At 48.6% G+C, this 142,985-nt stretch overlaps 6 protein-coding genes across 8 annotated transcripts; 2 read left to right on the top strand and 4 right to left on the bottom strand.

Moving 5' to 3' along the window:
- Positions 1–36,676: 36,676 nt before the first annotated feature.
- Positions 36,677–43,653, top strand: LOC123053579 (probable inactive ATP-dependent zinc metalloprotease FTSHI 3, chloroplastic). Its single transcript, XM_044477051.1, has 5 exons — positions 36,677–37,744; positions 38,367–38,690; positions 38,771–39,071; positions 39,479–39,690; positions 43,138–43,653. Exons 1-4 carry the CDS (start codon positions 36,839–36,841, stop codon positions 39,673–39,675), a joined length of 1,728 nt encoding a protein of 575 aa, XP_044332986.1. The 5' UTR covers positions 36,677–36,838; the 3' UTR covers positions 39,676–39,690; positions 43,138–43,653.
- A 3,760-nt stretch (positions 43,654–47,413) lies between these two features.
- On the bottom strand, positions 47,414–51,274 carry LOC123049477 (uncharacterized). The gene has a single exon (XM_044472387.1). It carries the CDS (start codon positions 48,018–48,020, stop codon positions 47,790–47,792), a length of 231 nt encoding a protein of 76 aa, XP_044328322.1. The 5' UTR covers positions 48,021–51,274; the 3' UTR covers positions 47,414–47,789.
- Positions 51,275–58,779: 7,505 nt separating this feature from the next.
- On the bottom strand, positions 58,780–63,148 carry LOC123053578 (uncharacterized). The gene is made up of 5 exons (XM_044477050.1): positions 63,006–63,148; positions 61,558–61,631; positions 60,704–60,772; positions 60,541–60,627; positions 58,780–60,432 (listed from the first exon to the last, which is right to left on the bottom strand). Exons 1-5 carry the CDS (start codon positions 63,062–63,064, stop codon positions 60,266–60,268), a joined length of 456 nt encoding a protein of 151 aa, XP_044332985.1. The 5' UTR covers positions 63,065–63,148; the 3' UTR covers positions 58,780–60,265.
- Positions 63,149–65,256: 2,108 nt separating this feature from the next.
- On the top strand, positions 65,257–67,125 carry LOC123055816 (putative serine/threonine-protein kinase). The gene is made up of 7 exons (XM_044479665.1): positions 65,257–65,266; positions 65,344–65,457; positions 65,546–65,665; positions 66,007–66,225; positions 66,303–66,418; positions 66,493–66,756; positions 66,831–67,125. The coding sequence occupies exons 1-7, from the start codon at positions 65,257–65,259 to the stop codon at positions 67,065–67,067; spliced, it is 1,080 nt and encodes a 359-aa protein (XP_044335600.1). The 3' UTR covers positions 67,068–67,125.
- Positions 67,122–69,802, bottom strand: LOC123053577 (uncharacterized). Of its 3 annotated transcripts, none has more exons than XM_044477049.1 (5): positions 69,183–69,802; positions 68,575–68,655; positions 68,330–68,469; positions 67,719–67,849; positions 67,122–67,153 (listed from the first exon to the last, which is right to left on the bottom strand). In XM_044477049.1, the coding sequence occupies exons 1-5, from the start codon at positions 69,498–69,500 to the stop codon at positions 67,137–67,139; spliced, it is 687 nt and encodes a 228-aa protein (XP_044332984.1). In that variant the 5' UTR covers positions 69,501–69,802; the 3' UTR covers positions 67,122–67,136. The 3 variants fall into 3 exon arrangements, with proteins under 3 accessions (XP_044332984.1, XP_044332983.1, XP_044332982.1); XM_044477048.1 differs by lacking the exon at positions 67,122–67,153 and adding an exon at positions 67,340–67,550; XM_044477047.1 differs by lacking the exon at positions 67,122–67,153 and having other exon boundaries at positions 67,340–67,849; positions 69,183–69,794.
- Positions 69,803–70,010: 208 nt separating this feature from the next.
- Positions 70,011–88,532, bottom strand: LOC123053576 (probable RNA-dependent RNA polymerase 2). Its single transcript, XM_044477046.1, has 4 exons — positions 87,886–88,532; positions 83,349–85,252; positions 82,937–83,087; positions 70,011–71,264 (listed from the first exon to the last, which is right to left on the bottom strand). The coding sequence occupies exons 1-4, from the start codon at positions 88,432–88,434 to the stop codon at positions 70,485–70,487; spliced, it is 3,384 nt and encodes a 1,127-aa protein (XP_044332981.1). The 5' UTR covers positions 88,435–88,532; the 3' UTR covers positions 70,011–70,484.
- Positions 88,533–142,985: the final 54,453 nt, after the last annotated feature.

Raw genomic sequence — 142,985 nt, 5'->3', positions numbered from 1 at the left:
CACTGCCGATGATCAATGATTTTTTTGACCAACTGCAAGGAGCTAAGGTGTTTTCAAAGATCGATCTGCGATCAGGATATCACCAGCTGAAGATTCGAGAGAAGGATATACCAAAGACAGCATTCACCACACTGTACGGGTTGTATGAGTATACGGTCATGTCATTTGGACTGACTAACGCCCCTGCCTATTTCATGAGCATGATGAACAAAGTGTTCATGGAATATTTGGATAAGTTTGTTGTGGTGTTCATTGATGATATAATGGTATACTCGAAGAATGAGGAGGAGCACGAAGAGCATTTGCGTTTAGTTCTCGAGAAACTCAGGGAACATCAGTTGTATGCCAAGTTCAGCAAATGTGAGTTTTGGTTGAAGGAAGTCGGATTCCTTGGACATGTTATATCAGGAGAAGGTATAGCGGTAGACCCCACCAAGGTTCAGTCAGTCACTGAATGGTTGGCACCCACTTCAGTTAGCGAGATCCGCAGTTTTCTTGGACTCGCAGGATACTATCGGAGATTCATTGAGAATTTTTCCAAGATCGCAAAGCCAATGACGGAGTTATTGAAGAAGGATACCAAATTTAAATGGACGAAAGAATGTGAGGCAAGCTTTCAGGAGTTAAAGAAACGTTTGACTACAGCCCCAATGCTGATTCTGCCAGATATACGCAAGGATTTCCAAGTGTATTGCGATGCCTCTCGCCTAGGACTTGGAAGTGTGCATATGCAGGACGGAAGAGTTGTTTCGTATGCCTCACGACAACTAAAACCGCACGAATTAAATTATGCCACGCATGATCTGGAGTTAGCAGCAGTAGTGCATGCGCTCAAGACTTGGCGACATTACCTTATTGGAAATCGTTGTGATGTGTACACGGATCATAAGAGTTTGAAGTACATTTTCACACAGAAGGAGCTGAACCTTAGGCAGAGGAGACGGTTGGAGCTTATAAAGGATTATGACATGAAGCTTCACTATCATCCGGGCAAGGCCAATGTCGTAGTAGACACCTTGAGTCGGAAGAGTTATGCTAACACCCTAGTGAGCACGGGATTGCCAAAGGAGTTAGCAGAGGATCTCAGGGAACTTCGGAGATTGTTCCTAGAGGTTTTGTTGCAACTATGGAAGTTCAGTCTACATTGTTAGGAAAGATTCGGGAAGCTCAGAAGGATGACAAGGAGATTGCTGAGATAAAAGAAAGAATGAGCAAAGGAAAGGCCAAAGGTTTTCGTGAGGATGATCACGACACCTTATGGTTTGAGGACCGTGTTTATGTGCCCAATAACACAGAGATCGGGAAGTTAATACTTCAGGAGGCTCATGACTCACCATACTCGATACACAACGGAAACATCAAGATGTATTTGGATTTGAATGAACATTTCTGGTGGACTGGTATGAAGAAGGATATTGCCGAGTATGTAGCCGTATGTGATGTATGTAAGAGAGTGAAGGCAGAGCATCAAAAGCCAGCAGGATTGTTACAGCCCATGCCGATACCCGAATGGAAGTGGGATAAACTTGGCATGGATTTCATCACCGGATTGCCCAGGACCAAATCAGGATATGATTCTATATGGGTAGTAGTTGATCGCTTGACCAAAGTGGCTCACTTTATCCCACTGAAAACAACCTATACAAGTGCGAAGTTGGCCAAGATATACATGACCAGGATCATATGTCTTCATGGAGTTCCGAGGACCATCGTATCAGATAGAGGAACACAGTTTACTTCAAAGTTTTGGCATCAGCTGCACCAGACTTTGGGAACGAGGCTGGAGTTCAGTCAGCTTTTCACCCGCAGATGGATGGACAGACCGAGAGAGTCAACCGGATTCTTGAAGATATGTTGAGGGCCTGTGCGCTAGATTATGGATCTAGTTGGGATGACAATTTTCCCTACGCAGAGTTCTCATACAACAATAGCTACCAAACCAGTTTGAAGATGGCACCGTTCGAAGCCCTGTATGGAAGAAGGTGCAGAACACCGTTGATGTGGGATGAAGTTGGAGACCGACAGTTGTTTGGACCAGACTTGATCAAGGAGTCTGAAGATAAAGTTAAGTTGATCCGAGATAGACTGAAGGTAGCTCAGTCCAGGCAGAAGAGTTATGCAGATTCGAAACGCAAGGAGGTAACCTATGAAATTGGAGACAGAGCATATCTGCGAGTGTCACCCTTGCGAGGAGTGAAACGTTTTGGAGTCAAGGGAAAGTTAGCCCCGAGATTTGTAGGACTGTATCGTGTTTTGGAACGTATGGGAGAAGTTGCCTACAAGTTGGAGTTACCTGAAGGACTGTCAGGAGTTCATGATGTATTTCATGTTTCACAGCTGAAGAAGTGTCATGCTGAGATGGCCGATATACCATTAAGAGATACAGTACCCTTGGAGGCGATTCAGTTGGACAGTGATCTGACCTATGAGGAGAAGCCAGTCAGGATTCTTGAATTTGCCAGCCGAGTCACCCGCAGCAAGGTTATCAAGTTTTGCAAAGTTCAGTGGAGCCACCATACCGAGGATGAAGCCACCTGGGAACGAGAGGATGATCTTCGCAAAGACCACCCGCACCTATTTTCTAGCCAACCCGAATCTCGAGGGCGAGATTCATCTTATGGGGGGTAGGTTTGTAACATCCCAAATTTTCAATTTGGAATGTTATACATAGATCATTCATGCATATCATATTTTGATGCATTTCGTTTCGCGATCCTCGAAATCCTAAGCAACTCAAGGACCCTCGGAGAGAGTTGGGGATTTCCCTGTTTTCATATTTGAGTTTTAACAAATATTGAAACGAGGATTATTAGTTTTAATTATTTTTCTCTCCGAAAATATTTCATATTAAAATATATGAGAGGAGATAATATGACTTCTCCAAAATAAATGAAATATTGGAGGAAAAATATTAAAATCAAATATTTGATTTTATTCGGATTTTATTGCTATTTTATTTGAATTAGAAAAATTGCAAGTTTTTCAAAGTTGCATTTTAGGGCCACGAAAATGTTCATCTTGTTCTAAATATTTTATTTAGACAGTGAAAATTTGTTTTGGTATTTTTAGATTTTTATTTATTTTTCTAGGATTTAATTAAGTTTCGGCGAAATTATTTAAAAAAATCTCCAGCGCCCGACTGGGCCGAAGCCCAGCCGAGCCGGCCCACCTCCCCGGGCCTCGTCTCCCTCCAGGAGACCGGGAGGCCGCCGCCGCCCGAAGCCGAGTCCGGCCGGGACTCTCCCGCGCCGCCTTGCCCCCTCCCCCAAGCAAGCCCTCCCCCCTCCTTTTATACCGCCGCCCCGCACCCCCACACCACCACCCGAGCCGCCCCGCCAACCCCGCCGCCTAGCCGCGCCGCGCCGCCGCCCCTTCGCCGCTGCCGCCGCTGCCTAGCACCGCTGCCGCGCCTCCCCGCCGCCGCCCCGCAGCCCCACCCGGACCCCGCCGGAGCCGCCCCACCTCGCCGGAGCCCCGCCAAGGTAGCCGCCTCGCCGCCGCCAGTTTTGAGACAAAAACCGATCCATTTTTTAGAAAAACCCTAGGTTCGTTTTTTTTAGAATAGATCAGTTTTTTTGGTTTAGTTTATTTAGCGGACGTTCGTCTGTACGTTCGTTTTAACGAACGGTATTCACTCGTTAGCCGCAGACAGCGAACGTTCATTCGTTAGCCTGTTCGTTAGTTTTCTTTTTCTCGGATTTTCCACGATTATTTTCGATCGCGATTTCTGATCCGATTTTCGTTTCAGTTTATCTTTTCGCTCGTTTATCAGAATCAGGCGATTCAAGCGCCTAGATCTTCATCTCGAAACCCTCTTTCTGTTTAACCAACTTGAACAAGATTTTGGTACTGTAAAATTTGACTTTAGTCCAGATTAGTAAACGGATCTTGTTTCTTTCGCCGTTTGAGTTTCGCTGCTCCGTTTGATTTGATTCTTTTTGCAAACCGGAGTTCTTAAGTTGAACTTTCTGGTTAGATCCTCTTATTTGAGTTTTACCCGTGCTTCTTTGCTTTATTGCTTATGTATGCTATTGTTTGTTTGCGATAGAATTCCCGGAGTGCGAAGCATGCTACTATGAGTCCCTAGGTTTTGCGGATCGTCAGCAAGGCAAGTAACACATTGATCATACTCTTTTCATACCCAGTTTTTATGCATTAGTTCCAATCCTCAAACATTGCATGATTAGGATGAGATTAACTTGTGGGTATTGGGAAGTAGTTGATGAGGTAGAACCTGTTGCCTGTTATATTCAAACCCTTGGGAGTTACTTCTACGTATTGCTTATACTGCTATGCTATGCTCGTAGACGTGGATTGGGTGAGTGAACCCATGACAGATGTGAGATTGTTAATTAATGGTTCAACTTAAGGTGGCAACTTTAATACACATCTGGATGGATTGCTTGTCGGGCACCTGGAGAATCCAGTGTTGTCCTAGGATATCCCGGAGTACCCGTGTGATAATCCTAAGGTCCGCCACCCAGGCTCAAAGGGAACTGAGATATTTCATGCTAGAAACTTCCGTGTGCAGCCACAAGCTATTATGGGCTCTAGCATGGTTGAGTAAGTTGCATGAGCTCTTGAAGAGGTGGATCAACAGGTAGAGGGATGTAGGTTGGTATGGTCTGCCCAGAGTAAAGAGTTAATGTTTCTGAAAGACTGTGTCTCGGTCATCCGTTTCTCAAACACCATGTAGTGCGAGAAATCCAACGGAGGAGATCGAGTCTTCTAGGGAAAAGTGTGCATACCTCTGCAGAGTGTACAATCTAATCATGGTTAGCCGTGTCCCCGGTTATGGACATCTTGAGTATCTAGTACTTGGATTATCCTAAGTATCTCATCACTCTAAATTAATATTGTTGGGTTGATAATTACTTTTAATTGGGATTGAGTTGGAGGAACCTTCTCAATGATGTTTCAACTACCATGATAGTTAAAATAAAACTTATTCCTTTGTTGTAGGAAAAAAGTGGCTTTACGCAAAAACAATAACCATAGAGCTTTCCATCTGCCAAATATGCATGTAGTGATAGCATTATTCTGTTCTTGCTCTACTGTGTTATATTGCCAGCATATTCCTTGTGCTGACCCATTTTCGGGCTGCAACGTATTATGTTGCAGACTTTTCAGACAAGGAGTAAGGTTCGTTAGGCCGTTGCCGTGCAGCTCAGCTATGCCGTTGGAGTTGATGGACTCACTTTATCTTCCAAGCCTTCCGCTGTTATCGTATTAGATGGCCTTAAGCCATATTTATTGTAATAAGTTCTCTTTTGAGACATTCGATGTAATAAGTGTGTGATTGCTACTCTGTTATAAATCCTTCGAGTACTGTGTGTGTCAGCATTACCGATCCAGGGATGACACTGAAGCACAGAGACTTGACCGTTTGAGTTCGGGTCGCTACATAAACCTTAGGTCATCCACTTGAGGAAAATTTGCTGCTATCCTACAAACCTCTGCACTTGGAGGCCCAACAACGTCTACAAGAAGAAGGTTGCATAGTAGACATCAAGCAGTTTCTGGCGCCGTTGCCATGGAGGTGAGTGCTTGAAGGTATATCTTTGGATCTTGCAATCGAATCTTTTAGTTTCTTGTTTTATCACTAGTTTAGTCTATAAAAGAAAATTACAAAAAATGGAATTGAGGGTGCCTCATATGCTTCATCTTTTTAATGTCTTCCGTGAAAATAAGGATTCCGATAATTGTGCTCAATTGATAGAGGAAGAATGCATTAGAATGTTTGGCACTAAATATTTGAATGATGAGCATGATTGCAATGTTGTTAGTATGAATTCTATGAATATCCATGATGCTAATGATATGCAAAGCCACAAGCTTGGGGATGCTATGTTTGACGAAGATGATATTTTTTGTCCCCCAAGTTTTGATGAGCAAATTTATTATGATAATAGCATGCCTCCTATTTATGATGATTATTGTGATGACACATATGCTATAAAGAATAAAGATGACCATGAAACTTGTCATCATGATTTTAATTTTCAATTGGATTATGCTTCACATGATAGTTATTTTGTTGAGTTTGCTCCCACTATTATTCACGAGAAGAAATGTGCTTATGTGGAGAGTAATAAAATTTCTATGCTAGTAGATCATGAATGATTTATGTGTTGGTTATATGGTTGAATTCTTTCATGATGCTACTGAAAATTATTATGAGAGAGGATCTCACATGCTTCTACATATTGCAATAATATCGAGTTTCCTCTCTATGTGCTTAAAGTTTTGAAGTTATGCTTGTTTTGCCTTCCTATGCTAGTTGATTATTGTTCTCATAAGTTGTTTGCTCACAAAATCCCCATGCATAGGAAGTGGGTTAGACTTAAATGTGCTAGTCATATTATTCATGATGCTCTCTTTATGTTTCAATTCTTATCTTTTATGCGAGCATCATTGAAATCATCATGCCTAGCTAGGGGCGTTAAACGATAGCGCTTGTTGGGAGGCAACCCAATTTTATTTTTGTTTCTTGCTTTTTGGTTCTGTTTAGTAATAAATAATTCATCTAGGTTCTGTTAAGATGTGTTTTCATGTTTTAAATTAGTGTTTGTGCCAAGTAGAACCTTTGGGAAGACTTGGGTGAAGTCTTTATGATCTTGCTGTAAAAAACAGAAACTTTAGCGCTCGCGAGATTAGCTGCCATTTTTTAATGGAGAGTGATTTTAGGTTGATTATTTTTGCAGATGAGTAATAGATAAATTACTCACGTCCACCAGTTTATTTAAGAATTTTTGGAGTTCCATAAGTATATGTTTGATACAGATTACTACAGACTGTTCAGTTTTTGACAGATTCTGTTTTCATTGTGTTGTTTGCTTATTTTGATGAATCTATGAGTAGTATCGGAGGGTATGAACCGTAGAGAAGTTGGAATACAGTAGATATTACACCAATATGAATTTAGAATGAGTTCACAACTAAGTGGTGATTTATTTTCTTATACTAACGGGGCTTACAAGTTTTCTGTTGAGTTTTGTGTTGTGAAGTTTTCAAGTTTTGGGTAAAGACTCGATGGACTATGGAATAAGGAGTGGCAAGAGCCTAAGATTGGGGATGCCCAAGGCACCCCAAGGTAATATCAAAGGAAAACCAAGAGCCTAAGCTTGGGGATGCCCCGGATGGCATCCCCTCTTTCGTCTTCGTTCATCGGTAACTTTACTTGGAGCTATATTTTTATTCACCACATGATATGTGTTTTACTTGGAGCGTCAATTTATTTTGTTAGTATTTGCTTGATGTTATTTAGAATAATGTTTTGCATCTCTATTTTCAATAAAAATGTCAAGGATAGCCTTTACCATGCTTATTTTGCAAGTATACATGTTGCTGTTTCAAAACAGAAAGTTTACCGCTGTTGCAAAAATTCCCTAGAAAAGTCAGAATGTGATAAAATGTTGAAACTTATTGCATATTGAGCTCTGATAAATTTTCTACAGTTCGGTAGAATTTCATAATGTTTGGAGTTAGGGAAGTATGATGAATCTTGCATTCTTTACAGACTATACTGTTTTGGCAGATTGCTGTTATGTTTGCATTGTTTGCATATGTTTGCTTGTCTAATGATTCTATTTGAGGATAGGAGTATTAAATATGCAGAGGAATTTAGTATGCAATGTTGAATAATAATTTTAGTGATTTGTTGCAGTAGAAAATGATTGGTTTATACTAACTTATCTCACGAGTTCTTGTTAAGTTTGTTGTGGATGAAGCTTTCGAGATTTAGGAAACCGTGATATGAGAGTAATTAAGGAGACACAAAAGCTCAAGCTTGGGGATGCCCAAGGCACCCCAAGATAATATTTCAAGAATTCTCAAGCATCTAAGCTTGGGGATGCCCCGGTAGGCATCCCACCTTTCTTCTTCAACAATTATCGGTTAGTATCGGTTGAGCCTAAGTTTTTGCTTCTTCACATGATGAGTGCTATCCTTGAAATGTCGTTTTATTTTGTTTTGCTTGCTGTTTGAATAATATCCCAAGATATGAAATTCTTAAATGAGAGAGAGTCTTCACATAGCTACATAATTGTTTAACTACTCATTGATCTTCACTTATATCTTTTTGGAGTAGTTTGTCATTTACTCGTGTGCTTCACTTATATCCTATGAGTAAATGGTTGAATGATTTGAATGTCATAAATCTGAAATTATATATGTTTCATATGCCTTTCCCATGGGGAGTAATGCCTTCACATATAAGAAGTAGAGGTGGTGAATTTTTCGAAGGTTAGCAAACATTGTATTGGTCACTTGAACAATTCATGAAAGAATATTGAAGGAAGAGAGATTTCACATATAAATATACTATCTTGGTCATCTTCTATGATTGTGGCCCCATTAATTATTTTCAAACCTGAGCAAATTAGTTGAAGTTGGACAAGGAAGACAACATAATGAGTTATGATTGGGTATATTTGTATAGAAGTTATATTGTTATGGATCCTCTAACATGTGGTGCTTGCTATTTAGAATCCTTTGCTAGCCAAAATATCTATACTAAGCGGGAATACTGCTTGTGCATCCAAATTCCTTGAACCAAGTTTATTCCATGAGTGTCCACCATATCTACCTATATGCGGTATTTACCTGCCGTTCCAAGTAAATTTGCATGTGCCAAACTCTAAACCTTCAAATAATAATCTGTTTTGTATGCCTGAATCGCTCATGTAGCGACTAGGGGCTGTCAGTATCTTCCATCCTAGGTGGGTTATTCTCATGATGAGTGGACTCCGCTCATCATTCACGAGAAAATGGCTGGTAACTGGGATGCCCAGTCCTGTGATCAAAAGATCAAAAACAAATTCGCAAATAATTTAAACAAACTCCCCCAGGATTGTTGATAGTTGGACGGCACCCGTTGTTTCGGACAAGCCGTGGAGTGTGATTGCTGGTGGAGGGGGAGTAAAATGTTTACCTTTCTGTTTGGGACTGCCTATAATGTATCTAGTATGGAAGATATTGGGAACTCTTGGTCGTTATGTTGACAATGAAAGCATACCTCTCAAAATTATTTTCATCTCTGTTTTAGCTTCGAGCTCTGGCACCTCTGCAAATCCCTGCTTCCCTCTGCGAAGGGCCTATCTTTTACTTTTATGCAAGAGTCAGTAGTATTCCTTCTCATTCCAACCTACTTTTTAGTTGGCAAGCATCATGTGGTGGAGAAAGATCTAAGCGTATATGGCCATTCAAATATATTTGATCATGAATTATTATTGTTGACATTACCATTGAGGTAAAAGGTTGGGAGGCGAAACATTAAGCCCCTATCTTTCTCTGTGTTCGATGAATGCTATTTGTTCTGAAAATATGCTTTGAGTGGTAGCAATCATGGAAGACTATATGATAGTTGGGTATGAGGGATTTGCTAAATCACAGCTCTTACATAGACCCTTCCTGAAAATAAGATGAATTACAATTGTTTGATGACTGAGAACTGTTTGTTAGTTTTCAAGAAAGTTTATGATCTATACTTTAACATGTGAATAGCTTGTTACTTGATCATGAAAAGTTTTATGAGTTGAGCTACTGTTATGATATATATAATGATGCTAGAAAAAGTGATTGGAACTATCATTGATCAAACTTGTGCACCTGCTAGCATTCACACTTCATAAATTATTTCTTTTAACATTTACCTACCCGAGGACAAGCAGGAATTAAGCTTGGGGATGCTGATACGTCTCCAACGTATCTATAATTTATGAAGTATTCATGATATTATATTATCCATCTAGGATGTTTTATATGCTATTTTATATGATTTTTGGGACTAACCTATTAACCTAGAGCCCAGTGCCAGTTTCTGTTTTTTCCTTGTTTTTGAGTTTTACAGAAAAGGAATACCAAATGGAGTCCAATTGACGTGCCAATTTTTGATGATTTTTTCTGGACCAAAAGAAGCCCCCGGAGTAAAAGAGTTGGGCCAGGAGAGTCCCGGGCTGCCCACGAGGGTGGGGGCGTGCCCACCCCCCCCCCCACCTAGGCGTGGGCCCCTGCCTCGTGGACAACCCGGAGACCCCCCTGACGTGAGACCTACGCCAAAAAATCCTATAAATACTGAAACCTCCAGAAAATAACCTAGATCGGGAGTTCCACCGCCGCAAGCCTCTATAGCCACCAAAAACCAATCGGGGCCCTGTTCCGGCACCCTGCCGGAGGGGGGATCCCTCACCGGTGGCCATCTTCATCATCCCGGCGCTCTCCATGACGAGGAGGGAGTAGTTCACCCTCGGGGCTGAGGGTATGTACCAGTAGCTATGTGTTTGATCTCTCTCTCTCGTGTTCTTGATTCGGCACGATCTTGATGTATCGCGAGCTTTGCTATTATAGTTGGATCTTATGATGTTTCTCCCCCTCTACTCTCTTGTAATGGATTGAGTTTTCCCTTTGAAGTTATCTTATCGGATTGAGTCTTTAAGGATTTGAGAACACTTTATGTATGTCTTGCGTGGGATACCCGTGGTGACAATGGGGTATTCTATTGATTCACTTGATGTATGTTTTGGTGATCAACTTGCGGGTTCCGTGACCTTGGGAATGTATGCATAGGGGTTGGCACACGTTTTTGTCTTGACTCTCCGGTAGAAACTTTGGGGCACTCTTTGAAGTTCTTTGTGTTGGTTGAATAGATGAATCTGAGATTGTGTGATGCATATCGTATAATCATACCACGGATACTTGAGGTGACATTGGAGTATCTAGGCGACATTAGGGTTTTGGTTGATATGTGCCTTAAGGTGTTATTCTAGTACAAACTCTAGGATAGATCGAACGGAAAGAATAGCTTTGTGTTATTTTACTACGGACTCTTGAATAGATCGATCAGAAAGGATAACTTTGAGGTGGTTTCGTACCCTACCATAATATCTTTGTTTGTTCTCCGCTATTAGTGACTTTGGAGTGACTCTTTATTGCATGTTGAGGGATAGTTATATGATCCAATTATGTTATTATTGTTGAGATAACTTGCACTAGTGAAAGTATGAACCCTAGGCCTTGTTTCCTAGCATTGCAATACCATTTACGCTCAATTTTATCGCTTGCTACCTTGCTGTTTTTATATTTTCAGATTACAAAAACCTATATCTACCATCCATATTGCACTTGTATCACCATCTCTTCACCGAACTAGTGCACCTATACAATTTACCATTGTATTGGGTGTGTTGGGGACACAAGAGACTCTTTGTTATTTGGTTGCAGGGTTGTTTGAGAGAGACCATCTTCAACCTACGCCTCCCACGGATTGATAAACCTTAGATCATCCACTTGAGGGAAATTTGTTGCTGTCCTACAAACCTCTGCACTTGGAGGCCCAACAACGTCTACAAGAAGAAGGTTGCGTAGTAGACATCAACTTGGCGGTGATGTTCTCATTGGGTGGGTCGAAGAGGGACGCCTGTGAAGTTGTCGCAATGGCAACGGAGGCCATGGCAAGCGGCTCACCGTCTTCATCATCATCATCCTCATTGTACTCTTCTTGTGCCACCAATCCCTTGGGAGGAGTCTTCTTGGTGAAGTTGTTCTTGTTGGGGAAAGACTTGGCCTTGTCCTTTCGGATGAGCTTGCCACCATTGTCTTCCCTCTTCTCATAGGGGAACTCCGCAACAAAGTGGCTCACATTGCCACAATTATAGCAAGTCCTCGCACATTGCTTGCCCTTGGCGCCACTTGAGTTGCTCTGGTTGAAGTTGGGCCTTGAGTTCTTCTTGCTCCAAAATTGTCTTGAAGCGAGAGCCATGTGCTCATGATAATCATATTTTGTATCCTCGGGGTTGCTCTCTTCTTCTTCCTCTTCGTCCTCTTCTTCCACACTAGCCTTGGCCTTCAAGGCAAGGTTGGGCTTCTTTGCTCTTTGAGAACGCAACACCGCATTGTCGGCGGTCTTGTCCAATTCCTCATTGCCACAAACTCATCCAACACTTCACTTGAGGACAAGGTGTGGAAGTCTGACCTTTGACGGATGACAGAGGACATGGCCTTGTGGTACGACATCATGGCCTTGAGGAACTTGCGCTTGATCCAGTTGTCATCCATATCCTTGCTCCCATGATCTCAGAGTGAGACCGCAAGAGTGGTTAATCTCCGGTAAAGCTCATGAGATTCTTCATCTTCATTCATTGCAAACTCATCGGCTTCATCTTGCACCACTTCATAGTTGGAGCGTTGAATGCTTGCGCTTCCCTTGTAAAGGGAAACAACATGGTGCCATGCTTCCTTGGCCATGGTGAAGGGTCGGAGATGTGCAATGTCTTCAGATGGAATTGCATCTTGGATGATGAAGAGAGCATTCTCGTTGAATTGATGATCTGCGGCTTCTCTAGGGGTGAAGTTGCATGGGTCATGCGGATAGAAACCTTGCTCAATGATTCTCCAAAGGTTAGTATTAACATGATTTAAATGACGTTTAAAGCAATAGACCCAAGCGTGAAAATCCTCATTTTTCACAATCTTAGGAGGAGAGCCGGCATGATTTAAATGAGTGGAGGGAATAGGTCCTCCATAAGTAAGAGGAGGTTCCACATGGGCAAAGATGCCACCACCATTTCTACCACTAGACAAAGGAACCTTCTCACTAGTAGCTTCCCACTTGTCGGAGTTAGCATCTGTTACCTTGTTAGTGGGATCGACCACTTCCAACGATGCGGTGGATAATTTGAGACCATCAAGAAAGTTCTTAAGCATGCCTTTGACCTCGGCCGTCATGGAGGTTTTCAATGTATCCAAAGCCACATTGAACTCCTCACGTGAGACCGAGGTTCCCCCATCGGCCGTAGACGAGGACGGAATCACACCGGGGTGCTCCTCCTCACCGTATACAGTGTCAACCATACTCTTCGGATGGCTAAGTCCTTAATAAAGAGACGAGGCTCTGATACCAATTCAAAGGATCGATATAGTTGACTAGAGGGGGCGGTGAATAGGTAACTAACAATTTTTAGCTTTTCTTTACCAATTTAAACTTTGCATCAAAGTAGGTTATCTAGATATGCAACTAGGTGAGCAACCTATATGATGCAACAACAACAGACACGCAAGCAAGCTAGAGAAGCAACACAAATAAACTTGCACAAGTAAAGGTACGAGATAACCAAGAGTGGAGCCGGTGAAGACGAGGATGTGTTACCGAAGTTCCTTCCTTTTGAGAGGAAGTACGTCTCCGTTGGAGCGGTGTGGAGGCACAATGCTCCCCAAGAAGCCACTAGGGCCACCATATTCTCCTCACGCCCTCACACAATGCGAGATGCCGTGATTCCACTATTGGTGCTGTCACGACCGGTCTTTCAATAAAATAATTATTGAGAGACCAATCCCTTTTACGGACCAGCGAGGAAGAATTCCTTCTCACTGGTAGACAATATCTTGGTCACAGAAGAAAAATACCAGGAGTACTAAATATAATACAAGGTTGAGCAGAGACTGCCCAACAATTTATTACATGCGCGCCGCTAAAACAAAACGGCGGATAGGGCGGCAACTACTAACTCACGATAATAACGGTGGTGGAACTATCACCGCGAAGCGAGTGATATGATTTCAGAAGACTACAGCTCTTCGAGCGTCGGAGTGAGGCTCGAAAAGACTTATTGCGGGTGGCGGAAGCGTATACAATACAAGTGACCAATATCCGGGATCGCGCAGGACTGACTGGGGCTCCTCTAGGCATCGGACGCGCTATCAAACTCTTCATCCAAGAGATCGCCTTCGTCAACATCTGGCCAAATCAACAAGCCAGGTGAGTACTATGAAAGTACTCGCAAGACAGTTCGGACATAAGATATAACAAATGTAAACATGAAGCATATGAACACGTTAACTGGTGCGATTAGACATAACGGTAATAAATACTGGGTGCCAAGCGAGGGTCTGAATGACGCCTCGAGCGGAAACTGCAGAATAGTAATACCGGTGCCAAACGAGTGTCTGAAAGACTCCTCGAGCAGAAAATGCGGAATATTAATGCGGGTGCCAAGCGAGTGTCTGAAAGACTCCTCGAGCGGAAAATGCGGAATAATAATACAGGTGCCAAACGAGTGTCTGAAAGACTCCTCGAGAGGAAAATGCAGAATAATAATGCCACAGTCGGGCGTCGGGGCGACACCACATAAAGGGCTTATAACAGAAAATAAAGACAGTGCATGCCGCAGTCAGACGTCTGAGCGACATCACATAAAGGGCTTATATTTAAAGTAAGAAACGAGTACACGCCACAGTCGGACGTCTGCGCGACGTCACATAAAGGGCTTATATCACAACTCATTAATACAATAGTTTGGGAACATAAATTATCACAGGCATGAGACAAATATAAAGTTAGTCCATCCACAGGAATAACAATAAATCTGGATTTACCACTTGAGCTTGTTCACCGGGGCAAGTTTTGTCACACAGATAGATATGGATATAATCCTTACACTGCTTGATCATGGGTACGATGATTTGGAAAGAATTGACTCTGCAGAGTTTGTACTTAACCACAGCCAACGGATTTCAGTAGTCACGGGGACTAGTTCCGTCTACGGTGTTTTGGAAGAAACATGTCTAACCAGTACACACCCAATTCAACCATCCGAAGCCAGGGATCACCCTCGGCAACTTTCAAGAAAAACCTTGAGACGGGGAGGCTACAACCTCGCGTAGCATGGGATCAAATTTCTATACGCGCGCTTTAAGGGGGTGCCCCCCCTCTCAGTCCCAACCGGAAACACCCATGCCCCCTGACCGAATGACTGGCTTTAATCCTGGGCCAAGGTACCATCATCCCGGCCTCTCTGTTTGGTGTGTACACGGAAAGAGGTTACCAACTTACTAAACCGCATCCTGGCAATGAGACATGTGGTAGCACGGAAAGGGGGAAGAACGGTAACGCGGCTCCAACCATGTTAACGTCGTAGAAAGTCGGATGTCGCAAGGCTGGCATGCTACAACAGTACCACCTTGCTGCCATTCATGTCACCACATGATTTGGCCATCTCTCATCAGAGATCATCGCAACTTTGGAACATGCGGAAAAAGATCGATAACGTGGCTCCAACCACGTTAACGTCGAAGAGAGTCGGATGACGCAAGGCTGGCATGCTACAACAGTACCACCTTGCTGCCCTTCATGTCACCACATGATTAGGCCACCTCTCATCAGAGGTCATCGCAACTTTGGAACAACCGGGTCGTTTCCTTACAAGCAACGAGGTATTTACCGACACTCATATGCCACGCACGAACTCTCACGTGAACATGTAAAACATCTGTCATATCAAATGTTCAAAACATGCTTGCCTGGTTCAGAGAAGTCGGAGTCTAGCTCGGCGAAGTTCGCGGCTCCGTCACCTCCCCCGGAACCTACGACAATCACGAAACGGGTACTAACGTGAATACCAACACATGCACAGAAACCTTCCCAAATATTTTTCAATTAAATCCCATAAAAAACTAGAAAAAATTTGAAGATTGTCAGAAAAAGAATCACTCAAAAATACCTTTTTATTAAAAAGTTATAAAGGTTTCTGTCCAGGGACTTATCTGTAATGAAATAGAAAAGTTCCAGGGTTTTAACTGAGAAAACAGAAAACGCTTCGGCTGGGAATGCGCAAGCGCAAAGGAGAAAACGTATTCTGCCCGAAGGCGCCAACAGAAAACGGTTCGCGAATAAAAGAACAGAGGCTGACATGCGGGGTCCACATGTCAGGTTTGAAAAGCTCGCCGGCGCCCGAAGACTGCGGTGGACGCCGGCGTCGAACCACGGCGAGTTAGGAGGAACGGAGGGTACCAAGAGCTTCAGCGTCCTCTTCCGCATCGGTGGGTGGTGGACTCGTCCAACGGGGAGCACTACGTCGACGGCGACACTTTCTCCAGCGGACGGCGGCTCGGGTGAGGATGGGGAACTCCGGTGGAGGGCTGCAAGCTTCAAAATGGAGTGCGGGTCAGAAAGAGGGATGCATGGTGAAGCTACTGGCAGGAGAACGGAGGCGGAGGAGCACACACGGGGGCGAATCGGGCTGGATCCCGTGGCGGGTCGCGGCGGCCGGAGTCGAGGAAGGAGACCTCCTCGGGGCTCTTCCAGTGGCTCGGCGTGCTCTAGGGGGAGTGCAGTGCTGGTGGGTGCTCGAGTTGAAGCTCGGGGCCTCTATTTATAGGCAGATCGACGGGGTGGCCGAGAACGGAGAATCTCCGGCGAGCGATTACGGCGGAGCAGTGGATTGGTAGGGGGTTTAAGCGGCCGGGCAGCATCAGTGGAGGTTACTGGACTCGTTTTGCAGCTAAACGGGGTCGGTCTTGGCGTAATGGCGTCGGTCCACGGTGAGGTGACCGCACGGGCTCAACGGCGGCAGAGAGCGCGCTCCGCGCCCTGCGGTTCACGACGAGAGCGGCAGCGCGTTCGGGGGAGTGGAAGGCCACGCGGCGAGCTCCGGTGGTTTGGGCGGCGCTGGGTGGCGTCGTCGGCGCCGTGTCTCCTGCTGGCGTCCGCAAAGCCGCCGCCGGCGTCGGTCACGGGGCGGCGCACCTTCTGCTGCTTGTCGCCGACGCCCGCAAGGCGCCAGGCGTTCGTGCGGTGCAGGAACAAGGGGGCGGGGACGAGGAGCAAGGCGACGCGGTGGCACTGGCGAGATCGACGTCCTCCTCTGAAGAAAACGACAGCAGCCACTGACTGAATCTCCGAGCTTTCTGAACTTTGACAAAGACAGTGCACTAGAGGTGTTTGACAGAAGGTTTTGGCTATGAGATAAATTTTTCTGGGGCTGTAACTTGGTGAGATGACCACTCAATGCACCCAGAGGCTGCCTGATTTTACTTGGAATTTTTGGAGAAGGTTTGGAATGAATTTCACCAAATTTGGCAAATCTGGTCCAAACTTGCAGCAAGTGTAGTTTGAAAATTTTGAACTGAAGACCAGTGGATCTTCATGGTTCTAGGTTGAGGGTACAAAGGACCAGGGAGGAGAGTTGGTTTGGGGGCAAAAATCAAAACAGAAAATGGAGTTCCTTTGAAAATCTCCAAGAGCTAGAAGAGAAGACAGAAATTTATTTGAATAGAATTTAAATGGAAAATAACCACATGGGGAGGTTCAACTTGCTGGATTTGATGCAGATCATGATCCAAAGGTGAGGGAAGGGTTAGGAGAGAGGATTTGCACTAAGGTCATGGCAAGAAGGAATTGTTGCAAGTGGCAAAGGACTTTCCAAAAGCCATAGTGCAAAATTTCAAGGAGATTTTCAAAAGTTAATTTCCCAAGTGAAAAGTATTTTGTCTTGAGTCCAAATGAAAAGCAAGAACCTCCTAGATCAAAGACAGATCTTGGGTCAATCCACATAAAACTTTTTCCATAAAGAAAAAAATATTTGAGAGGGAGAGTTCTCTTGAAGAAAAATTTAAATCACCTCCCTCAAGTCAAATAAAAATCTTTTGAAAAATCCAAATTAAAACTTGGGTGTCACAACACCTACCCCCTTAGGAAAAATCTCATCCTCGAGATTTCTGCTGATCCTCAAATAGATGTGGATACTCTGCTCGAAGGAAATCTTCCCTTTCCCATGTAGCTTCATCCTCAGTGTGGTTGCTCCACTGAACCTTGAAAAATCTTGTCGTTTTCTGACGGGTCCTCCGTTCAGACTCTTCTAAAATCTTTACTGGCCTTTCTCTGTAGGTGAGATCTGGTTGCATATCAATGTCCTCATGAGGTACATGTTTTTCTGGGTTGCTCACACATTTTCTTAACTGTGAGACGTGGAACACGTCATGGACGTCTGACAGCTCCTTGGGGAGGTCTAGTTGGTAGGCCATCGTGCCTCTTCGTGCCTTTACACAAAATGGTCCAATAAACCTTGGGGCTAGCTTCCCCTTAATTTTGAACCGTTGCAGACCCCTCATAGGAGATACGAGGAGGTATACGGAATCACCAGGTTCAAAGCTGACCTCACGGTGCTTCTGATCATAGTAGCTCTTTTGACGGCTCTGTGCTGTCTTGAGTCTGTCCCTGATTTGTTTAACTTTCTCCTCGGCCTCTTTAAGCATGTCTGGGCCGAAGATACGGCTGTCACCTGTTTCTGACCAATTCAGAGGGGTACGACATCTTCGTCCGTACAACGCTTCAAAGGGTGCCATTTGCAAGCTGGCTTGGTAACTGTTGTTGTAAGAAAATTCGGCATATGGCAAACTCTCTTCCCAACTGGATCCATAAGTGAGCACACAGGCTCTTAGCATATCCTCTAGGATTTGGTTTACACGTTCTGTTTGTCCATCGGTCTGAGGGTGGTATGCTGTACTGAAAGCCAGTTGCGTGCCCAGAGCTTGTTGTAGGTGATCCCAAAATTTGGAGACGAATTGGGTGCCTCGGTCTGATATTATAGTCTTTGGGACTCCGTGCAAGCAAACTATACGGGAGAGATAAAGTTTTGCCAGTCTTTGTGTGGAGTAGGTAGTCTTCACGGGAATGAAATGAGCAACCTTGGTTAGTCGGTCTGTGATGACCCATATGGCGTCATTTCTGCGTTGTGATCGGGGTAATCCGACAATGAAGTCCATTCCGATTTTGTCCCATTTCCACTCCGGTATCTTGTTAGGCTGGAGTAGTCCTGCTGGCTTTTGGTGCTCGGCCTTGATGCGCTGACATGAATCGCAACAAGCGATGAATGTGGCTATATCTCTTTTCATACCGTGCCACCAAAACCTTTCCTGGATGTCCTTGTACATTTTGGTTCCTCCAGGATGTATCGAGTATGGGGCGGTGTGGCTTTCCGTCAAGATCTGTTGCTTGAGTTCCTCAATGTTGGGTACGCAAAGCCTGTCCCGGTACCATAATGTTCCTTCACTGTCCGTGATGAATTCTGAAGTCTTACTAAGGTTCATTTTCTTCTTTATGCCTTCGATATTGGGATGTCCTTGTTGAGCCTTCTTGATCTGTTCCACTAGGGTGGGTTGTATCTCCAGGTTCGCTACGGTGCCCTCAGAGACTAACATCAGGTTGAGCCGAGTGAACTCTCGCTGAAACTCAGGCCTCAAATTTTGCTGACCGTCACTGTCCGGGCTGGGGTTTCGACTAAGGGCATCGGCCACTACATTTGCTTTCCCTGGGTGGTAGTGAATACCGACGTCATAGTCCTTGACCAGTTCCAACCAGCGTCGTTGGCGTAAATTCAGCTCTGGCTGTGTGAAAATATATTTGAGGCTCTTATGGTCCGTATATATTTCACAGCGATTTCCCAACAGAAAGTGCCTCCACTCCTTGAGTGCATGTATAACTGCTGCTAGCTCCAGGTCATGTGTTGGGTAATTTTCCTCATGTTTTCGCAGTTGTCTGGAGGCATATGCGACAACCTTGCCATCCTGCATTAGCACACATCCGAGACCATTTCGGGACGCGTCACAATACACTTCAAAGCTCTTGTGTATGTCCGGTACGGTTAAGACCGGTGCGGTTGTCAGTTTCTTCTTGAGTTCTTGGAAGCTCTGCTCGCATGCTTCCGTCCATACAAATTTCTTGTCCTTCTTGAGTAACTGTGTTATAGGTTTTGCCACAGTGAAGAACCCTTCAATAAATCTTCTGTAATATCCGGCCATTCCTAGGAAACTCCGCACATCTGTAACATTCGCGGGTGGCTTCCAGTCTAGTATGGCCTTGACTTTTTCTGGGTCTACGGCCACGCCTTCTTGGTTCAGTATATGGCCTAAGAAACCAACTTGTCTTAGCCAAAATTCGCACTTGCTAAATTTGGCGTACAACTGATGTTTCCTCAATTCTCCCAAAACAATTCTGAGGTGCTCAGCATGCTCTTCTGGTGTCCTTGAGTAAACCAGAATATCGTCAATGAATACCACCACAAATTTGTCCATGAATTTCATGAACACTTTGTTCATGAGGTGGACGAAATATGCAGGGGCGTTCGTTAGTCCAAAAGGCATCACTGTAAACTCGTATAACCCATATCTGGAAGTGAAAGCTGTCTTGGGAATATCTTCCGTCCGTACCTTCAATTGGTGATATCCCGATCTCAAATCAATTTTTGAGAATACCTTGGCCTGTGTGAGCTGGTCAAACAAATCATTTATTCGTGGCATCGGATATTTGTTTCTGATGGTGACCATATTGAGGGCTCGATAGTCTATGCACAGCCTCAGTGTCCCATCCTTCTTTTTGGCGAACAACACAGGCGAACCCCAAGGTGAGGAGTTGGCTCGAATAAATCCTTTGTCCAACAATTCCTTTATCTGCTTCTTCAACTCCACCAATTCTGAGGGTGCCATTCTATATGGCTTTTTATAGATGGGGGCGGTGCCAGGTGCTAGTTCAATGCTGAATTCTATCTCTCGGCCTGGTGGCATGCCTGGTAGTTCTTCCGGGAACACATCAGGGAACTCGCATACCACTGGAACTTTTCTCAGTTCTGCAATGTCCATTTTGTTCAGTTTTGGTTTCTGTGATCGTGGCCTTTCTTGAGCGGAAACTCTTATAGTCTTGCCGTGATGGTGAGTGAGAATCACTATCCGATTGAAACAGTCGATGAATCCTTTGTTGGTGGTCAACCAGTCCATCCCTAAAATGACATCCAGTCCTTTACTTTCCAACACGATGAGGTTCGCGTGGAATTGTAGTCCTTCGAACTCAATGACCACTCCTTGGCAGTAACCTTGAGCGATTTGCTTATTTCCGGGGGACTTGATGATCATAGATTTTTCCGAGGGAAGTATCGGAAAACCGTGTTGCGAAACAAAACTCTTCGAAACGAACGAATGGGAAGCTCCAGAATCAAACAAAACCGTGGCAGGTACTATGTTGACAGGGAACGTACCGAGCACGATGTCTGGGGCACTCTGCGCTTCTTCCCTGGTCACATGGTTCAGGTGACCCTTCATGTGGTTGTTGCTGGGGTTGAAGTTGTTGCGCTTGGGGGCTGGATTGTTCCCACCATTGTTCGGCTTGGGTGCCGAGTCTCTCGGCTTCGGACACTGTTTAGCATAATGCCCTTGTTGACCACAAGCATAGCAGGTGACCCCTGGACGGTATGTGAACTCCTTGTCCCTGGCATGAAACTGTCTGACGGGCCTTGGCTCAGTAGTCGTGGATCTCCTTGCGTCTGTCCTTGGGACCTCAGTCTTGCCTCGGTTGCTGCGGGCAAGAGTCGTCTTGTCCCTCTTCCGCTTACGGATATCTTCTAGACTACGGCGCTCATTCTCCAAGGTGATGGCCTTGTCTACCAGCGTCTTAAAATCCGGAAAGGTGTGCACGATCAGTTGGCATCTTAACGCTGGTGCCAGGCCGTCCAGGAATTTTTCCATCTTCTTGTTTTCTGTCATGTGCTCGTCGTAGGCATAACGAGACAGCTGGGTGAATTGACCATTGTACTCTGTTACTGACATGCCTCTCTGCTTCAGGTCATCAAACTCTCTCTTCTTGATCTTTAGGATGCTCCTGGGGATGTGTGCCCCACGGAAGCCTTCCTTGAACTCTTCCCAGGTGATGTTGTGTTCCCTGGGATGCATGTGTAGGAAGTTTTCCCACCATGCTGCGGCTGCTCCAGTAAGGTAGTGCGGTGCATAAAGCACCTTCTCATGATCTGAGCACTGAGCAATAATCAGTTTCCTTTCAATCTCACGAAGCCAATCATCGGCTTCCAGCGGTCTGTCGGTGTGAGCAAAAGTTGAGGGGCGAGTCTTCTGTAATTCAGATAACTTGGAATGGGGTTGATAGGGTTCACGGTGGTTTCCCATGTTGATGACATGGTTCATCATCTCTTGGTGCTGTTGCTGGCTTTGCTCGAAGAGACGGCATACTTGAGACAGTGCTGCTTCGCTGTCGTGTTGGCTGGACTGACCCTGAGTGAAATTGTTGCTGGTCTGTGTCCCGTAAACCTCTTCTGGCTGATTGGGCATGGAGCGAGTCCATGGGCGAGACATTTTCCAGTCTGGGGTATTATTTGCAAAACCCATGAGAAAAACTGTGTAGCACAAAAAAAAATCTTGCCAAGGCGATAATTAACGAGGCTCAAGGTTTTCAAAGAAACACAAAAGATTTTTCACGGAGAAGAAGTGCTTAACATAAAACTTACATGCGAAAAGCAAACAAATGATACAGCACTCAGGATGCGCGTACATATCCTGACATGTTATTTAAAAACTAGCGTACTACTCCGGAAGGTAGCAAACACACCAATACAAACTAGCGCACAGATAAAACAACACATCATGCAAGCAGGCATAACACGCGGCTACTCGGTGCTCTCTGTCGGAGATGGTGAAGATCTCCTTCCCCTTGCCGATGGCAAGGCTCAGCGGTCCAGGAGACTCAACCTCCACCTCCTCCCTAGCTGGCTCCTGGCGCGTGACGCTGCGCTGCGGTGATGGTGCAGGGGCGACTGGTGGCAGAGCGCGTGCGGCAGGCGGTGCGGCTCTGACTGGAGTAGGAGCGATGACTCGGTCGAACTCCTCAGTGGTAGGCAGACGGCGAGCAGTGGCCAAAACGGCCGGTGCATACGAGGCTGAAGACGAGACGAATGTCAGAGGCGGCGCCGTGTGGAGAAGCTCCTTCCTGCTGGCAGGACCGCCCCGGACTAAGTCCATGCGGGCAGCCACAAGATCATCTACGAGGTTGTCGAAAGACTCCTCCAGAGCCTTGAGATACTCCACAACCATCTCGATGGCTTCATCTCGTTCTCCCTGATGGCAGGCGAACGCATAGTGGCTGGTGTAAGGCACATGGCATGGGAGGTAGCGGTAGCGACGAGTCTTCATCGTAGGAAGGATGTCCCGAAGGCGAGCTATCTCCTCGCGGGCAGCCATCTGCATGGCATGCCTCTCCGTAGGCATGGCCCTTCCCGTAAAACGGAAGTGACGAGCAGCAGAACATCCTCCCCTGAACTGCACCACGGCTTGGTGCATAGACACGTCGTTACTGAGCTTGTGCTGATAGAGCGTGAACTCCGGGCGAGCTGCTGGCCCGATCGCGAGCTTGGTGATGGAGACGAGGAGCTTGACAAACCCCTCGGGCACGTTGGTGAACACTCGATTCTCACAGCTGCTGCCAGCCATCTACAAAAGTAGGCAAAAATTCTGAGTAGTCATGTCATAAATTTATGATGACCAACAGAAACTAGCTACAATTGCAAAATGCTGAAAAAGTACAAAAACGCTAATAACTGATTAGCGATCGCACCTAGTGGCTTCCTACAGTCAGCCTGGCTCTGATACCAAGCTTGTCATGACCGGTCTTTCAATAAAATAATTATTGAGAGACCAATCCCTTTTACGGACCAGCGAGGAAGAATTCCTTCTCACTGGTAGACAATATCTTGGTCACAGAAGAAAAATACCAGGAGTACTAAATATAATACAAGGTTGAGCAGAGACTGCCCAACAATTTATTACATGCGCGCCGCTAAAACAAAACGGCGGATAGGGCGGCAACTACTAACTCACGATAATAACGGTGGTGGAACTATCACCGCGAAGCGAGTGATATGATTTCAGAAGACTACAGCTCTTCGAGCGTCGGAGTGAGGCTCGAAAAGACTTATTGCGGGTGGCGGAAGCGTATACAATACAAGTGACCAATATCCGGGATCGCGCAGGACTGACTGGGGCTCCTCTAGGCATCGGACGCGCTATCAAACTCTTCATCCAAGAGATCGCCTTCGTCAACATCTGGCCAAATCAACAAGCCAGGTGAGTACTATGAAAGTACTCGCAAGACAGTTCGGACATAAGATATAACAAATGTAAACATGAAGCATATGAACACGTTAACTGGTGCGATTAGACATAACGGTAATAAATACTGGGTGCCAAGCGAGGGTCTGAATGACGCCTCGAGCGGAAACTGCAGAATAGTAATACCGGTGCCAAACGAGTGTCTGAAAGACTCCTCGAGCGGAAAATGCGGAATATTAATGCGGGTGCCAAGCGAGTGTCTGAAAGACTCCTCGAGCGGAAAATGCGGAATAATAATACAGGTGCCAAACGAGTGTCTGAAAGACTCCTCGAGAGGAAAATGCAGAATAATAATGCCACAGTCGGGCGTCGGGGCGACACCACATAAAGGGCTTATAACAGAAAATAAAGACAGTGCATGCCGCAGTCAGACGTCTGAGCGACATCACATAAAGGGCTTATATTTAAAGTAAGAAACGAGTACACGCCACAGTCGGACGTCTGCGCGACGTCACATAAAGGGCTTATATCACAACTCATTAATACAATAGTTTGGGAACATAAATTATCACAGGCATGAGACAAATATAAAGTTAGTCCATCCACAGGAATAACAATAAATCTGGATTTACCACTTGAGCTTGTTCACCGGGGCAAGTTTTGTCACACAGATAGATATGGATATAATCCTTACACTGCTTGATCATGGGTACGATGATTTGGAAAGAATTGACTCTGCAGAGTTTGTACTTAACCACAGCCAACGGATTTCAGTAGTCACGGGGACTAGTTCCGTCTACGGTGTTTTGGAAGAAACATGTCTAACTAGTACACACCCAATTCAACCATCCGAAGCCAGGGATCACCCTCGGCAACTTTCAAGAAAAACCTTGAGACGGGGAGGCTACAACCTCGCGTAGCATGGGATCAAATTTCTATACGCGCGCTTTAAGGGGGTGCCCCCCCTCTCGGTCCCAACCGGAAACACCCATGCCCCCTGACCGAATGACTGGCTTTAATCCTGGGCCAAGGTACCATCATCCCGGCCTCTCTGTTTGGTGTGTACACGGAAAGAGGTTACCAACTTACTAAACCGCATCCTGGCAATGAGACATGTGGTAGCACGGAAAGGGGGAAGAACGGTAACGCGGCTCCAACCATGTTAACGTCGTAGAAAGTCGGATGTCGCAAGGCTGGCATGCTACAACAGTACCACCTTGCTGCCATTCATGTCACCACATGATTTGTCCATCTCTCATCAGAGATCATCGCAACTTTGGAACATGCGGAAAAAGATCGATAACGTGGCTCCAACCACGTTAACGTCGAAGAGAGTCGGATGACGCAAGGCTGGCATGCTACAACAGTACCACCTTGCTGCCCTTCATGTCACCACATGATTAGGCCACCTCTCATCAGAGGTCATCGCAACTTTGGAACAACCGGGTCGTTTCCTTACAAGCAACGAGGTATTTACCGACACTCATATGCCACGCACGAACTCTCACGTGAACATGTAAAACATCTGTCATATCAAATGTTCAAAACATGCTTGCCTGGTTCGGAGAAGTCGGAGTCTAGCTCGGCGAAGTTCGCGGCTCCGTCACCTCCCCCGGAACCTACGGCAATCACGAAACGGGTACTAACGTGAATACCAACACATGCACAGAAACCTTCCCAAATATTTTTCAATTAAATCCCATAAAAAACTAGAGAAAATTTGAAGATTGTCAGAAAAAGAATCACTCAAAAATACCTTTTTATTAAAAAGTTATAAAGGTTTCTGTCCAGGGACTTATCTGTAATGAAATAGAAAAGTTCCAGGGTTTTAACTGAGAAAACAGAAAATGCTTCGGCTGGGAATGCGCAAGCGCAAAGGAGAAAACGTATTCTGCCCGAAGGCGCCAACAGAAAACGGTTCGCGAATAAAAGAACAGAGGCTGACATGCGGGGTCCACATGTCAGGTTTGAAAAGCTCGCCGGCGCCCGAAGACTGCGGTGGACGCCGGCGTCGAACCACGGCGAGTTAGGAGGAACGGAGGGTACCAAGAGCTTCAGCGTCCTCTTCCGCGTCGGTGGGTGGTGGACTCGTCCAACGGGGAGCACTACGTCGACGGCGACACTTTCTCCGGCGGACGGCGGCTCGGGTGAGGATGGGGAACTCCGGTGGAGGGCTGCAAGCTTCAAAATGGAGTGCGGGTCAGAAAGAGGGATGCATGGTGAAGCTACTAGCAGGAGAACGGAGGCGGAGGAGCACACACGGGGGCGAATCGGGCTGGATCCCGTGGCGGGTCGCGGCGGCCGGAGTCGAGGAAGGAGACCTCCTCGGGGCTCTTCCAGTGGCTCGGCGTGCTCTAGGGGGAGTGCAGTGCTGGTGGGTGCTCGAGTTGAAGCTCGGGGCCTCTATTTATAGGCAGATCGACGGGGTGGCCGAGAACGGAGAATCTCCGGCGAGCGATTACGGCGGAGCAGTGGATTGGTAGGGGGTTTGAGCGGCCGGGCAGCATCAGTGGAGGTTACTGGACTCGTTTTGCAGCTAAACGGGGTCGGTCTTGGCGTAATGGCGTCGGTCCACGGTGAGGTGACCGCACGGGCTCAACGGCGGCAGAGAGCACGCTCCGCGCCCTGCGGTTCACGACGAGAGCGGCAGCGTGTTCGGGGGAGTGGAAGGCCACGCGGCGAGCTCCGGTGGTTTGGGCGGCGCTGGGTGGCGTCGTCGGCGCCGTGTCTCCTGCTGGCGTCCGCAAAGCCGCCGCCGGCGTCGGTCACGGGGCGGCGCACCTTCTGCTGCTTGTCGCCGACGCCCGCAAGGCGCCAGGCGTTCGTGCGGTGCAGGAACAAGGGGGCGGGGACGAGGAGCAAGGCGACGCGGTGGCACTGGCGAGATCGACGTCCTCCTCTGAAGAAAACGACAGCAGCCACTGACTGAATCTCCGAGCTTTCTGAACTTTGACAAAGACAGTGCACTACAGGTGTTTGACAGAAGGTTTTGGCTATGAGATAAATTTTTCTGGGGCTGTAACTTGGTGAGATGACCACTCAATGCACCCAGAGGCTGCCTGATTTTACTTGGAATTTTTGGAGAAGGTTTGGAATGAATTTCACCAAATTTGGCAAATCTGGTCCAAACTTGCAGCAAGTGTAGTTTGAAAATTTTGAACTGAAGACCAGTGGATCTTCATGGTTCTAGGTTGAGGGTACAAAGGACCAGGGAGGAGAGTTGGTTTGGGGGCAAAAATCAAAACAGAAAATGGAGTTCCTTTGAAAATCTCCAAGAGCTAGAAGAGAAGACAGAAATTTATTTGAATAGAATTTAAATGGAAAATAACCACATGGGGAGGTTCAACTTGCTGGATTTGATGCAGATCATGATCCAAAGGTGAGGGAAGGGTTAGGAGAGAGGATTTGCACTAAGGTCATGGCAAGAAGGAATTGTTGAAAGTGGCAAAGGACTTTCCAAAAGCCATAGTGCAAAATTTCAAGGAGATTTTCAAAAGTTAATTTCCCAAGTGAAAAGTATTTTGTCTTGAGTCCATATGAAAAGCAAGAACCTCCTAGATCAAAGACAGATCTTGGGTCAATCCACATAAAACTTTTTCCATAAAGAAAAAAATATTTGAGAGGGAGAGTTCTCTTGAAGAAAAATTTAAATCACCTCCCTCAAGTCAAATAAAAATCTTTTGAAAAATCCAAATTAAAACTTGGGTGTCACAGGTGCCCTTGGAGGCAATCTCCACAACTTAATTGGAGGCTCCCAACGACACCATGAAGCTTCACCACAATGGAATATGGCTCCGCGGTGACCTCAATCGTCTAGGGTGCTCAAACACCCAAGAGTAACAAGATCCGTAAGGGATTAGTGGGGGGAATCAAATTTCTCTTGGTGGAAGTGTAGATCGGGGCCTTCTCACCCAATCCCTAGAGAATCAACAAGTTTGATTGGCTAGGGAGAGAGATCGGGCGAAAATGGAGCTTAGAGCAACAATGGAGCTTAGGTATGGAAGAGGTAGTCAACTCGGAGAAGAAGACTCCCCTTTTATAGTGATAGAACAAATCCAACCGTTATCCACTAACTCAGCCTGTGACGAGCTGTACTACCGCACCAGACAAGCGATACTACCACAAGGGCCCGCGTTACTACTGCATGGCTCCGTGGTACTACCACTGGCGCGGCAGGAGCTAAACCAACCGTGTAGCGGTGAAGCAGAGAGCGGTAGAACCGTTGGCGCGGTACTATCGCTCCCCCTTGCGGTACTACCGCAAGGTAGGATTAGACTAGGCTGGGAAGGCACGGACATATAAAAATACATCCGTGGCTACTTCCGCTGAGTTTCGATGTGTGCAAAAATTCGACACAGTACTGCCGCAAGCCTGGAGCGGTACTACTGTGTAGTGCGCGGATGTAAAAAATTACATCCGCCCCTACTTCCGCTCGTGCTGCTGTGCATGGCCTGAGGCCACGGTACTACCGCGCCCATGAAGCGGTACTACCATGAGCACCTGCGGTACTACCGCGCCCGTGGCCGGTACTACCGCAAGGGCCTGCGGTACTACCGCTCCGAAGGGCAGTACTACAGCATGCCCCAGATACAACAACACTAGGAGTCCTTCATTTTGCAGAGACACGGAGAAACGGAGGATGCTCCAAAGAGCCAAAGGAAAGGTGGTGCAAAAAGGAACAGACGTGTACGTGATGATTCCACCCAAACCTTTCCAACGCGGACCCCCTCTTAATAATATGGCTTTCCTACGACTCAAATCCACCGAAAAGAAACGTAGAGAAACACCGTCTTCAATAGGCTTCGAGGGGCACCAAATCGTCTTGTGCCTAGACATGATATATCTGAAATGCTCAATGCACACGATTAGTCCGCAAAAGCATTGTCATCAATCACCAAAACTACTAAGGGATAAATATGCCCTTACACCTTCCTTTTCAGCTTATCTTTGGTATGATCAGTGAAAAGTCTAGATTGCATTATATTTTGTCATTTTGCTGCCCATATGAAAATTAATTTGACTTGCAAACATCACAAATTGAACCTAGTGTGGTAATTAATATGATAGGAAAACAGACCATCACTATTTGTTCAAAATGCAAATACAAAGATACCATCTACTTGGCACAATCTACTTTGCTCAATGTCTTCCATAGAGATCCCATTGCCTAATTTAAACGAAGAACGCATGACCCACATTTAAATAAAGAACAATTATTTATTGAAATTCGATGGTCCAAGTGGCTGGTTATTATCATATAGCAGCACCACCTGAAAGCATCATATAGCAGCAGCAGCTCATAGCAACTCATCATACAACAGCAGTGTGCAATTCATCATATACCAGCAACAGCTCATAGCAATTCATCATATTGCAGCAGCAGGAGCAGCTCATAGCAATTCATCATATAGCAGCAAAGGATCAGCTCATAGCAATTCATCATATAGCAGCAGCAGGAGCAGCTCATAGCAATTCATCATATAGCAGCAGCAAGAGCTATTGGGGAACGTAGCAGAAATTCAAAATTTTCCTACGTGTCACCAAGATCAATCTAGGAGATGCTAGCAACGAGAGGGGAGGAGTGCATCTACATACCCTTGTAGATCGCGAGCGGAAGCGTTCAAGAGAACGGGGTTGATGGAGTCGTACTCGTCGTGATCCAAATCACCGATGATCCTAGCGCCGAACGGACGGCACCTCCGCGTTCAACACACGTACGGAGCGGGGACGTCTCCTCCTTCTTGATCCAGCAAGGGGGGAGGAGAAGTTGATGGAGATCCAGCAGCACGACGGCGTGGTGGTGGAAGTAGCGGGATCCCGGCAGTGCTTCGCCAAGCGCAAGTGGGGAGGAAGAGGTGTCACGGGAGGGAGGGAGGCGCCAGGGCTTGGGGTGCTGCTCCCATGCGCCTCCCCACTATATATAGGGGTGGAGGGGGCTGGTTTCTTGCCCTCCAAGTCCATTGGGGCGCTGGCAAAGGTGGGGGAAAGAAATCCCATCATTTCCCTTCCCCACCGATCGTTATCCCCCTTTTTTAGGGATCTTGATCTTATCCCTTCGGGATATGATCTTATTCCTTCTAAGGTGGGATCTTGGTGCGCCTTGACCAGGGGTGTGGGGCCTTGCCCCCACTACCCACGTTCATGTGGGTCCCCCCATGCAGGTGGGCCCCACTTCGGAACCTTCTAGAACCTTCCCGGTACAATACCGAAAAATCCTGAACATTTTCCGGTGGCCAAAATAGGACTTCCCATATATAAATCTTTACCTCCGGACCATTGCGGAACTCCTCGTGACGTCCGGGATCTCATCCGGGACTCCGAACGACTTTCGGATTTCCGCATACTAATATCTCTACAACCCTAGCGTCACCGAACCTTAAGTGTGTAGACCCTACGGGTTCGGGAGACATGCAGACATGACCGAGACGACTCTCCGGTCAATAACCAACAGCGGGATCTGGATACCCATGTTGGCTCCCACATGTTCCACGATGATCTCATCGGATGAACCACGATGTCGAGGATTCAATCAATCCCGTATACAATTCCCTTTGTCAATCGGTACGTTACTTGCCCGAGATTCGATCGTCGGTATCCCAATACCTTGTTCAATCTCGTTACCGGCAAGTCACTTTACTCGTACCGTAATGCATGATCCCGTGACCAAACACTTGGTCACATTGAGCTCATTATGATGATGCATTACCGAGTGGGCCCAGAGATACCTCTTCGTCATACAGAGTGACAAATCCCAGTCTCGATTCGTGCCAACCCAACAGACACTTTCGGAGATACCTGTAGTGCACCTTTATAGCCACCCAGTTACGTTGTGACGTTTGGTACACCCAAAGCATTCCTACGGTATCCGGGAGTTGCACAATCTCATGGTCTAAGGAAATGATACTTGACATTAGAAAAGCTCTAGCAAACGAACTACACGATCTTGTCCTATGCTTAGGATTGGGTCTTGTCCATCACATCATTCTCCTAATGATGTGATCCCGTTATCAATGACATCCAATGTCCATGGTTAGGAAACCATAACCATCTATTGATCAACGAGCTAGTCAACTAGAGGCTTACTAGGGACATGTTGTGGTCTATGTATTCACACATGTATTACGGTTTCCAGTTAATACAACTATAGCATGAACAACAGACAATTATCATGAACAAGGAAATACAATAATAACCATTTTATTATTGCCTCTAGGGCATATTTCCAACAAGAGCAACTCATCATATAGCAGCAGCAGCAACTCATAGCAATTCATCATATAGCAGCAGCAGCTCATAGAAATTCATCATATAGCAGCAGCAGGAGCAGCTCATAGCAATGCATCATATAGCAACAGCAGAAGCAGCTCATCAATTCATCGTATAGTGGATCAGAATGAAAATTTAGCAAAAAATCAAAGGAGATCCTCACCTTGTTGGATGAGCTCATCCTTCAACAGCACCTCAAGGCCACGACCTGGGAGGAGGGGAGGGGGAATAAGGTGCCTTCTGCTGCAGTGTGGCATCAGCCATAGTTGTGCGGTGCCCGCCGGAGTAGTGCGTTGGATGGACCACAGTGGAGCAGCTGCTGGAGACCATGAGAATGAGGGGCGGCACCAGAGGGAGGAGCAGCCGGGGATATTTGGCCCTACTTGCCGGCCATGTAGCCTAGCTGGACAGAGCATCGTCGAGGACCAGGCCAAATGGGACCATTGGTGACGGCTCGCTGGAGGAACCCTAGCGCTGCAGGCAGGGGATCAAGGTAGAGGGAAAGGGGAGAGGAGATGCAAGCGGGCAGGGCAATGGACGCTTGCTTGTTTGTTTTTACTTGAGGGTCAGGTGTGACGCGGGTGTGAGCAGTTGCATTTTGAGTGTAATATAGGCAGACAACAGAGTCATTTCACTATTCTCCTTCCCTTCAATTTTTAGTGAGCTTCTACCCGAAACACCCCCCTCCAAAGCGAAATAAGTTAAGCCCAAGCCCATAACTCAAAAATGACTTTTTTACATCTTTTATGGCTTATTTTGATAGTAAGCTCTGAAAAGGCGGAATAGAACTGGCCCTTAACCTGCAATTCAATTGTGCGTGCAATGATGAATCACTCCTGCCTGCTATAGTGTACATTTAGGCATCATCATACATGGCATAACCTAATACATGTGCATTCCATTGTAGAATATGGAATATGCAATATTTATGTTAGTTCATACGTTGCACATGATGTTTAAATGCCCCTTAAATCTGGTCAGTCAAGTGATGGTCTTTAAGTCTCCTTCTTTGCTTCTTTTCTTGATATGTAAGATTTGCTCACACATTTGTTCAATTGCTTGTTTGCATCAACCAGACATACCAGGACTGTTTGCTTTGATTACTTGCTGTTCTTGACCTAACACTCTAACAGAACTTGTCAACAATTTAAACACTAAGGGCTACTGTAGTGGGGGCTTGGCTAACTCATAGGTGACATAAAGGTTTGGCTGTACACTAAAGTAGGCTCTCCAAGAGTACCTGGAGATCCAGTTCGAAGGTATGCCTAGTTTTTACATAGTGCACACATAATAAATGCTCATTTCATTGTGTGCAAGTGCAAGAGATGTGGCATGTTTCATTATGTGACGTTGTTTTGTTATAATCTCATCCTTTTGTGTTGTTCACAGACTGGAAAGTATGCATATTTATCTTCCAAAGAGATGAGTAACTAAGTTTGTGTCACCTTGCAGAGGGGGTGCAATGAAGCTAAGATTGAGGATTTCCAAGTACAAGATGTTAGGAAGGAGCCTTGCAAGAGAAGTAGGAGCAGCGCTGAGCCTGTTCAACCAGTTAAGGTAAGTCATTGTATCCAACTCAACAGTTCAATTCCTTATTTGTTTCAGGCATAGTTAATTTGCTCTTTTCAATTGCTTTATTTGTCCTCAGTTAATGAGATGCCCAAACAATGATGTCTGATGTTGGGTATTTGTATAACTATTAGTTGACATAATTAAATGCCTTACCATTTAATTAATCTGGCAAAGTATGCCTGAAGCTTTGAAGTCCATTAACCAACTATTACTGCATGAGGCTCACAATCTAGTTTATACTAGGCTAATGATTGCATAGTTTTGCTTGTTGTAGTAGGTTTGTATGAATCCCTCTGTTGTTCATTATGCTCCCTAAGACTTTAATGGAGCTACAGAATGGCCAACTGCTTGCTTACTTATACGCAACATGTTGTCTAAATTTGTAACATGTCTGTGTTTTGGATTTGGCCCCAACATCTTGCTCCTCTGGTGAGCTAAGAGAGATTTCTGTATACAGGCTGCACAGACTACCATTTTTATAATTTTTAAAATATCACCTGCTTATGCTTCATGACGTGTAACATTATTGTTAGTCCTGTTTTGCCATGTACAAAATAGTCTGTCTTGCTCGCTTCATTGTTGTAACTATATTTTTTTCCTAGTCATGTGTACTTATAGAAACATTTCAGGATGAAGTGACATCAACACAAAGATCTGCGAGCAGTGCGGCATGGCCGTTACCGAATGATTATGGATTGGAATTGGAATGTGCTGATGTTCTTGAGCATCAACTAGAGGTGGCAAGACAACGTGTACATGATTCTCAACGTACAATCAACAAGTTGAGATTGGGCATGCAGGTATTAGATGCAGGAGTCAAAAAAAATGAAACAAGACAATAAGGTAACCACGAAGGAATTGGAGATTTTGCAGACTAAAATTTGTGCTATCTGAATCCGGTCAATCCTATTTTCTGAAGAGATTATAGTTCAAATGGTAAGTTCTGTTGATGCGTGTCCATGATGTATGAGTTTTATTTGTCCAGTATATGTAATTTACCGTTTGTGTACGCTTTATTATCACTGGTGCCGAACTATAATGCCCAGTGAGTATATTCGGTTGTAATTTCTTTATTGTATAGTGTAGGATTATTCTACGTTTCTATGCCTTAGTCTTTTTATTGTATAGTGTATGTTTTTTAGAGGCGATAGTATAGAGTAGGATCATTCTTGAATATGCTATATCGTTGAAACGGGGGCCAACACGCCCAAACATTTCCTGGACGCCATACAAACGAACAAACATGTGTAGTCAAAGCAGGCCTTAATTGGGCTGGTCAAAATAATATTAAGTGGATACCAAATTATGTGGCCCACCGTAACAACGGCTCTTAGCAGGCCGTTAACAGGCCAAAAGCTCTATAGGGCCGTATAAATGGAAATGGCCCGCGGGCCTCTAGCAGGCCGAAATTCATGTCAATTTTGTCTCGGCCCTTTTACTTTACGGGCTAGCAAGAGGCCGAAAGTATTATGGGCTAGAGGAGGCCCAATTTGCAAACTAGGCTTTTAACAGGCCGAAAGTCGCGTTGGGATGAAATGCTGCCCTGCGGAACGTGGGCCCCTAATGGACCTAAAGTCAAAGGCCCAACTGTTGTGCCGGCTGTTAACAGGCCGAGACACAAAATGGGCTAGGAGTTGGCCTATTTACCAAATGGGCCGAGGACAGGCCTAAAGTCACAGTGGGCTAGAATTGGCCCAACTGCGGAATGGGCCGAAAAAGGCCGAAAGACGTTCCGGGCCATTAACGGGCTGGAACTAACGATGGGCTGCTAACAGGCCGAAAGAAGCTCGGGCCGCAATTGGGCTCAAAGACGTAGCGGGCCGTTAACGGGCTAAAACTGACGATGGGCTAGAATTTTTCAAATCCAGAATGGGCCTTTGATGGGCCGATTCTGTGTAACTTGTATGGGCCGTGCTTGTAAATGGGCCTGACTCAAGTAGGCCGCTAATGGGCTGGCCCGCTTATTTTGACAGGCTCGGTCTTTTCACCGGAATGGGCCTCTATTGGGCCGTGCCACGTGTCGACGTATCATAGGCGCCTCCTGTCCAATGAGTGGATGACATCTGTCCCAACGGTGAGCCAACACGTGTTTCCTCCAGCCAATGAGAATTTTACACGTGGAAAATCCCCATTGGTCCGGGCTGTTAACGGGTTATCGGATCCAAAACCGGACTCGATAGCTTAACGGCGATCCGTCACAGTCGATGCCACGTGTCGGTCACCCTTGACGAAAGCACTTCTATGACGCGCGATTTATCGTCATGGAAGTGGACACTTCCGTGATGATAATTTTGGTAATGTCATGGAACACTTCTACGACAGCATAGGTATGACTATCTTCATTCTGTCATAAAATCGTCATGGATGTACATGCATGACAGAAAACGTGACCTACTGTGACAAACATGTATCATCACGGAAGTGTATTTTTTTTGTAGTGTCCATACTTATCACCTCCACCTTTGCAAATTGCTACGATGATTCCTTGCACTTGGGGATTATCAGACGTATCACTACGCCCTCCACCTTTTTGATGGCGGCATCAGGGATCTCCTCCTCCCCCTCCTCATCCGACGATGAAGAGCTCGAATCAACAATGATGACCTTGCGCATGACGACGATTGCGGCGACCTCGCCGCCATTTCCACCCCGTGCACGACAGAGAGCATAGTAGGGACGGTGAGCCATGCGGGCCATGGTCGGGGCTTGGGGCGGGTCGAGGCGATGCTAGGTGGACATGGTGGCTAGCGTCGGTGGCTAGATAGAGGTGCTCTAACATCCAATGATCCATCAACTTGATTGGTCGAGGCATGCATTGTGCGCTCGACGCAACGCTTCTCCTTGCCCATCGCTTGCCCGACACCACACTACTCGCTCTCACGTGACTCTCACTGCTTCACACCGGCTTGCCTTGGTATTGCCCACCAGTCTATCCTCCTCCCTGCTTCGTTGCCTCTTCTTTCTCCTCCACCCCAAATGAATGTTACAAATGTCTTGTCATGTGACTGGAGCCGATCCGACTCTAATGGGACCACAAGAAGAATGTATTGGATTTGCAAATGTATAAAAAATGTTACGTGTGGTTGTTGCAATGATTGAATTGCCCTATTTTTGCGCTTAAGTGAAATCCAACAAACGGGGGAGGTGGTTGACCTGTGGTTCCCCGACGGACTAGCATTGAAAAAACCCCATAGAGAGGGGTGGCGCGGGGGGGGGGGGGTGATGGTGGTGTGGAGGGTGTCGGTGCATGGTTCGGAAAATCGCATACACAAACCTTCCATTCCATTCTTTTGCTCGGGAGACTGATCGGAATTCGGCGCTCATAGCGCCAGCTTTAGCCTTTTCTGAAGGTGGCAGTCACACCACCTTCGAGTGTCTTAGTAACAAGATGGCCCACTTAAGGACCTAGGACATACCAGACTTCGTTTTTTTGACAAGCTTCTCGAAGCTTCTAGCCTGGTTTTCTATTTTCTGTGTATTTTGTTCATTTTTTTCTCTATTCCTTTGTATTCAATTTTCATGAACTCTTTTTTAATCTGTGAATTTTTTGAATTTTATGAACCATTTTCCGCAAAAATCATGAACATTTTGTGAAAACCGTGGATTTATTTCAAACAAGCGAGCATTTTAAAATTTATGACCAGTTTTTTCAAATCCATGTTTTTTTTAAAAATCCATGATTTTTTCAAACTCAGGAACGCTTCTTAAAATTAATGAATTTTCCAAATTCGTTATCATGTTTTAAAATTTGCGATCATTTCTCAAAATTTTGAACTTTCCTAAAATTCATGATCTTTTTTTATTTCACAATTTTTTAAATCTATAAAAAACTATTAGCCATTTTTTTAAACAAGTACCAGTTGCTGGTTTTTTCAGAGATTTTTTTTGAGGGACAATTTTTTTTGAGACAATTTTAAGGGGCAAGTGACTAGGAAACAGAAGCGAACGTGGCCTAAAACGCACAGTCTACAAACTTCAGCGGGCTAATGAGCAACGCATTTGGGCCAGCCCATGCGAGCGGCGACTGAGCGCTGTCGCGCCAACTGGCGCATAACGCACATTCTCATAGGGTCTGGAACCCTGGATCCACAAGCGGGCAGTAGAAAGCCCACGACCAGCAATTTCCCGGATTTTGCTAAAAAAGAGCAATTTGCCGGATAAAAAAAAAACAATCTGTTCGGCTATGGTCCTCTCCGTCCACGAATCATCACCAGGCCAAGCCGGCAACACGCCGCCTCTTCTTCCGGGAGGAATTCCCTCGAACACCTCGTGCGCGCATCCCGCGCGACCTCTGTCCGATCGAATGGCGGTAACGAACTGAGCTAGGAGGGAGTACGTGGCTCCAATGGCGTCTCTTCCCCCCTTATCCGCTGCCGCTGCCTCTCTCCTGCGGCACCACGTCTGCTTCAGGCACCCCACTTCTTCCCGGAGCTGCTTCGCTAACAGTGAGAGCTATGGATGCTGCGGCGGAGTGCCTGATGCCGGGCGTTACGCGAGGCTGCGATTGCGGTGGAGGGGCCCGGTACGTGCCAAGGTCGGCGAGGTGGAGAAGGACCAGGGCGCCGATTTGGGGCTCCGCGCGGACCAACCCAAGAGCCTGCGGCGGCGCCTGCGGCTCAGGCCGCGGCTGCGCGTGCTGCGGTGGCGTCTCCTGCGGCTGCTGTCGCCGCGGGAGCTCGCGGGCGACGCCGCGGCGGCGTTGCGGCGGGCCATCCGTCGCGTGCCGCCGCCCGCGGTCGCGTCGGTCGTCCTGGGGGCTCTCCTGCTCGCCGCGCGGCTCACGCTGCCTAAAAACCCGGCCCAGGAGGTGGCCTACGCGGACCTCCTGGCGGGGCTGCGCGCGGGCGCCGTGACCGCCGTCGCGTTCGAGGAGGACTCCCGCCGCATCTACTTCAGCAAGGCCGAGGACGTCGGCAGCGGCGAAGACGAGCACGAGACCGGTAGGGGCGCCGCCGTGCCGAAGTGGCCGTACTACGCGAGGAGGGTGCCGCACGACGAGGGGTTCCTGCTGGGGCTGATGCGGGAGGGCGGGGTGGACTACCGGTCTGCTCCACGGCCGGCGGGGAGGCTGCTGGTGGACATGCTGACCACGCTGCTCACGCTGTGGTTCTCACTGCTGCCGATGATGTGGTTCTTACAGAGGCAGATGTCGTCTGGGGGCAGTGCGGACAAGCGCCGCCGGCCCAGGAAGCAGCAGGTAGGATTTGACGATGTCCAGGGCGTGGATGAAGCCAAGGAGGAGCTTGTCGAGGTGAACATATATGACCTCTCTACTTTTTACTCATGATGATTGTTTTCTGTAATGTCGATGATATGCAGACCAGTAGACAATGGACATAGCAAGTCAGCAAAATGTCAATCAATCAAGTTTAAGAAAGGAATTAACAAATTTTACACCCATTCTCTATAACAAGCCCTACCCACACATGGATCTTAGAGTAAGGTCTTGCTAATCTCGTCAATTCTCATTTTAAGAAATCCAGGTCGACTGGGAGTTTGCAATTGCATATGTCGAATACAAAGGGTATTATTCTTGCCAACTAAACTTTTCCCGTATTGTTTGTAATTTCAATAGAATGCCACAGGTCGACTTTTCCCGTATTCTCAGCAATTTCAATAAAATACCCTTTGTATTCGACATATGCAATTGCAAAATAGAGGGTAAAAACTGGAATTCACTCTATTAATAATCAGTACTTGTATCTATGGATTCTGTAGTATTGACTGCTTAGGCTTGCTGATGCTAGGAATTATATTTGTTTTAGCTGATGTCTTGTTTTTGGTTCTTCATATGAGTTAGTTATGTACTTCTATTGACTGAATATCAACAAGACTCATAAACTGTTGTACACTATTATAATTTCTTAATGTAGATAGTGAGCTGCTTGCGTGGTTCACTGAACTACAAGAAGCTGGGAGCAAGATTACCCAGGGGTGTTCTGCTTGCTGGCCCTCCTGGAACTGGGAAAACTTTGCTGGCGAAGGCAGTTGCAGGAGAGGCTGGAATTCCATTCTTCTCTGTTTCTGCTAGCGAATTTGTCGAAATGTTTGTTGGAAGAGGAGCAGCCCGTGTAAGGGAATTATTCAAGGAAGCCAAAGAAGCTGCTCCGTCAATCATTTTTATTGACGAACTTGATGCTGTTGGTGGAAGCAGAGGTAGAAGTTTTAATGATGAGAGGGACCAAACCCTAAATCAGGTGTGATTTAGCTCTCTTACTACGTTCTGTTTTCTTTGTGAAGTCATATTAAATGATGAACATATTATTGCTTTGTCCAGCTGCTTACTGAAATGGATGGTTTTGACTCGGACGTGAAAGTTATTGTCATGGCTGCTACTAATAGACCTAAGGCTCTGGATTCTGCTCTTTGTCGGCCTGGTCGCTTCTCAAGAAAGGTTTTTGTTGGTGTGCCTGATTTGGAAGGCCGCAGAAAGATTTTAGCTGTTCATCTCAGAAAAGTTCCTTTAGAAGAGGAATCCGAAATAATTTGTGATCTGGTAGCTAATGTGACCCCAGGATTGGTTGGTGCAGATCTAGCAAACATTGTTAATGAGGCTGCTCTACTAGCTGCTCGAAGAGGTAAGTTAAAGTCATCTTATATCATCAGATACATAAGACTTAGAGCAAGTCAATTGGTTCCTTATGCTTAAAGTATCATATTTGTTGCAAGCAAATTTAAAATCGCTTTATTAAGAAATGCTTAGAGTTCCAAAGTGTAAAACCTGCAATTTTGTGGTCCATTTTCAGTGGAACAGTGCAAGACTTGTGGTTCCTTTGTAAACTGCCAGTGCATTCTCTTATCAGTTTGACTCCACCATGTTCTAAATTATTACTGAGAAATTATAATCTTACCTGCATTTCTGTTTTGTCTATTTCCCATGTTTTGGAAAAAGAGTTGTCTTTTAAAATGGTTAAGTTGATGAAATGTATGATAATTAAGAAGTTACATTATTGCAAGATTCTGAGGATGATTGTGTTCTGTCAAGGTGGTGATATTGTGGCTCGGGAGGATATAATGGATGCCATTGAGAGGGAAAAATATGGGGTCAATGGTAGACAAAAGGGTCCTGATTCTGCAAGAGAAGGCCTTACCAAGTTATTTCCATGGTTACCTAAACCTGGAAATAAACCATCAAATCCAGATGATTTTCAAGGACTTATGGGTTATCATACGTTAAGCTAACTGGAGTTTTTCAAGGTATACTCGACTTTGTCCCTTTTGATGATTTTTTTCATCAACTTTTTTCTTTTAAATTCCTATAAGTAGCTTGACAAATTGATGACCTTCTAATTGAAACGATATACATGCTAAAGGAGCCAAAATTCACAATGCCAATTCAAGGTTGTTTCATTTTGGTGTCCTGCTGCTGCTGTATGTCATGGTAAGCAAAAACATAAAATGGAATAGCAAGGGATTTGGTAGTAATACAACGTCTCATTATCCAAAAAACAAGGGCCATGGAAGCTGTTATTTCGTTTATCTAGAGTGCTCAACTTCAGATGACCTATTTATTGAAGCGATTTTTTTTCAAAAATGTAATCTTTTTTATAATAAATTTCAATAATATATGACCTAATTCATAAATTACAATTATATGACCCCGTCGGCCTTGTGTAGGCCGAAGAGGTACTCTTCGGTCTCGCTTAGGCCGAAGAGCCTCTTTCGATTATCTTTGGGCCGAAGACGGGACGACCTGAGCCGAAGAGCAGTCTTCGGTTTGCAGTGGGCCGAAAAGAGGTCTTCGGACTCCTGAAGGCCGAAGAGTGCGTGCCTCGTTGCAGCTGCACTCTGGCTAGCTGGCTTGCTGCCATATGCATGCAGCAGCCTTTGTAACGTGATTAGTCCAACCGAAGGCCCACATTAGCTGAATTGATTGATCGATTCCCATGCGCGTTGTGCTATACGTGTATGTACATACTCAACAGGCCGCATGTATGCCTCCCTCTCATGAAATACACTTCCCAACTCAGCAACTCCCCACCACGACCTGCAGCATGTACTAATGCATGTGCAGTAGTACGCGGCTGTAACACAGACTACTACTGTCGACCATGCACTTGCACGTAATTGGCAAAACAATCCTGCACTAGTACAAGTATACGTATGTGGTACATGCACATGCAGAGCACTAAACTAGTATACGTAGACAGTGCATGTACGTGCGCATGTGGTACCGTCTCCATCCCGATGAACGGCGGGTCAATTCCATCGAGTCCGTATCCACGAGCAAAGGCTGCTGCATGCATAGGCAGCAAGCTAGCCAGCCAGCGTACGTGCAGCTGCTGAGTATGAGCGCCAGCCGGCCAGCGTGCGCATGCACTCTTCGGCCTTCACGAGGCCGAAGACCTCTTCGGTCTTCACGCACCCGAAGTCATCTCTTCGGCCCTGGCCGTCCAGTCTTCGGCCCAAACAAAACCGAAGAAGGCTCTTTGGCCTATGTGAGACCAAAGAGTACCTCTTCGGCCCAAGCAAGGCCGACGGGGTCATATAGTTGTAATTTATGAATTACGTCATATATTATTGAAATTTGTTATAAAAAAGATGGCATTTTAAGAAAAAAATCTATTGATGCTTACCTGGGAAATGCAACTTTTGAATTAATCAGCAGGTTGTACATATCGACATTTTATCAACAATAAATTTATCCTTTCAATGAATCCTTTCTTTATGCGGGTAAATATTACAGTGGACTAATTGAAGTATCCGTAGATTGTTCACTCATTTGGTTTGTTCATGACACCTATCATGGTATTGAAATTTAGAGATTCTCATTTTGAAATAAGGCTGGTACTTTTCCTGAGGAAATATTTTGTGTGTGTGTTGAGGTTAGGTATTGTGTTCACATCTTGAGGTAAGGAGGTTTCCAGATCCTGTCCAATGCTAAGTGCACGTTGTAGGTCTGGTTGAGCCTATCACCGAGGATGGTATGAACTATGATTCTCACCTAAAGCTTCTGACAGAGTTGGTGCATGCAACACAACCTGTTTTCACATGGAGAACTCAAAATGGCGCCCGAGCCCAGATAGTCTCAATATCCTGGTCAATCATTTGTTTTGGGATTTGTGTTCCCCATCGTATTCTCAAATGTATATAGTTATCTTTCCTCCTTTATCAGGTCATCATGGCCCACACGTGTAGCCCGCACAATATGCCATCCTGGTAACGGACTTAGCGGCCTAGACGGGAGGTATAACATTCTGGTGACGGGTTTCCATGGTTTGATCTCCCTTGCACAGATGTACTCACATGCTAAATGATCTCCAACAGCATTGATGAACGAGCCCACCAACTAATTTCATCATCGCGAGAGCACAACTAATTATGTACTGTCATGAGCTAGTTTTGTATCTGGAGCTCACCTGGTGCGCCGCTGTTATGCGGCGACCACGCAGGGCCGTATCCGAGGAAACGGAGGCCAGGTGCGAAATAAAAAATTAAGGCCCTCGACATAATAAATAGCAATTAGAAAACAAGGCCTCCAACACTAAAAAAACAGTGCTTTGTTATATATATCACCCTTCTGCTGTGTGTTTTAGCATTCATCCTGTGAACCTCGTGAGCACGAGTATCTAAATTCTTATTTTCAAAAGAAAAATTCGATTCTTTGACGTCTTTATCTGGATGTCGAGTGAGTTTTCAATCTTTTTCCTTTTCTTATTTTTTTGTATCCCGGCTCAAATTTCCTAGTTCTAGAACTGGTGGAAATTTCAGAAGATAAAAATAAGAGGCAAATATCATACACTATAAATTGAACATAGAAACAAAAAGAGATGAAATAGCCTTTCGTTAATTGGGGAAGACCACGTGGCGGCACCGCGTGTGGTTTTGGTAGCGTGCTTAATCTTCTTGATGAATTGGCGACCTAGTACTCTTGCCCTCGCAGGGCCGGCAGCAAGCAACAAAAGGATTGAAAGTAGTACATGAGAGATGTGAGAATTTGAGTGAAGAAGACACAAATAAATAGATGGATGATGATGGAGCACTACATACTTATTGCATCAACAGACTGTTTTGGGGAAAATGCGAATGAATTAATTCACGGGAGTATAATCGGGAGATGCGATAGCTGGAAAGAGTAAAGAAGAGGAGGAGCCACGCGTGAGATAGGGTCCTGGGAGCACTTTCACATCTCTTATTTATCTTAAATGTCGAACCGTAATTCTGTTCACTATTGAGATATTGTAAGAAACTGCACCATCCTAATATTTTCTCAACCGGGACATTGCGTGTTTGCAACAAATCAAATGTTCCTGCAACTTTTATACTGATAAGGCAACTAATAATGTTTCAGTCTCTTTCCTTAAAAAGTCATGATATTTCATCTGATCGAATCCTATTGAAATTAGTGAATTTCATAAAACTACAGGTTTATTGTACAGACCATCTGAAAACTAGAATACAGTCTCATAGAACTAGAGACCTGCGGACCAATTATATATCACATAACTACAGATTTTGGGATCAATAATATCATAAAACTCGGCCGACATGGCATAGTTAAATAATTGCTATATCTATAGTTCTGTGATATGATTGATCACAAATTCTGCGGTCCTGTGAAAATATCTTTAGTATTGTGGTATTTTGTACATTAAATATCTGCTCTGTTGAAATTGCAATGTAATTATTGTTTCTGTTTTGCAGATCCAAGAGGGAGATAAGCATCAACTGACCTGGTATCAAAATCGTCCATGAACTAGGGGATCTGCTGGGTACAATTGCAAGGCAGTAAATATGCAATTCAACTCTATTTGTGGAGGAGACTGCACTGTGCACTTAGTAGGGCAGCGGACTGGTGCATTATTCGGTGAATTATGATGCGACCCGGCCAGCAGAAAGCTGTTACAGATGATAATAGATTAGCATGTGAATGTGCAATACACGGTCCATGAATTTTACTACTGACTTGGATCAATTTTACGCTCCGTAATTTTGATACAGGCACTAAACCTTGTTTTGTTCCATAGCTCATAATGTCAATAGAATAGTCTGCATTAGTTTACAAGATAGGGTCACACCAATTCTGCTGTACACGAACTTGCCATTTGGCTCACTTTGTACCATCTAAGAGTTCCGCTGCAGTTGGAGCCACAACAATGTGTATGATTGCAAGTAGACAGAATTGCTCAGCAGATCAGCCAATCTTTACGTCTTGCCACATTTCTGGTTATGCCATTGTCATCTGCTGTTCCTCTATAAACTTGTTTAGATTTGTTAGCTTTCAGTTCAGAGTGTGTTGTATCTCATGCTAGTCCTTTTTCTTCAGCATTTGTTTGATAACCCTGACAGTTTACTTGAGCATCAGGGTTTCCAGGAGTGAGGATTGGGCAAGAAGGGTGCTTGGCGCAGGGGCAAGTGGATTCCCTGACAGTTGGTCGGAGAACGACCCTGTCTGCTTGATCCAGGAAAGCAGCCTGCTGTCAGGGACACATACCCATCCCGTCGCAAGCTCGCAACGCTGACATGACCTTAATAATTGGAAAGCCATGCAAGGGCTGCAGAATCAGGACATATACCCTTCGAGGCTTTGAGTACCAGAGGGGAAGTTTCTTCTGCTCTTCCCCAGCAAGAGAAAAATAAAGGCAGAGAGAGCTTTGGTATGTGGATGCCGACCTGTCAATAGACAGGAATCAAGGGCGTGGTTTGGCTTTTGGCGTGCCTTCTTCTGGGCTCCTTGTGCTCTTGTGACCATGTTCTACTCTGGTTCTCCTTCGACACGCTTGTCCGCAGGATCAAACCGCGGGCCAAAAAGGGATCAAGATGGGATTTTCCAACTGACTTGTAGCTTTCGCTGTTTTGTTCTTGGCATCTGCAGCTCTCATTGAATTTCAGCTTATGTTTCATTCAAGGCGGTTTTTTCTTGCTGCTGTTTTGCGGAACTGCTCGGGTCGTACTCCTGCTGGTCGGCACATCATCGGGAATTAATATGGCCAGTAGCTACATTATAGCCATCTGGTAGTTAACAGTCTTCAACTATGTTGTTTGCAGATATGTTTCATGTTAATATCTTGAAGCATTTCCCTTAGGTTGTTTCATGTTTGTGCAAGGAGCTGGGCTTGCGAGACGCTTTTACGCCTTATAGCTCTGGAAGCTACTAGCTACAGGAATGACTAATTGAAGAGACGCGTACAAATTGAAGGTGATGGTGCGTGCCATGTCACTTTTGCCTCCAAGTTGCAAATTGCAATGTGCTATGGAATTAGGATATGACATGATGTTGGCATCCGAGATAAGCACACTGCACTATTTCTGCTAGAAAACTGAGGAAGGGCATACGGCGTATATTGACAGGTACAACACTGAAAGATCTCAGTTCGGTATGTTTGCCCTAGAATCTACTAGAATATTCAGACGCAAGTGTATAGCTACGGTTTCGTATACTGACCGCACATGCGCAGCCAGGCGACTACGGTTTCGGTTTCGTATCGCATCGATTACACTGATGAAAAGGGGGCAGAGATGAGATCGGTGAGAATAAGGAAAAGGCGAAGACAAGTAAGATGACGAAGAATATTGTCGAGACAAGAAGGGAAAAGCGATGCACGCACTGACAAGTGACTTTCAGTTGCTAGAGACCTAGATCTCTGGGCGGGCCGATGGAATAGTTTTAGCCTTCTAGTTGAGTTGCTTTCCGGACCCAGCTAGAAAAAGGGGCTCATTCTTCCCCTGTAGACGCCGTTTCAAGTGCTGTCCCCTCGTCATCAAATCCTGGATCGATCGGTAGTGCGAGTGTCAATATGCTTAATTAACCACGCAGTTGCCTACCGAGTAGCTCATGTGCTGATTAATCGAGTTGTTTAGCCAAACTGCTTAATTAACATCAATTACTCCCAAGTAGCTAACACCATATGGTGGCATATATGTAGTGTCTTTTAAGACTAGTCACAATGGAAATAACTTAACTAGTAATATCACACATTTCAATACAAGATTACTTATGTGGCAGCTAATTAATGAGGAGAGAGGGGTTTGTGGTAACTTAGGTAGTTACTGTAACATCACACATTTCAAGGTATAATGAGTCTATAGCCTAATAAATGAACTATTTCAAGATACCACTCATATGTTACTACCCACTATGGAGGTAGTAACATAGGCTAGTAACGTCTGCAAGTTACTACTCTATGTTACGCCCCACTGTGAGCAGTCTAACAACTGAACAATCTGCTTGATTAATGAAGTGTTTCTCACAAAATAGTCTTCGCCCCATACACCTTGTATCGTTCGACCGTGTGGATTTATTTAGCCAACCACGTCTCTTAGATGAAATCACCGGACTTCGTCACAATGCCCCATCACACTGCCGCTGGAAAGGGCTCTCTCCCCTCTCACTCCGGACTGAGGAGTGTCGACCCTGCCGGCAAGTAGCAGAATGGATCGAGATAATTGATGACACGTCCACGTGTATATGAGAGGAGGCAAACATGACTGCTAAACATTGGAGCTAAGGATGCTTTGTATCACGATCCAAGCCCGAAGGTGATGCCGCGCCCCGACTAGAAGGGTAGCATCGCGAGCAAGGATGCTGGACCGAACCGCTGGCTGCCGACCAGTTCGCGGTGACCCACCGCTGAACACGGGCGCACCACTCACCACCGTGATGAGCAACACCCGGAGGGCGCCTCTCCACCATTGTCGTCGTACGACTCACGGGCTTCTCTGGCGCGGTGAACGCTGGGACAAAGGTGAGGGGGAGGGGGGGGGGGGGTCGATGTTCGAAATGGAAGCGGATTGCATGCGCTTACTTGTCCGTTGAAAAATTAACTAATGTGGTGTAAATCATGAAGTAGTACCAAAAAATAGATGGGTATTTGTAGACATGGAACACATGCATGCTTCCAAAAAAAGCATAATAATTCAGAATAATTTGGGCACTAGATTTGCGTGAGCTAAATTTATCCTTTCTTCTTTTCTTTTAGAAAACTCAGAATAATTTGGGCACTAGATTTGTTGGATCGACAAAAAGAATAATGACAAAAAGCATCATGCTCAAATTTTTGTTACTGAAATTTCCAATGTACTTACTTATTAGTTTATAATGAGCTGTGCAAAAATAGGTGAAATAGGCAGATGTTGACGACACATATGGTGAAAACTTTCACGTCCAAAAGATGGTTATGTAAACAATATAATCATAGTCCACCCCAATACCAAACAAAATCTTAGAGAGGCAAAACACCACAAAGCACAAGCATAAAGGTCGTCTACAAAGGCATGATAGCGCGCTCTTCGTCTTACCATGTAGGATAATCACTAATGCGGGAGAAAGAAGAGGGGAAGGTCAGAGAATAGAAGTCTCTTGAACAAGAGAATCTTAAGAGTGGGTTTCACCATATATTTGCATCATTGCATTTAATTCTAGTTTCGCTTTATGTAGAATCATCTTAAGACACATAATTTTATTGTAAATTTTAACAAATAATCTTAATAGAACTGTCTCTCTAATAAGGTAATCATAATATGAAAAAAGAAAACAAAAAACATGGCACTTGCCATCGTGCTAAATCTTCTTCTATATGCACATACCATTTGCTCCATTTTACATGTGAATTCACACATTGCCCTGTGTAGAAAATGTACGCCACCGTCTGAAACATGATAATCTATAGTGTACATCGACAAGGTCCAGCCAGCTCCGGTAGAGGAGCGGCGACAGCGGCGCGTCAGCGGCTCGTTCTAGCGGCGGTAGTGTTCATTCGATGGTCTCGAAATCTCAATGTAATTTTTGTTATATTTGAGATGCTTTGTACTTCCGGTGAACAATTATAATAGATCTGATCTTTTTGCAAAAGTAAATAAATCTATAATGTACATGGATGATAATTCATATCTCTCCGGTTGATCACAGAATCTTGGGACAATGGCGCATCTATGGTTGCAAAGAGTGCATTTGGACATGCAGTTCATGTATCGAGATCAGCACATACATGCAATATATAATATATATATATAGACACACACACCACCCGTACATGATTTCATTAAATCCCTTGTCATCTCTTGGGCTGCATTATTCGACAGAACACTTACGAAACCTAGATAGTACTCACGCACACGTACTGCACAACCGAAGATACATAACATATGATCACATCAACACACACACACACACACACACACTCACACTTGATATGTCTACATAAATACTAGCTCATCGGGAAGCTGGCTAGGCACGTACGTTTGCGCCAGCTCCCGGCAGATCGATCTTATTCCCTATACGTACGCGATAACCTGGACGTACGCCCTAGCTGGGCACGTACGTACATGTATAGGCGGCGTCGGCGGCAGCTGGGCGTTCAGGCGACGAGGCTCCTCTGGCGGAAGCTGGCGATGAAGTCGGCGGCCTTCTGGTCGACGTCGCGCTCGCCGACCCACCACCCGGAGTCCTCGTCGCTGGACCTGACCTTGCGCAGCCCCGGCGCCGGCGGCTGCTCCCAGTCGCTATCCTCGTCGTCGACGTAGGCGTACCGCCTCGACCTCCGCGAGAAGCTGAATATGGCGCAGAAGAAGGACGACCTCCTTCCCATATACTGGCGCTACCTCTCTTGTTAATTAAGTTTAGTGTGTGTGATGATTAGCTAGCTAGCTAACCAGTGGTGGTTGGAGAGTGGCTGTCTGGCTTGTGCTCAAGGAAGGTGTGAAGAGGCCACCCTCTATTTATAGGCCGGAGAAGCCTTGCATGGCATGGCATGGCATGGTGGCTTGCGCGTGTGTTTGTGTGTGTGAGAGAGCTAGCCCTAGTCTGGTGGTTAGGGTTCTTCCGGTCCTCGGCCACTAAAGCCGCCCGATCGGGGAGATCGAGGCCGGACGGCCACGATTTCCGCCACCCGATCGAGATTGAGATCGAGCGGTCCGGATTGCGGGATGTGAAAAGATGCTAAAGCACGGCCGTACATGCTCCATCTGTAGCGCACGATATGGTGGTTGGTGAAATACTGAGACTGTCCTTGCTAGGAAAAGTAGATTTGAGTTCGATCCCTCCGAGACAGAAAATATACGTATCGCTCGATCCATTCTACCTACCTACGTACATACGTTTGGAATCTCTGTGTGTAAACAGTAAACTACCCATGTCTCTTCGTTAATTTCAGTACCATGCACCACAAGTTAGGTCTACTCCCTGATCATATCGGTTGTAAATACGGGCATCTTCAACGCCTACCCCAAAATTGTCCGCATTTGTCGGGACCAAACTGTTCGGACGCCACAAACCAACCAATGGTGTATCGCATTTGTCTGCGCATCAGTCTGGGTGTTCGTTTTCTCGCAAACCGAAAACAAACCAGGGGGCTTTACGCCACCAGCCACTTTAGACTCCGACACCTCCGGCACACCCAAAACTGAGGCGGAGCCTGCGCATTTGGAGTTGGCTACACTGTTTCCACGGCAAAACCCCCTTTCTCAATCCTCTCCTCTACCATCCCGCCGCTCTCCACCCCAATTCCTGCCATTTTTCGCCGCCGCCGCCGCATGGACCCGTACAAAAAGGTGCTGGAGACGGCGGTGGTGGAGTATCCGATGAAGGAAGCTGCCCGAAAGATCAACTCGATGAACGGCAAAAGCCCACCACCTCAAACATAAGGCAAAGGAGGTGGCATCACTCAAAAAGAAGGGTGGCAGGCGTGTGGCGGCGGACATGCTGGGTGCGGGAGTGGTGCAGGGGGCGGGTGGGCCTGGGACGCAGGGCGCCACCGCGCGCCATCGCCGTCCATGCAGACGCCGTCCTGGCCTTGAAGATGGAGGAGTTGAATGACAATGCAAGGATGATCGTGCAAGCCGTCCTTCTTAGGATGTTGAAGCGCTTGAAGGAGCAGCTGGAGAAGGCGGAGAAGGAGGCAGCCGAGAAGGAAGCGGATGGTGAGGAGGAGCCGGCGGCAGAGTGAGCGAGGTTGAGATACTTTTGTGATCGGGCATGTATAAAAACTATAAACATCGGCCTCTTTTTGGTTGTGATCCAACGCTTTGCATTTGAATTTCAGATTGGTCGGACCTGGACGGATGTTTAGGGGACGCGTTTGGATGGCCGGCTCCCGCATTCATGTCCGCGAACGGATATTGTGCTTGTTTTGGAGGTCAGTGTTGGAGATGCCCTAACATCCACCCGTCCGCGAACGGATATCATGTTTGTTTTATGGGTCAACGTTGGAGAATATCTTATATTGTGAGACGGAGGGTTATTGGTTATAATAGCATATTATATTATGGGACAGAGGTAGTATTTTTCTTCTTCTTCTGAAAACTTTTTTGAAAGTTTGATTATGATAACACCCATTTCCCATACGAATAGACCCGGGGCAAGTTGATTGTATTTGTGTGGAGTGAGGCACGGTTTCTGGAAAGTATGGTTCTCTTTTCTTGGAAAAGGTGGATAACCTCTAGCCTTTACATCGACTGATGCACATAATCATACATTATTTATTACTAAAACAATGGCCCGACTATGAGCCAAGTTCATCATTTAAGCTTATCTTCAAGTGAAAACATGCTAAAATATCAATGTATTTACATTTTTGTGGTATTTGTTCCTTGATTGAACAGTGCACATACTTAGGATAAGCTCTAGCGATCAGAGCGAATCGTTTTTTCCCCAAAACCCTAATACGCTCTGGCGGCGCCAGGGGCGACTAGGGTTTTGACGGTGGAACTAGGCTTCCGCCCGGTGATTTGTCGCCGGGGCTGATCGGTTCTTTGCCTGCTCGCGTGTGAAGATGGCTGCGCCGAACGCCTCAGCGGGGGGCGGGACAGGAGAGGATGGCCAGTTTGGGTCGGGAGGCCAGGAAGAAACTCGAGGAAGCTTTGGGCAAGCTAGATATATCTGAAGAGGAGGCGACCCCCCTGGTGATCGATGACCGCACTGACGGAGGTCCCGTGAAGTGGCTATTGGCTGGTAAAGTTCTCCACAGAAATCACTTCCATATTCATACTATCACCAATGCACTCCGGCCGGCGTGGGGAAACCCACGGGGACTGAAGTTCAGATCAGTTGGTTTCAACAAGTTTGTGGCTGAATTTGAGAATCAGTGAGATAGAGATCGTGTCTGGGGTGGATCGCCATGGCACATCAACAAAAACGCTGTGGTGCTTGCGGAGTTTGATGACTGCATGCGGCCAGATGAGCTTAAATTTGATCGTCTATAGATTTGGGCTAGGGTTGTTGACCTTCCCTACAATTTGAGAGATGAATCATGGTGGAACCCAATTGCTAAACAGATGGACAAGGATGCCCAGTCTGTTACTTTTGATCATAATGGTGGTTTTCTGCGTGCAAGGATATCCATTGATGTGGACAAGCCCCTTAGGAGATGGATTTTGATTGATTCTGCCAGGAAGAAGAAAGTGGATATGTATGTATGCAGTATGAGCAAGTTCCTTATTTTGCTTCTCCTGTGGTAAGTTGGGTCATTCAGACCTATGCTGTCCAACGCCAGGGTCCCGGGATGAAAAGGGTGACCTGCCGTTTGGTCCAAAGTTGCGTGCGCCGGAAGATTTCAGGAAACCGGCGACTTCAGAGAACTCCTCCAGGGAACATAATGCTGTTAGACTTATACTATAAGTCATGTACTCCTTTGTATTTATCCCGTTGTATAAGGGGTTTCCTGCATATGTTTCACACCTGTACATGTATATATATATCGGCCTATGGCCTCATGGGAATACAAGTTGCTTATTCCTAACATGGTATTAGAGCTAGGTCAATTTTTTGCACGCTGCAACTCGTGCTATTGATCCGTCTCGTCTTCCTCTCGCTCGAAGCCTGCAGCCGCCGAAGCTGCTCCCTCCCGCTCGAAGCCCGCTCCGCCCGCTCCTCGCTCCCTCCCGCTCGAAGCCGCCGTCGCTCCCTCCCGCTCGAAGCCCGCTCCGCCCGCTCCTCGCTCCCTCCCGCTCGAAGCCGCCGTCGCCGCAGCTGCTCCCGCTCGAAGCCCGCAGCCGCCGAAGCTGCTCCCTCCCGCTCGAAGCCAGCCGCCGCCGAAGCTGCTCCCGCTCCCCAACCGGCCTCGCTCCCTACTGATCGACGACTCCCGCCGTTGCCCCTGATTGCTCGGCCCGACTGCCTCGATCGATTTCTCTGCCCAGATCGAGCATCCCGTTCCCGATTGGAAGTTCTGATCTCTGCTAAAAAAAATGTCTACTGCATCGGGCTATGTAGCTGTCCCTCGCTGTCCGGTGATCTTCGATGGTACTAACTACACCGAGTTCGCTGGCTTCATGCGCATTCACATGCGTGGCATTCGTCTCTGGGGTGTTCTTTCTGGTGAGGTCTGCTGTCCGCCACGTCCGGTTCCTCCAGTAGCCCCTACTCCGCCGACTCCACTGGTTCTCCCTACGGACGCTAATCAGGCCGCCAAGGATGCGGCTAAGCTTGCTGATGAGGCTGCTGATCGTGCCTATGATGAGAGGGTTTTGGCCTATGAGGAGGCTCTTCAGACGTATCATGGTGCTTTGTCTGTTTACACCCAGTGGCTTGATGATGATGCTCGTGCTGCAGCTGTTCTCACTGCTAGTGTTCTGCCTCAGTTTGCTTCTGAGTTTCTGGGTCTTCCTACTGTCTTTCAGATGTGGACCTGTCTTCGTCAGCGCTATGAGCCCTCTGGTGATGCCTTATACCTTTCTGTGGTTCGTCAGGAGCATGCTCTTCAGCAGGGTGACTCTACTGTTGATGACTTTTATGCACAGAGTTCTGCTATCTGGCGCCAGCTTGATTCTCTCCGCGGTGCTGGTTGTCGTACTTGCCCCTGCTGCCAGGCTGTCCAGGCCAATTTGGAGTTTCATCGCGTCTACGAGTTCCTGTCTCGGCTCCGTAAGGAGTTTGAGCCCCGACGTGCTCAGTTGTTTGCTCGTGGCCGTATTTCTCTCATGGAGGCGCTTTCGGAGATTCGTGATGAGGAGACTCGCTTACGTGGTGCTGGTTTGCTGGAGGTTCCCTCTGTGCTCGCTACTCGGGCTTCTTCCACTCCACCCGCTGCACCAACTCATTCTCGCTCCAGTACTCCGCCGCTCTTGCCCACTCCTTCTGGAGGCTCAGGTCGCCCCCGTCCACATTGTGACTACTGCAACAATGATGGTCATATTGAGTCCCAGTGCTACACAAAGCGGAAACACCTGCGCAAGGCGCGATCACCATCCTCAGGGACTTCGTCATCTCCCTCGACAGCTTCAGCCATTGCTTTGACTGAGCAGGATATTCTGAGACTTAAGCGTCTGCTCGCGGCTTCAGGTTCTTCCTCGACGGGTACTGCTGGTTCTGTGACTGATGCTTCCCGCACTGCGCAACCGCCCTCTACACAGTCAGGTACATCCCCATGGGTTCTGGACTCTGGAGCTTCTTTTCATATGTCTTCTCATTCTTCCGCTTTGTCCTCTCTTCGATCGCTGGATTCTCCTATTCATGTCTTCACTGCTGATGGTACTCCGCTTTCTGTTGCTAGTAGAGGCAATCTTTCCACTCCTTCTTATTGTGTTCCTGATGTTGCTCATGTTCCTCGACTTACTATGAATCTGTTTTCTGCTGGTCAACTTACTGATTCTGGTTGTCGTGTCCTCCTTGATGTTGACTCTTGTTCTGTTCAGGACCGTCGCACGCACACTCTGGTTGGGGCTGGCCCTCGCCGCCGTGATTCTCAGGGTCTTTGGGAGTTGGACTGGCTTCATGTTCCTTACGCTGCCACCACCATCGCCAGTTCCTCCGCTTCTGTCGCCTCTGTTACTGGTTCCTTCAAGCAGTGGCACCATCGACTTGGTCATCTGTGTGGTTCTCGGCTGTCGTCTTTAGTTCGTCGAGGTCTTCTGGGGTCTGTCTCAGGAGATGTCTCTTTAGAGTGTTAGGGTTGTCGTCTTGGCAAGCAGATTCAGTTACCATATTCACATAGTGAGTCAGTGTCTAAGCGTCCTTTCGATTTAGTCCATTCTGATGTATGGGGTCCGGCTCCTTTTGCTTCGAAAGGTGGTCATAAATACTATATTATTTTCATAGATGATTTCTCTCGTTACACATGGCTTTATTTCATGACTTCTCGTAGTGAAGTGTTGTCTATTTATAAGCTTTGCTGCCATGGTTCATACTCAGTTTTCTTCATCCATTTGTGTTTTTCGTGCTGACTCCGCTGGCGAGTATATCTCTAAGATGTTGCGTGGTGTCCTTGCTGAGCAGGGTACTCTTGCCCAGTTCTCTTGTCCTGGTGCTCATGCTCAGAATGGCGTGTCTGAGCGCAAGCATCGTCACCTTCTTGAGACGGCTCGTGCGATGATGATCGCCGCCTCTCTTCCGCCTCATTTTTGGGCCGAGGCTATCTCCACTTCTGCCTATCTCATCAACCTTCAGCCGTCCGCTGCTTTGCAGGGTGGCGTTCCTTTTGAGCATCTTTTTGACCGTTCTTCCGATTATTCGATGCTTCGCTTGTTTGGTTGTGTTTGCTATGTTCTTCTTGCCCCTCGCGAACGCACCAAACTGACCGCTCAGTCTGTTGAGTGTGTCTTCTTAGGCTAAAGTGATGAGCATAAGGGCTATCGTTGTTGGGATCCTATCGGTCGTCGGATGCGTATCTCTCGAGACGTGACTTTTGATGAGTCTCGTCCCTTTTACCCACGCCCATCTTCCTCGATTTTTTCAATGGAGGATATCTCTTTCCTCACTTTTCCTGACTCACCTATCACCCCCGTCGTGCCTATGCCTATTCGTTCCACTCCCTCTGCTTCTCCACCTCTAGTCGATTTGCAGCCACCATCCTCTCCGGTCTCCTCGCCTAGCATGTCACAGGATTCTACGCCTTCCTCTCCGGTGACTTCTTCGTCACCACCCCCCGATCCTACCTTGGCGATTCCTCCTTCTATTGTTCCATCTCATCCTCAGCATTACACTCGTCGTTCACGACCTGTGGATGCCTCATTGGATGAGTCGTCCTCTTCCTCTCAGCCTACTTATGGCTTGCGTTCTCGTCCTCGTCCGCCTGTTGATCGCTTTGGATTTCCCACCGCTGGTGCTGCTGTTCTTGAGCCAACTTCTTATCGTCAGGCTGTTGTTCATCCTGAATGGCAGTTTGCGATGGCAGAGGAGATTGCTGCTCTTGAACGCACTGGTACCTGGGATCTTGTTTCTCTTCCTCCCGGAGTCCGTCCCATCACTTGTAAGTGGGTCTACAAGGTTAAGACTCGCTTCGATGGTTCTCTTGAGCATCACAAAGCTCGTCTTGTGGCTCGTGGTTTTCAGCAGGAGCATGGTCGTGATTATGACGAGACTTTTGCGCCTGTGGCCCATATGACCACTATTCGTACACTTCTTGTCGTTGCCTCTGCACGCCACTGGTCTATATCTCAGCTTGATGTTAAGAATGCCTTTCTTAATGGTGAGCTGCGTGAGGAGGTGTACATGCAGCCACCACCTGGGTATTCTGTTCCTGATGGCATGGTATGTCGTCTTCGTCGCTCTCTCTATGGCCTTAAGCAAGCCCCTCGCGCCTGGTTTGAGCGTTTTGCCTCTGTGGTCACTACTGCTGGTTTTTCAGCAAGTGCTCATGATCCAGCATTGTTTATTCACCTTTCTCCTCGTGGTCGGACTCTTCTTCTTCTCTATGTTGATGACATGATCATCACTGGGGATGACCCCGAGTATATTGCCTTTGTAAAGGCCCGTCTTAGTGAGCAGTTTCTTATGTCTGATCTTGGACCTCTTCGCTACTTTCTTGGGATTGAAGTCTCTTCTACCTCTGATGGCTTTTTTATATCCCAGGAAAAGTATATCCAGGATCTTCTTGCTCGTGCTGCTCTTACTGACGAGCGCATTGTTGAGACTCCTATGGAGCTCAATGTTCACCTCCGTGCTACTGATGGTGATCCTCTCCCTGACCCGACGCGTTATCGTCATCTCGTTGGCAGTCTTGTCTATCTAGCTGTCACTCGTCCGGACATCTCTTATCCGGTTCATATTCTGAGTCAGTTTGTCTCTGCTCCCACATCGCTTCACTATAGTCATCTCCTTCGTGTTCTCCGATATCTTCGGGGCGCGATCTCTCACCGTCTATTCTTTCCTAGCTCCAGTTCTTTACAGCTTCAGGCCTATTCGGATGCTACGTGGGCTAGTGATCCTTCTGATCGCCGTTCACTTTCTGCTTATTGTGTTTTTCTTGGCGGTTCTCTCATTGCCTGGAAGACGAAGAAACAGATTGCAGTTTCCCGTTCGAGTGCTGAGGCTGAGTTGCGAGCCATGGCTCTTTTGACGGCAGAGGTGACTTGGTTACGGTGGTTACTTCAGGATTTTGGTGTTTCTGTCACTACACCGACTCTGCTCTTATCTGACAGTACATGTGCTATTAGCATTGCGCGTGATCCTGTGAAGCATGAGCTCACCAAGCATATTGGTGTTGATGCTTTCTATGTGCGCGCTGGTGTGCAGGATCAGGTTATTGCTCTTCAGTATGTGCCTTCCGAGTTACAGTTGGCGGATTTCCTGACGAAGGCCCAGACTAGAGCACAACATGGCTTTTATCTCTCCAAACTCAGTGTTGTTCCTCCACCATGAGTTTGAGGGGGGGGGGGTGTTAGAGTTATACTATAAGTCATGTACTCCTTTGTATTTATCCCGTTGTATAAGGGGTTTCCTGCATATGTTCCACACCTGTACATGTATATATATATATATCGGCCTATGGCCTCATGGGAATACAAGTTGCTTATTCCTAACAAATGCAAGTAACAAGACCAGGAGCTCTAGTACTGCAAAAGATACAGGAGAGGAAGTGAACTCCCCCGTCAAAAATAAGCAACAGCAGAAGCGCAAGGATGCTCCAAACCAGGCGTATAGACCTGTTGCAAAAACCACCCTGCTGCTTACTGATGGAGGGGATGGGGATGTGGCTGGGAACTCAAAATTGGCCAGTGCTGATGCATCTACACAGAACATTGTGGAGGAGGATTTTGCTCGGGAGCCCAAGAAAAAGAAACCTACACCAGAGAATTCGGCAGAGACCGCGCCGCGGTCCTGCCCGTCCCAATGAGTTGTATCAGTTGGAATTGTCGATCGGGGGCTTGGGAACCTCGAAGCAGTTCGTGAGCTTCGCAGTATTGTGAGGCTGGAAGGACCCGCTCTACTCTTTGTTATGGAGACAAAAATAAAAGCAAAAAGAGTAGAGGCTTTACAGAGTTTGCTAGGTTTTGGTGGCTGTTTTGCCATAGATAGTGTTGGCCTTAGTGGCGGCATTGGTCTTTTTTGGTCTAGTGATGTCTTTGTCGAGTTAAAGAACTTCAGTACTTGTCATATTGATGTTTTGGTTAGTAACAAAGCTCAGAACTCTTCGTCATGGAGGTTCACTGGTTTTTACGGTGCACCGCGTGCTACAGATAGACACAATAGTTGGCGGTGCTTGCGTACCCTTCATTCTCTACCACATTCTGCATGGATGTGTATAGGAGATTTTAACGAGACCATGTATTCTACTGAGCATTTTAGTAGAGCTGCCCGCCCAGAGCGTCAGATGCAAGCCTTCAGGGAAGTGGTAGATGAGGTTTCCTTCCAGGATTTGGGCTGGTCAGGTATGGCCTATACGTGGGATAATCGACAATATGGAGAGGATAGTGTGAAAGCAAGATTGGATCGGGCCTTTGCTAATGAGGAATTCCGGCAACTTTTTCAACATATAAGGGTGAGACATCTCTCATCAGTGGAGTCCGATCATTGTTTTGTTGTGGTGGAAATAAATGAAACGATCTCAGAGAGGCCACGAGCTAAAAAATAGTTTAGATATGAAAACGTGTGGCAGACGCACACAGATTATGATCGCCTAGTTGCTGATACTTGGCGGGGTTTACAATGCAGGCCGGGCATGCAAGGTGTTGCTGCGGTGTTGGGAGAACTTCAGGCTACACTGGAACCGTGAAGTTCTAGGGAGTTTGGTTGCCTGACGAGGAGGGTGAGGCAGCTTCAGAAGAAGCTTGATCGCATCCGCTCTGTAGCAATTGGTCGAGGTCCATCACAAGAGGAGCTGGCTACTGTTAAGAAGCTGAAAGAGGCGTTGCACCAGGAAGAGATCTGGTACCGACATCGCTCACGTGTTCCATGGCTTCGTGAAGGTGACCGTAACACTACCTATTTTCAGGCACAAGCGCGGCAACGTAAACGTTTGAACAAAAGTCAAGGCCTTCAAAGGGCTGATGGGCCGCGGTGTGCTAATGAAAATGAGGACAAGGATGAAGTACAGTCATTCTACATGAATCTGTACCAATCCCAGGGTTTTAGTGATGCTGCCGAGCTACTAGCTCATGTTCCTGTCAAGATCTCGCAAGAGATGAACGAGGAGCTCACCAAACCGTTTACTGCTGAAGAAGTAAAGTTTGCTCTCTTCCAGATGGCTCCGTTGAAGGCTCCCGGTGTGGATGGATATACAGCAGGGTTTTATCAACGTCACTGGAGTCTCCTGGGTGACGATGTTACCAGGGCTGTATTGGAATTTCTAAATGGCGGGGTGTTACCTTGTGGACTGAACGACATAGTGATTACGCTTATTCCAAAGGTAAAACATCCACAGTTCATATCTCAATACCGTCCTATTGCCTTATGTCCAGTTCTCTATAAAATTGCGTCTAAAGCAATTACAAACAAATTAAGAGGTATTATGGATAAGGTTATTAGCGAGGAACAGAGTGCTTTTGTTCCCGGTCGACTGATCACTGATAATGTCTTAGTGACATATGAAAGTGTGCACACTATGAAGAGGAGGAAAAAGGGAAAGAATTACTCCTGCGCGGTCAAGCTAGATATGATGAAGGCCTACGATCGTGTCGAGTGGCATTACCTGGAAGCTATACTAACCAAACTTGGTTTCAGCATGGTTTTTGTCAGGTTAATTATGAAGTGTGTGACCTCTGTACGTTTCTCTGTCCGGGTTAATGGTGAACTTCTGCCGTTCTTCACTCCTACCAAAGGACTCCAACAAGGCGATCCTATTTCGCCTTATTTATTCCTGCTTTGCCGGGAAGGTTTTTCCTCATTGCTAAGAGCTACAATGGAGGTATTGTTGACCGAGGATTGCGTGTTAGCTATCGATCTCCTTGGGTCACTCATCTGCTATTTGCAGATGATAGTTTGATTTTTATCAATGCAAAGGATGAAAGTGCTCTCAGATTGAATGAGATTCTGAGGATATACGGTGATGCTTCAGGTCAGCGTGTTAATCATGACAAAAGTTCCATTTTCTTTTCTACTAATATAACACACCTGATTCTGTGAAGATTGCTATGAAGACTTCATTGAATATTCAAGTGGAGGCCTTCAGCGAGAAGTATTTGGGTTTGCCCACTGCGGTGGGGCGCATCACAAGCGGGACTTTTGATCATTTGGGAGAAAGAGCTCGTGGTAAAATTCAAGGGTGGTCGAAGAAGCTTTTAGCCTGTGCTGGACGTGAGACACTTTTGAAATCAGTCATACAAGCTATTCCTACGTACCCAATGAGTACTTTTTGTTAAATAAGAAGGTTCGCAAGAGTTTAACTTCTCCCATGGCGAAATACTTTTGGAGTAGTTCTCTTGACAAAAGATCGATGCACTGGATTTCTTGGAAAGAGTTAGCGACACCCAAGTGTAATGGGGGTATGGGTTTCAGAGATTTGCAGCAGTTTAATCTTGCTATGTTGGGCAAACATGGATGGCGGTTTTTAACAAACCCAAATTCCTTGTGTGCAAGAGTTCTAAAGGGGCGATATTTCCCAGATACTGATTTCATGCAAGCAACGGCACCAAAGACGGCTTCGACTACTTGGAGGACCATTATTGCGGGAAGAGATGCCCTTAAAGTTGGTCTAATTACACGAGTAGGAGATGGCTCTACCATATCGGTGTGGTCTGATAAGTGGATTCCGTGTGGTCTGATAAGTGGATTCCAGGTACCATCACTATGACTCCTACCTCGAGACCATCAAACACAGGTGTAGAGAAGGTGTCTGATTTGGTAGATACAGTTAACTGGACGTGGCGACGGGATTTGATTCAGGATACGTTTGTTGCCTCCGATGCTGCTGCCATTTTGAACATACCTATTCGGCAAGGAGGGGGACATGATTTCCTTGCGTGGGCTTTTGATAGATCGGGTAACTACACTGTAAAGACGGCATACCGTGCTCTAGTGACTCAGAAAGAGCGTTTCGCTCTAGAAGAAGGGACGGCTACCGAGACCTCAGAGACTGAAAAGCAGATGTGGAAAGCCCTTTGGAAACTAAATGTGATTCCAAAAGTTAGAGTGTTCTGGTGGAGAGTGCTTAGGGGGATATTGCCTGATGAAAGTACGCTCAAGTATCGTCATATTGTGGACATCAGTAGCTGCAAAGTGTGTGGGTCTGGTGAAGAAGACCTGCAACATGATCTCATCTCCTGCCCACATGCTCGTCCATTCTGGGAGGAGGCATGTGCATGGTTCAATCTCCGACTACCAAACCTCTCTCAGGATTCATGGGCACGTGATATCACATGTAACCCAAATTTCACTGCGGATGACCGGGCAAAGATCACAACTATTATGTGGTCTATATGGCATTCCAGAAATCGGATTAAACATGGGGAGACAGGACGAGATCCAGTCGCAACCATTCGAGCAACAAAAGAAGTGATAGCTCTGTTACAGCTTCCTAGGAAGGAGGCTTTGGTCCTGCCGGGCTTTGGATGGCGATCACCCGATGCGGGTGTTGTTAAAATCACCACGGATGGAGCGCTGAACTTGGTAGAAGGACGAGGGGGTGCAGGTGGAGTCGCCCGTTCGTCTACTGCGTTTCTGGGAGCATGGAGTAAACCATATTTAGGGGTGTCGACTGATCCCCTGATCATTGAGGCTTTTTCGCTGCGGGAAGGAGTTCGCTTTGCCACGCTTCGAGGCTTCCTGCATGTGATAATAGAGGTAGACTGTTTGGAGCTGGTGACCCTCTGGAGAACTCGCCACAATTCCCGGTCTATTGTGGCTCCGATCTTGTTAGAAATAGGAGAGCTTATTAGTTGTTTCACTTCCTTTGATATTGAACATGTAAACATGGCAGCTAATGTGCCGGCGCATCTTTGTGCAAAACATGCATGCACCTTGAATGTGACCGAAACATGGCTTGCTGAGACCCCTAGCTTCCTTGTGACCAGCCTTCTGGCTGATTGTCCGGGGAATGCTCTTATCTGAATAAAGCTCTCTGATTTGCCCGGAAAAAAAAATGCACATACTTAGTGTGTTCCATAGAGTTAGAGAACACACCTTCACTTGGATGTTGGTGTAGTTTTTCGGTTGATCTTGAATATTGTATTTGAAGCTCCATTCCACAAGCTTCTTGTTGATGAAGATTTGAGTAAGTCATCGTGCTTGGAGTTGAAGCAAATAACTCTCTTATAGAAGTTATACTCGGATGCACTTTCAATGTTCACCATGAAACTCTTAAGTACAATTGCTTCTCATGAAAGATTAGTGCAAAAGCTCAAAACCTGTTTTGTAAGTTAATAACAATAGGGATTGTAAATTTTCCTTACGGCACAGGCATGACAACAAAATCTGTTTGCTCCAAGGTTATGCAAAATTATTTCTTTAGTTTAGCCTATCGTTAGGGTGGTCCTGTGCCATGACCCATTTGGAACGAAAGAATTCAAAAGCGGGGACTTGTTGTGCCATGTAGCTTGAATTTCTACAAGAATCAAAAACAGAGGAAACCTCCGGCCACCCAAAACTAAGGCGGAGCCCCACGCATTTGGAGTTGGCCGCACTGTTTCCACGGCAAACCTTTTCCGAAAGTTTGATTATGATAACATCCATTCCCCATACAAATAGACCCGGGGCAAGTCTATTGTATTTTGTGTGGAGTGAGGCAGGTTTCTCAAAAGTACGGTTCCTTTTTCTTGGAAAGGTGGATAACCTCTAGGCTTTGCATGGACTGATGCACATAATCATATTATTTATTACTAAAACAATGCCCTGACTATGAGCCAAGTTCATCATTTAAGCTTATCTTCAAGTGAAAACATGCTCAGATATCAATATGTTTACAGTTTTGTGGTATTTGTTCCTTGATTGAACAGTACACATACTTTTAGTGTGTTCCATAGAGTTAAAGAACACACCTTCACTTGGATGTTGGTGTAGTTGTTCGGTTTGATCTTGAATATTGTATTTGAAGCTCCATTCCACACGCTTCCTGTTGGTGAAGACTTGAATAAGTCATCGTGCTTGAAGTTGAAGCAAATAACTCTCTTATAGGAGTAGAAGTTATAATTGGATGCACTTCCATTGTTCATCGTGAAACTCTTGAGTACAATTGCTTCTCATGAAACATTAGTGCAAAAGCTCAAAACCTGTTTTGTAAGTTAATAACAAACAGGGATCGTAAATCGTCCTTACGGCACAGGCATGACAACAAAATCTGTTTGCTCCAAGGTTGTGCAAAATTATTTCTTTAGTTTAGCCGATCGTTATGGTGGTCCTGTGCCATGACCCATTTGGAACAAAAGAATCCAAAAGCGGGGACTTGTTGTGCCATGTAGCTTGAATTTCTACAAGAATCAAAAACAGAGGAAACCTTCACAGAAAAGCATGGAACATCTAGACATAAAGAGAGAGGAAAACATGAAAGACGTCAGTCATGTTTGTGGCCCGCCCATTCTATAGGAATCCAGATATGCTACTCCGTTGTTACAAGTGGCAGGCGGTGCCGTAGAAAATTTTCATAAAAGGATTCAGTGAAAGTTTTCCTAAAGGGGGCTTTACCGAAAAAGGCTTTCGCCCCGCTTTATAAATAAAGCAAACCTAAAGGGGGCTTTTAGGCCTTTGTTTGAGGTCTACTACAAAGCTGTGGTCCTCTAATTTTGCTGTCCCCAAGCAATCATGTATGTGCAATCGTGCATGATATCCGATCGAATACTAATGCTGTAGTTCTTCATTCGGAGCCATGCATGTTTAGCTTTTGTATGTTCCTACACAATTGGCTAAACAGTCCGTGGATGCTCTCCATTAGCTATTGCCTTCCATACTACCGTATGTTTTAAATCGTTTTCATTTGGGGGGTACCACAGTGTGTAGATCCGTAATTCTAATCTATGTATGCAAGCTTTCAGCAATGAAGAAAAATCTGATAAAAAAAACTGGGAAACATCTAGCCCTCATCATAATTATAAGTTAATAGATTCACAAAGTCGACAGCTAATAGCTACTAGCCTAGCAGGTGGCAGGTATATATAGTAATCGATATATGGTAGCTGAAGTAATAACGAAATATGGTAGCTGAAGTAATAACGAAATATGAATCCATAAGTTCCATAGTAAATGTGGTACATTTTTGTTTTAGGCTTGTTTCTCTTGTCTGCCTCCAAAGAAGCTGGCAAGCAGACAAGCAGTGACCTGTGGGCAAGAGTTAGAAAAAGGGAAAGAAGAAGAAAAGGCAAGTTTTTTGTTTTCTCGGGCGTCACAATCCTCCAAGAATATATCGTATTCTTAACAGAAAAGGCCTTTTTGCAGATTACAAGAGATTGATGTGGTCAAACCAGCTTATACCGTATACATGTGCGGTGCTCACCTTCGTTTTTGTAGCAGCAGTGGCGCATCCTTAATCTCTAAGCATGATAATGCTGCCATCTCCTGTTGAAAGCGCTATTGCGTGTGCACATGATTGGTAGATGTGCTGTTGCATCATAAAAGGCAGAGGGCGTAACAACTTTGGGGTGTATTGTCTTTGTCCATCGAACATCTCGCTTCACTTCATCGGAGGCTTGTAATGCAATCTGAATTTGCATCTTGCCAGTTGATCAGTGCGAATGCTGGTTCTTTCTTGGAGGTTCCAGTCCAGGCTTGGCCCTTGGCTCTCCTGATGATCCAGTGGTCGTTCTGTCCGAAAGAAATTGTCAGCATGACATGATACGTGAAATATAATGATAGCAGGAGAACTACTGTGGTGTGCAGCGGTGAGGCACAAGGTTGTAGGATCTGCGACACAACTGGCTCTGTTTAAAGCGTTATGGAATTTACATGGGTCACAAGAGTTATAAAAGTTACAGTGAAGAGAAAACAGATATCTTGATATTAAGACATTCCCTTCGTCAGAAAAAAGAGAGAGAAAACAGATATTGCGCTTGCATCGATTTGCTGGCCTAGAAAATTAAGATATTCCATTCACTGGTAGCATTTTTAAAGAGTGGACCAGATCAAGAGGTCCTTAATATCTGGGCTAAAAAGGCATATGATGTAAACTGGTTACCTTATAATATATACACATAACTCCAAGAAAGCATCTATCAGGCACAAAGATCTAAACCACTTATATATGCTGCACTGATGTGCTAGTTTTACATAGTAAATTTGAGACAAGAAAACCAAAGCAAGGATCTTGTTCTTCTATTTTCACGTAGAAATAATGAGATCGACGCAAAAGGACAAGAAAACAGTAGGACATTCATATACAGGGAAGACAATTTGTTGATCTGTTCTCTACAAACTATTGAGTTATTCTTTATTGTAACTGATTTAGGTAACAAGTGATTGCCTATGCCTAGCCCATGAAAGTGATGTTTCAGGCTTCTTAATTGATTAGGAACATTTCACAGGATCCATTTTCAAACCAAATACTTGTAAAGCGCAGTTTGTTTGAACATCTAACTTCATATGCATAACAAGAGGAACTGCTGCGTAATTAATCTCTCATAAGATGCATTCAAAGGTACATACTGTTAAAGCAACAGGCTATCAGATCTGTAAAGGTTTAGACACTGTTGAAGTTAAAGTGGCATGGTATCAAATCTAAAGGGCATAAATACAGCACAAGCAGCATGGTCCTTCACTGGTTTATGCAAGTTTGATGACCTCACATGACATGTCTTATCCTTTGGAAACCACAATTGATGTAACCTGCACGTAACTTACAAAATAGTGACTTCTTTGTTTTGTGGACCTAAGCAGAATATCCATGCAAACTAAGTGCCGATTGTGCTAAGATACGGACTCTTACAGCTTGGAGCTTTTGGAGTGGTTCTGTTTTTTTCTACAGTAGCTTTTGGAGTGTTCCTCTATTACTACTATAATTGGCAAACTTGACTTGATAATCTTAGCATCTACATGCCCAACGAATTAATCAACACAAGAACAGACTGACCAGTAGTAAAAGCAAACTGATCGCAAAGGACAGAAGTTACTTGGAAAGAACAGGGAGAACGTAGTAGTTTACCAAGCATTATACCCCAACGCCATATGTCTTGCTCCAGTTGTTGCTCTTTTGATGGACGCAACCTTATTGTTTTATAGTTTGGCTCATATGAAGCTGTCAAAGTAGAATATTGTTTTAGCTCATATAGTATCTAATTCCGCTTTGCATAGAGTTGACACATTTGTCTGCTTCTCAGGTTGGGACCAAGGATGGGGACTCTGCTATGCCCGAACCAATATCGGATCTCCGCCATCGCAACGACCCATTAGCAGAGAAGCAATCCAAATATTCAAGATATATTTTCCACAGCCGAAGATACTAACTAACTTGGTATGACAGAGCAAGGAACGTCACAAGAATATGACAAAATGGATTAGATTATGTAAAGAACCAGTGACGTAACATGAGACTCAGTTGATGCCGTCTTCTGGTCCGGACCCGGCCCGATTCCTTGATCCAATATTTTTCCGTGCTTTGGCTTCTTCCGTTCTGGCCCTTGGCCGGCAATGGCTATTCATCATTGCTAATAACGACTGGTTAGCGAGTGGCCATGATATTAATTTGCTTCGGTTGGAACATTCACAGTGAAAGAAAAGCGATCTTGTGTTCTTCCCAGACGTTCCACAGCTAGATGCATACAGGTATGTCTACCTTACCTGCCTTTTCCCCTTCCTTTCTACCCGTGCCTTGAAATTCATTGCCTTCTGAGAGTATGCAGGATATGAAGTACTGCTTGGGTGCCTCGTCGCGGCGGTGATCATCGGGTTTGTCGTCATTTACTGCCACATCAGGAGAAGAACACGCAAGATCAAATCATCAAAAAGGGATATTGGTAATATCACAACTCAGCGGTAAAATTGCAGATGCTGGTAATTTTACTTGCTAATAGAGGTATGCAATTTGGCATCTTTATGTTGCAGAGGTTGGTACGGCGTCTGTTGAGTATGAGGAGGTTACCTGCAAGCAGATGTCAGTCAAAGAGATATACGCTGCAACTGAGAACTTACACCTTTCAAACATCATCGGGCAGGGAATTGCAGGTACATAACAATACTAGCCAATTTCAGAATTAAGATCATTATCCATGAATCAGATAGAGACGCAGAGAGCAGAACTGGGATACAACATGATAAGTACTTCCTCCGTCTGTTTGAGCGTCAACTAATTCCGGACAGAAGGAGTAAAAAGTAATTAGTGACCACATTCAGTAGGCTATTGTTGTTCTAAGAGTTGGGTGCACCTTCCTGAGGGCTTGTTCGGTTGAGGTGGATTTGAAGGGGATTGAGGAGGAATTAATCCCCTGCAAGCCAAAATCCCTGCAAATCCCCTCCAATCCACCTGGGGTTGGGATTAACCGAACAAAGCCTGATGTGATTTGCAGGGAAAGTGTACAAAGGAATGCTTGCAAATGGCTGGCCTGTTGCCGTGAAGCACATAATTAAGAATGAACATGCAGAAACCTTCGTAAGGGAAGTTACAAGCCTCTCACATGTCAAGCATCCAAACCTTGTGTCATTAAGAGGTTACTGTGATGGGCAGGAAGAGTGCTTTCTTGTGTATGAGCTATGCGTCAATGGTAACCTATCAGAATGGCTATTTGGTAAGTACATATTTGAGGAGACTACAGGATGTATTATGTAATGTTCTCTATGACTAAAAGTAACAATTTGATGACAGGGAAGGATAAGAGCCTGTCATGGACTCAGAGACTTCAGATCGCACTTGGCAGTGCTTGCGGCCTTTGGTTCCTTCACATATTCCCTGAGGGCTGCATTGTTCACCGAGACATCAAGGTTGGTTACATTATCTGAAAGATTCAAGTACACCTGCGAATTCAAGTAATGCCAAATCATACATCTTATTGTAGCCAACAAATATACTTCTTGGGGTTGATATGGAGCCCAAACTCGCGGACTTTGGACTGTCGAGAGTCATCGACATAGGCGTATCCCACGTGAGCTCTGAAGTTAGAGGAACTTTTGGCTACGTCGACCCAGAGTACCGCCACAACCACAGGGTGAATGCTGCAGGGGATGTATACAGCTTTGGTATGGTGCTCCTGCAGCTCCTGTCAGGAGAGCGAGCAATCAATATCATGAACACTGCCAAGCCAATGTCACTGGACAAAATGGTAAGACCGTAATTTCTGGAACGAAACGATCAACTGTGTTTTAGCTGATATACATACATACCTTTTGCTCTCAGGCTTCTTTGCTCATCAGAGAGGGAAATGTGTTGGAATTTGCCGATCCTAGGCTCAAGGGCGAATACTCGGTAGACGCATTTGATCTCTGCCTGAAGCTTGCTCTGTCATGCACCGGCCACAAGCAGCAGCGACCATCCATGGAGCAAGTTGTGTCTAGGCTAGAGAAGGCTCTAGAAATTTCCATGAGAGACGATGATAAGCGCAACAACATCAGTATGGTCGAGTCCTTTGCATAGTGTTTTAAGAGAGGGAAGAGAGCCCCCCCTGTAGCTACTATGCAAGTCTTAATGTTCCCATGACCATGTTTAAGCGCTGTGCTGTGCTGAGGTGAAAACAATCTGATGCAGTGGTGAGTGATTTACACTAGAAATTAAGCTAAACTCATAAATTATTTAACGCCTATGAGTAATTAATGGAGGTAATGTCAACATGCTGAATTTGACACGACTTCACATTTTTCGTCCATGCAAATGTGCTTTCCTTTTTTACAGCAGCAGCAACAACAACAAAAACAATAATGATAGTCGTACCAACATATTTAGTAACACAACAACAGCATCGTACTGAACTTTCCTGACCTCTTTATTTCCTCAACCCTATAAAACCTTATTTCTAACCTAAAGGTTTACAAGGTTATACATATATGCCTGGCAATTAGCCCATTGGAAATTAAAATATTTACAACATGAAGCGGAGAAGACTGCTGCCAAAATGGTATTCTGCAGAAACGAGTAGCAAAACACACCACCATATCAGACATTATCAAAGTGGCAGTCCATCCAATGCTTCATTGTAATCTTTTTGGTTCATCGATAAGACACACAAGCCATGCGGGAGAAAAAGATAAATTGCAAGAAATATTATCACTCCAAGATCAGCCTCTTCACCTATGGCGGGTTGAGGGGGATTTCGCAGGTATATCTGGCTGGCACACCACATACAGTACAGGGTGGCTATCACCAGGATGAGAAAGAAAGATTGATTTGACTTTTCAGTCACTGACTTTCCATGCTCCACTCTGCCAAAATATAGATTTTGAACATTTAGAGAAGCACATAAGGGATTTGTTTTCGACAAAGCACAGAAGGGATTCGTAACATACAGTGACATTTTGAAACTCAACTTGGGTCAACAAGTATAGACCAACAAAGTAATCAGGGTTATGCATAGTGCAGCATTACTTTGTACTCCCTCCATTCACAAATATAAGATGTTCTGGATATTTCAATATGGACCATACGGACTGAAATGAATGAACAAACACACTAACATGTGTCTACATACATTTGATTCACAACAAAGTTAGAACATCCTATATTTGTGAACAGAGGGAGTAGTTCATAGAGAGATTCATGGTTTTGAAGAATCCAATGTTATTGAGGACTTTACAATCCAAAGCATCCGGTAGAATCAATGTTTTCTGTACACTAGAAAATATTTAATAGTTATTGTTATATATTTTTTATACACAATAATGAACATAATGCTGAATTATCACCTGTTAATGTACACAAATCCCCCAATGAGGCAAACGCAAAGAAGGCCGACAACAAACACTGCATCTGGATTGATAGGAGCGCGTCCTTTCCACCAACCAGTGCTCAGTATCCAAGTATACATTGTAGAATGGCCATTTTCCTGTAAAAATATACTATGAGACAAATCTAAACTGAATAGGCATGCACCACTTGACACAGGGTGAAAACAATCAAATTGTTTCCATCCAGTTACAACATTGCTGACCTCAAACAAGTGATCCAAGAAGAAGTGGGAGAGCGAGCCGGCTGCGATTAGCAAGAAGCACTGTCTTCTGCTTAATGCTACCTGCACAGACCCCGGACATTAAACAAATCAGACAAATGGGAGATGATTAGAGGCACATGAACTCTCACTCTAGAAACAGCCCCTTCCTATTCTATGATAGTACTGCTTATTTCTGCATGCTGCTTCCATTTTTGCAAATGTTGGTCGAGATTTCTACTACTACTGCTAAGCATTTGCTAGTTGGTGCTCGCATTTATGCTAAATCGGAGGAAGACAAAATGATATATATGGAAATTGAACTGTGGTGTGGAGTACTAACGGGGAAACGGATAACAGACGCCTTGCTGAATTAAGTAATTACTCCCTCCGTTCCAAAATAGATGACCCAACTTTGTATAAAGTTAGTACAAAGTTGGGTCATCTATTTTGGAGCCGAGGGAGTAGATTAGATTAGAAAACCAATCCCGAGGTTTGCTCTCGCCCACGACATAGATTCGCAGCATAGATTAGATTTGATTAACTAAGGAAGGAAGGTGGGTAAGGAGAAGAAGTGAAGATGGAGTGAAGAGCTCGCTCGCTGTACCGACCCCGGCGGGCGCGTCGAGGAGGCCGGCGCGGAGCAGCCAGCGGGAGAGCCACGCGTAGAGGCATGCGAGCGGGAGGCCGAGGAGGAGCGGGTAGTAGAAGGGGTGGTGGACGGCGGCCATGGCGAGGTCCCCCGCGGCGGCGGCGGGGAGGAAGGACGCGAGCCACTCGGCGAAGGCGCCGAGGTCCGGGCCGAGGAAGGCGTTGGCGGCGTAGACGGCGCAGTGGTGCGGGCCGAAGCGGCGGCCACCGCCGGCGAGCCGCGAGAGCGCTGCCCCGCCGGACAGCGCGTACAGCAGGTGCGCCCCCGGCCCCGGCATCGCCTCGCCTCGGTGCGTCCGGGAGTGGCGGGTGGGTTCGCGAGGATGGGACGCGGCGGGAGTTTGGTCAGGTCAGGTGAGAGACGGCGGCTTGGGCCGCGGTTGCCGGTTTGGACTGGCAGCTCCGCAGCTGGGGTGTGCTGTTGGCTTCGCTCTGGGCTCTGGCGCGCTGCTCGGCTCACTTTGTTCGCCGCGGTCATCGCCGAAGTAACGGTGAACGGTGCGTTTGAGTCGAGTCTCACTCCACCGTTTCCATGTTGGCTCGCGGCAAAAACCGTCAACACCAGCACTGGTAAACAAACATCTGCGGAAGGATGCAACAGCTCGTAACTGGCCCATGGCAGGTAAGTAGTGGCGTGAGCACGGGTCAAGTGATTGATGCCTGGACACCATGGACCGATGTGTTCCAAAGGTCCACCCATGGCGTGAGCACGGGTCCAGTATGGGGGCTACGATATCTCTTGCGTAACGGCTTAGCTAATCCTGCACTAGCACCAACTGACCGGCTGCTTCTAGAAAAATAAACTGTTGAAATGTCTGAAAGCCATCGTTCTACAATAGAATAGTTCAACAGTTTATAATGTCCAAACAGGTCATTGGTTCTATTTTTTTATTTTTTTAAACGTCACCAAAGGTATAGGCACCCTACAGCACAGAATTGCACACAAAGCTGAAGCTATGTTGAGATAGTGATGGAGCATGATTAGCCTCCCGCAAAGCCCGAGCAAGCACGGTTCATTTCCAGTCACACACATCCAGCAAATCTGTCCGTCCATACGAGCGACGCAGGCACAGCTCTGCCGCTCAGCTCAGCTCAGCTCAGAATGGTCTGCACTGCAGTCATGCCCCAGAGTTTTACACTACATACATACAAACTCATAGCGGCGGCGCAATCATCAGACAAGCTTGCCTGTGACACAACACAAGTGCGGTTACCACTTATTACATCTTGCCAACTCCCACTTACTTACTTGGCCGGACGACTCAGGCCGCCGCACCGTCCACCTGCTGCCTGCACCGCTTACTGGACTCCTTGATCTTCAGCAGCTCGTCGCAGACGATCCACGGGAAGCTCCAGAACTGCTTCTTTCCTGGCCGGCGGTGTTCCGGATGATAAGTCACGCGGTACCACGCCGACGCCCTCCGCGACGCCTCCGCCTTTGGGCGGTTCGTGAACCAACCCTGCACCTCCTTGTGCAGGCCATCCACCGAGTCGATGATGCGGTCCTTCATCTCGAAGTACCTCTTGTTGTCCTTCTTCAGGTACAGGAGCCTGTTCCGGATGTTGCCCGTCAGGATCTCGTCCTCGTGCTCCGCGCCATAGTAGCTCATCAGGGTGCTCAGCTTCTCCGCGTACATGTCGTAGCACTCCTCCGCGGATGCCAGGAATTCCTCGAAGCCAGGGACCTCTAGGTCAGGATCGAACGCTGGGCTTGATTGAGCCAAAGACGAGGGGGCAGGAGCGCTCTGCATACGGCTCGCAGCCGCTCGGTAGAGCTTGCCGAGAGCTCCGTTGGAGATGTACGTTGGTTTGTCCCACCGTTCCATGAAGTCGGGGTACTCCTTTGGTCTCAGTGACCGGGGCATTTCAGCTGGAGCTCCTGTCTTGGCAAAGTCGACCGCCATCGAATGCAAAGCAGCTAGCTGGAGGCACTCAGGGCTCCGGGCTTTCATTGGATGACGATCCGCGTGGACCAAGTGAGCAGTTGAGATTGCACCAAGCGAGTCATTTATCATGTAATCCACAAAGTACTTCTGAATTTCCTGCAGTTCATCAGATGTTTTTGTAAGATTACAGGTATAAACATGTCAGGCAAGGAAAATGCATGTGCTTGTTGAAAAGCCAACTTTGAACTGCTTATTGGAGCTAATTGGTAAATAGTTGTGAACCTATCAAGGTTAGATATATACATTGAAGAGCATTTTAAAGCCAAGACCATTTTAAAACTCAATCATGCACAACTGTTTTCATTAGAGGATGGCAAAAATGTCTTTCTTTCTGAAACAAGTACCCACATTTCTAAAGAACGTTATTAATTGTGCATGGCGGAAAATATAAAAAAAACTGTGCATGGCGAGCATATATTTGATTCAAAGCATTCAAAATTTTGTGTTGGCTATTATTCCATCCTGGCTGAGTTCGACGCTCGTAGCCAGTTCTCTCTGGCTGTTGTGCACTTACCATGTAGGCATGTACCCAGTTTTGCCAAAAAAATGTTTTAGAAAGATGTGAGGTGCCTCAAGATAACAAAACTCTAAAGTTACTAAGCTCCCAGTAAATATAACGCCCTCAGTGATCTGGCTTTTTTATCATATATGGTCCCACTGGTCAGCCGGTGTTGACACAATCTAAACCGCCTTTGACTACGTGCCCTAGAACGCCTCTTCATGGACAGCATGGGGAGGAGAAAAGGCAGTGGGCAGCTTTGTGGCTTCGCTGGATTGATCGCGTGTGGGGGCTTTGAGGGGCGGTGCTGCTCCAACCGGCCACCACATTGACAACCATAGGAACCACTTGGTAGTGTGATTACCTCATTCACATCGACATCAGGTGTTCATCCCTGAAAGGTGAAGTTCCTGTCCTTTATCTGATGGTTTGCTATAGCTCTTAATGGAGTTACATATAGGTTCCAAACAATCCATCGAGGGTTGTTGGCACGTCTTCATGTAGCAGCCGATGGGCCTTTGGTCGTTCGATTTATTGGGGGTGATCAGTGGAAGATGGACACTAGCTCGGGCTCACATGGTGCGGCGAAATCGGCCTGAGGCACTTATCACGCAGGGATAGAGAAAACAGAAAGGCAGGAAAGGAGTGGTCGGCCAGACTGTGTTGGAATTTTCAGGTCACTTGCCTTATTTCTCCACACTAACTAAATTAGTAAATGGGCTGTAAACTTAATTAAACTTGACATGAGTGCAGTATAGAATGCTTGTCTTCCATTTTGAGTACCATTCACACCGTCAGGTTCTTGATGTGTTCAGTTACGCAATTCCAAAATAGGCTAATATTATCACAAAATTTTCAGCAGTGACCACTTAGAATGCTTGTCAGGCTATAAAGAATTGGAAGATAGGATGCACTTTTCACCAAATTTGGAAAGTGCACGGCTCAGTCTAGCGTTATTGCTTATTGATAACGTCCTGGATTTGTCATGTGGTCATGCTGTGGTTTAACAAAATAACTTTTCGTCGGACCTAACAGAGTTATACAGCAGTCAAAAACTAGACCACCAGTACAAGAAAGAGACAAACATGGAAAGAAAGAGAGAAAGTAAAAGATGTGAAGCCTTCTTATCTCTTATCAGTATGCAAATAGATGAACAATAAGGTACTCCCTCCGTCCGGATATACTTGTCATAGAAATTGATAAAAATGGATGTATCTTAGAACTAAAATACATCTAGATACATCCATTTCTTCGACAAGTATTTCCGGACGGAGGGAGTACTTGCTTAGTATTGGAGCTATCATGCTAACTGTTTCAGGTTTGGAAAGAAAAGCACTGGAGTTAGGAATATAGGTTTTACATCAAAAAAATTGGCTGACATGCATTGCAACTTGCCACTGATAGGTGAACATCTCTCCTCTATTTATTGCTCTCAACGAGTGCACCCTACAAATCAAGGCCTTGTATACAATGTTGATGTCGTATTGATAATTCATTCCTCTTTTTATTGTTTTGCAAACATAAATGTCAATTGCTAAGAATTACTTTATCAAAATTGCTGTAATATGGGTAGATGAGACATATTTCTGGTGGATACTGCATTTCAGTTCTCTTTTGTAGGTCTGAATAAATGTGGTCGTATTTGTATTCTCTTCTGTCGGTTTACAGTCCTTGTGATGATTACATAATGATGTTTTCATATATTTTAATCTTTTTAACAAGGGGATGTGAGGAGCTTTATCTATATCTATATACTAATATAAAAAGACCCTAAGGGGCAGATCCAATTAATCTCAGCCATCAAATAAGGTCAATCCAATGACCCAGATTGCTCCAATGGTGAGCGCTCAACATGTTTAACGTGCAATAAATAACATACCAAATATCACCATCAGCACTAATCACACAACTAACAAGAAAATGTTATCTTACCTATTATCTTTATGCAGATATACTGCCTAATATTAACGTGCATTGAACATACGCATTTACTAATGATTAGAAATAACCATATAGACCCTCAACTAATTTGATTGAAACAAAGCAACCAAGTTGTTCCTTCATTTATTATTTTGAACAAAACAAATGCAGGCAGCTATTTTCCAAGATGTGACTATGTGAGAGATCTCCATGTTAGGAATAAGCAACTTGTATTCCCATGAGGCCATAGGCCGATATATATACATGTACAGGTGTGGTACATATGCAGGAAACCCTTATACTACGGGATAAATACAAAGGGGTATACATGACTTATACTATAACTCTAACACCCCCCCTCAAACTCATGGTGGAGGAACAACACTGAGTTTGGAGAGATAAAAGCCATGTTGTGCTCTAGTCTGGGCCTTCGTCAGGAAATCCGCCAACTGTAACTCGGAAGGCACATACTGAAGAGCAACGACCTGATCCTGCACAGCAGCGCGCACATAGAAAGCATCAACACCAATATGCTTGGTGAGCTCATGCTTCACAGGATCGCGCGCAATGCTAATAGCACCTGTACTGTCAGATAAGAGCATAGTCGGTGTAGTGACAGAAACACCAAAGTCCTGAAGTAACCACCGTAACCAAGTCACCTCTGCCGTCAAAAGAGCCATAGCTCGCAACTCAGCCTCAGCACTCGAACGGGAAACTGCAATCTGTTTCTTCGTCTTCCAGGCAATGAGAGAACCGCCAAGAAAAACACAGTAAGCAGAAAGCGAACGGCGATCAGAAGGATCACTAGCCCACGTAGCATCCGCATAGGCCTGAAGCTGTAAAGAACTGGAGCTAGGAAAGAAGAGACGGTGAGAGATTGTGCCCCGAAGATATCGGAGAACACGAAGGAGATGACTATAATGAACCGATGTGGGAGCAGAAACAAACTGACTCAGAATATGAACCGGATAAGAGATGTCCGGACGAGTGACAGCTAGATAGACAAGACTGCCAACGAGATGACGATAACGCGTCGGGTCAGGGAGAGGATCACCATCAGTAGCACGGAGGTGAACATTGAGCTCCATAGGAGTCTCAACAGTGCGCTCGTCAGAAAGAGCAGCACGAGCAAGAAGATCCTGGATATACTTTTCCTGGGATATAAAAAAGCCATCAGAGGTAGAAGAGACTTCAATCCCAAGAAAATAGCGAAGAGGTCCAAGATCAGACATAAGAAACTGCTCACTAAGACGGGCCTTGACAAAGGCAATATACTCAGGGTCATCCCCAGTGATGACCATATCATCAACATAGAGAAGAAGAAGAGTCCGGCCACGAGGAGAAAGGTGAATAAACAATGCAGGATCATGAGCACTTGCTGAAAAACCAGCAGTAGTGACCACAGAAGCAAAACGCTCAAACCAGGCGCGAGGGGCTTGCTTAAGGCCATAGAGAGAGCGACGAAGACGACACACCATGCCATCAGGAACAGAATACCCAGGTGGTGGCTGCATGTACACCTCCTCACGCAGCTCACCATTAAGAAAGGCATTCTTAACATCAAGCTGAGATATAGACCAGTGGCGTGCAGAGGCAACGGCAAGAAGTGTACGGATAGTGGTCATATGGGCCACAGGAGCAAAAGTCTCGTCATAATCACGACCATGCTCCTGCTGAAAACCACGAGCCACGAGACGAGCTTTGTGACGCTCAAGAGAACCATCGGAGCGAGTCTTAACCTTGTAGACCCACTTACAAGTGATGGGACGAACTCCGGGAGGAAGAGAAACAAGATCCCAGGTACCAATGCGTTCAAGAGCAGCAATCTCCTCCGCCATCGCAAACTGCCATTCAGGATGAACAACAGCCTGACGGTAAGAAGCCGGCTCAAGAACAGCAGCACCAGCGGTGGGAAATCCAAAGCGATCAATAGGCCGACGAGGACGAGAACGCAAGCCATAAGTAGGCTGAGAGGAAGAGGACGACTCATCCAAGGAAGCATCCACAGGTCGTGAACGACGAGTGTAATGCTGCGGAAGAGATGGAACAAGAGAAGGAGGAATCGCCAAAGTAGAATCAGGGGGTGGCGACGAAGAAGTCACCGGAGAGGAAGGTGTAGAATCCGGTGACATGCTAGGTGAGGAGACCGGAGAAGATGGTGGCGGTGAATCGACGAGGGGTGGAGAAGCAGAGGGAGTGGGACGAATAGGCACAGGCGCGACGGGAGTGATAGGGGAGTCAGGAAAAGTGAGAAAAGAGATATCCTCCACTGAAAAGACCGAGGAAGATGGTCGTGGGTAAAAAGGACGAGACTCATCAAAAGTCACATCCCGAGATATACGCATCCGACGACCGACAGGATCCCAACAACGATAGCCCTTATGCTCATCACTGTAGCCTAAGAAGACACACTCAACAGACTGAGCGGTCAGTTTGGTGCGTTCGCGAGGGGCAAGAAGAACATAGCAAACACAACCAAACAAGCGAAGCATCGAATAATCGGGAGAGCGATCAAACAGACGCTCAAAAGGAACACCACCCTGCAAAGCAGCAGATGGCTGAAGGTTGATGAGATAGACAGAAGTGGAGATAGCCTCGGCCCAAAAATGAGGCGGAAGAGAGGCGGCGATCATCATAGCACGAGCCGTCTCAAGAAGGTGACGATGCTTGCGCTCAGACACACCATTCTGAGCATGAGCACCAGGACAAGAGAACTGGGCAAGAGTACCCTGCTCAGCAAGGACACCACGCAACATCTTAGAGATATACTCACCAGCGGAGTCAGCACGAAAAACACGAATGGGTGAAGAGAACTGAGTATGAACCATGGCAGCAAAACGCTTATAAATAGACAACACCTCACTACGTGAAGTCATGAAATAAAGCCATGTGTAACGAGAAAAATCATCGATGAAAATAATATAGTATTTATGACCACCTTTCGAAGTGAAAGGAGCCGGACCCCATACATCAGAATGGACTAAATCGAAAGGACGCTGAGACACTGACTCACTATGTGAATATGGTAGCTGAATCTGCTTGCCAAGACGACAACCCTGACACTCTAAAGAGACATCTCCTGAGACAGACCCCAGAAGACCTCGACGAACTAAAGACGATAATCGAGAACCACACAGATGACCAAGTCGATGATGCCACTGCTTGAAGGAACCAGTAACAGAAGCGACAGCAGCGGAGGAACTGGCGATGGTGGTGGCAGCGGAAGGAACATGAAGCCAGTCCAACTCCCAAAGACCCTGAGAATCACGGCGGCGAGGGCCAGCCCCAACCAGAGTGTGCGTGCGACGATCCTGGACAGAACAAGAGTCAACATCAAGGATGACACGACAACCAGAATCAGTAAGTTGACCGGCAGAAAACAGATTCATGGTAAGTCGAGGAACATGAGCAACATCAGGAACAGAGTAAGGAGTAGAAAGATGGCCTCGACTAGTAACAGAAAGTGGAGTACCATCAGCAGTGAAGACATGAACAGGAGAATCCAGCGAGCGAAGAGAAGACAAAGCGGAAGAATGAGAAGACATGAAAAGAAGCTCCAGAATCCAGAACCCATGGGGATGTACCTGACTGTGTAGAGGGCGGGTGCTCAGTGCGGGAAGCATCAGTCACAGAACCAGCAGTACCCGTCGAGGAAGAACCTGAAGCCGCGAGCAGACGCTGAAGTCTCAGAATATCCTGCTCGGTCAAAGCAATGGATGAAGCTGGCGAGGGAGATGACGAAGTCCCTGAGGAGGATGATCGCGCCTTGCGCAGGTGTTTCCGCTTTGTGTAGCACTGGGACTCAATATGACCATCATTGTTGCAGTAGTCACAATGTGAACGGGGCCGACTTGAGCCTCCAGAAGGAGTGGGCAAGAGCGGCGGAGCACTCGAGCGAGAATGGGGCGGTGCAGCAGGTGGAGTGGAAGAAACCCGAGTAGCGAGCACAGAGGGAACCTCCAGCAAACCAGCACCACGTAGGCGAGTCTCCTCAGCACGAATCTCCGAAAGCGCCTCCATGAGAGAAATACGGCCACGAGCAAACAACTGAGCACGCCGGGGCTCAAACTCCTTACGGAGCCGAGACAGGAACTCATAGACGCGATGAAACTCCAAATCGGCCTGGACAGCCTGGCAGCAGGGGCAAGTACGACAACCAGCACTGCGGAGAGAATCAAGCTGACGCCAGATAGCAGAACTCTGGGCATAAAAGTCATCAACAGTAGAGTCACCCTACTGAAGAGCATGCTCCTGACGAACCACAGAAAGATATAAGGCATCACCAGAGGGCTCATAGCGCTGACGAAGACAGGTCCACATCTGGAAGACAGTAGGAAGACCCAGAAACTCAGAAGCAAACTGAGGCAGAACACTAGCAGTGAGAACAGCTGCAGCACGAGCATCATCATCAAGCCACTGAGTGTAAACAGACAAAGCACCATGATACGTCTGAAGAGCCTCCTCATAAGCCAAAGCCCTCTCATCATAGGCACGATCAGCAGCCTCATCAGCAATCTTAGCCGCATCCTTGGCGGCCTGATTAGCATCCGTAGGAAGAACCAGTGGAGTCGGCGGAGTAGGGGCCACCGGAGGAACCGGACGTGGCGGACAGCAGACCTCGCCAGAAAGAACACCCCAGAGACGGATGCCACGCATGTGAATGCGCATGAAGCCAGCGAACTCGGTGTAGTTAGTACCATCGAAGATCACCGGACAGCGAGGGACAGAAACATAGCCCGATGCAGCAGACATTTTTTTTTAGGAGAGACCCGTAATCAGGGGAAACCGGACGGCAGGCAGAGGACCACGGGAGACCACGAATCCGGGCGGGAGGGGCGGACGACCACGGACGGGTCGCGGCGGCCGAGCACGGGAAGCGCGGTGCGGGGGCGCGCGAGGGAGTCCCGCGGGTCGCGATGGAGTCCACGGGAAGAGCAGACGAGCGGGAGCGTCGGCAGCGCACGAGGGAGTGCACGGGGAGAGCAGACGAGCGGGAGCTTCAGCGGCGCCGAGACAAGCGGGAGCTTCGGCGGCGACCGATGCAGAGCGCCGAGACGCCGATGCAGGCGCCGAGACGAGCGGGAGCGTGGCGGGAGACCAAGGCCGGCGGCTGACGAGCGGGGGCGCAGAGGGAGCTGCGCACGACGCGGGACGAGGAGGCCGATGCGTCGGCCGGGGCAGCGGATCGGGCACGAGTTGCGGCGTGCGAAAAAGAAACCTAGAGCCCTAATACCATGTTAGGAATAAGCAACTTGTATTCCCATGAGGCCATAGGCCGATATATATACATGTACAGGTGTGGTACATATGCAGGAAACCCCTTATACTACAGGATAAATACAAAGGGGTATACATGACTTATACTATAACTCTAACACTCCACACCTCAGTCAAAATACCGCACATGGTACTTATCTCTTCCAGTTAGATCTCTTTGGTTGTGTGTTTGTCTCTGACATTCCTTCCTGGAGGTTCTTTCTACTATGATGAATTTTTGGTGGTTATAGTAGCATATATAACATACCTTTGGATATAAAAGCACTAGAAAACTTGAAAGATGTGATATTGGTTTGGTATGATTATCTACGAATCACATAAGTACTATAGGGGTCAGCCTCTTTCCCACCATCAGAACTCTACTTACTTCACCTGTTATGGATATTATGTTTTCTGACTAGGTGACAGACACCTTATTCCTTAATGCAGTGCTCTCCAATTAATCAATCAAACTTCTTGCTATAATTTTTGCAATTATGTGTCAGTTACGCTGATAAGGGGGGAAACACAGGGAGGAAAACGGTCCCTGCAAGCGGTGGCCATGGGGTGCAGGATACACTTTGCTGCTGCCATTGTGTGACTGGAAGCTGACACACTGGTGTGAGGGCTTCTACGTCGCGGTGCTCTGCAGGGCGGCAGTTTGGTTGGGTGTTTATACTTTAAATTTGTAATCAGCAACTTCCATTACAATGGTGAGTTGCGCATACGCAAGCAGTCTACTGTATGATGCATATTAATTTGTTTTTGCAGGTTGATATGGAAAATATATCTTCATTTGTGGATGTGCCTTCTCTGACATGGGGAGGATTTGCTCAGAAAGTTTATATGATTGGCGATAATAAAATCTCTACTTTTTGGAACGACCCTTCTTTTATCTATATGCTTCCATAGCGTGTCTGAAAGTATGTGCACTATGCAAGACATAGCCACTGTCCTTCTCGTTTTGGAAGAATAATATTTCATGAATTGCGTGATTATGCTTTGAGGAATCAAGCTTGCTTGAAGATGTAAGTTTATTTGATGGTCTTGTGACACTTATGAATTTTAATGCATATACTAAAGGAAACTTTGGATAACTTCCTATGGTAGAACCAGGGATCCTACCGGACCTGCTCCGTAGGTTGTAGGGGAAGGATGGAGTGGGACGGGGCGTTGATTGGGCGCGCCGGCGGCTGGGCGCCGTCGCATCGGAGGAAGATGGCGGCGGCGGCTAGGGTTCCGGCTCCTCTGGGAGCCGGGCAATAGGGATAATAATATTCTTATTGCTTAATTCCAAAAAGAGTCTTACAGCCTATATTTATAACCTAGATAACTTGCATAAGAATTAAGCTAAGATAACTTGTGGGCCAAGCCCCTAACTACTGCCCGGTGGGCCTCCTCCGGTTATAAGCTAAACCGGTCATAACACTTCTCCCCGCCTGCACAAACAGCTCGTCCTCGAGCTGTAAGGTGGGGAAGCGCTTGCTGAAATCCTCGAGGTGATCAACCAGCATCAACCACCTTCTCGACAGCTGGGGCATCCTCCGGAATGTAGTCTGCAACCTCCAGGTAGAAGAGTCGCGGGCAGGCATGGCCGGGCGTGTAGGGCTCGTCGCAGTTGAAGCACAACCCTTGGCGGCGACGCTCGAGTAGCTCGGCTGAGGTGAGCCCGCGCCGCGGTCGCGGCAAGGGGTGCCGCGGAAGCCTGCGCAGGCCGACCCTGCGCGGAATCCGGTGAGGGTAGCGACCCAGTGGCCCGGGACGATGATTCCTGCTGGATGGCCACCGCGCGGCGCTCGAACGCGCGGGCGTAGTACATGGCCGTCTGGAGATCCTGGGGTCCCCTAAGCTCCACGTCCACGCGGATGTGATCCGGAAGTCCACCGACGAAGAGGTCGGCCCACTGCTGCGCCGTCACGCCCGACGCATGGCACGCCAGGGCCTGGAAACGGTCGGCGAAGTCCTGCACCGTGGAGGTGAAGGGAAGGCGGCCGAGCTCCGCCAGTCGGCTCCCGCGCACCGGAGGCCCAAAGCGAAGGAGGCAGAGCTCGCGGAAGCGCTCCCAAGGGGGCATGGCGCCCTCGTCCTGCTCGAGGGCGTAATACCAGGTCTGTGCCGCGCCGCGGAGGTGGTACGAGGCGAGCCAGGTACGCTCCGATGCGAGGGTGCGCTGCCCGCGAAAGAACTGGTCGCACTAGTTGAGCCAGTTGAGGGGGTCCTCCGTGCCGTCATAGGTGGCGAAGTCGATCTTTGCGAACCGCGGCGGTGTCTGGGTCGGAGCGCCGTGTCGAGCTGGCTCAGAGGTGCGGATCAGCGAGGCGGGTGGCGCGTGGTCGGAGTACTTCGGGTAGGGACCGGCGGAACCGGATGGCCCACCGAACTGCGGGAACGGAGTCGGCTGTTCGGGGGCCGTGGTGTAGACCGGCGATGGCGAAGACCCAGCCGTCCACGCTGGAAGTGGCGACGGGGAGGGTGGGAACCGGACCTGATGGATCAGGAGGCCGGTCGGCGAGGGTGCCCCCGAGCTGGGCAGGGGCGGCGCCGGTGGTTGCAGCGGCAGCAGCGGGGGCTGGACGGGGGCAGCGGCTGCCGGGGACGGCATCGGCTGCAGTTGCCAGAGGGGCACCGTCGATGGTGGCGGCGGCAGATGCCACAGGCCCGCGGCGGCTGGTGGTGGCCCACTGGAGTTTCCCGTCTGAAACGGCAACAGCGGGGGCCCGCCGCCTACGGGTGCGCCCGGGAACAGCCACGGCGCAGGGTGGCCGTAGGTGGCGATCGGCGCAGCCGGCGGAAGGCCGTACGCTCCTGCCATGTACTGGTGGTACTGGTTCATGTGGAGCCCTTGGACGGCCGTCACGAGCTGCTGCAGCGGGATGGTCATCTGCTCCGGCGTGAAGACGGTGGCTGGCGGTGGCGCGGTGGTGACTGGAGCTGGCGGCGTTCGGGCTGGCGGTATTGGCGCCGGCGGCGTTGGGGCCCCCGTGGTGGCGCTCGGCCCGGGCAGCGTCGGAGCTCCATTGGTGGTCATCGGGGGGGCGGACAGTGAGGCGGTGGTGCCGGAGGGCAGCGGCGGCGTGGGTGATGGAGAAGACATGACCGAACCGGAGTCTCTGGATACCAAATTGGTAGAACTAGGGATCCTACCGAACCTGCTCCGTAGGTTGTAGGGGAAGGATGGAGTGGGACGGGGCGTTGATCGGGCGCGCCGGCGGCTGGGCACCGTCGCGTCGGCGGCTAGGGTTAGAGGCGGCTAGGGTTCCGGCTCCTCTGGGAGCCGGGCAATAGGGATAATAATATTCTTATTGCTTAATTCCAAAAAGAGTCTTACAGCCTATATTTATAACCTAGATAACAGTCTTACAGCCTATATTTATAACCTAGATAACTTGCATAAGAATTAACCTAAGATAACTTGTGGGCCAAGCCCCTAACTACTGCCCGGTGGGCCTCCTCCGGTTATAAGCTAAACCGGTCATAACATCCTACTAATACTGTGAATGATGATCTGCCTGACAATAGAATTTATTGGGAGGTTGCCAATGCCATTGGTTTCACTCATCTCACTGAAAGCTCAATTGGTTCAGGTCGCAAACTTGTTTGCATGTTTTGGTTTCTTTACAAGATCATCTTTATTCTAATCGATGCTTCCAGGAGGTCAGCTTTGTGGTTCAGTCTACTGGAGTAGATCCTACACTGCAGTTTTTCCTTCCCATTTTGTCAACTTCAAAACCTAGCTAATATATCTTCTCAGGCTCTCTGGGAGCCCATGAACAAATAGGCAGGCAATAAGAAGTTGTTCAAAATGAATGATGTTAGCCTATGATTTGTTTGCATCAGAAGTTTTGTTTAAAGAATTCCTTATTTGATGATTTACAACAGGAAACATGGCATAAATATGGAAAACATGCGGCGAAGCGCACATTTTCTTTTAGTATTATTGAAATGCTACAGATTGTAAAAAACTGAGATTTTGATTATATTTGCAATTGCAAGTATAAAAATTGATATTAGTCAAATAAAACAATCTTCGGTAAAAATTAGCAGCAACAACCTAGTAAGAGAAATTAAAATGAATAAACAGTGAGGAATATACCTCAAGTGTAACAACATGATCCATTATGCGTGGCCTTGCTGCAGTGTAGTCCATAGGTAAATCAACCTTCTCTGGAATCAGTTTCTCATCCCAAGTGATAAAATAGAGGTCACCGTCCAAATCGCCCCCGGAGCATTCATTTGGATGAGGCCTGATTAACATCAAAGATTAAAGTCTATATGGACGAGGCCTATTAAACATCAAAGATTAATTGAAGGAGAAAGCAAGCATTGGCAACATTCATCAATAGGTAGAGATGTAAGTACGTAACATGACTGGATATCAATTTAACATGGAAACGAACACGCTGACAAACACTTCAATAGAGATTTGAGCGCCTCTGAAGGCATTACCAGAGCAATATAAACTCTAGATGATCGTCTTTCAGTTTCAGTATAACATACGACATTACCTTTCTCCTCTTTGGGGGAAGACAACACAATCAACCAGGTTCTTAGCGTACAAACCATGGTCATAGACAGCTTCAAGTACTCTGATGTCACCAGGATGGAGACAAGGATTTTTCGATACTGCAACTTTTCCAACAACAACTGCTGTTTTCTCTTTCCCATTATCTTCAGCAAAATATGGCTGACAATTATCCTTCTGCTCTTTGCTGTTCTTTGTAATTCTGATGTACACTTGACCATATTCTAATTCACCTGTTTCATCCAAACAACCAATAAGAACACGGCCTTTTGGAACATGAATCTTACATCTAGTTCTTATGTCAGTCAGCCTATTATCCTGATGGGCCTTAAGAATCATCAACAGGTAAGGCTCTAAACTTGGTTCATAGCCTTGCAGTAAAATTTTCGATGCTGTCTTTGTTTCTGCACTACCAATTTTCCCCAGAACAGAGAGAGCAGCTTCTCTGTTGGTCAGCATTTCATCTAATTCATGCATATCATTTTGTTGCATCGACTCAAATATCTCATCTCTTATCCCCAAAGTTGAAAGGAGAGAGATAACTTCACGATTCATATAGCATGGTTGGGATTTGCTGGTACTTGTAATGTTAAACATTCTGCTCTTTGATTCGAATTTCTTCATACTAGGTCGCAGAGAAAGATTACGAAAGGAATCAGGGTCCACAGCAACAACTCCTTTGTAGCCACCATACCTTATTTGAAAAGCTGAAGGAGGGTTAGTATAGTCTAATCCAATTCGGCAAGCCATTTCTTTAGCAAGTCTCTCAGAGATCTTCCCGATACCATCAGAAAATATGTATTTACTGCCATCAGTTGTGACTTCAATATCTGGAATCTCTTCTACATCCCGTGGTAGGATTTCAAGTGTTTGTCTGGAGGAGCTGAACAGCTGGCCCATTCTAGCCGCACACTTAGATACTGAACGAATATCTTCAAAGTTGCCCATCCACCTTCTTATATCCTCGGCCTTCAGGGAATCATTAGAAGCAAGCATCCAAACAGAACTTCCACGAAGTTGACTTGCTGAGAAGGCCAGGAATTCATACTTCTTTGGACCAATGGAAAATCCTTCTTTCAGGATGGATAAAATACGATAATATAGGCCAGTTTTCAAGGGCTGAGAAAAGAACCCTCGTCCAGTTCTAGCTGAGATAGCATCTGGAAAGAGCTTACTCCAGTCTTCGTCGACAAAAGTAACTCTAGCAAAGTCAGAAGCATACTGTTTGTGATGCTTAACCACATAATTTGAAACTTCTTCCTCAGGTCCCAAGCAGTATATTTTGGATGGAGTGATGTGAATTCTGTAACACATCATTAACTTTCCTTCACCTTCAGTCTTACTGGAAAGCAAAGCATCTTGGCCCCTCTTCCTGCTATGAGCCTCCTGCTGGATAAATCGCAAAGGTTCATAGCATGTAAACTCTAGCTTGCTCATTTTCTCAAAAACCCTCCTTGAAATATGAACTGGTATTTCTTGAAGAGCTCTAAACAGATCAGCATTAACATCCTTGGCAACTATCTTCCCCATGTGAACAAGAGAATTTAGACGAAACAGAACTTCATACGACACTGAACAACCACTTGGGCAGTCAACAAGGGGAACGACTTTGGACGATGGGCCAAAAAATTCCATTGAAGAAATGACCAATTCCCCTAATTCTCCTGACAAAGGCAAGCTGTTGAGAATAAATGACACTGGTGCACCTTCATCAAGTACGAGGGCAAGAGTTGAACACTTCCCAAAAGAGTGGTTGCGTGTAAAATCTAGTGCTCTGACCCAGGTAAATTTTGCATCCTCCTTGCATGCATGAAAGCGGTCATCTGAGAACCTTGAATAAACTGCAGGCCCAGAAATTGTTGTGCATATCCTTGGTGCATACATGAGCTGAAACAAATAGTAAATTAACATTAGTCAAGATAATATATATTTTACCAACTTCAGAATTATAGAAAGAATTAAAAGAGTGTTGCGCCTCACCAACTTATAGTCTAAGAAGTATGGCAATCAGTAAATTTAGAAAAGTAACGGTGATGTGTAGATAAGCTTCATATTCATTTCACTCCAATTAGTAACCACCAACTGAGATATTTATAGGAGTGGAAATAAAAGTTGCACCACTATCCATCTTACATTATGGGCTCTAACGCATAATTGCAAACCAGACCACTGTGATGGTTCACTCTATTTTACTGGCTCGAGAACTTGCCAATTTTTCAGCTCGCGCAAGTATTGAGGGAGGAAGTACATCTAGAGCTTCCTTCTTCAAATTTCTACTTCGCCCTATAACCGCAACGTCTGACTAATATATAATGTACACAGGAAAAACAGAAGTATCACAGCAACATGGTGACCAACTCGACTGGTTCTTCACGTCTAACAATTGGACTTCAGTATATCCTAATACCAAGGTTACTGCCATGGCCAAACCAATCCCCGACCACACGCCTTGTTTGGTCAGTATAGGATCATCGATCCCCGCAAGCAAAATTTTCAGGTTAGAATCTTACTGGGTGCAGCACAGAGGCTTCTTTGATGTGGTGAATACTTCTTGGTCCAAACCAAGTTATTTGCATAATAGTGCAGCCAGGATTTGCCAGAAAATGAGAAGACTAAGGTACACCCTTAAGAAGTGGAGTAAAGGCCTCTCACGTCTCAAAGTGCTGATCCAAAACACTGAATGGGCCGTTAACGAGCTGGATGAAATTGAAAACCTGAGAACACTCACAACCCCAGAATCGAACTTCAGGCGAATTCTAAAAACTCACCTACTGCAGCCTCTGAACATTCAGAACCAACACTAGAGAAAAAGATGCATTGTCAGGGTTATTCGTTTTGGAGAGGAAACTACGAAAAATTTCCACCGGATGGCCACAGAGCGATACCGAAATAACTTCATCGCCATGCTGAAATTACCCGATGGCACTGAAATTGAGAACCACGCAGGCAACAAAGGGATACTGCTCAATGCGTTTAAAGAAAGATTGGGGGAATCTTCGCCTCCAAATCAGAAATTCGACCCAGGCTCTATCATTACCAAGATTGATGGACTGAAAGAACTTTATGTCCCATTGACTAGGGCGGAAATTGATGAGGTGGTTGGAACCATGCCGGCCGGCAGAGCTCCAGGGCCGGATGGGTTTAGTGGTCACTTTACCAAATCATGCTAGCATATAATCAAACCTGGCTTTTATCAGCTTTGTCATGATTTCCACGCAGGAGAACTCAATCTTGAAAGCATAAACACCGGGTTCATCATTCTCATTCTGAAGATCCACTCGCCCCAGACAGCAAAAGATTTTCACCCCATCACACTGCTAAACTGTTGTCTGAAGCTAATAACCAAACTGCTTGCTCAAGTTCTCAGACAAATTCTATAAAAGACACGATTTGCCATGGGTGACCTTGATCTGGGACACGTACTATGTGGACAGAATCCCGCACGCCACTGGACCATGCGGGTCGTTCTGGTGGAGAGAAGTAATGTCGCTGTCTCCTATCTTCAGAGGAATCTCCACGGTTAAAATAGGGGATGGCTCCAGCACACTATTTTGGAAAGATAAATGGTGCAAGGTAATCTTCCAAGAAGGATTGCCAAGAGCACACTCCTATGCTATATCTGAAGAAGTGACTGTCCATGAAATCCTAAGCGCGAAAAGTGCAGAAGTGGTCTTCTTTCTGCCTCTGTCTCCACAGGCGACACAAGAAGCGTGGGATTTGCAGCTGGTGACCGCTGAGTGTCAGATAGACCTAGAGCAGAGAGATGTTTGGACATACACATGGGGGCCCAAATATTCATCGTCCAGATATTACAAGTTCTGCTTTGAAAATGTTACGGCTGATCAGGCTTTTCGGTGGATTTGGAAGTCGTGGTGTACAATGAAGCTAAGGGTTTTTGCGTGGCTCCTCTTGCCCGACAGATTAAAACACCAAGAACATGCTCAACCGTAGGCATTATGTAGTGGGCTCATCGACAGACAGGACAGACTACTGTGTGCTCTGCCAAACCCAACAAGAAGAAACTCTGGAACATTTGTTCTATACCTGCAGTTTCTCCTACACGTGCTGGACTTCAGTTGGGTTGACCTGGGCAACAGAAGGAGATAGGTTTGACTGGATGGCAGCGGCTAAACAAACTTGGTCCAAACCCATGATCATGGAAGTGTTCACCACAGCAGCGTGGTCGATCTGGAAGGAGAGGAATAACCTCATCTTCAGAGGAGTGACGCCTTCCCACAGGTCCTGGTTGTCAAGATTCAGAGAAGATTTCTTGTTGTTGCAACACAGGACAAAATCTGAGCTGCTAGGGTTCATTACTGAATTTGCCAGAGAGATTGCCTAGGGCTAGCCAAACTACTTTAATCCCCTGTAATCACTTATACCTCTGAACCCTAGTACACTGTGATTGGGGCAAAAGCCCCACCACACCCTTGTACTTTTTTTTATTAATATATGACTGTAGGAGCCTCTCCTGCAGTCTTCAACGTTAAAAATAAAAAATAAACACCGTGAGCAGCTACCTGAAGCAAGATGGCGCCGGCCCCATCGAAGCTGCACTGGTAGCAGTTCCTGATGTCCTCGAAGAACACCTCAAGCCTGTACCTCTGGGAATCGTGATTGAGGTACAGGTCGATGCGCCGCTTCCCCGGGATGACCTCCACGCGGACGCTGTCCCAAGTGTCGGCCGCCTCGAATTCGCGCTCGGCCACGCGGTTGCCGACAAGGAGGCGGGCGTCGGCCACGCGGAGAGAAAGGTCGGGCGCGCGGGGGAGAAGGTCCGCGGGGGCAGGGGAGACGGGGAGGAGGGAGCCGAGAAAGCGGGGTAGGCGACCGGAGGAGGCGAGTTCGGCGGCGAGGATTGCGGTGGCGGTGGAATCGAACTGGACGCTCCCATCGCCTCGACTTAACCAGCCGCGTCGGGCGGCGGCGATCTCGCAGGCGTAGGCTTCGCCGGCACCGGCGACAGCGGAATCGAAGAATGCTAGGAGCTCCTTCGCAACGGCGGAGGGCGGGATATTGGAGACCCGCACCGTGGCCGTGGAGACGGGCGCCGACACCGCCGTCGCCATCGGAATGTAGGGGGCGGGGGCGGGGGCGGGGGCGGAAGGGTTTGGGGGTTCCGGCGGGGTTACCGAGGGCTCTTTGAGTTTTTTGTTGTACTCCGAGCAGGTTTATGTGTCTTCCTTTGTCTCGGAATACTTCAGACTTAATCCTCGTTCGACCCCTTTTCAGTCTTCATTGCATAATTTTGAACTGTAAATTTTGCAAACAGTAGAAAGTATGTTGACAATTAAAATGAGAAAACATTTGCCTGGAAGACACGTGGGTGGCGCGAAGAAAAGTGAAGACACCGCGCACGTGGGAAGGGGGGTGTGGTTGGGAGGGGAGTCCGGGATGAGAAGGAAATGAGGAAGGCGTGTTCGACGGTGATGGTTGCATTGGTAGTGGAATTGAATTGACTATTCCTGTTGCACCGGCTTAGCCACCCGCTTTGGTTTGTAGGTGTATCTCTTTTTTTACGAAAAGACCCTCAGATCTATTAACCACAGACCAGCAGTACAAGACACCCTTGAAAAAGAAAGAAATTACAACCAGGTCCCTGGGATCTCACACTTCTCCAACCTCCAGGATCGGCCGATGGCGCGCCACTGTAGCCCCGCGGACGGGAAGTCATCGTTGCCAAACATCTCGAAGACGAAGTCACGGTCGCCGGATCTGAAGCCAAAGAACTGAGAGCCCAAACGGCCAGAGGTGCTACTGTCGCCGCCGCCATTTTGGTTTGTAGGTGTACACGACCACGGTGAATCAGAAAACTTGAGAAGCTCATCATCACCGAGGGCGGGATATTGGAGTCTCATTGTCATTGTTGGAAAAAGGCGGCAGAGGACGCTATGGGATTGATACTCCATCGAGGTTAAAGGTGAGTAGGAGTTTAGTCATATCCATATGGTTTTGTAGTTGTTCAAAAAAAGTCCATGAGCAGAGTTTTTCAAAAAAAATCAAAACGGCAAGCTCTGTTTACATGGGGTACTCCTAAAGTATGTTTGCCTTTTCTACAGTTTTTGATGCATGCTTTTAACAATTATTATAACTAACCTAAAATGATACAAAAGAGCATATGACATAAAAAATAGAACACCATTTGTCGTAAAAAGATTAACCCCTTGAAGCATGGTGGGGAAAGTAAAAGGGCTCATACACTTCATAGTCAATCGTCACACACAATCGGTTACCAAAGAGAGTTTTCACAATTTTACTTCAAATTGTCATTATGATATACAATGAGCAAGATGAGGGTATTTTTAAGAAAGAGAATTATCTCACAAAGCAAGACAATGATTAGATACTTGAATGTTGATACAAAGACTTAGAGGAGTGAAATATGTTGGCAAACAAATTACCGTATGATGGTCTTTTTTGTGCAAGGATGATCTTGCGGTTTTGTGTGAAATTTCGGAGTTTTCAAACATTAAATAAATGGACTGCTTTGCTAAGAAAAATGAATGGATTGGACCGACTTTACTGCTAACTAAACTTATACATAATTCTACCTACTATATGTGCTCGTACTTCGCCATCATGAATTCGAATCAATAGCGGCTAGTTGCCAGCCGATGTTTGCCTCATGCTCTCCTCTCCTCTTCAGCCGATGTTTGCCTCATCCAGACCTGACACGGAGGCGCCATGTTGTGCACGCCCTTAAAACCAAACAATTATATTCCATTTTGGATGGATTTTCTCACGTCTCTTTCCTCCCCTTCGCCTCATGCTGACCATCACCACTAACCTCCACTTCCCTCCACTCCTCTCGTGGCACCGGCATCTCCTCTCTGACCATCGTCGTTGGACAATCGAGATGACCCTCTTAACTCGGTGGTGGTGGGGTGTGTTTGCATACCATTTCGCAAGGAGCGGGCCATACCTTGGAGATCAGATGACCCATGCATCATAGGCCCAACTATGGGTGTGCATGAAGGAAATATGCCCTAGAGGCAATAATAAAGTTATTATTTATTTCCTTATATCATGATAAATGTTTATTATTCATGCTAGAATTGTATTAACCAGAAACATAATACTTGTGTGAATACATAGACAAACAAAGTGTCACTAGTATGCCTCTACTTGACTAGCTCGTTGATCAAAGATGGTTATGTTTCCTAACCATAGACATGAGTTTTCATTTGATTAACGGGATCACATCATTAGGAGAATGATATGATTCACTTGACCCATTCCGTTAGCTTAGCACACGATCGTTTAGTATTCTGCTATTGCTTCTTCATGACTTATACATGTTCCTATGACTATGAGATTATGCAACTCCCGTTTACCGGAGGAACACTTTGTATGCTACCAAACGTCACAACGTAACTGGGTGATTATAAAGGTGCTCTACAGGTGTCTTCGAAGGTACTTGTTGGGTTGGCATATTTCGAGATTAGGATTTGTCACTTCGATTGTCAGAGAGGTATCTCTGGGCCCACTCGGTAATGCACATCACTATAAGCCTTGCAAGCGTTGCAACTAATGAGTTAGTTGCGGGATGATGTATTACAGAACGAGTAAAGAGACTTGCCAGTAACGAGATTGAACTAGGTATTGAGATACCGATGATCGAATCTCGGGCAAGTAACATACCGATGACAAAGGGAACAACGTATGTTGTTATGCGGTCTGACCGATAAAGATCTTCGTAGAATATGTGGGAGCCAATATGAGCATCCAGGTTCCGCTATTGGTTATTGACCGGAGACGTGTCTTGGTCATGTCTACATAGTTCTTGAACCCGTAGGGTCCGCACGCTTAAAGTTCGATGACGGTTATATTATGAGTTTATGTGTTTTGATGTACCGAAGGTAGTTCGGAGTCCCGGATGAGATCGGGGACATGACGAGGAGTCTCGAAATGGTCAGGACGTAAAGATCGATATATTGGACGACTATATTCGGACATCGGAAAGGTTCCGAGTGATTCGGGTATTTTTCGAAGTACCGGAGAGTTACGGGAATTCGCCGGGGAGTATATGGGCCTTATTGGGCTTTAGGGGAAAGAGAGAGGAGAGGTTGGGCGCCCCCCCCCAAGGCCTAGTCCGAATTGGACTTGGGGGAGGGGCTGCGCCCCCTCCTTCCTTCTCTTCTCTCTCCCCTTTCCTTGACTCCTACTCCTACTACTTGGAAGGGGGGAATCCTACTCCCGGTGGGAGTAGGACTCCTCCTAGGGCGCGCCATAGAGAGGGTCGGCCCTCCCCTTCCTCCACTCCTTTATATACGGGGAGGGGGCACCCCTTGGGGACACAACAATTGATCTCTTGATCTCTTAGCCGTGTGCGGTGCCCCCTCCACCATAATCCACCTCGATAATATCGTAGCGGTGCTTAGGTGAAGCTCTGCGTCGGTAGAACATCATCATCGCCACCACGCCGTCGTGCTGACGGAACTCTCCCTCAAAGCTCGGCTGGATCGGAGTTCGAGGGACGTCATCGAGCTGAACGTGTGCTGAACTCGGAGGTGTCGTGCGTTCGGTACTTGATCGGTCAGATCGTGAAGACGTACGACTACATCAACCGCGTTGTGCTAACGCTTCCGCTTTCGGTCTACGAGGGTACGTGGACAACACTCTCCCCTCTCGTTGCTATGCATCACCATGATCTTGCATGTGCGTAGGAATTTTTTGAAATTACTACGTTCCCCAACAGTGCACGCCATTATGGGAGTAGAGGCCAATCAAAACACTTTGCAAGCGAGCCATGTCGAGTGCCCTGTCTCCACAGTGAGCTCGGGCCTGACGAAACTAGGTATAACTCTCCCTAGATCCAACCAATCCAACCCTTCCTCCCCATCCCAGATCTTGATCTCCTCTTCCACCACTTCTAGGTGGTGCCTAGCTAGGGGCTGTCTTCAAATGGTGGGAGGGCATAGTTGGCGGATGAAAGATCCTTCACTCAAGTCGCTGCCTCTCCTCCTTGTCCTGCTACATCGCCTACCATGGCGGATCAGGGTGCGCACTTCAAACGCGGCCATCAGATGGATGGTTTTGGGCGGGGCCCATGGGTTGGCTTACAACGTGGGGTGAGATCACGATGGCGGCTACCACAACTATGTGTGGCAGCGCGAGCCAGACGACAATGGCAACCAAAATTCCTCCAAAAACAAAAAATCTAGCATCGGGAATGCTGGCAGGGAGCGATGGGAGGAGACATCTATGGAAGCTTACAGAGGCACACGCAACATCGTGCAATGGGCGAGAACACCTAGCCTCATGGCAGCACTGTCAAGACCAGCTGGCATCACCAACAAGGTCCACTTCAGCAGGATCCCTCGTTGGCCCGGAAAAATGCTTCACCAACTGCCATGGGTGCTGAGGTTTGCGTAGCTTGTAATGAACTGGGTCATGTTCCTGCGTTTTGACCTCGGGTTGTTTGTGATCGTTGCTGATCAGTTGGTCAACTTCTTCTTGCGTGCAACAATGTGTTACCTTGGGATTGCATTGCGCCTATGTGTGGGTTTCGAGCTAGGGATAGGGTCTTCTATTTACATTCATGATTCTAGTTCTTCTAACCAAGTCAAAGATATGAGCAACAATATTGTCATTTTTGTGATTGAGGGACCAACTCCCTCTAGACAGATTGAGTGGACCTTTAATATATATTTAGGATTTGGGTGGAGGTGCGCTACTAGACCAATTGGTCGTGATACCTATGTTATATAATTTTCTAATGGCAAAGAAGTTGAGAAGGCATGTTACAGTGAAAGGATGACCATAAAAAACCCTGGAATGGTTGTATATCCTAGGAATTCTTTGAGCATGTTGGGTCTAAGGGAGTGTTGAACATTACATGGGTTAATATTGGAAATATTCACATGGATAAAATAAATGAGAAAAATGCATCCTATGTAGGATCGCTGGTGGGTGTACTCTAGAATTTGACATAGCTACCTTACACAAGCCTGAATCCGCGAGACTTGATGTTGAACATAGAGATGTCGAGAATATTTTTAATGTGATCGAGGGAGTCTAGGAGGACATTTTATGATTTTGTCTACTCTACTGATAAGATCCTTGGGAAAAAACCTAATGATAATGTATCTATTGATGCTCCTAATAAGGATGGTAGTCCTTCTCCTAAGAGATCTAGGACTGCCGAATTTGCTAATATGGACACTAGAGGATCCATTGTTGTTGGCACTTTTTCTGCTCCTTCTAGATTTTTTTTGTGGTAAAAATTATGCTCCTGCGAGATATGAGAATGAGGAAAGGAAGACAATGAGGAAAATAACTCTGATGAAAAGGGTGAAGAGGAAGATAATGAACTTTTCATTAATAAAATGGCTCGGAAAAGGTAAAATGAACAAGACATGTGCTATGAGGTGACGATGACATGTACCTAGGGTAGGGTCCTAGGCCCGACCTACATGCCCTACCCAAGGACACTACATAAGAAGTCCAAGACCTACAAAGTTGGAAAGGAGGTTCCGACTGGAACGACCACATCGAGCAAGTCCCTCGACAGAAGATCCACTTGGTCACTCTACCCCCACTCGACCGCCGCTATTCATTCGGAGTACAAGATTTCACTCGAAGAACAGAAGACCTATAGCCACCCCAGGATGGCAATGGTCAGGCAATCAATCTATCGCTATAAAGATCATTAATTATGGATGTTTCCAGTAACGTTCCCACCTTTATTCTCTCTTTGAACCCTTGCGTAACTGAGGACTGCGAGGGGTCAGCGGACTCTATATAAGCCGCCCTTCCCCTCTTGCACAAGGGTTCGCACCCCCTGTAACTCAACACTCCAAGAAAACAAAACTCCCGCAGCACCAAGACGTAGGGCTATTTCCTCCTCCGAGAGGGGCCTGAACTCGTAAATCCAAGTGTACAACCTCGTCGTAGCTAGGCTCTGCCCTCTCTTACCTACCCCCTACCTCTACTGTTAGATCCATTCCCACGACAGTTGGCGTCAGTCATGGGCAGGCGTCTCAGCGACTTTCGGCGAGGTTGCATTCTTCGAACTTCTTCGACATGGTTTCCGGCGGCGGACTGTCTCTGGGCCGCGAGATCTTTCTCGGCGCGCTCAGTTTTGTCGCCGACGATTCGGCCTGGCTCCAGGAGGCCCCCCTCGACGTCAAGGCACTCCCTATTCGTGGGGTGGCTCACGAGCGCCTACGGCGTTCTCTTGCGGCAGCCGTCGACTCAGTATCGTTCGGCTCCGGCGGTGTCTTCCCTCCTCGCTACTCGTCGTCGCAAGCGATCCGGTCGCTCGCGGCTCCAGCGGTGGGTGAAACACGCAGTGGATCGTCAGTCATCCACTCTTCAGATCGCGACAATCGAGCCCGATGAGTCTCTCTATGGTTTGTTCGATCTATCGTCCAACCACTCAGATATGCTTTTCGAGTGTGAAAGCAATGATTCGGCAGCAGAAGTACTCGTGATTGGCTCCCAGCGTAGCCCACCCAGATTTCCCCGTGGTGGTGGCAAAAGTGGTGGTCCGTCGCACGTCAACGAAGAGTACTACCCGCAGGCCCTCACCGCAGAGCAAAGGGAGGAACTGCAATGCAGAAATGAGCAGACCCTTCAGACCCCCATCGTTGGGGAGACTGCCGAAGCCAAGGCTTTGGAAGCTGCACGCGTAGCCACTCTGGCTGAACGCGCGCGTCTGGAGGATCTCCAGAAGTCACTCGAAGATCGCGCTCGCAGGCCGCCCCCAAATCCCAGTCGACGGCAATGACAACTCTTTTCGAGTGGATCGCATGATGAGTTTCAGGTATTCTGCACTCCGATTCAGAATGTTACTGCTACTACGTGGATTGCGGATTCCATCTTGTCGTCCCGATCCGAAGTAGGAGAAGGTCTCCGTTAGATCCGAGCTTTGCTCAGAGCGGCCAGGGAACAGAATTCAGTCGTTTCCCAGTTGCACAACAAGATACACAGCAGGTCCGTCAGAGCGGACACGGTCCAGTCTGCTCACAGCCCAAGATCGCCTCTGCGGCCTGAAGATCGTGGTTATCGCCAGGACCAGTACCTGGATCGAGGCCACGGGCAGTTTGATCCTCGACATCACCGTGATGATCGTCGTCGAGTGCCTACGCCCCCTCCGAGGGGTGGTTTGTACGCATCCCGGCGGTATGATGGCAGGCGCCCATACGGCGATGAGAGGAGAAATCCAGTCGACCCCCGAGGGCCTGGGTTTGATGCGAGGTTAGTCCTCATGCAGGGCCTGGTTGACAGGGGCAGGGCTCACTGTGAAGTTCTGGATAGAGATCGTCCGAGTGGAAGTGGTGTGTTTGTCTCAGGGCCCGAGTGTTTCAGCAGGGCCATACGAGCCACCGAGATACCACCCAATTTTAGATTGGCCACAGGCGTAAACAAATTCACTGGTGAGTCAAAGCCAGGCACGTGGTTGGAGGATTACCGAGTAGCTGTACAGATTGGTGGAGGCAATGATGATGTTGCCATGAAACACCTGCCCTTGATGCTAGAGGGGTCGGCCCGGGCGTGGTTGAACCAGTTGGCTCCTGCCAGCATCTACAGCTGGAAGACTTGGCCCGAGTGTTTATCAAAATATTTGAAGGCACTTGCAAGCGACCTGTGACACGTCTCCGACGCATCTATAATTTATGAAGTATTCATGCCATGTTTAAAACAATCTTATATGATTTTGGTATGGTTTGATTAGAACTAACCCGGACTAACGTTGTTTTTAGCAGAACTACCATGGTGTCATTTTTCTGTGCAGAAATAAAAGTTCTTGGAATGGGCTGAAAATTTATGGTGATTTTTTATGGACCAAAAGAGACCCTCGAAGCACCAGAGTTGGGCCCGAAGAGTCCCGAGGTGACGGCAAGGCTGGAGGGCGCGCCACCCCCTACTGAAGGAAATATGCCCTAGAGGCAATAATAAAGTTGTTATTTATATTTCCTTATATCATGATAAATGTTTATTATTTATGCTAGAATTGTATTAACCGGAAACTTAGGACATGTATGAATACATAGACAAACAGAGTGTCCCTAGTATGCCTCTACTTGACTAGCTCGTTAATCAAAGATGGTTAAGTTTCCTAACCATAGACATGTGTTGTCATTTGATGAACGGGATCACATCATTAGAGAATGATGTGATGGACAAGACCCATCCGTTAGCTTAGCATTAATGATTGTTTAGTTTTATTGCTATTGCTTTCATCATGACTTATACATGTTCCTCTGACTATGAGATTATGCAACTCCCGAATACCAGAGGAACACCTTGTGTGCTATCAAACGTCACAACGTAACTGGGTGATTATAAAGATGCTCTACATGTGTCTCCGATGGTGTTTGTTGAGTTGGCATAGATCGAGATTAGGATTTGTCACTCAGTGTTTCGGAGAGGTATCTCTGGGCCCTCTCGATAATACACATCACTATAAGCCTTGCAAGTAATGTGACTAATGAGTTAGTTGCAGGATGATGCATTATGGAACAAGTAAAGAGACTTGCCGGTAACGAGATTGAACTAGGTATGATGATACCGACAATCGAATCTCGGGCAAGTAACATACCAATGACAAAGGGAACAACGTATGTTGTTATGCGGTTTGACCGATAAAGATCTTTGTAGAATATGTAGGAGCCAATATGAGCATCCAGGTTCCGCTATTGGTTATTGACCGGAGATGTGTCTTAGTCATGTCTACATAGTTCTCGAACCCGTAGGGTCCGCACGCTTAATGTTCGATGACGATTTGTATTATGGGTTATGTGATTTGATGACCGAAGATTGCTCGGAGTCCGGGATGAGATCACGGACATGACGAGGAGTCTCTAAATGGTCGAGAGGTAAAGATTCATATATTGGAAGGTTACATTCGGACACCGGAATGGTTCGGGTTGTTTCAGATGAGTTTCGGAGTACTGGGGTTACCGGAACCCCCCCCCCCCCCCGGGAAGTTCATGGGCCTTCATGGGTGTCGGATTTTGGGTTCCGGCAAAACCCTTAAGGTTCGAACACTGGAGCGTGCGCGAAGATCTCCCCCTCACCGATCACGCTCTCACACACTTCGCGATCTCTAAGCGAGGCACGACGAACTCACAACACACGAGACACAAGATTTATACTGGTTCGGGCCACCGTTGTGGTGTAATACCCTACTCCAGTGTGGTGGTGGTGGATTGCCTCTTGGGCTGAGGATGAACAGTACAAGGGGAAGAACAGCCTCCTGAGGAGAGGTGTTCTTGTGCTTGGTGAACTTGTGGGTGTGAGGATGGAAAGTCGAACCCCCCTCCTAACGTGGTGGTTAGTTCTATTTATAGAGGCCCTGGTCCTCTTCCCAAATATTGAGCGGGAAGGGATGCCACAACGGCCAATTTGAAAGGGGACAACTAGTACAACTTATCCTGACAAAAGTAGTCTTCGCCTGCCAAAGGCGCTGGTGGTGACGCCGTCTTGGGCTCCACGGTGACCTCCGTCTTGCCGTCCCGCTGGTCTTGGTCTCGTTGCACCGATATGGAAACCTTTGCCCGATGCCTCGGAACTCCTCGCCTGCGCTTGCCTCCTTAGCACCAAAGTGGAAGCAAGGACACTGTGCGCGCTGGCGCCCGTCTGGCGCCCGCCTGGCCTTGGTCGTCATGGCTCACGTCCTGAGATCCTCGCGAGGTTTGCCTCGCCTTGATCTCTCCGCCCCTCGCGAGCTAGCCTGGTGAGGCCGCTCCTGAGGAGGTCTTGCGTCGCCCGCCTTGCGAGGCTTGGCCCCTCGCGAGGGTCTTGAGTGCTAGCTGGTGAAGATGGGCCGTACGGGCCCACTCGCATAGCCACGTCGTGGGCCGCAGGCAGGCAAGTCTGGGGACCCCCGTTCCCAGAACGCCGACAGTAGCCCCCGGTCCCAAGGTGCGCTCGGACTTGGCTTCGAGGCGAAGCCAAAGGGCAAGTGCGGAGCGTTGCGGGCCCCATCAGCCTGCGGCCTTGGTCGTCATGTGGCGGTTGATTGGACGTGGGCGTCTCCGCTTCCCCATGCTGCCTTGATACCCGCCTGGCTAGGCGGCCACCGCGGTCTACACGGTTTCCTTCTCATTGTTGTGGTGCGCTCCCCCAATTCTTCCGCTCCCTCGAAGTTCAGCCCCTTCTCCCAATCCGATCTGAGCTCAGTCCTCCCATCGCCATGGCGCCGGATCAAATGGAGAAAGGGGAGAAGCCCATGTCCTCCGCCGAACTACCTCTGGCCATTGAGCCTGCTGTTGGCAGGTCGCTGGTGCTCAACCAAGAGGCTATGGACAAGGTGCGCCCCATGCTCGCCTCCAGCTTCAATGAGTGGGGAGGGACGGTGGCCTGGCCTGCGTCTCGAGCTCGTGTCGACAGGACGGCCACCGAGGTCCCATTCTTCATCGACACCCTTTGGGCTGGCTTGGTTCCTCCTTTCTCCGTCTTCTTCAATCCGGTGCTTGCCCATTATCAGATCCACATGCTGCACCTTGATCCCCAATCCGTGACCCTTCTCGCCTTCTTCGCCTTTGTTTGCGAGGCCATGATTGGCATTGCTCCTTTCGTGGCCCTTCTCCGCCACTTCTTCTCGTTGCACCTGATTGATCCCCAGCAGAGCTCAAGATGCCTGAGCTTTCAGGCCGTGGCAGCGACGGCCGGCACGGGGATTGATTTCGAGCTTCCACCATCCACGAGCGAGTTTCGGACACGGTGGGTATTTGTGTTGGAAATATGCCCTAGAGGCAATAATAAATGGTTATTATTATATTTCTTTGTTCATGATAATTGTCTATTATTCATGCTATAATTGTATTATCCGGAAATCGTAATACATGTGTGAATACATAGACCACAAAGTGTCCCTAGTAAGCCTCTAGTTGACTAGCTCGTTGATCAACAGATAGTCATGGTTTCCTGACTATGGACATTGGATGTCATTGATAACGGGATCACATCATTAGGAGAATGATGTGATGGACAAGACCCAATCCTAAGCATAGCATAAAAGATCGTGTAGTTTCGTTTGCTAGAGCTTTTCCAATGTCAAGTATCTTTTCCTTAGACCATGAGATCGTGCAACTCCCGGATACCGTAGGAGTGCTTTGGGTGTGCCAAACGTCACAACGTAACTGGGTGACTATAAAGGTGCACTACGGGTATCTCCGAAAGTGTCTGTTGGGTTGGCACGGATCGAGACTGGGATTTGTCACTCCGTGTGACGGAGAGGTATCTCTGGGCCCACTCGGTAATGCATCATCATAATGAGCTCAATGTGACTAAGGCATTAGTCACGGGATCATGCATTGCGGTACGAGTAAAGAGACTTGCCGGTAACGAGATTGAACAAGGTATTGGGATACCGACGATCGAATCTCGGGCAAGTAACATACCGATTGACAAAGGGAATTGCATACGGATTGATTGAATCCTCGACACCGTGGTTCATCCGATGAGATCATCGTGGAACATGTGGGAGCCAACATGGGTATCCAGATCCCGCTGTTGGTTATTGACCGGAGAGGCGTCTCGGTCATGTCTGCATGTCTCCCGAACCCGTAGGGTCTACACACTTAAGGTTCGGTGACGCTAGGGTTGTAGAGATATATGTATGCGGAAACCCGAAAGTTGTTCGGAGTCCCGGATGAGATCCCGGACGTCACGAGAGGTTCCGGAATGGTCCGGAGGTGAAGAATTATATATAGGAAGTCCAGTTTCGGCCACCGGGAAAGTTTCGGGGGTTACCGGTATTGTACCGGGACCACCGGAAGGGTCCCGGGGGTCCACCGGGTGGGGCCACCTATCCCGGAGGGCCCCGTGGGCTGAAAGTGGAAGGGAACCAGCCCTTAGTGGGCTGGGGCGCCCCCCTTGGGCCTCCCCCATGCGCCTAGGGTTGGGAACCCTAGGGGGGAGTTCCCCCTTGCCTTGGGGGCAAGGCAACCCCTTTCCCCCTTGTGGCCGCCGCCCCCCCTTGAGATCCCATCTCTTGGGGCCAGCGCCCCCCAGGGGGCCTATATAAAGGGGGGGAGGGAGGGCAGCACACAACAGCCTTGGGCGCCTCCCTCCTCCCCTGCAACACCTTTCTCTCTCGCGCGCAGAAGCTTAGCGAAGCCCTGCTGAGACCCGCTACATCCACCACCACGCCGTCGTGCTGCTGGATCTCCATCAACCTCTCCTTCCCCCTTGCTGGATCAAGAAGGAGGAGACGTCGCTGCACCGTACGTGTGTTGAACGCGGAGGTGCCGTCCGTTCGGCACTCGGTCATCGGTGATTTGGATCACGGCGAGTACGACTCCGTCATCCACGTTCATTGGAACGCTTCCACTCGCGATCTACAAGGGTATGTAGATGCACTCCTTTCCCCTCGTTGCTAGTATACTCCATAGATGCATCTTGGTGAGCGTAGGAAAATTTTGAAATTATGCTACGATTCCCATCAGTGGCATCATGAGCCAGGCCTATGCGTAGTTACTATGCACGAGTAGAACACAAAGCAGTTGTGGGCGTTGAGTTTGCCAATTCTTCTTGCCGCTACTAGTCGTTTCTTGTTTCGGCGGCATTGTAGGATGAAGCGGCCCGGACCGACCTTACACGTACGCTTACGTGAGACAGGTTCCACCGACTGACATGCACTAGTTGCATAAGGTGGCTAGCGGGTGTCTGTCTCTCCTACTTTAGTCGGAACGGATTCGATGAAAAGGGTCCTTATGAAGGGTAAATAGAAATTGGCAAATCACGTTGTGGTCATACGTAGGTAAGAAAACGTTCTTGCTAGAAACCTACAAACCACGTAAAAACTTGCAACAACAATTAGAGGACGTCTAACTTGTTTTTGCAGCAAGTGCTATGTGATGTGATATGGCCAGAAGATGTGATGAATGATATATGTGATGTATGAGATTGATCATATTCTTGTAATAGGAATCACGACTTGCATGTCGATGAGTATGACAACCGGCAGGAGCCATAGGAGTTGTCTTTATTATTTTGCATGACCTGCGTGTCATTGAATAACGCCATGTAAATTACTTTACTTTGTTGCTAAACGGGTTAGCCATAGAAGTAGAAGTAATCGTTGGCGTGACAACTTCATGAAGACACAATGATGGAGATCATGATGATGGAGATCATGGTGTCATGCCGGTGACAAAGATGATCATGGTGCCCCGAAGATGGAGATCAAAGGAGCATGATGATATTGGCCATATCATGTCACTATTTGATTGCATGTGATGTTTATCATGTTTTTGCATCTTATTTGCTTAGAACGACGGTAGCAAGTAGGATGATCCCTTATAATAATTTCAAGAAAGTGTTCACCCTAACTGTGCACCGTTGCGAAGGTTCGTTGTTTCGAAGCACCACGTGATGATCGGGTGTGATAGATTCTAACGTTCGAATACAACGGGTGTTGACAAGCCTAGCATGTACAGACATGGCCTCGGAACACACGCAATACACTTAGGTTGACTTGACGAGCCTAGCATGTACAGACATGGCCTCGGAACACGGAGGACCGAAAGGTCGAGCATGAGTCGTATAGAAGATACGATCAACATGGAGATGTTCACCGATCTTGACTAGTCCGTCTCACGTGATGATCGGACACGGCCTAGTTAAACTCGGATCATGTTTCACTTAGATGACGAGAGGGATGTCTATCTAAGTGGGAGTTCATTAAATAATTCGATTATATGAACTTAATTATCATGAACTTAGTCTAAAATCTTTACACTATGTATTGTAGATCAAATGGCCAACGTTGTCCTCAATTTCAACGCGTTCCTAGAGAAAACCAAGCTGAAAGATGATGGCAGCAACTATACGGACTGGGTCCGGAACCTGAGGCTCATCCTCATAGTAGCCAAGAAAGATTATGTCTTAGAAGCACCGCTAGGTGAAGCACCAATCCCAGGGAACCAAGACGTTATGAACGCTTGGCAGCAGCGTGCTGATGATTACTCCCTCGTTCAGTGCGGCATGCTTTACAGCTTAGAACCGGGTCTCCAAAAGCGTTTTGAGAAACATGGAGCATATGAGATGTTCGAAGAGCTGAAACTGGTTTTCAAGCTCATGCCCGGGTCGAGAGATATGAAGTCTCCGACAAGTTCTTCAGCTGTAAAATGGAGGAGAACAGTTCTGTTAGTGAGCACATACTCAGAATGTCTGGGTTGCACAACCGCTTGTCTCAGCTGGGAGTTAATCTCCCGGATGACGCGGTCATTGACAGAATCCTCCAGTCGCTTCCACCAAGCTACAAGAGCTTTGTGATGAACTACAATATGCAGGGGATGGAAAAGACCATTCCCGAGGTATATTCAATGCTGAAATCAGCGGAAGGGGAGATCAAAAAAGAACATCAAGTGTTGATGGTGAATAAAATCACTAAGTTCAAGAAGGGCAAGGGTAAGAAGAACTTCAAGAAGGACGGCAAGGGAGTTGCCGCGCCCGGTAAACCAGTTACTGGGAAGAAGTCAAAGAATGGACCCAAGCCCGAGACTGAGTGCTTTTATTGCAAGGGAAGTGGTCACTGGAAGCGGAACTGCCCCAAATATTTAGCGGACAAGAAGAAGGCCGGCAACACCCAAGGTATATGTGATATACAAGTAATTGATGTGTACCTTACCAGTACTCGTAGTAGCTCCTGGGTATTTGATACCGGTGCGGTTGCTCATATTTGTAACTCAAAGAAGGAACTACGGAATAAACGGAGACTGGCAAAGGACGAGGTGACGATGCGCGTCGGGAATGGTTCCAAGGTCGATGTGATCGCCGTTGGCACGCTACCTCTGCATCTACCCACGGGATTAGTTTTAAACCTCAATAATTGTTATTTAGTGCCAGCTTTGAGCATGAACATTGTATCTGGATCTCGTTTAATTCGAGATGGCTACTCATTTAAATCTGAGAATAATGGTTGTTCTATTTATTTGAGAGATATGTTTTATGGTCATGCCCCGCTGGTCAATGGTTTATTTTTGATGAATCTCGAACGTGATGTTACACATGTTCATAGTGTGAATACCAAAAGATGTAAAGTTGATAACGATAGTCCCACATACTTGTGGCACTGCCGCCTTGGTCACATTGGTGTCAAGCGCATGAAGAAGCTCCATGCAGATGGACTTTTGGAGTCTCTTGATTACGAATCATTTGACACGTGCGAACCATGCCTCATGGGTAAGATGACCAAGACTCCGTTCTCCGGAACAATGGAGCGAGCAACCAACTTATTGGAAATCATACATACCGATGTGTGCGGTCCAATGAGTGTTGAGGCTCGCGGAGGATATCGTTATGTTCTCACTCTCACTGATGATTTAAGTAGATATGGGTATGTCTACCTAATGAAACACAAGTCTGAAACCTTTGAAAAGTTCAAGGAATTTCAGAGTGAAGTCGAGAATCAACGTGACAGGAAAATAAAATTCTTACGATCAGATCGTGGTGGAGAATATTTAAGTCACGAATTTGGTACACACTTAAGGAAATGTGGAATAGTTTCACAACTCACGCCGCCTGGAACACCTCAGAGAAATGGTGTGTCCGAACGTCGTAATCGCACTCTATTGGATATGGTGCGATCTATGATGTCTCTTACCGATTTACCGCTCTCATTTTGGGGTTATGCTTTAGAGACTGCCGCATTCACTTTAAATAGGGCTCCGTCGAAATCCGTTGAGACGACACCGTATGAATTATGGTTTGGGAAGAAACCTAAGCTGTCGTTTCTAAAAGTTTGGGGATGCGATGCTTATGTCAAGAAACTTCAACCTGAAAAGCTCGAACCCAAGTCGGAAAAATGCGTCTTCATAGGATACCCTAAGGAAACTATTGGGTATACCTTCTACCTCAGATCCGAAGGCAAGATCTTCGTTGCCAAGAACGGGTCCTTTCTAGAGAAGGAGTTTCTCTCGAAAGAATTGAGTGGGAGGAAAGTGGAACTTGATGAGGTGATAGTCACCCCTTCCGAACCGGAAAGTAGCGCAGCGCGGGAAAATGTTCCTGTGGTGCCTACACCGACTGGGGAGGAAGTTAATGATGATGATCATGAAGCTTCAGATCAAGTTACTGAACTTCGTAGGTCCACAAGGACACGTTCCGCACCAGAGTGGTACGGCAACCCTGTCCTGGAAATCATGTTGTTAGACAACGGTGAACCTTCGAACTATGAAGAAGCGATGGCGGGCCCGGATTCCGACAAATGGCTAGAAGCCATGAAATCCGAGATAGGAATCCATGTATGAAAACAAAGTATGGACTTTGACTGACTTGCCCGATGAGCGGCGAGCCATAGAAAACAAATGGATCTTTAAGAAGAAGACGGACGCAGATGGTAATGTGACCATCTACAAAGCTCGACTTGTCGCTAAGGGTTATCGACAAGTTCAAGGGGTTGACTACGATGAGACTTTCTCACCCGTAGCGAAGCTGAAGTCCGTCCGAATCATGTTAGCAATTGCCGCATACTATGATTATGAGATATGGCAGATGGACGTCAAAACGGCATTCCTTAACGGCTTCCTTAAGGAAGAGTTGTATATGATGCAGCCGGAAGGTTTTGTCGATCCTAAGAATGCTAACAAAGTATGCAAGCTCCAGCGCTCAATCTATGGGCTGGTGCAAGCATCTCGGAGTTGGAACATTCGCTTTGATGAGATGATCAAAGCGTTTGGGTTTACACAGACTTATGGAGAAGCCTGTGTTTACAAGAAAGTGAGTGGGAGCTCTGTAGCATTTCTCATATTATATGTGGATGACATACTATTGATGGGAAATGATATAGAATTCTTGGAAAGTATAAAGGCCTATTTGAATAAGTGTTTTTCAATGAAGGACCTTGGAGAAGCTGCTTATATATTAGGCATCAAGATCTATAGAGATAGATCAAGACGCCTCATTGGTCTTTCACAGAGTACATACCTTGACAAGATATTGAAGAAGTTCAATATGGATCAGTCCAAGAAGGGGTTCTTGCCTGTATTGCAAGGTGTGCAATTGAGCACGGCTCAATGCCCGACCACGGCAGAAGATATAGAAGAGATGAGTGTCATCCCCTATGCCTCGGCCATAGGGTCTATTATGTATGCCATGCTGTGTACCAGACCTGATGTAAACCTTGCCGTAAGTTTGGTAGGAAGGTACCAAAGTAATCCCGGCAAGGAACACTGGACAGCGGTCAAGAATATCCTGAAGTACCTGAAGAGGACTAAGGATATGTTTCTCGTTTATGGAGGTGACGAAGAGCTCGTCGTAAAGGGTTACGTCGACGCTAGCTTCGACACAGATCTGGATGACTCGAAGTCACAGACCGGATACGTGTATATTTTGAATGGAGGAGCAGTAAGCTGGTGCAGTTGCAAGCAAAGCGTCGTGGCGGGATCTACATGTGAAGCGGAGTACATGGCAGCCTCGGAGGCAGCACAGGAAGCAGTCTGGATGAAGGAGTTCATTACCGACCTAGGGGTGATTCCCAATGCGTCGGGCCCGATGACTCTCTTCTGTGACAACACTGGAGCTATTGCCCTTGCGAAGGAGCCCAGGTTTCACAGGAAGACCAGGCATATCAAGCGTCGCTTCAACTCCATTCGTGAAAGTGTTCAAAATGGAGACATAGATATTTGTAAAGTACATACGGACCTGAATGTAGCAGATCCGTTGACTAAACCTCTCCCTAGGGCAAAACATGATCAACACCAGGACGCAATGGGTGTTCGATTCATCACAATGTAACTAGATTATTGACTCTAGTGCAAGTGGGAGACTGTTGGAAATATGCCCTAGAGGCAATAATAAATGGTTATTATTATATTTCTTTGTTCATGATAATTGTCTATTATTCATGCTATAATTGTATTGTCCGGAAATCGTAATACATGTGTGAATACATAGACCACAACGTGTCCCTAGTAAGCCTCTAGTTGACTAGCTCGTTGATCAACAGATAGTCATGGTTTCCTGACTATGGACATTGGATGTCATTGATAACGGGATCACATCATTAGGAGAATGATGTGATGGACAAGACCCAATCCTAAGCATAGCATAAAAGATCGTGTAGTTTCGTTTGCTAGAGCTTTTCCAATGTCAAGTATCTTTTCCTTAGACCATGAGATCGTGCAACTCCCGGATACCGTAGGAGTGCTTTGGGTGTGCCAAACGTCACAACGTAACTGGGTGACTATAAAGGTGCACTACGGGTATCTCCGAAAGTGTCTGTTGGGTTGGCACGGATCGAGACTGGGATTTGTCACTCCGTGTGACGGAGAGGTATCTCTGGGCCCACTCGGTAATGCATCATCATAATGAGCTCAATGTGACTAAGGCGTTAGTCACGGGATCATGCATTGCGGTACGAGTAAAGAGACTTGCCGGTAACGAGATTGAACAAGGTATTGGGATACCGACGATCGAATCTCGGGCAAGTAACATACCGATTGACAAAGGGAATTGCATACGGATTGATTGAATCCTCGACACCGTGGTTCATCCGATGAGATCATCGTGGAACATGTGGGAGCCAACATGGGTATCCAGATCCCGCTGTTGGTTATTGACCGGAGAGGCGTCTCGGTCATGTCTGCATGTCTCCCGAACCCGTAGGGTCTACACACTTAAGGTTCGGTGACGCTAGGGTTGTAGAGATATATGTATGCGGAAACCCGAAAGTTGTTCGGAGTCCCGGATGAGATCCCGGACGTCACGAGAGGTTCCGGAATGGTCCGGAGGTGAAGAATTATATATAGGAAGTCCAGTTTCGGCCACCGGGAAAGTTTCGGGGGTTACCGGTATTGTACCGGGACCACCGGAAGGGTCCCGGGGGTCCACCGGGTGGGGCCACCTATCCCGGAGGGCCCCGTGGGCTGAAAGTGGAAGGGAACCAGCCCTTAGTGGGCTGGGGCGCCCCCCTTGGGCCTCCCCCATGCGCCTAGGGTTGGGAACCCTAGGGGGGGAGTTCCCCCTTGCCTTGGGGGGCAAGGCAACCCCTTTCCCCCTTGTGGCCGCCGCCCCCCTTGAGATCCCATCTCTTGGGGCCGGCGCCTCCCTAGGGGGCCTATATAAAGGGGGGGAGGGAGGGCAGCACACAACAGCCTTGGGCGCCTCCCTCCTCCCCTGCAACACCTCTCTCTCTCGCGCGCAGAAGCTTAGCGAAGCCCTGCCGAGACCCGCTACATCCACCACCACGCCGTCGTGCTGCTGGATCTCCATCAACCTCTCCTTCCCCCTTGCTGGATCAAGAAGGAGGAGACGTCGCTGCACCGTACGTGTGTTGAACGCGGAGGTGCCGTCCGTTCGGCACTCGGTCATCGGTGATTTGGATCACGGCGAGTACGACTCCGTCATCCACGTTCATTGGAACGCTTCCGCTCGCGATCTACAAGGGTATGTAGATGCACTCCTTTCCCCTCGTTGCTAGTATACTCCATAGATGCATCTTGGTGAGCGTAGGAAAATTTTAAAATTATGCTACGATTCCCATCAATTTGTTGATGTCGGAGTGGTCAGCCCCCTACTCTCTTCTCCGTCGGCGCCCGCCATTCCTAACTCCGGTTGGTGCCACCAAAGGCTTGCCGATTCGCGCCTTGTCTCCGTTTGGCTCAGGCTGAAGAGGCTGAAAGACCTTGGCGTGACTGCGCCTATGGTGGTGAAGGAGTTCGTCCGGCACCGAATCGCTCCGCTTCAGCGCCACTCTCGACTGATGTGGCCCTTGCTCAACAGCAAGGACCACATGAGACTTCAGGAGTCCGAGCTCCCCCTTGAGGCGCGGCGAACGGTGCTCAAGGTCCTGACGGGTGTCCCGTTGCCAGACGACATGCCAGGGAAGAGTTCCCTCCTGTACCGCTGCTTGAACAAGGTGAAATTTGTGGAGCAGATGCCCTCCTTCGATGAGTGGGGGCTGCGTCCAGTCGGCCTCGTGGGGCCCCGTGAGAACCCCATCATCGTGGTTCCTCTCCTTGCCACCATCCCCGACCTTGCCCCAAGAGTGGACGCTGGGAGGCAAGCACCGTCGGAGGCTGGGGGCGCGGGTGCCGATGTGTCGACGCTGCCTGAGGCTCCCGAGGCGTCATCCTCGGGAACCCGTGATCCCCGCGCTGGGGCGGCAGCTGCAGGGGTGATGCAGTCCGCTGCTCCTAAGGCCGAAGCTCCTGAAGCCTCGTCGGGTCGTCGCGAGGCGGAGCCCGATAGCTTCCCCCAGCTTGGCGCTCCTGTGGCGGTCTCCTTGGGTGCTTCTCCAGTTGCGCCCCGCGATGGTCGCCACGTCCAGCACTTCGGCCGGCTTCGCGTGGACTTTGAGGAGCTCCGCAAGAGGAAGGGATCCCCAAGTTGCAGCCGCGGCGCCTTCGGGCCGTTGAAACGGTGGAAGTACATCGCCATTGATGAGCAAGTACCTTGTCTCTGTCATTCCTTGTGCGCCGCTCCCTTCCTGACAATGGTTCCCTAGGATCCCTTCTGCCAAGGCCGGGGGGCCTCTCGAGGGGCGTCCCCCTCTCGCTTCGTGTGACAGCCTTTGGCCCTTTCTTTTTCTTTTGTTTTTCTGAGGTTTTTGCTTGAGTTTTCTTTTTCCGTGGCTTTGTGGTCTGGAAACTGAAGAAGATGCCCTCTTCTTTGTTTCCAGAGTGGCTTTTCATTCCCAAATCTTTCCCTAGACCCTGTCATTTTCATCCTAGCCTAGATCCCAATATTCTTTTTATTGGGAATATTCCTTTTCTATTAAAGGAATAACTCAAATTGCCCTAGGTTGTGAAGCAACCTTTATTTCCATCACTCCTAAAATTCCCAAATAATTCTCATAAATTTTTTGGGTCATATATTCCTCAAATATGGAAAAATATTTCATTTGTCATGTTTATAATCATGCTCAAATAATTCATTTCCTATTCTGCCCTAAATGGCACATTGTGAAGCAAGTGCTAATTTCATTTTCCCAATTGACCTCAAACTCCTTGGACACCTTTTCCTGTCCATATCATTGCCACATTCCAAAATGCAACCTCATTTACCTAGTAATTATTTAATTGTGATTTTCCAAAGTTTCTATCCAGAAAGAAGCTTTGTGAAGGAGGTGCAAGCTAGGCATATCCAAATGAGTTGCCATTTTGCATGATCCCTCATATCATCATATCATAGCCCTCCACCAAAGTAGAGCTCATTTCATTCCTCCATGTGAGCTCATCTTCAATTCTTTGATTCTGTCCAAAATTTCAGTTTGTGAAGCAAGTATACTTTATCTTGCTCCATTATGGCTGCCAATTTTTTTAGGCCTTCTATTATCCATATAACCTACCTCCACCCATTTTGGGCATGGTTCATTAAGCCATTATTCCTCTAGAATTTTTGCAAGTTTTTGTCCAGAGGAGATGTTTGTGAAGTAAGTACCAGTTTGGCTTGGCCAATTGGTATGAGACTTTTTGAGCATCTTCATCGGACCAAATTACTCTGCCTTGCCCAATTTGAGCTCAATTTGACACTCCATGTGAGTGCATCATCCTAATCTAGTTTCTGGACCAGTTTATGTGGTTGTTAAGAAACTACATTAAATCTTGATCCTAATCCTCTCCAAGTTACGAGGGTGAAAGTCCTTCTTACCCTAAACCTACCAGACAACTCCATTGCTTCCAAACTCCTTCCTATTGATCAGCAGTTCTACTCCAAGTTTACTGCAGTAAACTTCAGAGCTTAATTACCATTCAACCGGAGCTCTTGTCACTGAACTACCACCTCAGTTGTAACCTCCCCTGGATGAACTACGCACGAGACAACGTTTGCAAGCCTTTGGAACTTTCTCCTCGCCATCTCACGCGGTCACCACCTCTCTGGCATGCCATGGCCGCGTCCAGGATGGATTCTTGTTCGGGCCCCTCTCCCTCTCGTCGTCTTCACGCTCTTAAGCATGTCTCACCGTTTTACCGCGTCGTTGCCGTACTCCTGGAGCCATTTCCCTTCCGTCAGCCCCTCCGTCAGCTCTCGTCGCCGCGCGCCCACGGACGCACTGTGGCCGACCGAGCTTTAATGGTGCCGTGGCAGCTTCTCCTCTGCGCCCTCGGCCCCTCCTTCCCTGTACACCTCTGTAGCTCATCCGCACTCCCCCTCGTCGTGTTCCCGTGCTCGCTGAGCCTCGCCAGAGCTTTGGCCGAGCTCGAACGGCGGCACTCGGCCACGGCCTCCTCACCCGGCTATAAATAGTCCTCCCCCGAGCCGTTCGATCACACCACCAGCCTCACAACCCTCCTCTAGTCCTCCCCGGCCTCTCCCTCGAGCTCCAGAGCCTCTCCTCGCTGCCCTATGCCCCCATGGCCGCCGTGTCCACTCTCGGCCTCCTCCTAAATTCGCGGCCACCATAGCCCTACCCTTCCCCTAGCTACCACCCTCGGCCTCCAGAGAGTGCGGAGAACCTCCATGCTCTCTCTCCACCTTGCCGGAGCACCCCTAGGGCCGTGCCCCGAGAACGGTCGCCGCCCTCTGCCGCCTCCCTGTCGCCGTGAGCCCCGTCGCCCCTAGTCCTCCCCGGCGCTCTCTTATCGTCTGGATGGACGCGGCACTCCGCCCCGAACCGGCCGGTGCTCTCGCTTGAGCCTGGGACGACCGGAGCTTCCCGCCCCGTCGCCGGTCTCCTCCATGCCTCCCTCCTCTATTTCCATCGGGGCGCAGCGAGGAGGAGAAAGAAGACAGGAGCCAGGCGGGCCCCGCTCCTCTTCCCTGACCCCACCCGTCAGCCGCACAAACCTCGGCCCCGCCTCTGCACGCGTTGACCCGGTCGGCCGACGTGGATAACTGACGGGTCCCACCCCGCGGGACCCGCACGGCAGCGGCCCCAAGCCCGGCCCCGCCACTGTCCACGTGGATAAGTGGAAGCGTACTTCGCAGAAGTACGTTTTCGCCTTCAGTAAGCGTATTCGTCTTCTACTCCAGCCGTAAGTTCGCTTTCATAGTTTGAAAACGTTTTCTCCTTAGGCGCCTTCTATTTTCTCACTCAGGGGCCTGTTTGTAGAGATTCTTTTACATATCGGTCCCTGAACTTCGTCGGGCTATAACTTTTTGCTCGCAACTCCAAATGAGGTGATTCCAAAGCCCACGTCTTCGTTTCATCGAGCCCGTTCTGTTGGTTTCATTTTCACTATGGTTTGACACTGTGAAAATGACCTTTTTGCCCTTGCACGTAAACAGCCCCTCCGAGAGAGAACTGTTTCCGGCAAGTCTTTCCGCGGCTTCACCGCACTTCTCCCCGATGCCTTCTTCATCCCCAGGCAAGCCACAATACGCACTTGCATGATAGTCATGCAGTAGCCATGGTTTTCAACATGAATATTTATTAAATGATGGCTTGTTTAAAATATGGTTATCGTTGTTTCGGTAATGCTTCTGGGTTAGTGCTTACTTGCTTGCTATGTTGTTATGCACCTGGTTATCATGCCCTGCTAGTTGCTAGTATTACTTTCATATTGCCATGCTTGATAGTAGTACATGTTGGGTTGGTCATGTTCTTCGGTGCATGACTAACGTCGGTTACCGAGTACTGTTAATATGCGTTGTTGCTTTGCTGTTAGTTGGTTAAGTGTTACCCGGTAATGTTATTGATGAGTTCTTGCATGGTATTTATGGTTATGCTAGTGGTCATGTTATACTATGAGTAGTGTTGCACTTGTAATATTTATGCTCGTCATTATGCCATGTTCAGTTGGAGATTATTCATAGTTGATATGGTGGATAGTTATGTTGCATCCCGTGCTTATGTTGATATCATGCTCATGCTTTGTATATGCATCATGTTATTTTATCATGGCTCAGCATATTGCATTCAAGTTTAATCGGATTTAATTGAACTTGAACAACTGTTGGCTGAGTCATGGTGCCACCATATCGAAACTGACCAGTGCAACCACGCTTACCTTTATGGGAAGGTCCTAACTGGGTCTATTGTCGTGCCTCTCGCCGGTGCCTGAAGGAAATATGCCCTAGAGGCAATAATAAAGTATTATTTATTTCCTTGTATCATGATAAATGTTTATTATTCATGCTAGAATTGTATTAACCGGAAACATAATACATGTGTGAATATATAGACAAACAGAGTGTCACTAGTATGCCTCTACTTGACTAGCTCGTTAATCAAAGATGGTTATGTTTCCTAGCCATAGACATAAGTTGTCATTTGATTAACGAGATCACCTCATTAGGAGAATGACGTGATTGACTTGACCCATTCCGTTAGCTTAGCACTCGATCGTTTAGTATGTTGCTATTGCTTTCTTCATGACTTATACATGTTCCTATGACTATGAGATTATGCAACTCCCGTTTACCGGAGGAACACTTTGTGTGCTACCAAACGTCACAACGTAAATGGGTGATTATAAAGGTGCTCTACAGGTGTCTCCAAAGGTACTTGTTGGGTTGGCGTATTTCGAGATTAGGATTTGTCACTCCAATTGTCGGAGAGGTATCTCTGGGCCCACTCGGTAATGCACATCACTATAAGCCTTGCAAGCATTGTGACTAATGAGTTAGTTGCGGGATGATGTGTTACGGAACGAGTAAAGAGACTTGCCGGTAACGAGATTGAACTAGGTATCGAGATACCGACGATCAAATCTCGGGCAAGTAACATACCGGTGACAAAGGGAACAACGTATGTTGTTATGCGGTCTGACCGATAAAGATCTTCGTAGAATATGTGGGAGCCAATATGGGCATCCAGGTCCCGCTATTGGTTATTGACCGGAGACGTGTCTCGGTCATGTCTACATAGTTCTCGAACCCGTAGGGTCCGCACGCTTAACGTTACGATGACAGTTTTATTGAGTTTTGATGTACCGAAGGAGTTCGGAGTCCCGGATGAGATCGGGGATAAGACGAGGAGTCTCGAAATGGTCGAGACGTAAAAATCGATATATTGGACGACAATATTCGGACTTCGGAAAGGTTCCGAGTGATTCGGGTATTTTTCGGAGTACCGGAGAGTTACGGGACTTCGTATTGGGCCTTAATGGGCCATATGGGAAAGGAGAGAAAGGCCTCAAAAGGTGGCCGCACCCCTCCCCATGGTCTGGTCCGAATTGGACTAGGGAAGGGGGGCGCACCCTTCCTTCTTTCTCCTTCCCCCTTCCCTTCTCCTACTCCCACAAGGAAAGGAGGAGTCCTACTCCCGGTGGGAGTAGGACTCCCCCCTATGGCGCGCCTCTCCCCTTGGCCGGCTGCCTCCCCCTTGCTCCTTTATATACGGGGGCAGGGGGGCACCCCAGAGACACAACAATTGATCCTTGAGATCTCTTAGCCGTGTGCGGTGCCCCCCTCCACCATATTACACCTCGATAATACCGTTGCGGAGCTTAGGCGAAGCCCTGCGTCGGTGGAACATCATCATCGTCACCACACCGTCGTGCTGACGAAACTCTCCCTCAACACTCGGCTGGATCGGAGTTCGAGGGACGTCATCGCCGCGTTGTGATAACGCTTCCGCTGTCGGTCTACGAGGGTACGTGTACAACACTCTCCCCTCTCGTTGCCATGCATCACCATGATCTTGCGTGTGCGTAGGAAATTTTTTGAAATTACTACGTTCCCCAACAGTGCCTCCAACTAGGGAAGGTTATGGGCGGCCTGCCCTGATCAGGTAGGCGGACATAAGCCTTGTGTGCCCGTTGTTGTTGTTGTTGTTGTTGTTATGGATCCGGTCCCCGTGAGGGACGTTTTGGCCACGACAGTGGTCGTTGTGTCGACATGGGGCCACCCAGGACTAGCCCAGTTGGGAGTGGGTCGGAGTGGCCGGGAGAGTGTCATGGAAGTAGATCGGTTTTGTCGGAACGCCGTTGGTCCACCCGAATGGGAATGCGAAGCCATGGGTTCCGTAGTGTGGGTACAATGTACTAACCTCTGCAGAGTGTATATTAAATCTATCGATAGCCGCGCCCGCGGATAAGGGCCCAGTTCGTGTCGGTCACACCGTGAGTCAACAGTATTAATAATAACTTGATTAATGACAACCCCGGTTCGATGATGAGATAAGTTGGTTGTGATCACCGGAAAGATCACCGTTTGAGACCAAGTGTTGGCCATGGTTGTGATCGCCGGAAAGATCACCGTTTGGTTACGAGGTAGCCCGTTGAACCCAGAGTGGTTCCGTTTGTGATCCATGAATGATCACCGAGTTGTTGTATATTCGTGATGTTGTGCGAGAATCGTGGGTAAAAATCAAGCTCCTTGTGGTCATTTAATGATTACTATGGTATTGTTTATACCAAGCTTGATTTGATCCTGAGATAATTGTGTGATGTCCGAGGTTGGTAAGTGATGCATGTGATGGTTACGTAGTAACCCGAGCAGAATAAATAGTGCATATAGTGTCATCATGTTGCATGCTAGTATTGTCAGATTCATATGTTCATGCCATGCTCATGTTGTTCTAGCTGTATCATGTTCATGTTGCTCATGTCATGTTGTTATGAGGATCTCATGTTAATTCCTGCTTAACCTGTAAATGCCATGCTGATGTTTGTCTTGAATGCTTCTGGTTATTGTGAGCTTGCAAGTACATTCAATGCATTGACCTGGAGTGTCATGCAAGCTTGCAGGTCGTGCCTGGATTGCTTGCTTGTTTGGTGTTGTTCCTGTGTTTGCGAGCTAGGATAAGCGTTCCAGCCAGAGTCCCTGCGGAGTGGAGTTCACCACCGTCGTTGTTGTTCCGCTGCTAGAAGTTCTTCCGCTGCTTCGTGTTGTTATGCTGCTTGCATAGAGCAACTGAGGATGGCGTAGTGTCGCCGTGCCGATGTTATTCATTGTAATATCGAAGACCTTGTATTCATATTTGTGTATTAATAGAAAGCTGGTTTGTTCTATGCTAAGCTGGGCCATATTCCAGAAGACTTCACCTCGATCTCTGGGCTGGAATACGGGGCGTTTCGGTTTTCTCTGAGCCGGGGTGCCATAGGCTTGGTATCAGAGCAGGTCTGGCTGTAGGATGCCTTAGCCCGCGCGAACGTTAGAAAGCGGTAGTATAGACCCCAGTTGGTTTGTTGCACTTGATTGTTGCATTTGTTTGCCGCATAGCATGCATATAGATTATTATTTTGTCACTAACGGTTGATCTTGTGAGTGTAGGCGGCATCGTTTTCGGTCCACCGCCTGCACCCTCCTTCTTAGCATGTCTGCCCTTTGGTGTTCGGCGTCATCTCTGTCCCAGCAGAGTGATTCCCTGGTACCCAGAGTTCCAGGCACCATTTGCAGGAGTTATGCTCTGGTATCGCGTATATTTTTCTGCCACCTACCCATATTATTTCGGTGATAGACTTGTTTCTATCCCGAATCATGCCATCCATCTCGTCCCTCTGGCAACCCTTACTGATCTTGTTTATCAGAAAAGGGCAATGCCAGCGAGCCTTGTTTTTCCACCGCTACCCTACCCAGTCATTCTTTGGACGTGTACGAATCCCTTTCGTACGTTTGATGATGATGTGGTCGTGACTTTTGTGTCTTGCTACTTGATCGTCAAGTCCGTCCTCACCTGTGTATCCATCCAGATCCAGCCACTGTTCAGCCAGTGCTTGGTGTAACTTCGGTTACGCCAACTCCTTCCACACATGGATATAATTTTCGTGCACACCGCCACAGCATATTAGACCGTAATACTGGAGTTTCCGTGCGATTTGTGTGCTTAGGTGTGCATGCATATTATGGTGTGAGTAGCAGTAATATGTGATGATTGCTTGGTTAATTAAATTAGTAGTATGCTTATGTGCTTTTGTTTTAGTCGTTTCTTTTGTTTCTTTATTTGGGCCTTCGGTGTTACAAAATTTTCCCCTATTAAAGTTGCTCGTCAGCCGACACCGGACCCGAAGAGTCAGCAAGAAATGCATATATTAGGAAACTCAGCTAAACAGAATGGAATTGTCAGCAGACTGCAGTGAAATTGGAAATAGCTTGTCTGAATACAAAAGAAATCCTGGACGGAATGTCAGTATAAAGTTTGCATTAGCGTGCACTCCTCACAAAAGTATGGAATTCTCAGCCGACTGCATTCAGATTGGGGGATATCTGATCATGTTACTGAGTGTCAAGTCTCCTCATAGCAAAAATGATCAAATCAACAAGAAGATAAATTGTGTGCAAGGTTGATAGAATATTATCAAAGGTATGGCTCAGATACAAGTTTAATTTTTCGTTGAGGATGATTTTGGAACCCGATGTACCTGGAAGCAAGCAAAAATATGGCATGTACTCAGAAAGGAGGATAGTCCTGCAAAACCCCGTTTCATACAAGAAATCAAGAACAAAAATATTAAGATGGTTATATATGTGGAAATCGGTCCGCATATCACAATAAGAAGCTTCTGGTGTAAGCAACCCAATCTTCCCTCGCAAGATACCCGAGAAGCTTCCAAGGCAAGATTCATCTATCTTCCTCAGTATGATACATAGATGATTTCCGATACAAGGTACTCTGCCTTCTTCAGTAAGCAACCGCAAAAGCTTCCGGCATAAGGTACTGAGTCTTTCCCCAGCAAAGTCTTTAAGGGGGTAAGCTTCTGAAGCACGATACCTAGTCTTCTTCAGCAAGCTGTCCGATGAAAGTTTCGAGCACAATCCAGCCAATCTTTCTTAGTAAGACATTGGTACAAGGTAGTACGCTGTGAATTGACAGCATATGGCAGTGAATCCCAAGAATCAGATCCGCAACATTTTGGTCAGAAGCAAGAATCAGTCAGAATACACGTCTATCTCGGGAATCAGATTCTCATATATATGCGGTGAGCATACTACCAAGATCTTACAAGTCACTCGGATGAGGATCAGACAACCACGTGAGGATGGTTAAGAGAAGAAAGCCAGTATACACCGCAGTGTGACAAAGGATTATGAGGATTGACGACATCAATGAGCTCAATGCAAGTACCTGTGAACCTGGAAAATGATCCTGATGAGCCCTTGTCCCCTTTTTCTCCAATGACGGCACCGCGCCTGTGATCTAAGCTGTTTTTAGCTATCCGAGGTGGATGCCGATTTTTATTTCTCTCTTCAATGAATGTCACGAGTTCTGAGCTGCTTTTCGGCCGTCTCATACAGCTGTTGAGTTTCTTTTTGTGACAGTAGCCCTATAGCTGCTTTTTGGCTATTTTAGGGAGCTGCCACCTTCTTCTTATCAACCCGGTCTCATGTTCTGAGCTGCTTTTCAGCCGTCTTGAGCCGTGGTTGAGTTATTTCAGTAATGTCCCAGATCTGAGTTGTAAAGACCGTTCTGGTGGCTACTGATTTATTTGCCGATTTCTTGCAAAGGTTCGGATGATCATTTTCCTGCGGTCAGAACTTGAGGGGTGTTGAACCTGCCATTTAATGGGGTACCCTGTCACAAAAATGAGGATAGGCTACGATTGCCGAAAAATTGCACCAACAGTACCTATGGTGATACGAAGAAGCAATATGACCCAACTCTTTCAGCCAAGGATCCAGGCCAAGAAAACAATAATGAAGGAGCAAGACCAGTGATGCAGGTATGAAAATTGTTGCAAGACCCCCGTGGTGCAGAACCACCGTCAGTCAAGTCTGCAGATATTATCATACAAGTCAAACCCTTATGCTAGCCACGACAGGCGACAATCAAATATTTGGTACGGATCCGATACTCAAGACAGTGGAACCAGTTAAGATGATTCAGAAACTTCCGCGATAAGCCAAAATCTGTCAGGAAAGCGGTTATGACCCAACTCACTGTTTGGAACCCAAAGGACCTGCATTTAGTGGAGAAACCCAATGCAAGGAGTTAGAGCTTGGGTGTCCACTAGAAAAATCTGATCACCACTTCATGAAAGATTGTCAGTGCCGAATGACACACCCCGCGGAAATCACTCTTGGATTTGTGAGACCGACATATATTTCAGTCGTGAGAATCAACCACAGTCAGCTAAGTCAGCAGATCAAAAAGAAATTGGAGCCTGTATAAGCATGAAAAAGCAAGGTAAGATCTGTCAGAATATGGATATATTAAAGCAAACCACCCCAGGGACAGTCAGATAAAATTTGGTGGGAACAAAAATAAGAAAAAGGATACCCGAGTTGGAAACGGTATCCTTAAGTCAGTATCTTCGTACTTGTTCCCTGAGCAACCAAATCTCGAGGATGAGATTTCTTTAAGGGGGTAAGGTTTGTGACAGCCTGATTTTTGGCCCTTTCTTTTTCTTTTGTTTTTCTAAGGTTTTTGCTTGAGTTTTCTTTTTCCGTGGCTTTGTGGTCTGGAAACTGAAGAAGATGCCCTCTTCTTTTTTCCAGAGTGGCTTGTCATTCCCAAATCTTTCCCTAGACCCTGTCATTTTCATCCTAGCCCAAATCCCAATATTCTTTTTATTGGGAATATTCCTTTTCTATTAAAGGAATAACTCAAATTGCCCTAGGTTGTGAAGCAACCTTTATTTCCATCACTCCTAAAATTCCCAAATAATTCTCATAAATTTTTTGGGTCATATCTTTCTCAAATATGGCAAAATATTTCATTTGTCATGTCTATAATCATGCTCAAATAATTCATTTCCTATTCTGCCCTAAATGGCACATTGTGAAGCAAGTGTTATTTTCATTTTCCCAATTGACCTCAAACTCCTTGGACACCTTTTCCTGTCCATATCATTGCCACATGCCAAAATGCAACCTCATTTGCCTAGTAATTATTTAATTGTGATTTTCCAAAGTTTCTATCCAGAAAGAAGCTTTGTGAAGGAGGTGCAAGCTAGGCATATCCAAATGAGTTGCCATTTTGCATGGTCCCTCATATCATCATATCATAGCCCTCCACCAAAGTAGAGCTCATTTCATTCCTCCATGTGAGCTCATCTTCAATTCTTTGATTCTGTCCAAAATTTCAGTTTGTGAAGCAAGTATATTTTATCTTGCTCCATTATGGCTGCCAATTTTTTTAGGCCTTCTATTATCCATATAACCTACCTCCACCCATTTTGGGCATGGTTCATCAAGCCATTATTCCTCTAGAATGTTTGCAAGTTTTTGTCCAGAGGAGATGTTTGTGAAGTAAGTACCAGTTTGGCTTGGCCAATTGGTATGAGACTTTTTGAGCATCTTCATCGGACCAAATGACTCTGCCTTGCCCAATTTGAGCTCAATTTGACACTCCATGTGAGTGCATCATCCTAATCTAGTTTCTGGACCAGTTTATGTGGTTGTTAAGAAACTACATTAAATCTTGATCCTAATCCTCTCCAAGTTACGAGGGTGAAAGTCCTTCTTACCCTAAACCTACCAGACAACTCCATTGCTTCCAAACTCCTTCATGTTGATCAGCAGTTCTCATCCAAGTTTACTGTAGTAAACTTCAGAGGTTAATTAGCATTCAACCGGAGCTCTTGTCACCGAACTACCACCTCAGTTGTAACCTCCCCTGGATGAACTACGCACTAGACAACGTTTGCAAGCCTTTGGCACTTTCTCCTCGCCAGCTCACGCGGTCACCACCTCTCTGCATGCCATGGCCGCGTCCAGGATGGATTCTTGCTCGGGGCCCTCTCCCTCTCATCGTCTTCGCGCTCTTGAGCATGTCTCACCGTTTTACCGCGTCGTCGCCGTCCTCCTGGAGCCACTCCCCCCTCCGTCCGCTCTCGTCATCGCGCGCCCACGAAGGCACTGTGGCCGACCGAGCTTTAATGGTGCCGTGGCCGCTTCTCCTCTGCGCCCTCGGCCCCTCCTTCCCTGTACACCTCTGTAGCTCGTCCGCACTCCCCCTCGTCGTGTTCCCGTGCTCGCCCGTGCTCGCTGAGGCTCGCCAGAGCTTTGGCCGAGCTCGAACGGCGGCACTCGGCCACGGCCTCCTCGCCCGGCTATAAATAGCCCTCCCCCGAGCCGTTCGAGCACAGCACCAGCCTCACAACCCTCCTCTAGTCCTCCCCGGCCTCTCCCTCGAGCTCCAGAGCCTCTCCTCGTTGCCCTATGCCCCCATGGCCGTCGTGTCCACTCTCGGCCTCCTCCTAAATTCGCGGCCACCATAGCCCTACCCTTTCCCTAGCCACCACCCTCGGCCTCCACAGAGCATGGAGAACCTCCATGCTCTCTCTCCACCTTGCCGGAGCACCCCTAGGGCCATGCCCCGAGAACGGTCGCCGCCCTCTGCCGCCTCCCTGTCGCCGTGAGCCCCGTCGCCCCTAGTCCTCCCCGGCGCTCTCTTATCGTCTGGATGGACGCGGTACTCCGCCCCGAACCGGCCGGTGCTCTCGCCTGAGCCTGGGACGGCCGGAGCTGCCCGCTCCGTCACCGGTCTCCTCCCTGCCTCCCTCCTCTGTTTCCATTGGGGCACATTAGAGGAGGAAGAAGACAGGAGCCAGGCGGGCCCCGCTCCTCTTCCCTGACCCCACCCGTGAACCGCACAAACACCAGCCCCACCACTACGCGCGTTGACCCGGTCGGCCGACATGGATAAGTGACGGGTCCCACCCCGCGAGACCCGCACATCAGCGGCCCCAAGCCCGGCCCCGCCACTGTCCACGTGGATAAGTGGAAGCGTACTTCGCAGAAGTACGTTTTCGCCTTCAGAAAGCGTATTTCTCTTCTGCTCCAGCCGTAAGTGCGCTTTCATAGTTTGAAAACCTATTTTCTCCTTAGGCGCCTTCTGTTTTCTCACTCAGGGGCCTGTTTGTAGAGATTCTTTTACAGATCGGTCCTTGAACTTCGTCGGGCTATAACTTTTTGCTCGCAACTCCAAATGAGGTGATTCCAAAGCCCACGTCTTCGTTTCGTCGAGCCCGTTCTGTTAGTTTCATTTTCTCTATGGTTTGACACTGTGAAAATGACCTTTTTGCCCTTGCACGTAAACAGCCCCTCCGAGAGAGAACTGTTTCCGGCAAGTCTTTCCGCGGCTTCACCGCACTTCTCCCCGATGCCTTCTTCATCCCGAGGCAAGCCACAATACGCACTTGCATGATATTCATGCAGTAGCCATGGTTGTCAAAATGAATATTTATTAAATGATGGCTTGTTTAAAATATGGTTATCGTTGTTTCGGTAATGCTTCTGGGTTAGTGCTTACTTGCTTGCTATGTTGTTATGCACCTGGTTATCATGCCCTGCTAGTTGCTAGTATTACTTTCATATTGCCATGCTTGATAGTAGTACATGTTGGGTTGGTCATGTTCTTCGGTGCATGACTAACGTCGGTTATCGAGTACTGTTAATATGCGTTGTTGCTTTGCCGTTAGTTGGTTAAGTGTTACCCGGTAATGTTATTGATGAGTTCTTGCATGGTATTTATGGTTATGCTAGTGGTCATGTTATAATATGAGTAGTGTTGCACTTGTAATATTTATGCTCGTCATTATGCCATGTTCAGTTGGAGATTATTCATAGTTGTTATGGTGGATAGTTATGTTGCATCCCGTGCTTATGTTGATATCATGCTCATGCTTTGTATATGCATCATGTTATTTTATCATGGCTCAGCAGATTGCATTCAAGTTTAACCGGATTTAATTGAACTTGAACAACTGTTGGCTGAGTCATGGTGCCACCATATCGAAACTGACCAGTGCAACCGCGCTTACCTTTATGGGAAGGTCCTAACTGGGTCTATTGTCGTGCCTCTCGCCGGTGCCTCCAACTAGGGAAGGTTATGGGCGGCCTACCCTGATCAGGTAGGCAGACATAAGCCTTGTGTGCCCGTTGTTGTTGTTATGGACCCGGTCCCCGTGAGGGACGTTTTGGCCACGACGGTGGTCGTTGTGTCGACACTGGGCCACCCAGGACTAGCCCAGTTGGGAGTGGGTCGGAGTGGCCGGGAGAGTGTCATGGCAGTAGATCGGTTTTGTCGGAACGCCGTTGGTCCACCCGAATGGGAATGCGAGGCCATGGGTTCCATAGTGTGGGTACAGTGTACTAACCTCTGCAAAGTGTATATTAAATCTATCGATAGCCGCGCCCGCGGATAAGGGCCCAATTCGTGTCAGTCACACCGTGAGTCAACCGTATTAATAATAACTTGATTAATGACAACCCCGGTTCGATGATGAGATAAGTTGGTTGTGATCACCGGAAAGATCACCGTTTGAGACCACGTGTTGGTCATGGTTGTGATCGCCGGAAAGATCACCGTTTGGTTACGAGGTAGCCCGTTGAACCCAGAGTGGTTCCGTTTGTGATCCATGAATGATCACCGAGTTGTATATTTGTGATGTTGTGTGAGAATCATGGGTAAAAATCAAGCTCCTTGTGGTCATTTAATGATTACTACGGTATTGTTTATACCAAGCTTGATTTGATCCTAAGATAATCGTGTGATGTCCGAGGTTGGTAAGTGATGCATGTGATGGTTACATAGTAACCCGAGCAGAATAAATAGTGCCTGTAGTGTCATCATGTTGCATGCTAGTATCGTCAGATTCATATGTTCATGCCATGCTCATGTTGTTCTAGCTGTATCATGTTCATGTTGCTCATGTCATGTTGTTATGAGGATCACATGTTAATTCCTGCTTAACCTGTAAATGCCATGCTGATGTTTGTCTTGAATGCTTCTGGTTATTGTGAGCTTGCAAGTACATTCAATGTACTGACCTGGAGTGCCATGCCAGCTTGCAGGTCGTGCCTGGATTGCTTGCTTGTTTGGTGTTGTTCCTGTGTTCGCGAGCTAGGATAAGCGTTCCAGCCAGAGTCCCTGTGGAGTGGAGTTCACCACCGTCGTCGTTGTTCCGCTGCTTCGAGTTGTTCTGCTGCTTGCATAGAGCAACTGAGGATGGCGTAGTGTCACCGTGCCGATGTTATTCATTGTAATATCGGAGACCTTGTATTCATATTCGTGTATTAATAGAAAGCTGGTTTGTTGTATGCTAAGCAGTGCCGTATTCCAGAAGACTTCACCTTGATCTCTGGTCTAGAATACGGGGCGTTTCGGTTTTCTCTGAGCCGGGGTGCCACACTTCGTCTCCCTCGCCAACTTCGAACGCCCCAAGCCCGCACGCCGCCCCTGGCGTGGGGTCTGCCGGAGAAGGAAGCCTGGCAGCGGGGCGCCTTGAGCTCGTGCCTTCACCGTCTCCCCCTTGCCGCCTTGCTTGGAGCGCGGCCAGTGTGCCAAGGCCCCCTCCTCTGATCGTGGACGGCGGCTGGTTGGCTTCGATCCTGGGATCTTCTTCAAGCGGCAAGTCTCCACTCATATGGGCCCCTCGCGAGGCTTGGCCGACAGCCGGGCGGGCGCCAGCCCCCTGCCCCTTGCTGAAAGGGGGCAAGCCGCTTCGGGCCCCGTCCGCGTCCCCCTTGGTGGAGGACGGAGTCGGCAGCGTGCTTAGATCGGCGCACGAGCGGAGTGTCGTCCGCCATGAGCTCTTTCGGGATGCGATGGGCGCGATGAACCGGCTCGGTGAAGAACTCGCGGACGTCGACGCATGCCTTGTGGCCGAGGGTCTCCGGCTGATGGAGGAGCAACACAAGTTGAAGGTGGCCATCAACCTCGGGCGCCACCAGCGCGAGCTTGACAATGCGAAGGCCGAGGCATCCCCCGCGACCTCGCGCGAGGCCTGCTCCTGAGCCTTGGAAGAAGCCCGGGAAGCTGACCGCCGCCGCGAGATCGCAGAGAAACGCTCGTGGGAGCTCCAAGCCTGGAGTGCCTCCTTGGAGCAGCAAGTGGAGGCGCGCAGAGCCGTCCTGGCGTTGATGAGGGGGACGCCCGTCGAAGAGGAAAAGGTCCGGAAGCGCGAGGAAGCGTTGGCGCTGGAAGCCATGGAGCCTAGCCTTGAGCTTGAGCGACTAGAGACGAGGGAGCGTCACGTCGCCCAAGCGGAGGATGCCGTTGGCGCGCGCGAGGCTAGGGCCCAGGAGGAGGTCGACCGCCGGGTGGCTGAGGCTTGCGTGGATCTTGAGGGTAGGCTCGACCTGAAGTTGGAGTTCGTAGAGGCTGAGGCTGCAGGTAGGACTGCTGCCCTCAAGTCCAGGTTAGCTGAGGCGGAGCGGCGCGAGGAGGCCGCCGCAGCCGCACTGGTCTCGGCGCAGGCTGAGCTGGCCTCCGCCCGCGATGAGCTGCTCCCTCTTCAGTAGCAGGTTGCGGATGCTGAGTCCATCGCGCGGCAGAACAGGGAGGAAGTGCTTCAGCGGCAGACATTGGAGCACGTGCACGCCCCCATGCTCCAGGGCCAACATTGTGCTAGGCTACATCTGCGATGAACATGCCCCTCATCCCCACGCGGATGACTACGCCAGTCACCTCCGCTTGTTCACCGACGTGATGACGCGCCTGGAGGGCCGTTCCGAGAGAGCTCGCCAGCTCATTGAAGAGAGGAGCCACAGCCTGCTCGGGTGCGCATTCTCCCACATATTCAGCCATCTCCAGAACACGTATCCCAACTTCGACTTCAACGCCACCATTGCCCCAGTACCGGAGGCCATCCGGGGCGACCTGGCGCGGTGGGTGGAGGACAATGTGGACGCGTTGGTCCAGGCCTTCGCCTCCGAGGATGATGCGGTGGTGGTCGCGGCAGACGAAGGCGACGTGGTCGACGATGGTGATGGCGGCGCCTTTGAAGGTGATGGCGATGCCAGCAGCGATGACGACGACGCCAGCGACACGTCTGAAGGCGACCCAGGGGATGCAGTGAGCGACATGTCTGATTGATCCCGTGTTTCCCTACTGTTTATCCTGCACGCAAAAGCTCGGGCGCGGCCCCAGAGGTTGTAAGAGCATTTTGGGAGGGGAGCCCCTCATGTAAACAAGTTACTGCCCCTATTCTTTTGGGCCAAGCTGAACATGTGCCTTCATGCGCTCACGAGTCCCGTGGCGAGTTTGCTGTCGTAATTTACCTTAACCTGGGCAGGTTCCAAACTGACTCATGAGGTTGTGAGTTCCTGAGGAGCCCCTGAGGAGCCTTCCAATCCGCCTGAGAGGGCCTCGCGTGAGGCGTGCGCCAGCCGTGGCACGACCCGCGTGTGGTACGCGTGCGTTATGCCCAGCCCCGCTCGCGAGGGGCTCGTGAGGGGGAGGCAATAAGCGTGAGCTCCGAAACAAGGCAAGAACCAGATTGTGAGAAATAGCACGAACGAGAAAAGGCACCCCCTGCGCGCATCAATGAAAATTCAACTCCAACTTAAATCCAAAGCCAAAAAGTAGGGCTACAAAAAAGAGGTTAAAAGCAAATGGCCGCTTCCGGCGCCTAGTCTAGTCTTCTTGTCTTCGAGTCTTCTCACCAGCGCAGAGCTAAGTGCTGCCACTAGGACGTGGGAGGGAGCCCCCAAGGCCCGAGGGCGGCCCTCCTGAGGCTCCGGGGCATGTACAACCCCACTCATTATTATGTGAGGGTGTCACGAGCGGAGACCTTCACAGGCGTGAGCCTTACTTCATATCGCCAGACGAGGGCCCCGCCTTGCGCCACCCTCTACCACCGTTGGGATGACCGGAAACCAGGACGGCACCAAAGGGGGCAAAGGGAACGCCAGCGGCGCCCTCGGCGACCACGGGTCCTCTGCCGGGGGAAGGCTCGCCGGCGCCTCCCCGGCAGAGGGCCTACCTCCGGGCAAGGCCTTGCTCCGTGCGACGCGGGGAGGGGCCTTGCTCCTGGCTCCTTCCGCGCAGGCCCCAGTGAGTCTCTCCTAGTGAGACGGATATCACCGTGCCGGAACTGGCGCCTTGCGCTGTGACTTGATTCACTTGCGATTCATGGTTAGCGTAAGCCTGCCCCTGGGAGATTAGTGGTACCCTATAGCTGTTGTCGACGGCGTGGTTGGTGGGGCTCTCGGGCGGCTCCTAGAAGGCCTCAGCTCCTAACGCCTCCTCTTCCCAACCTGGCTCGAGGAACGAGCCGGGGTCATCCTCTGGCGTGTACTCCTGGTTCATCATGCGGGGCACGTAGGCCTCCGAGGCCGTTACCCCGAAGACCTCGCCGAAGTGCCCCATGTCGCCCGGCCCATCACGCTGTCCTGAGGATGGTAGGGTAGTGCCCCGTTCGGGCTGTGTGCAGCAGCGCTCGTGCCCGCACCCATCTGGGGTGGTGCGGGTGCGATGGGGCACCCTCCACCGTGGATTGCACCGATGTCGATGAGACCCCCGGGCGCATTCGGGAGAACGCGGGTGCGGCAAGGCCCGCCGTGGGATCCGACCACTGCCTGACGTATGAGCTGGTGGCAGAAGGGCGGTGCTCCCATAGCCGCTGCGTCCAGTAGCTCGGCGATGCGTTCCAGCAGTGCATCCCGGCCGCTTTCCATCAGTCGGCACTGCAGCAGCTCCCGCACCACCATGAGTGCAGCCCGCGTGTTTGCCTGCTCCTGCCGGGTGTGCGGCGCCGTCGCCGCGGCGTGGCTTGCGGCCCTTGCAGCAGCTCGCGCCTGTCTTGGGGTAAGGGTGGACGATGCCTGGCCGCGCCTCCCGCGCCCCGCAGTGTTAGGTGGCGCTCGTGCCGCCTGGAGCGTGGGGTTGAGGTCTTCCTGGGCAGGCGGCGCCGCTCGGGCTGGCCAGGCTGCCCAGCGGTCGGCGTTGGTCCTTGAGTCGCCGGACATCGGAACCGCGGAGCGTCGGTGAATCGACTGGCGGGCGAGAGGCTCCGGCGCACCCCTACCTGGCGCGCCAAATGTCAGATTTTGGGTTCCGGCAAAACCCTTAAGGTTCGAACATTGGGGTGCGCGCGAAGATCTCCCCCTCACCGAGCACGCCTTCACACACTTCGCGATCTCTAGGCTAGGCACGACGAACTCACAACACACGAGACACAAGATTTATACTGGTTAGGGCCACCGTTGTGGTGTAATACCCTACTCTAGTGTGGTGGTGGTGGATTGCCTCTTGGGCTGAGGATGAACAGTACAAGGGGAAGAACAGCCTCCTGAGGAGAGGTGTTCTTGTGCTTGGTGAACTTGTGGGTGTGAGGATGGAAAGTCGAACCCCCTCCTAACGTGGTGGCTAGTGCTATTTATAGAGGCCCTGGTCCTCTTCCCAAATATTGAGCGGGAAGGGATGCCATAACGGCCAATTTGAAAGGGGACAACTAGTACAGCTTATCCTGACAAAAGTAGTCTTCGCCTGCCAAAGGCTCTGGTGGTGACGCCGTCTTGGGCTCCACGGTGACCTCCGTCTTGCCGTCCCGCTGGTCTTGGTCTCGTTGCACCGATATGGAAACCTTTGCCCGATGCCTCTGAACTCCTCGCCTGCGCTTCCCTCCTTAGCACCAAAGTGGAAGCAAGGACATTGTGCGCGCTGGCGCCTGCCTGGCCTTGGTCATCATGGCTCACGTCATGAGATCCTCGCGAGGTTTGCCTCGCCTTGATCTCTCCGCCCCTCGCGAGCCAGCCTGGTGAGGCAGCTCCCGAGGAGGTCTTGCGTCGTCCGCCTTGCGAGGCTTGGCCCCTCGCGAGGGTCTTGAGTGCTAGCTGGTGAAGATGGGTCGTACGGGCCCACTCGCAGAGCCACACCGTGGGCCGCAGGCAGGCAAGTCTGGGGACCCCCGTTCCCAGAACACCGACAATGGGCCTTAGTGGAAAGGATAGGAGGGCCACAAGGGAGTCCGCACCCCCCATGGACAGTCCGAATTGGACTAGGGAGGGGGTGGCGCCCCCTCTTTCCTTCTCCCATCTTCCTCCTTCCCTCTCTCTCCCTCTCTTGGGAAGGAAGGGGACTCCAACTAGGCTTGGGAATCCTAGTTGGACTCCCCTATGGCGCGCGCCCCCCTATGGCCGGCCTCCTCTCCTCCCCCTTTATATACGTGTGAGGGGGGCACCCCAAAGGCACACCAAGTCTTCTCTTAGCCATGTGCGGTGCCCCCCTCCACAGTTACACACCTCGGTCATATCGTCGTAGTGCTTAGGCAAAGCCCTGCGCCGGTAACATCATCATCACCGTAGCCACGTCATCGTGCTGACAGAACTCTCCCTCGTCCTCAACTGGATCAAGAGCACCAGGGACTTCATCGAGCTGAATGTGTGCTGAACGCGGAGGTGCCGTACGTTCGGTGCTTGGATCGGTTCGTGAAGACGTTCGACTACATCAACCGCGTTACTAAATGCTTCCACTTTCAGTCTACGAGGGTACGTGGACACACTCTCCCCGCTCGTTGCTATGCTTCTCCTAGATAGATCTTGCGTGATTGTTGGTAAATTTTTTGAAATACTAGTATCAGAGCCAGGTTTATGCGTAGATGTTATATGCACGAGTAGAACACAAAGAGTTGTGGGCGATAATAGTCATACTGCTTACCAACAACGTCTTACTTTGATTCGGCGGTATTGTTGGATGAAGCGGCCCGGACCGACATTACATGACCGCGTTCATGAGACTGGTTCTACCGACGTGCTTCGCACACAGGTGGCTAGCAGGTGTCAGTTTCTCCAACTTTAGTTGAATCGAGTTTGACTACGCCCGGTCCTTGTTGAAGGTTAAAACAGCACACTTGACAAAAAATTGTTGTGGTTTTGATGCATAGGTAAGAACGGTTCTTGCTAGAAGCCCGTAGCAGCCACGTAATACTTGCAACAACAAAGTAGAGGACGTCTAACTTGTTTTTGCAGGGCATGTTGTGATGTGATATGGTCAAGATGTGATGAGATATAAATTGTTGTATGGGATGATCATGTTTTGTAACTGTTATCGGCAACTGGCAGGAGCCTTATGGTTGTCGCTTTATTGTATGAAATGCAATCACCATGTAATTGCTCTACTTTATCACTAAGCGGTAGAGATAATCGTAGAAGCAATAGTTGGCGAGACGACAACGATGCTACGATGGAGATCAAGGTGTTAAGCCAGTGACGATGGAGATCATGACACTGCTTTGGAGATGGAGATCAAAGGCACAAGATGATGATGGCCATATCATGTCACATATTTTGATTGCATGTGATGTTTATATTTTATGCATCTTATTTTGCTTAGTATAGCGGTAGCATTATAAGATGATCCCTCACTAAATTTCAAGGTATAAGTGTTCTCCCTGAGTATGCACCGTTGCTATAGTTCGTCGTGCCGAGACACCATGTGATGATCGGGTGTGATAAGCTCTACGTTCACATACAATGGATGCAAGCCAGTTTTGCACACGTAGAATACTCGGGTTAAACTTGACGAGCCTAGCATATGCAGATATGGCCTCGGAACACTGAGACCGAAAGGTCGAGCGTGAATCATATAGTAGATATGATCAACATAGTTATGTTCACCATTGAAAACTATTCCATCTCACGTGATGATCGGACATGGTTTAGTTGATATGGATCACGTGATCATTTAGATGACTAGAGGGATGTCTATCTAAGTGGGAGTTCTTAAGTAATATGATTAATTGAACTTTAATTTATCATGAACTTAGTACCCGATAGTATTTTTGCATGTCTATGTTGTTGTAGATCAATGGCCCGTGCTACCGTTCCCTTGAATTTTAATGCATTCCTAGAGAAAGCTAAGTTGAGAGATGATGGTAGCAACTACATGACTGGGTCCGTAACTTGAGGATTATCCTCATTGCTGCACAGAAGAATTACGTCCTAGAAGCACCGCTAGGTGCAAGACCCGCTGTAGGAGCAACTCCGGGCGTTGTGAACGCCTGGCAGAGCAAAGCTGATGACTACTCGTTATTTTAGTGTGCCATGCATTACGGCTTAGAACCGGGACTTCAATGTCGTTTTGAACGTCATGGAGCATATGAGATGTTCCAGGAGTTGAAGTTAATATTTCAAGCAAATGCCCGGATTGAGAGATATGAAGTCTCCAATAAGTTCTACAGCTGCAAGATGGAGGAGAATAGTTCTGTCAGTGAACATATACTCAGAATGTCTGGGTACCACAACCACTTGACTCAACTTGGAGTTAATCTTCTTGTTGATAGTGTCATTGACAGTGTTCTTCAATCACTGCCACCAAGTTACAAAAGCTTCGTGATGAACTATAATATGCAAGGGATGGATAAGACAATTCCCGAGCTCTTCGCGATGCTAAATGCTGCGGAGGTAGAAATCAAGAAGGAGCATCAAGTGTTGATGGTTAACAAGACCACTAGTTTCAAGAAAAAGGGCAAAGGGAAGAAGGGGAACTTCAAGAAGAACGGCAAGCAAGTTGCTGCTCAAGTGAAGAAGCCCAAGTCTGGACCTAAGCCTGAGACTGAGTGCTTCTACTGCAAAGGGACTGGTCACTGGAAGCGGAACTGCCCCAAGTATTTGGCGGATAAGAAGGATGGCAAAGTGAAAGGTATATTTGATATACATGTTATTGATGTGTACCTTACTAATGCTGGTAGTAGCGCCTGGGTATTTGATACTGGTTCTGTTGCTCATATTTGCAACTCGAAACAGGGGCTACGGATTAAGCGAAGATTGGCTAAGGACGAGGTGACGATGCGCGTGGGAAATGGTTCCAAAGTCGATGTGATCGCCGTCGGCACGCTACCTCTACATCTACCGTCAGGATTAGTTTTAGACCTGAATAATTGTTATTTGGTGACAGCGTTAAGCATGAACATTATATCTGGATCTTGTTTGATGCGAGATGGTTATTCATTTAAATCGGAGAATAATGGTTGTTCTATTTATATGAGTAATATCTTTTATGGTCATGCACCCTTGATGAGTGGTCTATTTTTGTTGAATCTAGATTGTAGTGATACACATATTCATAATATTAAAGCCAAAAGATGCAAGGTTAATAATGATAGTGCAACTTATTTGTGGCATTGCCGTTTAGGTCATACTCCACACATCGACCTCTATCTAGCATGCATCTAGAGTATTAAGTTCATAAAGAACGGAGTAGTGCCTTAAGCAAGATGACTTGGTGTAGACAAAGTAAACTCACACATGAATAAACTCCATTTTTTACCCTTAATAGCAACGATACATACGTGCCATGTTCCCTTCTGTCATTGGGATTGGGCACCGCAATATCGAACCCATTACATAGCTCCTCTCCCATTGCAAGAAAAATCAATCCAGTTGGCCAAACCAAATCAATAGATCGGAGAGAAATACGAAGCTATAATAATCATGCATAAACGAGTTCAGAGAAAACTCAACTAATATTCATGGATAAATCTGATCAGAAACTCATAATTCATCGGATCCCAAAAAACACACCGCAAAAAGTCATTACATCAAATAGATCTCCAAGAACATCAAGGAGAACATTGTATTGAAAATCAAAGAGAGAGAAGACATCATCTAGTTACTAGCTATGGACCCGTAGTTCCGAGGTAAACTACTCATGCATCATCGGAAGGGTAGCAAGAGGTTGAGGTAGAGCCCCTCCGTGATCAATTCCCCATCCGGAAGAGTACCGGAGAAGGCCTCTAGATGGATCTCACGAGAACAAAAACCTGCAGCGGCGAAAAAAGTATTTCGGGTGGCTCTCTACACTACAAAAAAATACACTTCCGTGATGATACATGTTTGTCACAGTAGGTCGTGTTTTTTGTCATGCATGTACATCCATGACAATTTTATGACAGAATCAAGATAGTCATACCTGTGCTGTCGTAGAAGTGTTCCATGACATTATCAAAATTATCATCACGGAAGTGTCCACTTCCATCACGAAAAATCATGCGACACAGAAGTGCTTTCGTCAAGGGTGACCGACACGTGGCATCCATCGTAACGGAACGCCGTTAAGCTATCGGGTCTGGTTTTGGATCCGATAACCCGTTAACAGCCCAGACCAATGGCGATTTTCCATGTGTAAAATCATCATTGGCTGGAGGAAACACGTGTCAGCTCCCTGTTGGCACAGGTGTCACTCATCCAATGGGCGAGATGCGCTTATGAAATGTTGACACGTGGACCGGCCCAAAAGTGGCCCATAAAGTTTAAATGGGCTGGCCCAACTAAAGGCCCACAAGATTTTGCGGTCCATAATGCGCCGGCCCAGCAAAAGGCCCATGAGATTTTGCAGACCATAATGGGCTGGCCTAGCTAAAGGCCCACAAGATTTTGCGGGCCATAATGGGCTGGCCCAGCTAAAGGCCTGCGAGATTTTGCGGACCATAATGGGCCAGCCCAGCTAAAGGGCCACAAGATTTTGCGGACCATAATGGGCCGGCCCAGCTAAAGGCCCATGAGATTTCGCCGACCATAATTGTCGGAGTAATTGGCCACGGGTAGCCTCACCGACTACCCCTGGCTCTTCAGAAAATTTATCAGGCCTTTGGGCCTTCAAGCACTCCAAGCGTTTGGGCCGCCTTCCCCGGCCGGCTTCCACTAAAGCCGGCTCCCGGAAGGCGACCCAGCCTCACCGACTCCAAGAAGCTGGCCAAGAAGGACGCCGACTCCTAGAAGCCGGCCAAGACCACAACCACTCCTACATAACGGCGACATGACAGGGTGTGGCCATAGTGCGGCCCACGACCCCCTAAGCCCGAGGCGGGCATGGCTACAGGAGGCCGTACGGGGGGGATGTCCCCCGTGCGGCCGGGCACTGTAGCCACGCCAGCTACGACGTCATCCATGACCCACTCCTGTACGGCCCAAGGACTGCGGGCCCCTTCAGCCAGAGAGAGGCGTGAAGGCGGCCCGGCTTTTTCTAGTCGGCCAGGAGCATAGCCGGCCTCCAGAAGCCGGCGACTCCCTTCCTCGAAGCAGGAGCCCCATTAAGGAGACAAGACGAGGTGAGGCTACAGTGATAGCCCCCGATGCGGATCACTGTAGCCACGCTTACCTCGACAAAGCCCTCATCATCAGAGGCGCGGCTACAGTAAGCAGCCGCCGACAAGACCCTAAGCAGTGGGGCCGGCCTGTCGACCGAGGAGCCGGCAGCCGGCGGGACCCACCAGCCGGCGGAGAAGCCGACAGGCGTAGACACTGGCGGCTGGGGCCAGGTCCCAGTCGGATTACCATTGTACCCCTGGGGGGTAGGCCTATATAAACCCCCCGGAGCACCCATGCAAAGGGTTTGCACCTCTGCATGTTTTGCTTCCAAGCATAGCGCACACACACACACCATAGATAGAGAGAAGCAAGAGCTAGCCTTGTTCTTCTTCTCCCTTGATCCCAACAGCTCTAGGAGCGATTGTAGCTACTCTTTATCGATCTAGTGATCATGCGGAGACCCCGCAGAGCAGGACTAGGGGTGTTATCTCCTCGGAGAGCCCCGAACCTGGGTAAGATTCGCCGGCGTGCATGTCTTCGCCTCATCCCGTTTCCAGGCACCGACGATGTTTTATTGGCTCCCACAATGATAAGCCATCCCTTGGCATATGTCGCACCAACCACCCGACATTTGGCGCCCACCGTGGGGCCAGGTGCACCGTTGTCCGGAGACCTGTTCTGGACGGGAACCCTCTTCCTTCCCCGCGAGCGCAGCCAGCCTGCTGCGCCCGATGGCGTTTGCCCCGACGCGCTGCAAAGCGTCGACGACGCCTGCGCAGCGAGCCGCCTCGCCGATCTGCTCGGCGAGACTCGCATCTCCGACGAGCCTGCGTCCGACGCAGGCACCGATTACCCCGAGAGCCGCCTCGTCAGCCTCCTCGACCAACTTCACGTCTCCAGCGAGCCTGCTGCGGATATGGAGTCTGTCGGCTCCACCGACCCGATGCTCATCGACTCCGACACCGCGTCGCTCGACGCCTACCCCTCCGACGTGGTGGTCTTCGACGACCCACTCCCTCGAGCTGACAGCGGCAGCAGCGCTGTAACCGAAGTGCTGGTCATCAGCCACGTCTCCAACTCGGGCGGGAGCGCCCGCGACGCTCAGCAAGCGGCGATCCACGACCTCTCCATCCCCATTTCAGCCGACGCCGACGCCGAGACCTTGGAGGCACGCTGTCTCGCCCTCATCACGGAGAGCAAGAAGATAGCCTCGATGAGACGCCTCGCCGAGGCCCACCAACGCGAAGTCGACCGCGCCGCCTTCGGGACGCCGCCGCCTAGCGGCCCGAGCCGAGCCGGCTTCGTCCAGAAGCGCGGCGCAGCCGTTGCTAGCATGCTGGGCGCAGATCGCCCCGTCTACGCCACCCCGCTCGAGAATCTGCGAGCCGCTCAGGCGGCTGCAGAGGAGCTCAATGGGCTGGGAGCCGATGAGCTCCCCTACATGACAAGACGGATCCAGCAGCTGATCGACGCGGCTGTAGAACGGCATGAAGCCGGCGCCCGAGCTGATAGCCATCCCCCGCGCTGGGAGCACGCCGCGACGTCCCGCTCGCCGACTGCGAGCGGCACGCGCCAGAGGAAAGACAAGGAGCCGGCTGCCAGCCGCAGCCGGACTCGCATCACTATCGAGCGCGACGCGGATGGCCGCCCTCGGGCGGTCGAACACCAAGGAAACCTGCCGCCTCCCCCGCCTCGAAGAGAAAGACGCCTCACTCCGCTGCCCATCACGCATCCGACTCTTGGCGACCGACTCGGCCGCCGAGAAGGAGTCGGCGAGAGTGACGCCCGCCACAGGATCGACCGCCTTGCTCGGTCCTTGGCGTTAGAAGAAGAAGACGATGTCGGCCCGCCATGCTTTGGCCCCCGCATCCGCGGCGAGCCCTTCCCCAAAGGGTTCTCGCTCCCCAGAGACACACCCAAGTACAACGGCTCAGTGAAGCCGGAAGATTGGCTCATCGACTACTCCACAGCCGTCAGCATCGCCAACGGCAATCGGCGCGTCGCCGTGAAATACGTCCCCTTGATGCTGCAAGGGACGGCGCGCACGTGGCTCAACAGCCTCAAGCCGTACAACATCAACAGCTGGCTGGACTTCACCGAGGTTTTCGTCCGCAACTTCACCAGCACCTACAAGCGGCCTCCCAAGCCTCGCCAGCTCTCCCTCTGCGTCCAAGGGCCCAACGAGTCGACCCGCGACTACCTCACGCGATGGGCCGAGCTCCGCAACTCCTGCGACTGAGTGCACGAGGTCCAGGCCATCGAGTACTTCACCGCCGGGTGCCGAGAGGGCACCCTCCTCAAGCACCGACTCCTCTGCGACGAACCGGCTACCCTTGATGAGCTGCTGATCACCGCCGACAAGTACGCCACCGCCGACTCCTCCATGAAGACCGAGCTCCGAGTGGATGCCTCGGGGAAAGTAATTGCTCCGGCTCCCAAGACGCCGGCTGGCGACCCAAACCGGCGCCCCTACCAGAACGACCACAAGCGCAAGGGCCCCATGCCGACTTCCTCCAGTCGGCAGGTGGCCACAGTTGAAGACGAGCAGCCCGAGGAGCGGCCCGCTCCCAAGAAGAAGGGAGGCCGGCCGCCCTGGCAGCCGTCCTTCTCCTACGAGCAAGCACTCGATGCTCCCTGCAAGTTCCACAGCGGCGCGAAGCCGTCCAACCATACAACCCGTAAATGCCACTGGCTCACCCGCATCACCAATGGCGAAGGGATGGTGCCGCCTCCGCCTCCCGGCCCGCCGCCTCCAGCTCCCCAGCAGCCGGCGGCCCGGCCTGCAGTTGGCGCCATCCAGGACGAGTTCCCCGAAGCGCATGACGCCTACGTCGTCTTCACGAGTCAAGCCGACGACAAGCGCAGCCGACGCCGGCAACACCAAGAAGTAAACGCAGTCGCCTCTAGCACCGCCGAATTCATGCACTGGTCGGAAAAGCCCATCAGCTGGAGCCAGGCCGACCACCCAGAGGTGATGCCTTCGCCTGGCTCCTATGCTATGGTCTTGGACGTCACCCTTGCGACGGAGAGGCGAGCTGCCAGATTTTCCCGCGTCCTGATAGACGGCGGAAGCAGTATCAACATACTGTACCGCGACACCATGGACAAGCTGAACATCAAAGCAAAGCAGCTCATGCCGAGCCGCACTGTCTTCCATGGTATCATACCCGGCCTATCTTGCTCTCCAATCGGCAAGATCAAAATGGATGTTCTCTTCGGAGACAAAGATCACTTTCGCCGGGAAGCGATATGGTTCGAGGTGGTGGATCTGGAGAGCCCCTATCATGCACTACTTGGCCGACCTGCTTTGGCCAAGTTCATGGCTGTGCCCCACTATGCCTACCTGAAGATGAAGATGCCGAGCTCGAAGGGGATCATCACGGTAGCCGGCGACTACAAGAAGTCCATCGAGTGTGCCATGGCCAGCAGCCGGCTGGCCGAGTCCCTCGTGGTGGCCGAAGAGAAGAAGATGTTGGAGCGGGTTGTGGCCATGGCCGGCAAGCAGCCGGCCTTGTCCCCCAACCCCAAGGACTGTGATGCGCAGGGCTCCTTCCAGCCTGCGAAAGAGACAAAGAAGATACCTCTAGACCCAGAGCACCCGGAGAGGTTCGCCGTGATTGGGGCGAACTTGGACAGTAAATAGGAAGGCGAGCTCGCCGACTTCCTCCGTGAGAATCGAGACATCTTTGCATGGTCCCCAAAGGACATGCCGGGTGTCCCGAAGGATTTCGCCGAGCACAAGTTACACGTCCGAGTTGATGCGAAGCCAGTCAGGCAACCCCTCCGCCGACTATCAGAAGAGAAGCGAAGAATCGTGGGAGAAGAGATAGCCCGGCTCCTTGCAGCCGGCTTCATCATGGAAGTGTTCTTTCCAGAATGGCTTGCCAATCCAGTTCTGGTCTTGAAGAAGAATAACAAGTGGCGCATGTGTATAGACTACACAAGTTTGAACAAGGCCTGCCCAAAGGATCTGTTTGCTTTGCCACGGATTGACCAAGTGATAGACTCCACAGCCGGATGCGAGCTGTTGTGTTTTTTGGATGCATACTCAGGGTATCATCAGATCAAGTTGGACCCGGCTGACCGCCTGAAGACTGCCTTCATCACACCCTTTGGAGCTTTCTGCTACCTGACAATGACATTCGGCTTGAGAAACGCCGGTGCCACTTTTCAGCGTTGCATGCAGAAATGTCTCTTGAAACAACTCGGCAGAAATGCCCACGTCTACGTAGACGACATTGTGGTGAAGACAGAGAAGCGCGGTACCTTGCTGGAAGACCTAAAGGAAACATTCGCCAACTTGCGCCGATTCCAGATCAAGCTCAACCCCGAGAAGTGCGTGTTCGGAGTGCCAGCCGGCCAGCTGCTAGGCTTCCTGGTCTCCGAACGCGGCATTGAGTGCAACCCTGTCAAGATCAAAGCCATCGAGAGGATGGAGATTCCCACCAAACTGCGAGATGTGCAGAAGTTCACTGGCTGCTTAGCCTCCCTGAACCGTTTTATCAGCCAACTAGGAGAGAAGGCCCTCCCCCTGTACCGACTCATGAAGAAGTCCACTCACTTTGAGTGGAATGATCAAGCCGACCAAGCCTTCCATGAGTTGAAGAAAATGTTGACCACTCCGCCTGTCCTGGCCGCGCCGACTGAGAAGGAGCCCATGCTCCTCTACATCGCCGCGACAAGCCGAGTCGTCAGCATTGTTGTTGTGGTCCAGCGCCCGGAGGAAGGCCGAGCCCAGCTGGTCCAGAGGCCGGTCTACTACCTCAGCGAAGTACTGTCCAGCTCAAAGCAAAACTACCCGCACTATCAGAAGATGTGCTATGGGGTATACTTCGCTGCCAAGAAATTGAAGCCCTACTTCCAAGAGCACCCCATCACGGTCGTGTGCACTGCCCCGCTCGCCGAGATCATAGGCAGCAGGGATGCATCCGGCCGGGTGGCCAAATGGGCCATTGCCTTGGCGCCCTACACGATCTTCTATCAACCCCGCACCGCCATCAAGTCGCAAGCATTGGCCGACTTCCTCGTCGACTGGGCCGAGACCCAGTACTTACCGCCGGCTCCCGACTCCACCCATTGGCAGATGCACTTTGACGGGTCCAAGATGCGCACCGGCTTGGGAGCCGGCGTCGTCCTCACCTCTCCCAAAGGCGACAAGCTCAAGTACTCGCTGCAGATCCACTTCGCCGCCTCCAACAACGTGGCCGAGTACGAGGCGCTCGTACATGGGCTCCGGCTAGCCAAAGAACTCGGCATACGCCGGATCCTGTGCTACGGCGACTCAGACTTAGTGGTCCAGCAATCATCTGGCGACTGGGACGCCAAGGACGCAAACATGGCAAGCTACCGATTCCTCGTCCAGCAGATGAGCGGATACTTCGAAGGGTGCGAGTTCCTTCACGTGCCAAGGGCCGACAACGACCAAGCAGATGCCCTAGCACGGGTCGGCTCCACCCGACAAGCCATACCGACTGGCGTCTCCCTCCAGCGCCTCCTCAAGCCGTCCATCAAGCCGTCTCCAGAGTCGGATTCCATCTTCGTACCGCCTGCGCCAGAAACAGCCGGATCCGGCTCAAGAAATCCCGCAGGCGGCGCGGGGACTTCGACGACTGCCCCGGGGACTGACGTAGTCGCACCCGGCCCAGGGACTTCAAAACCCGGCCCGGGGACTACAGCAGTCGGCCCGGGGACTGCAACGACACAAGAAGTGGAGGACGACTCCAATGCAACACCCAACCCACCCACCCGAGTCATGGTGGCCACATTAACAGCAGAAGAAGTCACAGCTCCCTCATGGGCCCAGCCCATCCTCAAGTTCCTAGTCAGCAGAGAGCTGCCGACTGATGAGATCGCAGCAAGACTAGTGCAACGACGAGCCGCAGCATACACAATAATCAACAGGGAGCTCGTGAAGCGCAGCGTCACTGGAGTCTTCCAGCGTTGCGTTGAGCCAGAAAAAGGAGTGGCAATCCTCAAAGACATCCACCAAGGCGAATGCGGCCATCACGCCGCCTCAAGATCCCTCGTGGCCAAGGCTTTCCGCCATGGGTTCTTCTGGCCGACTGCCTTGGAGGATGCTAAAGAAATAGTGAAGAGCTGCAGAGGATGTCAAGTCTTCAGTTCCAAACGACACCTGCCGGCTTCTGCCCTCAAGACCATTCCCCTCACCTGGCCTTTTGCAGTCTGGGGACTGGACATGGTGGGCCCTTTCATGACGGCCCGCGGTGGCTTAACACATCTACTCGTTGCTGTGGACAAGTTCACAAAGTGGATCGAAGCAAAGCCGATTAAGAAGCTGAACGGGCTGACTGCCGTGACATTCATCACCGACATCACTACTCGGTACGGCGTACTTCACAGCATCATCACCGACAACGGCACGAACTTCGCCAAAGGTGCACTGGCACGTTTCTGCGCGACACAGGGCATCCGACTGGACTTAGCGTCCGTTGCCCACCCGCAGTCAAACGGCCAGGTCGAGCGAGCAAATGGACTTATCCTCTCCGGCATCAAGCCCCGACTGGTTGTACCACTGGAGCGATCGGCCGGCTGCTGGCTCGAAGAGCTGCCGGCTGTCCTCTGGAGTCTGCGAACTACACCCAACAAGTCAACCGGCTTCACTCCATTCTTCCTTGTGTACGGTGCCGAGGCTGTCATCCCAACAGACATCGAGTTCGACTCGCCTCGGATCACCATGTACACGGAGGAGGAAGCCAAAGAAGCAAGAGAAGACGGCGTCGACCTACTGGAAGAAGGCCGGCTGTTAGCCCTCAGCCGGTCCGCCATCTACCAGCAGGGCCTGCGCCGCTACTACAACCGCAAGGTCAAGCCAAGATCCTTCCAAGAGGGCGACCTTGTGCTCCGGCTGATCCAGCGAACAGCCGGCCAGCACAAGCTCTCGGCCCCTTGGGAAGGCCCCTTCGTCGTCAGCAAGGCACTCGGCAACGACTCTTACTACTTGATCGACGTGCAAAAGCCAAGAGCACGCAAGAGAGACGACTCCGGCAAGGAGTCGGAGCGACCATGGAACACAAATCTCCTAAGACGATTTTACAGCTGAAAAGCAGTATGTATCACGCTACCCCTTTTGTATTAAGTTACAAACCAACAGGCGCCCCGAACAGTACTCGGGGACTGCCTTTTATTTATCTACGAATGACGAGTGTCATATCCATGAATGTACTATTACATTTTGAACTCTTGTCCGGCACCGGGTCTGACTAGTCGGCCCGGGGACTGGCCGCCTTGAGCTATATTCTAAGTTCTTCCCGAAGTCAGCAAAGTAGTGTGCCGGCTCCCAAGTCCTCCCTTGTTGAAAGTCGCAGCTCAAAGAACTGACTGTCCGACTAGCAAGAGGAAAGACAGAAAAGACGCCCACAGAAAAACGGCTAAGGAAGAACTAACCTATATAGCAAAGAGACGGCCTCCATATACGCCTGCCGGCTGTCACTGCAGCCGGCTGGCCGGCTTCCTAAAAAACTTAGCTTAAGTCCAGCAGAGCTAAAAGTACTTCCCCCTCCCCAATCGGCCAGGCACTCCCCGGCTACAGATTGCAGAGCAACTGTTGACTAGGGAGGCGGCAACCAAGGGAGGGCGGCAAAGGAAAAAAGCAGAAGGACAAAAAGCGAAAGTACAAGGAAAAGACCGATTTCATAACTTTATACATAAAGCCGCTCAAAGGCTGCCAACAGACTTGAGTTTCAATACACCCAGTGGGTGGAATTGCGCAGACTTAACCAAACATTGTTCAAAAGTAACAAGACAGGAAAACAAAGAAAGAAGACAAAGGCATGACTTGGAGGCCGAGCTGGTCGGTGAAGGCAGCTCGGCGGCTGAGGGAGTGGCCGCCTTGCTGGTCCCGGCTTGACCGCCTCCCGCGACAGGAGACGCACTCGCACGCGACGTAGTGCTGGAGGCGCGGTCAGGCTGGCCAGCTACTCCACCAGCCGGCTCGGCGTCTTCACCTTCCTCCTCCTCCTCTTCGCCCTCGTCGCTGGAGTCGATCTCCTCCGCCGAGTCCTCGCGATGCGCCGGGTCCAGCCCGAACCAATCTTCCGGCTGGGCGACTCCATTGTCGTCCACCTCGGGGGCGAAGACGTTGGTGTCGGTATACTCGGCGATCGCCGAAGCCCGCCGAATGATGGCCGGCCGCGCCGGCTCTAGCTCCGCGTCGGCTTGCTGCCGCCAGGTAGCCAGCTGGTCCAGATTCAGGCCTGGGTACCAGGCCTTGATGAACTCCAGTGCCCGCCCGGCTCCGGAGCGAGCCGCTGACGCCTTCCAAGCCTCGAAGCGGCCGACGGCCACCTCCAGCCAGTCGGCGGTCCGACTGGGAGTGCGCGGGATCACTTGGCCGGGCCAGAGGGCGGCCAAGACCTGCGACCCGGCACGCTGAAGCCGGCAGAGCAGCCGGTGAGCCGGCTGGATACGAGTCTGGATCGCCAGGAGCTGCTCCTCCAGCGAGCGGCCGGCGGTCGGCGAGATCTCGAAGCCAGCTTGCCTCTTCGCCTGGCGACGAGCTTCGATGGCCTGGTTGGCGGCAGTGGAATAGCCGGGGAAGTACTCTGCGCAAAGAAGAAAAGAAAAGAAGAACCCCAAATCAGAAAAGCAAGTCGAAATGGCAGATGGCAAGAAAAGACAAAGGGGTAGATGACTTACCGTCAACCAGATCCTCAATCTGGCCATAGCCGGAGACCAGAGTCTGCCTGGCCTCGTCCCAGCCGGCCGCCTCCGTCTCGAACTCGGCCTGGAGGGTGGCTTCGCGATCCTGCGCAGCCTTCAGCGCAGCCTTGTGGCTTTCCTCCTGGTCGGCCAGCTTCTTGACCAGGCGGTCGCGCTCCTGCACCAAGGCGGCGAGCTCCGCGTCCTTGGCACGAAGAGCAGTCTGGGACTCCCCCAGCTGTGCCCTCAGACTGGCGTTGGCCGCTGCAAAGATAGAAGAACAAGAAGAACGATGAGAAATCATCAAGGAAGATCCGAGCCGACTGCTCAGCAGTCGGCCCGAATCTCGGGGACTACACCCAGTGGGTGCGCTGACGCGCCCCCACATGAGATAAAGATCAAGTCACATACCTCGGCTTTCAGTGAGGTCGGCGGTCTTCTGCGTCAGCTCCCGAGCCTGGGAGTTGAAGGCGGCCGCTCGGAGGTTGTGATAGTCCTGCAAGACGGACAGAAGACCGACGTGAGAACAAAAGCAACGATGAGAAATCATCAAGGAAGATCCGAGCCGACTGCTCAGCAGTCCGCCCGAATCTCGGGGACTACACCCAGTGGGTGCGCTGACGCGCCCCCACGAGAGAAATCAAGAAGAAGATGAGAATACTAACCCGGATGGCAGCCCGCGTGGCGAGGAATTCGTCGGTGAACTGCCTCAGCGCCGCAGCTTGGCCCTGAAGCCGGGTCCGGACGTCTTGTGCAGCGATGTTCACCACGGCTGTCCCTCCGCCTGGCGTCCACCCTGAGGTAGCGCTGGCCGCCTCCGCGTCTCGGGCCGACGAGCTGGAGCCCACGACAGGCCGTGGCTCCGACGCCGCTTTCTGCGGCTCCGACGCGGCCTTCCCTGCACGCCGGCTTGGCGGAACCCGGACCGCCACCTCAGCTCCCGCGGCCGGCTCGCCTTCCGCCGACTGTGCGGGCGCAGGCTCAGTCTGGCCGCCTTGGGCCACCCCAGTCGGAGGAGTCGGCCCCGGCGCCTCCCTCAAGAAGATGACGTCGTCGCCGCTCCCTCCCAGATCCGGCTGGGAACCGCTGGCTCCCCCTGGCGAGGGATCCGCGCCCCCGGGCGCCATGGTGCGTAAGGGGGTGACCATCAAGGCCTCCCCTGCCGCCGCTTCGGCCTCGGCCTCTGCCTGGGCCTTGGCTGCTGCCTCGGCAAGCGCCTTCGCCGCCTCCTCTTCCCGAGCCGCCTGGGCGGCGGCTGCCCTCCGTGCCTCCGCCTCCCGCGCTTCCTGCTCCTCCCGCACCTCCCGCGCGTTCCTTTCCGTCGCCTCCAGGAGGGCGGCACGGGGATCTACGCGGCGGGTGGTGCTCCCAGAGCCCCCTGGCGACTCGACAACGGAGCCGGCAGCCGCCTGCTCGAGTGACAGTGGAGCTCTGATCAAAGAAAAGAAGACAAAGATTCAGAAAACCACCCAAGAAAAGAAAGAAG

This window comes from Triticum aestivum, chromosome 2D, assembly GCF_018294505.1.
Source record: "Triticum aestivum cultivar Chinese Spring chromosome 2D, IWGSC CS RefSeq v2.1, whole genome shotgun sequence".
Classification (NCBI taxonomy): domain Eukaryota; kingdom Viridiplantae; phylum Streptophyta; class Magnoliopsida; order Poales; family Poaceae; genus Triticum; species Triticum aestivum.
Note: the sequence above shows the minus strand (reverse complement) of the source record. Positions and strands in the feature narration are given on the sequence as shown.

Bases quoted from the DNA above. Each gene is read 5' to 3' on its own strand.
- LOC123053579 (XM_044477051.1), top strand. From the start codon at position 36,839: ATGGCGTCTCTTCCCCCCTTATCCGCTGCCGCTGCCTCTCTCCTGCGG. The intron at 37,745-38,366 runs GTGAACATATAT...TTCTTAATGTAG, and splicing joins CCAAGGAGGAGCTTGTCGAG to ATAGTGAGCTGCTTGCGTGG. The intron at 39,072-39,478 runs GTAAGTTAAAGT...TGTTCTGTCAAG, and splicing joins TCTACTAGCTGCTCGAAGAG to GTGGTGATATTGTGGCTCGG.
- LOC123049477 (XM_044472387.1), bottom strand. From the start codon at position 48,020: ATGGGAAGGAGGTCGTCCTTCTTCTGCGCCATATTCAGCTTCTCGCGG.
- LOC123053578 (XM_044477050.1), bottom strand. From the start codon at position 63,064: ATGGCAGCATTATCATGCTTAGAGATTAAGGATGCGCCACTGCTGCTA. The intron at 61,632-63,005 runs GTGAGCACCGCA...CTTCACCAACAG, and splicing joins CTGCTGCTACAAAAACGAAG to GAAGCGTGTGGAATGGAGCT. The intron at 60,773-61,557 runs GTGTGTTCTTTA...ATCAACAAGAAG, and splicing joins ACACCAACATCCAAGTGAAG to CTTGTGGAATGGAGCTTCAA.
- LOC123055816 (XM_044479665.1), top strand. The intron at 65,458-65,545 runs GTAATATCACAA...TTTATGTTGCAG, and splicing joins ATCATCAAAAAGGGATATTG to AGGTTGGTACGGCGTCTGTT. The intron at 65,666-66,006 runs GTACATAACAAT...TGTGATTTGCAG, and splicing joins CATCGGGCAGGGAATTGCAG to GGAAAGTGTACAAAGGAATG.
- LOC123053577 (XM_044477047.1), bottom strand. From the start codon at position 69,500: ATGCCGGGGCCGGGGGCGCACCTGCTGTACGCGCTGTCCGGCGGGGCA. The intron at 68,656-69,182 runs GTCGGTACAGCG...GGGTCTGTGCAG, and splicing joins TCCTCGACGCGCCCGCCGGG to GTAGCATTAAGCAGAAGACA. The intron at 68,470-68,574 runs GTCAGCAATGTT...ATATTTTTACAG, and splicing joins TCTTGGATCACTTGTTTGAG to GAAAATGGCCATTCTACAAT.
- LOC123053576 (XM_044477046.1), bottom strand. From the start codon at position 88,434: ATGGCGACGGCGGTGTCGGCGCCCGTCTCCACGGCCACGGTGCGGGTC. The intron at 85,253-87,885 runs GTAGCTGCTCAC...TATTTGTTTCAG, and splicing joins CCGGCGCCATCTTGCTTCAG to CTCATGTATGCACCAAGGAT. The intron at 83,088-83,348 runs GTAATGTCGTAT...GATGTTAATCAG, and splicing joins TTCCCCCAAAGAGGAGAAAG to GCCTCATCCAAATGAATGCT.